This window comes from Pipistrellus hanaki, assembly GCF_964339955.1.
Source record: "Pipistrellus hanaki genome assembly, chromosome: 9".
NCBI classification, from domain to species: Eukaryota; Metazoa; Chordata; class Mammalia; order Chiroptera; family Vespertilionidae; genus Pipistrellus; species Pipistrellus hanaki.
This window is the reverse complement of record NC_140511.1, coordinates 76,788,377-76,899,674: the sequence shown is the minus strand read 5'-3', so window position 1 is coordinate 76,899,674 and position 111,298 is coordinate 76,788,377. Positions and strand designations below refer to the sequence as shown.

Here is a 111,298-nt window from a genome sequence, read left to right as displayed (position 1 = left end):
AAAGATTTATTTAATTTAAAAAAAAAAAAAAAAAGAAAGAAAGAAAGGCTGGTTGTCTGACTTATAAAAGGTCAGTGCTCCTTCATCCATGACCCGCTCATTGGCAACGAACAAGACAAACACAGAGGCGGGACCTGGTCCAGCACAGGACATGCACACGTGTGGGAGCCTGATGCTCATGGTGTGTAAGAGCTCTGAAGAGTGCCGAAACCGGTTTGGCTCTGTGGATGGAGTATCGGCCTGCGGACTGAAGGGTCCCAGGTTCGATTCCGGTCAAGGGCATGTACCTTGGTTGCAGGCACATCCCCAGTGGGGGCATGCAGGAGGCAGCTGGTCAATGTTTCTCTCTCATCGATGTTTCGAACTGTCTATCCCTCTCCCTTCCTCTCTGTAAAAAATCAATAAAAAATATTTTTTTAAAAGGAGCTCCGAAGAGTGTCCGAGCCCGGACCGAAGGCTCCTCCTGCCCTCGCCCTTGGCCGGGCCTGGGCCCTCTCCCCTCACCTTAGGGACCCCGGGGTTAGGAGGCTGCCGCGCACCTGGGCAGGGACTTGGGGGCCCGGCCAGGCTAGCCTGCGGCCCCCCGGCCTTTGGCTCCCCACGCGGCTGGCGCTCAGCGCGAGGGCGCAAACCCGGGGTGACAGAGGCGGGACCTCGCTGAGCAGGGACGTGGGCTTGCTGTGCTGGTGTACAGTTGGAAATCAAACTCAGCCAAGTTATGTAACCGGCACAGGCGGACTTTGGCTTTCGGTTCCAACGCGGACGGAGAAACTCTTTCCAAACTGGCATCCCTCAGGTGACCCTGCTGATGCTCGGCGTTCCCGTGGGCAAAGGGGGGACCCCCCCCCCCGTCCGGCTCACCTCCAGGGCTGTCAGCTCTGACATCCTGGGGAGGAGAGCGCTTTGGTAGACATGCAGCCTCGGCCGCTCACACGCAGCTGTGAGGCCGGAGGCAGCATGGCATCGAAGCCCGGCCTTCGGGAGGCGGCAGAGCCCAGCAGGAAGCGGCCGCCTTGCTCCAGCGGCTGCCTCCCCCGCACAGGGGCAGGTCCTCGGAGTCCGGTCTGTGCATGGCCGGCTCGGAGAGGCTGCCGGGAAAGGAGCTGAGGTGGCCACGGGGAGCTGACCACGCAGGAGTGCGGCCCTGGGCCCCGGGCAGGAGCCCGGCCGGCACGCACAGCCCCAGGCGTCGCCTCGATGGCAGGGGACAGGCAGGTGGGGACCAGGAGCACAGGAGAGCCAGCTGGTGCTCTGTCTCCCCTTTAACCCGGGGACACTGAGGCCCAGAGGCTGGCTTGTCTGAAGAGCGCCCAGCATTCAGGGACCTGAGAGACCCTGGTTCTGAGCGGGTGGTCTGGGCACCTGGTCCTGTCCTGTCGTGGACGTGAACGAGAAGCATCGCCAGCATGCGGCTGCCACCACCCCCCTCCATGTGCCAAGGCTGCTCAGACCAAGGCCCTGTTCCTGCTCCAATGACCCTGTTCTCTGGGTCCCGCCCCGGGGGAGGCCACCTGCCCTGGCACTGCCACGCGGTGACCTCAGCCATCTCCGGCTGCAGGCCAAGCGGGGCAGGGGGCAACCAGAGGACTGGGTGCACCGAGCACCAAACACGGCGGCGAGGCCAAGGTCATTGTCCTCGCTTTGCACCCCTGGGCTCGGCCCTGCCTTATAAAGAGAGGCTTTTGAGCAGACAATCTGATTCCCTCCTAACCTGAGAGTCTCCTTGCCCGGGAGCAACAGGTTGCTTTCTGTTAATTCGCCGCCTCCCCTGCTTCCAGGTGGCAGGCCGGCCGGTGCCAGCTATGGGAGGGATCGCCTGGCTTCAGAGGCCTCGGGGAGCCGTGTCTGGACTGGCATCAGCAGTTTGGCAACCGTTAAGGGCCTCATGCCCACAGGAGCCTGCCACCCTGGCCTCGCCTCTCCTCACCTCCTGCCCTCGGCCCTGACACGGGGCGTGACTCAGGCAGAGGCTGTGGTGAGCCCCCAGCTCAGTCCCACACCTCTCCCGCCCTCAGAGAGCGCCACGGGTGCTCCAGCGGAGCTCTGCCTCTGATCACCTCTGAAGTGCAGTTCCTGCCCCTCCACCCCCAGGCGCTCAAGGGGTCCTTCATCTCCCCACTCCTGCCAGGTCCTGGCTGGGAGATCCTGCGCGATGCATCCCCCCCCCCCCCCCCCCGGCCCCCCGACTCTCCTGCTCAGCCGCCCTCCCCTCGGCCGTTCCATAGCAGCCATGCCGAAGTGCTCCGTGTCCCCAGCATGGCCCTGACGCCGCGGTCCCCTGGCTTGTGGTTAGTTTGAGAATATGTTCATTAGAGCTGGGGCAGCCGAAACTGGTTTGGCTCAGTGGATAAGAGTGTCGGCCTGCGGACTGAAGGGCCCCAGGTTCGATTCCGGTCAAGGGCATGTTCCTTGGTTGCAGGCAATCAATGTTTCTAACCCTCTATCCCTCTCCCTTCCTCTCTGTAAAAAATAAAAAAATAAAAAAAATATATATATATATCTTTTTTAAAAGCTGGGGCAGGGACACAAAGACGGGCTTAGCACAGGAGAAGCAACAGGAGAGCCCGGGCGAGGCCGCATCAGCTCCCGGAGAGAGAAGTCACGGTGACAGAGTAAGCCCAGCGCGGCTGCTGTCAGCTCACTTGGTGACAGGAGTGAGCCAGGGAGGATCTGCTATCAGCTCACTGGGACACAGGAGCAGGGGTGAATGGGGAAGGGCTGCTGTCAGCTCACTGGGACACAGGGGCAGGGGAGAGGTGGAGAGGGGCTGCTGTGAGCTCACTGGGACACAGGGACAGGGGAGAGGAGGGGAGGATCTGCTGTCAGCTCACTGGGACACAGGGGCAGGGGTGAGCCCAGGACAAGCTGCCTCTGCCCGTTGCTCCCCTGGTTGCAAGCCTCATGGGGACCCTTAGAGTTCAGGAGATGCTGCCTGTGGGAGAAGGAGAGGGGGGAGGGAAAAGCAGGGGTGCTCCCGTGAAGGAGAGGGTGCCTCAGTCCTCCTGGCTTTGATCTGACACCTCTCCTGGCCAGAGGCCCTGCCCTCCTCATCTGCCTGCAACGCCTACTTCAGCCTTAAGATTCAGTTTCCAAGTCGCCTCCTCTGCGCTCCCAAAGCACTTCCTATGTGTAGCCCCAAAACCACTCCTCCCGCCCTCCCTCGCCAGCCCGCGGGCTCTCAGAGAGCAGTCCTCGGGGTGGGCCGGGCCGTGCTCCTGACACGTGTGGAAACCCCAGCGAGAGCGGGAGGAGAGGATGGCGCTGAGCAGGGGCACTCACACCAGGCGGTGGGCTGTGCTGCCTGATGGCCCCATTGCTGGGCTGAGCAGCCGGGTCCTCTCCAGAAGGAAGTCACGCCCTGGGGCTGGGACACCTCCCCCCCACCGCGCCCCCCCCTCCCCGCCAGAGCCAGGCTTCCACGACCTTAGGCCGTGTCAGCCTGGGCTGGAGACCTTTGAGCTCCGTCCACGTCTACCTGTTAGCTCGGCCAAACAGCCACCACGTGTTATTTTTCTTTCCTTAGCCCTGAGGTCACAGACCTTCCACGCTGTGTGTGTGAGGTGGGGGCACGCGGCCTGCACAAATATCGGTGATAAAGGACAAGCTTAAAAAAAAAAAAAAAAAAAGTCCAGCCAATCACAGATGGATACTTTTGTAAAAATACACTGAAAATGAGTCAGAAAACTGAAGCAGAAAAGGCCACACAAACACAGCGTCCGCGGCCGGAGTTGTCGTTCTTAGAGGCAGCAGGCACAGACGCTCCCCATCGAATCGCTATAAACACTCTGGACACACACGTCCTCCCAGTGTCCGCCCTTACCAGGCGGGCAGCCAGTGTGTGGGCAGGCCAGGTGTGCTGTGGGGACCGCACTCGGAGGTGGGACAGCCAGCGGAGGCCAGGGCGGCGAGGGGCCCAGCTCCCGAGGTGCAGGCACCGCGGGGGAGGCTGCGAAGAGCAGAGGCCTTGACCCCTCCCTCTGACCTGCTTCAGTTCCGAACCTCTCGGGTGTGGGGACTCCCAGCTGTGAAATGCCTGTTCGGAGAGCAGACATTGACTGAGCGAGTTGAGGGACTATTGTCAATGCCCCATTGTCTGGTGAGACCAGCTGAGCCCGAGCTGGGATTCAGCTGTGGCTGCTGATCTGGAGTTGCCAAGCGGGATCCCCCAGAACCATATTTCGGGGGTCCTGGGGCAGACAAGCAGCCTAGAGACAGCAGTGTCTGCTCCCCGGCCTCCAGGCCGGCCTCAAGGTCAGTGTCAAGGCCGGCCTCAGCTGAAGGATCGCTGTCATGAGGTCTCTGAGCCTAAGGCCATGCACGCTGCCTCTGCCCAGAGAGCAGAATACACAGAGGGTAAAGCATGTGCCTCCTTTCTGTGGGACACTGTGGAGAGCAGCGACAGCGTTTGGACAGGTTCAAGCCTCAGTCTAATGAGAGGCTCTTGTGGCAAAACCACATGCAAGTCCAGCACAATTATAGCCAAAAGGTTATGGCTGTACACTTGACCTTATGGTTCAAACCTGTGGTCCCAGGAGGCTGAGCGATGTGGGCTCGATAGAGTGCAGGTGTATGTAATTGAGTAGATTCGAAACCCGAGAGAACGTTGTAAACATCTTGACTACGCCCTTGCTTTGCCTCGTGGAATCTGGCTGTAAAATAAAGACTCGGCTTGCAGGCCATGGCCCTGTCTCTCTAATCAGAGAGGAGTGTCCCACCTAGCCCCAGCTTTATTTTCTTGGAGAGATGGGCGACCAAAGCAACACGGGTGACACGGGACTTGCCAGCGTTCTTCAGGTCATTGTGTCTTTTCCTGAATTTTTTACTTGAGTCTTCAATTGCTCAACTGACTGAAAGATATTCCTGCTTATGTTCAGTATCAGGACATTGATAGAAGTAGAAAAAATAAGCATAAAATGTGGGAGTTAATTACCCAAACTTTTTTTAAAAAAATAAGTCTTTATTGTTCAGATTATTACAATTATTCCTCTTTTTTCTCCCCATAGCTCCCCTCCACCCAGTACCCACCCCATTGTCCTCGTCCATACATGTTCGATTTTTGTCCAGTCTCTTCCCACACCCCGCCCCCCTGAGAATTGTCAGTCCACTCCCTTTATATACCCCTGATTCTATTCACCAGTTTATTCTGTTCATCAGATTTTTTTTATTCACTTGATTTTTAGATTCACTTGTTGATAGATATATATTTGTTGTTCATAATTTTTATCTTTACTTTTTTCTTCTTTTTCCTCTTTTTAAAGAATGCCTTTTAGCATTTCATATAATACTGGTTTGGTGGTGATGAACTCCTTTAGCTTCTTCTTGTCTGTGAAGCTCTTTATCTGCCCTTCAATTCTAAATGATAGCTTTGCTGGGTAGAGTAATCTTGGTTGTAGGTTCTGGCTATTCATCACTTTGAATATTTCTTGCCACTCTTTCTGGCCTGCATAGCTTCTGTTGAGAAACCAGCACCGAGACCCCATGCCCAGGATGCATCCCTAGTAACCACCCCCCCAAACTCCTGAGCAGCCTGCACTCCAGGGCATCACAGGAGCCTCCAGCCCCTCCCTTGTCTGCCGTCCTCCAGCACCAGGCTGGGCTCTTCCAAAGTCCTGGCCTGTCCACCTGCCCCCCTGGCTCACTGTCACCTCCAAGCTGTCTTAAGAAGCTGCCAGCACCGAAGCCGGTTTGGCTCAGTGGCAGAGTGTCGGTCTGCGGACTGGAAGGTCCCGGGTTCGATTCCGGTCAAGGGCATGTACCTTGGTTGCGGGCACATCCCCAGTAGGGGGTGTGCAAGAGGCAACTGGTCGATGTTTCTCCCTCACCGACGTTTCTAGCTCTCTATCTCTCTCCCTTTCTCTCTGTTAAAAATCAATAAAATATATTAAAAAAAAAAAAAAGGAGCTGCCAGCTAAAACAACAACAAAAGAAAAACAAACACAGAAAAACACCCACCGCCTTTCCCTTTCTCTTCCATCACTTCCAGAGCGGAGCTGCAGGCCTGAGGCTGTTCCTATGGTCAGCAGATGTGGGGGTTGCCTCCCCCCATACCCGCCCCTAGTGGGCCTGTGTGGATCAGCAGCACCTCCAAGCCTCCTGACCCCCCTCCCCCTTTCCCTCTGTGCTTAGCGTCGTCCAAACACCTCTACTCGGGACTGCTTTCTGGTTTTGAAGTCAAGTACTTTCCTGTGCCCTCCCTGGGCTTGGCCCTCGCTGCTGGCTTTGCCTAAAATGTGCCTTCTCCCCCACCCCCACCCCCCCTTGCCCAGGCCTGGCTCTGAAGCCACCCTCAGGGTCCTCCCTCACCACCCTCCACCCCTCATTCTCTGCCAACGCTTTGCTTCCTTCCTAGCAGTTGTCACACGCTGTTTCCTGGTTGATTGTCTTCCTCCCCGATAGACTAGAAACTTCCTGCGGGCAGGGACTGGGCCCACTTGCCCACTACTCTGCCCCGAGCCGCGTGCCCAGCCATGTCAGCGGGGGCAGTGCCAGGCGAGGGAGGGGGCCCATGCAGCCAGGGGATGCGGTGCTGGGAGAAGCGCTACTGTGACTGCGTGCACACGGGCCGGGCCCTGGGGGCTGGCTCCACGGCCTCCACGCCACAGGCAAGGCCCAGCCCGCTGTTCAGGGTCCGAGGGGGAAGGTAGATGACGAGAGGCTCTGAGGTCAGGGAGGTGCTGGTCCGTGTTCTCCAGGGAACAGGCTCTGAGCGAACACAGGGGCATCACGTGCTTCCTCACCCACACAACGGATTAGCAATCACCCCGGGAGCAGATGGGGTCACCGAAGGAGGAACGCAGGAGGCCAAAGTGGAGAGGGATCGTGCATGTATCACGTCATCTGGACACCAGAGGGCTGAGCCCCCAAATGGCACCCAAGCCCGGGGACGGGGAGTCAGCGATTTGGACTCCCGGCGGGCTTCCCCGGGACAGACTTCTCTGTGCAGGTCTGGGGTCTGGGGAAGTCCAGAGGGGACCGGTAATGGTCGGAGCAAGTGGGATGTGGTCTCAGCAAGGGGAATGTCCATCATGAAGTGGCCGAAAGGTCAGTTCCCAGGGGCGGGGGTATGGATTCAATTATGGGATCAGACCTACCATTCCTCGCTGTTTTAGGGAAGAGGGACGAAGGCCATATCTTCTGTGGTTACTTCCTGCTGAGCAGGGCCGTGGAGATTATAGGGGGACGGACTTAGTCATCAGCGGGAACACCGTGTGGATTCCTCATGGCTGGAGCAGGGCTGTGCAGCAGCCGGACTTCCTGCGAGCCCAGCTGGGAGGGCCGGACCGCGGGCCTGGGAGTGACCCGGGAGGAGAACGTGAGACCCACTGGGGGGGCCGGACCGCGGGCCTGGGAGTGACCCGGGAGGAGAACGTGAGACCCACTGGGGGGGCCGGACCGCGGGCCTGGGAGTGACCCGGGAGGTGAACGTAGCCCTTCGCTCAGCACCGCATCCCCGGGCCACAGGTCACTTGTCCGGTTTTGCCGCTTTCCTGGGCCTGGAGCGAGGCCTACGTGTGACGTAGGGAGGAAGAGATCGGGATCTGGGTTTCCTGATTAGCGATATGAAAGGGGAAGAGAGGTTACCCTGGGTACGAGGTTCTTGTTTCCCCAGTTCTGCCCGTTGGTAGGCATCCAGAGCTTTCAAATGAATGAAATGAATGCACGAGCTGTGGTTAGCCCCCTACGCCAGGCCCAGCGCCTGCTGAGGCACCGAGGGTGGTGAGGAGAGGGACGGCCCTTTTGGGTCGGATCTGAGGGTTACGGGGACAGGTAAAGACTGATTATGGGACAAAAATTGTATACCTAGGGATGAAGACAGTGGGGGGAGAGGGGTAAGGGCAGAGGGTAGGGTGGGAACTGGGTGGAGGGGAGCTATGGGGGGGTGGAAAGGAGAAACTATTGTAATAATCTGAACAATAAAGATTTATTAAATAAATTGGAGAACATTATGCTGAGTGAAACAAGCCAGTCAATGAAAGAAAAACACCACATGATCTCACTCATTTATGGATAAGGAACATTATAAGCTGATGAACAAAAAGATAGATACAGAGACAGTAAAAGAAACAGACTGTCAAATTACAGCGGGGAGGGGAAGGACTTGCATGCAGATAAGCAAAACCAATGGATGAAAAACTCTGGGGAGGGAGGGCATGCATGGGAGTGACAGTGGGGTGGGGATTGGTAAGGTATGTACACATATAATACCTTAATGAAAAAAATGAGAGAAAAAAAGATTTATTAAATAAATAAATAAAAGACTGATTATGGGGGCTACACTTACCGTGGGTGAGAGGCGAGATGACAGGTCCCTCCCCAGTTGGTGGGAGGCAGATGTGTGGATTCTTCCCACAGAGGAAGGAGAATCCCTCGTCATGGAGACGAGCTGGAAGGCAGAGAGCGAAGAGGTGGACTAAAGGGTCCGAGGCCCCTTTCCCAGTTCTGGGCTCCAAGCCCAGAGGCTGGTCGCCATGGCGCTCTGTAAGAGGCGGCAGATGGGAGTGGGCAGGCGTATAGAGCAGCTGTTACCCGGGGAAAGGGCGAGGGGAGGAAGGAGCATTGCAGCCTCGGCCTGGAGGGCGGCTGCACGCTGATGGGAGACGAGGCGCCATGCCTGCTGGGCCCTCGGGTCCTGGGAGCCGCACAGCCTCCCGCAGGAACAGCACTCTGACCACTCTCTGGGCGACCAGGCAGGACGCCCGCTGGAGTGGGGTTCAGCGGAGGGGATGGTGTCTGGGGGGTCCAGGCTGAAGTGCAAGGAGCCCTGCCGCTGGGATGGGCCCCGGGACACCAGCGTCTCTCCTTAGGGCGTGTCCAGCGCCACGCTGGGCCCCTGCGGCCTCCTGGGCGCTCTGAACACCGTCCTCGCCTTGCTCTTTATTTATTTTTTAAAAATGTATTTTTATTGATTTCAGCGAGGAAGGGAGAGGGAGGGAGAGAGGAACATCAGCGATGAGAGGCAGCCCTGTCGCTGTATCTAGCCAAGCCGGCCCCCACCCATCCCTCTAAGAAACCAGCCTGTCCTCCCTGACCCTCTCCAGCCGGCAAACCATGGCCTCAGCCAGTCGCCGCACTGCTGGCCCCGAGGCTCCCCGAGGGCTCTCCCTGGCCCCGCAGCACATTCCCTGTTTTTAGAGAAGCAGGCCCCAGCACGCCGGCTCCTGAGACCGCCCCTCTGGGCAGGACATGCTTAGCTGGTTATGTCTGACCACTGGGCCTGGGCAAGATGATTTTGTGTGGGGGGGGGGGGGGCGGGGGGGAGGGGGGTTGGTTAATCCTCACCTGATGACATTTTTCCATTGATTTTCAGAGGGAGTGGAAGGGAGAGGGAGAGACAGAGAGCAACTTGGATGTGAGAGAGACACATTGATGTGTTGCCTCCTGCATGTACCCAGACCAGGCCCGGAGAACCTGCAACCAATGTGCCCTTGACTGGAATCAAACCAGGGACCCTTCAGTCTGGGGGCCAACGCTCTATCCATTGAGCAGCACAGGCTAGGGCAGGAAATGATGATCTTTATTGACAAAGGCCCACCTGAGTGTCCTGAGAACATGGGCGAGGAGGGAGTTCCTGTGCGTCGAGGAAGGGTGGAGAGCCCAGTGACCAGCCCGAATCTGTGCCTCTTACACGGGGCGGGGCGGGGGGGGGGGGCCCAAGGGTAAGTGTGGCCCATCTCAGGGCGAGCCTCCAGGGGGAGCGTCTGGGAGGAGAGGACCCCGAAAGGGTAATGCTGCTCGCTAACCCTAAAGGGGTATCCCTCCTGCCCTTCTGGGGGCCAGGGAACCCACAGAACTACAGCTACGGCCCGGAATCAGGAAACCCCCAGACTCGGCTCCCAGCGCCCCTCCAGACAGCCTGCCTCCTGTGCGTGCTCATCCCCGAGGACCGTGAGCCAGGCACAGGGCTAAGGGTGGGAAGCAGAGGCCGCGCCCGGAAATGTTCTGGAATACACGTCCCCAAGGCCTCCCTGCCGCTGAGGCCAGGGTGGGGCGTGAGGACCCAGAGCAGGCGCCCCGAGCCCTCCACGGCGGCCTGGAGCAGGCTCTGCCCTCTGAGCCCGGCCCGAGGTCAGCCGCCCCGCACCTACAGCCCGGCTCTTAGGAAACACCTCCCTCCGGGGTTTCCACACGGAGCGCCGGACAGGCTGTGTGCCCAACGTGAGGCTCAGAGAGATGGCACCACTAGTTCAGGGTCAAACAGAAGCAGCAGAGCTGGTGCAGACCTGAACGCCCGGCCCGCCCTTTGCTCACAGGGTCAGAGCCCCCGAGAAGAGGCCCCCCTCGGTGCCGAGCCCGGCGCTCAGAAACCGCGTGCGAGAAAGGGCTTCCCTCAGGAGGGGCGCGGAGGGGCTGGGGTGTCCACCCTCCTTCGATTAGAAATAAAGAAATGCAGGCCCTGGTCGGTGCGGCTCAGTGGTTAAGAGCATCCGCCCGCCCACTGACGGGTCCCAGGTTCGATTCCCAGTCAAGGGCACGTGCCTCGGTGGCATGTTTGATCCCAGCCCCAGGCAGGGTGGGTGCAGGAGGCAACCCATTGATACCTCTCTCTCACATCGGTATCTGTCTGTCTTTCTCTCTTTCTCCTCCTCCTCCTTTCTTCCCACTCTCTCTAAAAATCAATGGAGCCCTAACTGATTTGACTCAGTGGATAGAGCGTTGGCCTGCGAACGGAAGGGTTCTGGGTTCCATTCCGGTCAAGAGCATGTACCTTGGTTGCGGGCACATCCCCAGTAGGAGGTGTGCAGGAGGCAGCTGATGGATGTCTCTCTCTCATCCATGTTTCTAACTCTCTCTCTCTCTCCCTTCCTCTCTGGAAAAAAAAAACAATAAAATACATTTTAAAAAATAATAATAAATAAAAGTCAATGGAAAATACCCTCGGGTGAGGATTAACAAACAAACAAACAAACAAAAGATATAAAGAAAACAAAGCTTGTCCTGAAGAGACTGGGCCCTGTGCTCCCTCCTCTCCCCCTCCCCCACCGGTCGTTCCCCCCGGCCACCTCTGTCAGGTCAGTGACACTCTCCCAAAGGCAGTGAGGAGTTCTCTTTCCTGAGCACAGTCTTTAGACGTTTCTGACACATCAGCCCTCGGGCTCCACACCTCGGTGCTCCAGCGTCTTGGGCGCGGCCACAGGATAAAGAAGGCAAAAGAGGCGGCCCCCAGGGTGCACGCAGGCGGCATGAGGAGAGAGGCTGCGGCCCAGTATCTTCCATTCAGCGTCCAGCACAGACCACGGGTAGGAGGGGTCAGATGTACCAGCCGGCTGGCTTTGATGTGAGGCAGCCCTGACGCTGGATCTAGCCAAGCCTCCCCCGCCCCCCATCCTCCCTGAGAAACCAGCCTGTCCTCCCTGAGCCACTCCAGCCTGCAAACCATGTCCTCTGCCGGTCGCCGCACTGCGGGCCCCGAGGCTCCCCAGGGCTCTCCCTGCCCCGCAGAACATTCCGTGGACTTTAACGTAGAGAAATAGAGGGGTCACAGGTGGATGAGTTTATTGCTTCAAAGGCAGTGGATGGCCTCCTGGATTCAAAGTGGACAAAGGCCAAGCAAGGAGAGGAAGCCTCATTGCGACAAGGGAGTCTGGAGGCCATTCCCGCAACCGGCTTTCCTTCTTAAAAAATATATGTTTTTATTGATCTCAGAGAGGAAGGGGGAGGGAGAGAGAGAGAGAAACATCAATGATGAGAGAGACTCATGGATCGGCTTCCTCCGCCTGGGCCCTCACCAGGACCTGGGATCAAGCCTGTAACTTCAGGTCGTGCCCTTGACCAAAACTAACCCCAGGACCCCTAGGCAGATGCTCTAGCCTAGGGGTGTCGAACTCAATCAGAGAAGGGGCCAAAATCTAAAATCCAGCCTAAATCGCGGGCCGAATGGTTTACTGAACAGTCATAAACTGACAATGTCATAAACTGACAGCGGAGTGCAGTGATGACAGCGCGGTGCGGGCCACATTGCAAGGCCTGGCGGGCTGGATTTGGCCCGGGGGCCTTGTGTTTGACACATGTGCTCTAGCCACTGAGCCAGACTGGCTAGGGCCCAGCTCATTGTTTTTGATCGTTAACTTCTGTTGATTATAAGATTATTCCAGGACAGTCCTAGGATTCGCAGGGTTCAAAAGCATTTTGTAGAAAAGAGCCAACGAGTAATGCTACACCTGCAGTTCAGCAACAAATTCTCCCTTTCCAGCCTAGGAGAGCCAGCCGGCTTGTACAGCTGACCCCGAGAAAGGCCAGCATCTCCAGCAGAGGGCAAGCGGTGGTTGGAAGGCGATGGCTCTTCTTCCCACTTCCTTGTTGTTGTTTTTTTAAATATATTCTATTGACATCAGAGAGGAAGGGAGAGGAGAAAGAAACATCAATGATGAGCGAGAACCATGGACCGGCTGCCTCCTGCACATCCCACACTGGGGATCCAGTACCCCGACCGGAAATCAAACCGTGACCTCCTGGTTCATAGGTCAATGCTTAACCACTGAACCATGCCTGCAGGCCCCACTTCCTTGTCTGAAAATAAAATGGATTTCGTGTGCAACTTACAAATAAATATTTTACTCTAATTGCTATTTACTATCTAGACATTTTCTTACCACTGACATTTGCAAAAGGAAGACCACGGGAAGGTCTGATCTCCGAGGAATGAAAGTTCCCATCACCCTTGGAACGCCTGTGACCCCAAGAGCCGCTTTGGGTTTGGTGCCAACTTCCTGAGTATCTGAATGAGCTGGAGCGACCCTCACTGAATGAGTAAGAGCGGCCCCGGGGTAGCTGTTTGACACCCCGATGTCCTCTCTGATTCCCCTGAGAGCTCTCCGTTCGGAAGTGGGGTCCTGGATTATCCCCAGGGGGCACGGCCGGAGAGACAACTCACTGCTCTGCAATAACCAGGTGAGAGGAAGAACGTGCAAAGGGGGCAGGAAACGTGCCTCTGGAAAGGCGGTGTCTGCCTGTGCGCCCGGACCCCTCAGCCGGGGTGGGGCAGGCGTCACGCGTCCCGTGGAACCGCAGAGGCAAAGGGCCCGCCTCCAAAGTCCGAGACTGCACTTCAGCCCGGGAGGAAGCCCAGGGCAGGCTCAGGGGGAATCCCTCAGACGCCATTTCCTGTTGTTCCGCCTCACACACACTTAAGCTCATTGCTAACGCTCTGAGACACGCAAACATACAGGCCCCAGCCAGTGTGGCTCAGTGGATAGATCACTGACCTGTGGACTGAAGGGTCCTGGGGTTGGATTCCTGTCAAGGGCACGTACCTGGGTTGTAGGCTCCTCCCCGGCCCCGGGGCCCAGGTCAAGGCTTGTGCAGGAGGCAACCCATTGATGTGTTTCTCTCACATCGATGTTGCTGTCTTTCCCTCTCTTCACTCTGTTTAAAAATCAGTGGGAAAATATCCTTGGGTGAGGATTAACAAGACAAAACAAACAAACAAAAAAAATTCTTGCCCATCTGACAAAAAAGAAGGGTATAATTTTGATTTCCTCATTGTGGTGGCTGCTGTCATTGTTTCATTTGACAATCTAAGGCACATGTGTCAAACACAAGGCCCGCGGGCCAAATCCGGCCGGCCAGGCCTTGCAATGTGGCCCGAACCGCGCTGTCATCACTGCACTCCGCTGTCAGTTTATGACATTGTCAGTTTATGACTGTTCAGTAAACCATTCGGCCCGCGATTTAGGCTGGATTTTAGATTTTGGCTCCTTCTCTGATTGAGTTCGACACCCCTAATCTAAGGAAAAGCACAGCGTCCCTGACTAATAATCAAGTCGCACGTTTTTTGTTGTTGTTGTTGTTTTTTTAAAATATATTTTTATTGATTTTGTACAGAGAGGTAGGGAGAGAGATACAGAGTTAGAAACATCGATGAGAGAGAATCATCGATCAGCTGCCTCTTGCACACCCCCTACTGGGGATGTGCCCACAACCAAGGTACATGCCCTTGACCGGAATCGAACCCGGGACCTTTCAGTCCGCAGGCCGACGCTCTATCCACTGAGCTAAACCGGTTTCGGCAAGTCGCACGTTTTTAAAAGCCTGCGGCACACCCTGCAAACCTCGGGGCCACGCAGTATCATTCGGGTTTGAAAACTCATCAGCCACCGCATCACGTTCCCGGAATCCCGCGCCTTCCCGCTGGACCGCCAATGTGCGGGGCAGCCAGGCCTCTGAGCTGCGAGGGAGCCCACACCCCGCTTCCATCCTAAATGTGAACTGCTGAGACCTTGCTCCGGCCTGGGCCTCGGCATGAGAAGAACACGCGTGAGAAGAACACGCGTGAGAAGAAACCGCCTGAGTCAGGGGAGAACCGCCGGGAAGCAATGAAGCCCCTGGCGCGCACAGAGGCTGGGAACGGTCCCAGCGGCCAGGGAGGCCTCCCAGCGCGGCAGCACCGGGCAGCCGCGGTGGAGTAGCCGAGACGCAGGCTGCGGCGGGCATGCCCAGACCCGGCTTAAGGGCAAGTCTCAAACGGATCAGACCGAGTCCGGGAAGCTACCTGCAGGCCAGAACGAAGGCCAAGACTTACATGACTGCGGCACAGCCCTTCACCCTCAGGGTGACCTGGCGACCCCTCAGGCGTCACGCTGCGCGCAAAGAAGCAGCGAGGGTGGCCGCGTCCTGGAAGGAAACCAGTGGACGGACACAGACCCGGTCCCGGGAGAGAGAACGGGACTGGCAGAGAAGGATCTGAACGAGCTGTCACGCATGTGCTCCATATGTCCAAGATGCGCGGGGGAAACAGAGCGAGGGAGAGGAGGGATGACAGGCATCAGGCTTACAGAACAGGTTTTAAACATTTACAGGAGCCATAAACATGATACTGCCCTTCGTCTTGTGAGGATTAACAAGACAAAACAAAACAAAAAATTTCTTGCCCATCTGACAAAAAAGAAGGGTATAATTTTGATTTCCTCATTGTGGTGGCTGCTGTCATTGTTTCATTTGACAATCTAAGGAAAAGCACAGCGTCCCTGACTAAGTAATCAAATCTCAAGTTTTAAAAAGCCTGCGGCACACCCTGCAAACCTCGGAGCCACGCAGTATCATTCGGGTTTGAAAGCTGTTTGGCTTTTTTAAGCCGAAACCGGTTTGGCTCAGTGGATTGAGCGTCGGTCTGCAGACTGAAGGGTCCCGGGTTTGGCTCAGTGGATTGAGCGTCGGTCTGAAAGCCGAAAACCGGTTTGGCTCAGTGGATTGAGCGTCGGTCTGCAGACTGAAGGGTCCCGGGTTTGATTCCAGTCAAGGGCATGTACGTTGGTTGCGGGCACATCCCCGGTAGGGGGTGTGCAGGAGGCAGCTGGTCGATGTTTCTCTCTCATCGGTGTTTCTAGCTCTCTATCCCTCTCCCTTCCTCTCTGTGAAAAATCAATAAAATATATTTTTTTAAAAAGAAATAGGAACAAGTAAACATTCCCTACACCCCCACCCCCCCACACACACACTCATATTCACAAACGTATGCTGTGGGGGGCTGTGAGAAATCTCCTCCCCCCCACGTGGATGCCCCTTTGCAATGTGACTTCACAGCTCTTGCCACCAAGAAGGGAAGTTGTAAAAAAAAAAAAAAATCATACTATGTCAGTACAGTTTGGGTAATATTATTATACTTAAAATCCTTTTTTTCTTGAAATATTAATGTTTGTTGCACATAATCCTATACATGGTAATAAAAGCCCAGCGACCAAACAGCGCAACGACCAGAAGGACCAGTCGACCAGTCACTATGATGCGCACTGACCACCAGGGGGCAGACGCTCAATGCAGGAGCTGCCCCCTGGTGGTCAGTGTGCTCCCCCTGTGGGAGACCGGGATGAGCAGCGCTCCCACAGCGGGCTGGCCCCCATAGGCCACGCCCCCCACCAGTGCACGAATCCGTGCACCAGGCCTCTAGTATTATTATATTTTAGACCATTTTTCTTGAATAATTGGTACTTACTGCATGTAACATTATTATATGTAAAATCATTTTTCTTGAGATTTAAAAAAAAAGGAGGAAGTGGTCTGTTTCTCCAGACCCCTTGGACCCGGACAGGGCCATTTGCTTTGGTTAATTTTGCTTTGGCCAAAGGTTCACAGCAAATGTGACGAAGGCAGAAACTGGAAAGGGGCTTGCGCGTCGGAGCGGACCCTCCCTCCTCCTGGCAGGGCTCAGCCTCAGCACAGGAGTGAGGCTGGGCTGGCGGCTGCACCACTGGAGGTGAGGCTGCCACCAGCGGGCACAGGGTCACCTTCCCCACAGGTGAGGACTCCCGCATCCACAGAGCCTGCCCGCTGTCAGTCTGTGGCTGAGGCTGCTGTGGACCATCCAGCCCCCTGAACAAGCTCGGGCCGCCTTGTCCAGCCGGCCCCGGAATCTTGAGCACATACACATGCTAGTTGTTTGGGCCTAGCCAGTCTGGCTCAGTGAATAGAGCATCGGCCTGTGGGCCAAAGGGTCCTGGGATCGATTCTGGTCAAGGGCATGCATCTTGGTTTCAGGCTCCTCCCTGGCCCTGGTTGGGGGCACATGCAGGAGGCAACCCATCGATGTGTTTCTCTCACATCCAGGTTTCTCTGTCTCTCCCTTTCACTTCCACTCCCTCTAAAAGATCAACGGAAAAATACCCTCGGGTGAGGATTAACAAAACAAAAAAAGCTAGCTGTTGTAAGCCTCTAGGTTTGGGAGTGATTGTCAGGCAGCACCGGCCAATACAAACACGCAGAGCATCGCGGGAGGAAGGCGTCTGGCTGGCTTCCCTGGCTGCGGGCGGGAGGCCTGGCTCAGGACAGGAGGGAGAACTGGCCCCTCTTCCTTTCTGGGCCTTCTGCGTTTTGAACCAGATGAGCGTCCGTACCATGTTCTAAAAGAGGAAACGCGATGGAAACGTGCTCACATTAGAAAGTGCGGCTGGTGGGGCAGAGTTTCCGTTCTCAGGTGGTGCTTTCTGTTCTTACCTCGGGAGTGACCGAGCTGGAAATGAACATGCAGGGCTGGCGGCGTCTCTCCCCCTCACACCCCCAGACAGAGCTGAGCCCTGTGTCCTCTCCCCCCTCAGACAGACCTGAGCTGTGTCCTCTCCCCCCTCAGACAGAGCTGAGCCCTGTGTCCCCCGCACAGGAACAGCCTGCCGCTTGTCCGGTGTCTGAGACAACAGCTCGGCCCCTTGTTCCCTCTGCTGTGGCCTCAGACGTGCGTCGGGCCCTCCTGAAGCCCTGACACCACAGGAACTGTCTTGTCCACAGATGGCCGGGCCGGACTCCGAAGCCCGGCTCTTTCTCTCCATGGAATGCAGGCTGGCTCCTTCCAGGGAAGAGAATGACAGCACCTGGGCTCAGGTGATTCTGGTTTGAGTGTGATTAACACCTGCTGCTGGCCCAGGGCAAAGGAGGGGCTTGTTGCGGAATTCCAGGAAAAGTGGGGTCACCTCACCCCGGGAGGTGGGGCTGAAGGGCCTGGGGAACTAATGGGTCCAGGGCCTTGAAGGCTCCAGGCACTCCCTCCTCTGGCTCTCTCTGCAGACCAGCAGGGTGGACGGACTGCTGAGAACAGCTGTGCTTGGTCTTAATCCTGGTTGTAACGGCACACAATACCCTGATCTCCCCGCATAGCTCAAACTCAGAGGGAAGGGCGCTGACGGGCACTCCTGTCGGGATCACCCCCAGGCCCAGTGAGTCAGCTCTGGCCTGGGGACGGATGGCAGGTAATCTCGTGAGTGTCCGGAGGGGGAGGGGCCGCTTTTAGAAGAGCAGCAGGTGGCTTCCAGAAGAAAAGAAGGTTCTGGGCGAGAACCAGACTCCGAGGACAGAAACTCCAGGGGTTTTGGAGTCGACAGCCCGGGCCTGTGTCCTGGTGCTGCCCCCATGCCTGCGACAGCGAGACTGTGGGCAGGTGGCTCACTATGCCAAGCCGCTGTGTGTCCCCTGTCACACTGCCCCGCAGGGCTGTTCTTAGTGTTAGTAATAATGTGTCTGCGTGATGGGGCAGGCGTTAGCGCTGACATTTATCCTTCACTGTTTGGTGCAGGACCAGCACGAAGGGTATCTACTGCGGCCTTTCTGTGGCATAATCACTTGTGCATCAGCCGGTAGTGCAGTTGGTAGAGCATTGTCCTGATATGCCAAGGTTGTGGGTTCAATCCTAGTCCCGGCACATACACAAATCAACCAATGAATGAATGCATAAGTCGAAGAACAAATCAATCTCTCTCTCTCTCTCTCTCTCTCTCTCTTTCTCTCTCATCAATAAAAATACATACCTACTTGGCATAAAGTCTCAGAATATTAGGTTAGAAGATATGGTTTAGCTAACACAAGTGATGACCTACAAACTGGTACCAGGTATATTTTTCTGATGCAAAAATTAGAAAAATAAAGGGAAATGTAGAGTTTTCCATAAAACTAAGACTATTCAATTGAAAAAAACTGCCTTTTACTTAAAAATCATGGCCTGATTTTTTATACTAAAATGTGTTTGTGTATGTGTATGTGTGTGTGTGTGTGTGTGTGTGTGTGTGTATATATATATATATATATATATATATATAATCTATATATATATATAATAAAATGGTAACAGAAGATGGTGGAGTCTAAAAAATATGCTTATTTGGCAAAATGACAAGTAGACAACCCTACACTGGTTCTCATGTTTAAGTTACTTCTTCCTGAAAACGCCACAGTGCGAGAACCACTGATCGGACCACCTCTTCATTTTCTCCCAGGGAACAAACCGGGCCCTAGAGCGGTCCCATGACCTGCTCCGAGCCCGAGGGCTGGAAAGCGGGAGGTACAGATCGGCTATTGTTCTGACTCAGGTGGAGTTACAGCCCAGAGAACAGATGGCTTTCCATTTTTAAGGTCTCTTTCCTTATTGTTTTTATGACACTTTATTCCGTAGAGCAGTTTTAGGTCCACAGCAAAATTGAGCAAAAAGTCACACACACACCCCCAACCCGCCCTAACCATTTTGGCTCAGTGGATAGAGCGTCGGCCTACGGACTGGAAGGTCCCAGGTTTGATTCCAGTCGAGGGCATGTACCTGGGTTGTGGGCACATCCCCAGTGGGAGGTGTGCAGGAGGCAGCTGATCGATGTTTTTCACTCATCGATGTTTCTAACTCTCTATCTCTCTCTCTTCCTCTCTATAAAAAATCAATAAAATATATATATATTTAAAAGTATCCCCCCCACACACAGCCTCCTCCCTATCAGCATCCCCCCGCCAGTGGTACATTTATTATTACTGATGAACGTATATTGACTCATTAATACTACCCATCATTTACATTAGAGTTCACTCCTAGCATTGTACACTCTATGGGTTTCGATACATGTGCAATGACATGCATCCACCATCACAGCATCATACAGAATAGCCTCACTGCCCTAAAAGTGCCCTGTGCTCCACCTATTCACCCATCCCTCTCTATTAAGCCCTGCAACCACTGATTTTTTACTGTTTCTGTTTTTGTTTTGTTTTTTTGCCTTTTCCAGAATGTCATATAATTAGAATCATACAGTATACTATGTCCTGAATATGTGTTGAGGCCTTATGGGAACCACGCCAGAGTACACCAGATGCCCAAGGCCACTCTGAGCATGGAAATGTTAATCAGAGTATCCAAGGACTGTACACAGGTGCTAGGACACAGCGATCTCACGGTACACTGCGCACACATGTCCTTCTGTAACTCAGATGATTGATGTTACTATTTGGTGGAAAGCCTCTTTTGTCTACTGAGGCTGCTGAAGTAAGTGGGCTTTGCTACAGCCACTCTGAGAGGCTGTGGGTCCAGAGGCAGCGGGTTCGTGGCTGTTCAGATAATGGCTGTGGACACAGAGGCTGCTCTACTTTGTGGGAAAGACGTATTGTTAACAGGTCGGTGTATGGGACTTTACTTTGAAGAACTGCTTTGTCCAATGGCTCCATGTTAGCAATGGCTACATGGCCACTAGCTTCTATGAAAAAGGTTACATCCGAGACCTCTCATGGCTTCTCCATCCTGGAATACACGGGGTCCCTGGAGGTCCAGCCCCTGGCAGAGGGCTCCAGGCCCCGCGATGGGCGAAGTCAGCAGGATCAGGACCTGTGCTCCCACACTTGGCCCAGTCAGCAGAATGGAGGAGTGAATGCTTCCACCACTCGAACAGCGAGCAGGGCTCAAGGAGGAAGGGACTCGCTCTCACAATTAGTGCCGTGAGCAGGATTCAGGAGTAAGCACTCCAAGAAGGTGCCCGGCTCCGACAGACCTAATCCCCAGCATGACAGTGTGGGCCTTTGGGGGTGATTAGGTCATGAGGGTGATTAGGGTTCTTAGAAAAGAAACATGCAGAGATCCCGCCCTCCCCCGCACCTTTCTCACAGGCGAGGTTCGGAGAAAAGACAGCCGCCTGGGACGTGCGTGGACCCTCTCAGCAGACACCCAGCCTGCCAGCGCCTTGATCTTGGACTTCCCGGCCCCCAGAACTGGGAGAAATACATTTCTGTCGTTCATACGCTACCCAGTCGATGGTACTTTTACGGCGGCCCAGGTGGCTTTTTTCACTTAGCAGTGTGCATCCAGGGGTCCTCTGTGAGGCTTGACAGCTCATTCCTTTTAGCACAGAAAACAAACAAACAAACAAAAGGTTGTCTGGATATACGAGTCCGTTTGTCCATCCACCTGTGAAGAACACCTTGGCTGCTTCAGGTTGTTGGTGCTGGTGAGCAAAGCCAAACACTGGTTTTAACTGTGTAAACAGTGGTGGCAGGTTTGTGCGTGGACAGAAGTTTTCAATTCAATTGGGCAAATACGTAGGAGCTCGGCTGTGGTGAGACCGTGTTGACTTTGTAAGGAGCTGCCCAAATGCCTGGCCAGTGACTGCACCGTTTTTGCGTTCCCTCCGGCCATGAATGGGATTCCTGCTGCTCACACCCTTGCCAGTGTTTCGGACTTTTGCTCCTGTTGTTTGAGTCGTCCTTTCTCCAACGGCCTATGACGTTGAGCTCCTTTTCACACGCTGTCTCTTAAAGTCTTTTGCCAAGTTGTTCATTTTCTTATTCTTTTCCCATCTTGTTCATGTATTTGAGATATGACATTGTATACATCTAAGATGTACAACGTGGTGATCTGGTGTGTGTACATATTGTAAATATTGTAAAATTATGACCGCAAATAAGGTCAGTGAACTTATCCACCACCTCACTTGGCCGCCTTTTTGGGCGTGTACGATGAGAACATTTTAGGTCCACTCCCTTAGCCACTTCCAAATATACAAGATGGTACTGTTAACTACTGGTATAGTCACCGTCTGTACATTAGATATTAGTCTCATAACCAGAATTCTGTATCCTTTGACTAACATCACCCATCTCCCCCATCCTCCCCACCTCTGGTACCACCACTCTCTGAAATCAATAAAAATTATATTTTAAAAATATGCTTCTTCTGTCCACTCAGAAACATCCTACTTTACTACCACTGTGTACATTCTTTTTCTTTTTTTTTTAATAATTGATTGATTTCAGAGAAAGGGAGAGAGAGAAATATCAATGAAGAGAGAGAATCAGTGATCCGCTGCCTTTTGCACTGGGGATGGCTGGCTGGAAGGCGTGTGCTGTAAACATACAAAATTAAATGGACGAGCCCCGGGCCTCATAGAGCTCCCAGGAAGCACGACATAACACCGGACACTGGAGAGGTTCATGGCCTAAAGATGACCCTCCTCCCTCTCCCGATACTGAGCCCCTACACAGCCATGGCTGCAGGGACAGCTCCTCTCCACCCGCCTCCCCGAGCTCCCTAAGCGGCCTGACTCACAGCCTCCCGCCCCGCCCCGCCCCGCCCCGCCCCGCCCCTGACCGCTGGCGGAACCCACTCCCGCCCTGGAGCCCAGGGCCGCCCTGCCCAGGAGGCGGCACCGGAACCGTTATCCCGCTCGAGGCGCCTCCTGGGGACCAAGCCACATTTTGGGCAGCGGATCCGCACTCACCCCGCCCCGAACCGCCAGGGGGCGCGCGTCCGCACCGCCCCCCGCCCCAGGCCTGTACCGCCCGCCCCGCGGCGAGGCGGGGGCTCGCTCCGCGCCACGCGGCTCGGCCAATGGGAGCGCGCGCAGCGGCCCGGCGGTCGGGCCGCGGGAGCTGAAAACCCGGCGCGGCGCCCGGGGAGCAGGCTCGGGCGCGCGCCGCGGACCCGACCTCCGAGCGCGAGGCCGGAGCGCCGTCCGCGGGCATCGGAGCGCGCGCCCGGCTCCTCCGACCCCATGGCCCCCGAGACCCCGGCCCCGCGGCCGGCGCCGCGCTACTTCACGTGGGACGAGGTGGCGCAGCGCTGCGGGCGCGGCCAGGAGCGGTGGCTGGTGATCGAGCGGAAGGTGTACAACGTCAGCGAGTTCACCCGCCGGCACCCCGGCGGCTCCCGGGTCATGAGCCACTACGCCGGGCAGGATGCGACGGTGAGCCGGCCGCCGGGACCGGGGGAAGGCGGGGCGCGCGGCCAGGCCGGGGGTGCAGTGCGCGGGACGGAAGTTTGGCTTCCAGGACTGAACACCGACTAATTCGGGGGGAAGCCGAGGGACGGGGCGTGCTGTGCACTCGGGTGCACCCGGAGGAGGGGCTGCGAACACCAGTGGGTGGAGGCCGACCGCTCACATCACACAAAGGCCGCCGGCCCGAGCGGGGCTGGGAACGGCTGCGGGCGGATGCCGGACGCCGGGGCGGCGGGGCGGCCGAGGCCCGGGGCGGGTGGGCGGGTGGGCGGGATGGCGGCAGGGCTGTCAGCGAAGCTGGGAAGGGGCTGAGTGTGCTGGGCCACCCTGCGAGCGGGCGCAGGAGAGAGAACGGTCTGGGGAAAGGCCCGGGCCGGATCCACCGGCGCCGCCGTCCTGGGTGCAGCGGGAGGGCGGGGAAGGGCCGCGCCGCCGGAGCGTGCTAGCGGCTGCCTGTGCCCTTGGGGGTGGCGAGCTGGAGGTGGGGGAGTGGGTACATGAACATGTACTTGGTGTGCACCCCGTAACGGCCTGCGGATCGGTGGCCGCTCAGCCGCAGGCGGATGCTTTGTGTGTTCCCAGCCGCATCCCGCGTCGCTGCACAGCGGGGTCAGCGCGCCCGGCCCGGCCTCCGCGGCCCCTTCTACCGCCCGGCGCCTCCCTGCGGGGCTGAGGAGCTGGGGGTCACCCTTGAGGACCAGAGGTTGGAGCGTGCGCTTCGCCTGTCCCGGTCCCCTCCATCCTTCCCCCTTCTTTGGCACCCTTTGCTGTCGCCCCCTCCCCGCTTGCCATCGGCGTCTCCATTGTGGCCAAGCCGAGCACAGGCGCTCCCAGGTGAGGGCCCGCCTCCCCTCACAGCCCGCCTGGGGACCAGGCCGGTCTGCGCTCCCACCCCGAGTGTCCGGGGGAGCCCACACCCTGGCCGCCGGCCGAGGCCGAGGCCGAGCCCACGCATGCGCAGGAGCGGGCGATCCCGCCGGGCCCGCTGGGTGATTTGGGGCTCGGGCTGCCTCGCTGGGCCGGCGATTGGTCTGGCCGCGTGGTGCCACCCGCCGGCTCCGCCCTGGTTCCCGCCTCTCCAGTGGGATTTCCCCCCCAGCCTGGAGGCTTCCCGGTGGATCTTACCACCAAGGACCCCAGCTCCAATCACCAAAATTAGCGGCGGGGTGTGTGTGTGTGTGTGTGTGTGTGTGTGTGTGTGGGCGAGTAACATGGAAGCCAGCTGAGAGGGAGGAGGGGAAATGCGATCTCATTTTCTGGAGCCGGGCTGAAGTCCCACAGAGGTGGCCCAGCCCCAGGCATCCCTCTTTCTCATCCACTCCCAAGTCCCGTGGGAAAGCTGTTCCTGGAAATGCCTGAGGAAAGGCCTGCCCAAAGAGGTCTTTCTGGGGCCCCACCCAGACCTCCTGTTGGTTGGTGTGGTGCCTTTCTCACTAACTACAGGTGCTGGGAGCTGTAGACACCTGGACTAGGTGTGAGCACCGTCAGAGGGCAGCTGGCGGGGAAGTGGGGGCAGGTGGTGTCTGTTTGAACTTCGGTGCAGCCTCCTTGCTGACCTTGGTTGGAGCCCTTCAGAGTCCCAGGGGGCCAGCCCGGCTTCCTCACGGCCCCGCCTTCTCCCCATCTTTGTAGGACCCCTTTGTGGCATTCCACATCAACAAGGGCCTCGTGAGGAAGTACATGAACTCGCTCCTGATTGGGGAGCTGTCTCCGGAGCAGCCCAGCTTCGAGCCCACGAAGAATGTGAGACCCTGCTTGCTGTGGGGAGACCCCGTGCTTGTGGAGGGGCAGAGGGAGAAGGCAGGCCTGGACAGGGTCATGGGTAACTGCGGTCAGTAGTTCCTGGGGATCTTGAGGTCCCTGGTTCTGCTGAGTCAGTGGGTCACAGGCCCAAGGGAGCGGGGTCTCTGGGGTCCATGGGTCTCACAGGGCCACCACCCTGACCATAGTCATCAACATGAAACCAATTCTGAGCACCTACTGTGTGCCAAGCATAACCTCCTATGGCCCTCACGCACTTACAGATGAGAAGAGTGGGCTGCATAGGCTAAGCAGCGTGGCCAAGGGTTGGTCACACGCTGGCAGAGGCAGCTCAGGGCCTGGAATCCAGTCTGAGTGCCAGTGACCACGTGCTCTTGGGCGTGACCCCATAGCCCCTCCTCCCGCCGTCCTCCCTGGGCGGATGGTGTTTTTAGGGAAGATAGTTACCCAGGTGCGGGGAGGGGGTTGTGTCCTTGAGCCTACGAGGACACGTGCAGCTGGAGAATAGCAGCTTCCCGCTTCCCCCTTCCTCAGAAAGAGCTGACCGAGGAGTTCCGGGAGCTGCGGGCCGCCGTGGAGCGGATGGGGCTCATGAAGGCCAACCACGCCTTCTTCCTGCTGCACCTGCTGCACATCCTGCTGCTGGACGCGGCCGCCTGGCTCACGCTGTGGGCCTTCGGGACCTCCCTTGTGCCCTTCGTCCTCTGTGCGGTGCTGCTCAGCGCGGTGCAGGTGAGAGCCCTCGGCACGGCAGGAGCACGCCGGCCCCGGCCAGCTTGGCTCGGTGGGTAGGGTGTTGGCCTGCGGACTGCAGGGTCCTGGTTCGATTTCTATCAAGCGCACTTGCCCGGGTTTCGGGCTTGATTCCCAGTAGGCGGCGTGCAGGAGGCAGCCGATCAGTGATTCTCATCACTCATGTTTCTCTCTCCCTCTCCCTTTCTCTCTGAAATCAACAGAAACATATAAAAATAAAATAAAATAAAAGAGCAGCCGAAACCGGTTTGGCTCAATGGATAGAGAGTCGGCCTGCGGACTGAAGGGTCCAGGGTTCGATTCCATGCAAGGGCATGTACCTTGGTTGCGGGCACATCCACAGTGGGGTGTGCAAGAGGCAGCTGATCAATGATTCTCTCTCATCGATGTTTCTGAGTGCCCCCCCTCCGATGGGCAGAGCTGAGGACACGCGGGAGAGTTGATGGAAAAACAGAGCACACGCACGGTTGTCTGTGGCTTTCGTCTGTTCGCTGGTCGCTGTGCACCTTCATGCCTCTCCCTGCCGCTCCAGCTGCTTCTCCCAGAGCTCCCCCCGCCCCTTTTTTTTAAAAACATTATTTTATTGATTTTTTGCGGAGAGGAAGGGAGAGGGAGAGAGAGCTAGACACATTGATCAACTGCCTCCTGAATGTGCCCGCAACCAAGGTACATGCATGCCCTCGACCGGAATCGAACCTGGGACCCTTCAGTCCGCAGGCCGGCGCTCTATCCACCGAGCCAAACCGGTCAGGGCTAGGGCTCCCTTCTTCCTGTGGAATTTCTCCTCGGGAAATTCCTGCTCAGGTTCTGCCACGGCCCGAGGGTGCCAGGAACCACGATCCGCTTTATCAGCAAAGTTTGGTGTCCTCCCGGGCACAAGGCGGCCCAGCGTGCTGATAAAGCTTGGGCTCCAACACTCGCCGCCTGGATGCATTTGCCAGGCCTCTGAGTGTGTCACTGTCCTTCTCTGTGGCCTGGATGCCAGCCCATGGTATGTCAAGGTCTCCCGGCCAGGGGAACTAACGGGCAGGGGAGGAAATGTGCGTGGATCCAGCTTTCCCATGAGTTAGTGCCACAGCCAGCGGCCGGGCCGGGCTTGCCAGCTCCTCTCCTGGATGCTCCGTTAGGGGCCTGCAGCACTGGCGGCCTCGGTGGGTGAGGTTGAGAGACTGAAGGCCAGTGAGGGACGCCGGGCTCAGCACTGACCTCTCTCATCCAGGCCCAGGCCGGCTGGCTGCAGCATGACTTTGGGCACCTGTCTGTCTTCAGCACCTCTACGTGGAACCACCTGCTCCATCATTTCGTGGTCGGCCACCTGAAGGTCAGTGGCACAGGGCGGGGCTTTCTGAAACTGGCTAATGAAGGACTACCTGGGGGGGCAGGGGGACGGGAGGGGGAGGGTTAGGCCTTCATACTCATGCCCCTGCTTTTCTGTAGGGGGCCCCCGCCAGCTGGTGGAACCACTTGCACTTCCAGCACCACGCCAAGCCCAACTGCTTCCGCAAAGACCCAGACATCAACATGCACCCCTTCTTCTTTGCCTTGGGGAAGATCCTCTCCGTGGAGGTGAGCAGAGGCGCGCGGGGAGGTCTGGGAGAATGGACACCTGCCAGCCCCGAGGGCTGGGGGAATGCTCGGTGCTGCCAGGGGAGGAGGACACTGGCTGGCTGCCTGGAAGTTGTGGGAGGCGACAGGCGGCCGCGGGCTGCGCAGCACAGAACCACCTGTTCTCCCGAGTGAGTTCAGACCGGCAGAGTGGTTACTGTGTACAGGTGCCACATGCTGCTGAGGACCCAAAGGGTAACCGGGACCACTGTGCAGACACCCCGCCTGTCCTTGGGAGTGAGGGACGGCCCTCGTCGGAGGTTTTTTTTCTGACAGTCCCCCCCCCCAGGCAGCAGCCCTCTGCCAGGTCCCCTTCCACCGTGCTTCACGGCACTGCAGCCTGCCAGGAATTAAACTGCTGCTGACCCGGTCCAGTCCCAGGCATGAGTTCAGCGTGGCCTGGCTCTCCACCCACCTCTGGCCTGAGAAGAACTCTGTGGAAAGCTGCTGGCAGCACTGGCTGGCCTGGCACCAGGAGCCTCGAGTTTGAAGCTTGTGTCTCACGGCCCGTAACGTCCTAACTCCCACCTCCTAACCGGTACACATGTGGATTGATGCCTGTCCACCACTGCGTTCCAGTCAACAGTGAGGGGATGCGGACCCCGCCCTGGCCCCCTGGGGCTCGGGCGGACACTTTGGGGCAGTGTGGCTCCTTTATCGGGCAGAGCATGGAGCTCTGGGCAGCACTTCACGCTTAAAAAACAACGTGGGAGCCTCCGTGGAAGGGGACCTCTCACTCCACCGCCATATTGCTTCTTGGCTCTAGGGTGTGAGGAGATTCCTGTCCATAGACACCGAGACTAGAGAATGATCTGGAACCAAAATACCACCCCCTTTTTTTGTCCTACTTCTGAGGCTGAAGACAGGCTGCCCGCTAGTATGCTAGTAAATGCCCGGCTCCCGGCTGCTTGGTGGGCCACCCTCTGTGGGTGTGGTTTACCTGGGCACTGATCCCCGTGCTGATGCGCCTCTGCCTCCCAGCTCTCCTGGAGGACAAGAGGTACAGAGGACACTTCACCCTAATAGGACCCTCTGGCTTCCCAGGGTCAAAGCACAAGGGGGCAGCGATTAGGACCATAATGGACAGGCCTCCCTTCCATAACTGTCCCGCCCTCCAGCCAATGAGACATGCTCTTCCATTTCCTCTCTCAGCTAGTGATGCTTGGGGCGAGATAACCTTCCTCCCCATTTCAGCAAGCCTTGTTGTTTTCTTTTAAAATATATTTTTATTGATTCAGAGAGAAAGGGAGAGGGAGAGATAGAAACATCAATGATGAGAGAGAATCATGGATCGGCTGCCTCTTGCACACCCCACACTGGGGATCGAGCCTGAAACCCAGGCATGTGCCCTGACCAGAAATGGAACTGTGACCTGGTCATAGGGTGACGCTTAACCACTGAGCCACACCAGCAGGGCTCAACAAGCCTTGTTAGTACTGCTTTCAAAACAGACCTCAAATCTATATTGATTTCTCCAGCTCCATGGCTTTCCCTCCCCAGGTCAATTTTTTTAAACTTCTTCTAACACCACTTTTTCAAAATAGACTCTTCCAGGCCGTGGTATTTTGTAGAAGAGCCACACTCAAGGGGCCAAAGAGCCACATGTGGCTTGAGAGCCGCAGTTTGCCGACCATAGTTCTAGGCTCCTCACTGGTCTCCTTGTGACTATACCTGCCCCCCCTGCAAATAATTCATTCTCCCCAGGCAGCCAGAGAGCCTTTTAAAGCACAAAATGGCTCTTGCCACACCCACCGAAAGCTCCCTAGCGACTTCCCATCACCATGGGAATAAAAGCCAACCTCCTGACCAGGGCTTTCTAAGGTCCGGCATGATCTGGCCACCCAAAGCTAGTTTTCTGGCCTAACCATTCTCCCCTGCTGCTTACTGTTCCCAGTCACATGATCTTTCTGTCCCTGGATTATCCTAAGCCTTTGTACTGGCTGTTCTTTCGGTTATAAATGCTCTTCCCCTGAGCTTCGCATTGCTGCCTCCTCGTTACTCAGTTCTCAGTTCAGGGAGGCCATTTCTGACCGCCCCTGCCAAAACGCTGCCTCCCTCACGTTCTCTTAGGTTTTCTTGTTTTGAATCTATAACTACAGACTTATCGCCGGCTTCCTGGCAGGTTACAAATTCCACGAGGGTAGGGATTTTGTACGGTTCACCTCTGTATCCTCAGCACCTGGAACAGTGCCTGGCACACAGTAGGTGCTCAATAAATGCTTGTCGAATGAATGACTCCTTTAGCAGAAGTGCCTTGCAGAGAATAACTCAGTAGACAGGCGTGCTCCGGATGGAGCGTCTCTCCCGCCCTGGCTGTCTGGTTGCCATAACTAAGTGGGGCAGGAGGAGCAGAGGAGCCACCACGTGAGACGGCAGGGCTTTGCTGTCGTGCCAGGGGTTCCACGCTGGTTGGCTGTCCAGGCGGCCCCGGCTTACCTCTTCGGCAACTAGGCTTACAAAACCACCACCACCCGCTGGGGAAAACTTTCCCAGCCTCTTCAGAATGCCAAGTTGTTCTTGGTTCCCTGGCCATAAATATTTGCCAAACTCTGCTTAGCTTCCAAGGGGTTTTAGAAAGCTCAGAGACCAAAAGATTGTGATGGGAAATGCCAGGGGCTGGATGTAAAGGGAATACTGACTGCAGGAGACTGGTGTCAACACAGTATGGATGGGGGGGGGGTGGGAGTGGGGGAAGGAGGGGCTGGAAACCTCACCACGAAGCTGTCTTTGAGTAAACATGAGGGGTCCTGAGGACTTGAAGACACAGTTGTGTACGCATCTCCACGGCCATGAGCTGGCTTCACGTGCCAGTGCTGGAGGTCAGACTGGGCCTGCTGGAGCCATCCGTCCAGCAGCAGCAGCCCTGGAGCAAGCCTGAGCTGAGCCAAGGTCAAAGGGAGGGGAATGGTGACTGGTCTCGGGTGATGAGCTGTGTTTGCTTTTCTTCGCAGCTTGGGAAACAGAAGAAGAAGTACATGCCGTACAACCACCAGCACAAATACTTCTTCCTGAGTGAGTGCCCCCATCAGCACCAGGAGACTCCGGGGAGGGGGGTGGGGTGCCGGCGGGGGCTGAAGGGGTGTGAGGAGGAGAGGAGGAAAGGATCCTGGTATTTCAGGTAAAGGCTGGAGGGAACACCTGCCCCAGCAGGTTACTCCCGGCTTGGGAGCAGTCTGCCATCTCCGCTAAGGGGCGGCCCTGTGAGCCTGATGTAGTCCCACCCCCAGAGACTTGTGGAGGTAGCTAAGGAGGTTTGGACCGGAAGAGGGATTGGAGGAGCATCTGGAAAAAGGAGGAGCCTTCTGTCGTCCTCTTAAGCTCTTTCTGAAGGCGGCTACGTTCCCTGCTTTAAAACTGCTCCCTAGCGCTTAGTTGGAGTGTTTAAAGGAACTTCCCCCAACTACCAGCTACCGGCCCTCCCTGCTGGGGGAAGGGGTGGGGTAGAGGGTAGAGCAGAACTGTCCGGAAGAAAGGATGGTGGAAGGCGGGACACCTCAGGGTGGTGGAGCCGTGGGCAGGCACAGTGATGGGGCTTCTGCAGAGAAGGGGCAGCACACCGGACACTGTCCGCCTCCTCAGCTCCCAGGTTCACCCTTCCCACAGTGACCGCTGGGCTTTGGGTTGGGTCGGAGTGAGCTTCTAGCCCATACCCCCCGTCCTCCTTCTCTCTCTCTCTCTCTCCCTCTCCCTCTCCCTTCTGCCCCTTCCATGTTGGAGCAGCCAGGAGCACAGGGCAGCTGATGGCAAGGACAGGCAGAGGGTCAGGAGGAAGGCCCGGCGTGGGCAGGGCTGTAGCCAGGACAACGGGGGAATGTCAGCCGGGCCCTTTGAAAGGAGCAGAGCAGTTCCCTAGCTGCCGCCTTCCGCTGGAAGGTTGCCACCCTCCCCTGCTGGCATCCTCTTGGGAGACTGACTGCCTCTGCAGACTTGCATTCACCGCACCTCCAGTGCCCGCTGGTTCCATGGAGGAGGAGTGCCAAGGCAGCAGGGCAACAGGAGGAGATGCCAGAGGCCAGCCCTTCAGGGCCCCTCACACTGCTCACACCTCCTCGTCTCCATTTCCTCCCCAGTTGGGCCCCCAGCCCTGCTACCTCTCTACTTCCAGTGGTACATCTTCTACTTCGTCATCCAGCGGAAGAAGTGGGTGGTGAGTATCCTGGCCCCAGTTCCCTGAGGGTGGGGCAGGGCTCTCCAGGGGAACCACTGAGCTTCCCTCCAGGCAGAACTGAGAGCCGACCAGGTGTAGTTCTCCCTTATCTGTAGGTGGGGTGGCTCAGACGCCCCCTGCCCTGTTCCCGTCAGCAGTGTCTCCTGAGGTTCTTTGCTGGGCTTGGCCAGGGGCAGGCTGGGGAGTGGGCAAGACAGTGAGAGACGGCACCTTCTCCCAGGAATGTCTTACGAAGCAGGCGGAGGAGATTCTCGGATCCTGAGATTCCAAAAGGGCCCCGACCGCACTCGGCTAGGTCAGGGGCGTCAGAAAGGCTCTGTCGCGTCCCGCGTCCCTTTGGGGGACAGACAGATGTGGGTGCAGGGAGGCCCTGGGACAGGCAAGGAGGGCCGGGGTGCCTCTAGGAATGGGAGGAAGGAGCCATGGCATTAGACCCTGCAGGACTGGGCACTTGGGAGGGACAGACAATTACTAAGTGTGGGTCCCAGGGAGAGGGGCACACAGGCCCCGCGAGGAAGAGGAGGGAGCGCCCTGTGCCCGGCGTCACGCTCTGTTCTCTGCAGGACCTGGCCTGGATGATCACCTTCTACGTCCGCATCGCCCTCACCTACACGCCCTTGCTGGGGGTGAAGGGCCTCCTGGGCCTGTTCTTCATGGTCAGGTAGGGGGTGTGTGTGTGGGGTTGGGGAGAGGGGCTGGCGGAGATGTTTGGGGTAACCAGTCCGGGGTGGGGGCGGTGCGGGGCTTTGGGTGGGAGGTATTTCTGGTGTTGGTCCGGGAAGGAGGCCAGGCTGGAGCAGTTCCTGAGGGAGAGGAACTCAGCTGTGTGTGCTGTTTGTGTGTTACACCTCCAGGTTCCTGGAGAGCAACTGGTTTGTGTGGGTGACGCAGATGAACCATATCCCCATGCACATTGACTACGACCAGAACAAGGACTGGGTCTCCACCCAGGTGAGGGATGGTGGCCTGGAAGAACGAGGCCGGACACGACTCAGAACAAGTGGTGGGCAGACGCGGGCCAGGGGCAGGGAGCAGTGACCACACAAGCTCCCGGCAGCATCGCCTCATCAGTGACGCTTCCCCTGCCACCATGCGGAGAGGCAGTGACCGGGCACAGCCCCCAGCTCTCCTCCGCTCAGACAGCGTGGCCTGGGGCCTGGACCGGCCTCCGCACTGGTACCGAGTATGCCTCCCCCCTCTTCCTCCAGCTCCAGGCGACGTGCAACGTGCACGAGTCGGCCTTCAATGACTGGTTCAGCGGGCACCTCAACTTCCAGATCGAACACCAGTGAGTCAACTGGAAGCAGGGCCTTGGGCTGGGTCCACGGTGGGGGTGGGGGTGGGGGAGCGAGGAGCAGAAGCCCTGACGGCCTGTTCTTTCGAAGCCTCTTTCCCACGATGCCGCGACACAATTACCACAAAGTGGCCCCCCTGGTGCGCTCCCTGTGCACCAAGCACGGCATCGAGTACCAGTCCAAGCCCCTGCTCACGGCCTTCGCAGACATTGTGCAGTGAGTATGAGCCTGGGAGGTGGCTGGCGGGGAGGGAAGTGGGGGGGGGGGGGGGGGGGCGAAGGGTGGCTGGAGGGATAGGAAGGCTTCCCCCATGGAATGGAGCTCACCGAGGCCAGAGCAGGGCGCTCCATTGTGGCCAAGTCAGTCCTCCACTCTCCATGCGTGGCCCAGGCTCCTACTCGGATGAAGGGGAAGAAGAATCCACATGAAGGGAGGGGCCTCGAGCCATGTGACAGCTCCCAGGCCTCAGAGCCCACCTACCTTCCTGGTGGGTGGTTGGCTTTGGGGCTCAGCACTGCCCTGTCCCCTCACTGCCTGCTCCCTCTTCCATCTTCTCCCACAGCTCACTGAAGGAGTCAGGGCAACTCTGGCTAGATGCCTATCTTCACCAATAACGGCAGCCCCTCCTGGGAGAGGAACCTCCGAAGCCAAAGCAGAAGGAAGCCCCAGGGAGCGCCACTACAATCCTAACAGCCAGGGGGGGTGGGTTTGAGATCAAGGCTCTGGCTCAAACCCTCCCCTCTCCCTTCTGGGCAGATTTAGGACTCAAAGAGGGAGGGAACATGCAAGCCCTTGGAGGAGGATGGAGTTGAAGGGCAGGGTGTGAGTTTGTTTTTCCTAGTGTCTGATGAAGGGGGTTGGTGAGCAAAAGAGGGAGTCGGGAAGGTGTGAGAATAGGGAGGACCAACAGAGCCCGGAAATCAGGCGGTTTAGCAATAAAATCCCACCAGGAAAGGGGCGAGCTCATCTGACTGGTCCACTGCACCCTCATGTGCAAACCTCAGGTTCGCAGGGTGGAGGGAGGTGGAGCAGGGTTTGGAAAGGAAGCATCGTGCTGAGAACTCTGGGGCCAGCCACATGCAGCGCTGGGGGCTCCGCTCGCTTTAGGGCTCATGACCCCCACAGGCCTCGGTTTCTGGAGAAGCGATTTCTCCACTTTCAGAAGCACACGGGGCAAAGGCCGGGCTGTGGTATGGAAGGCCTCTGGCCCCGAAGGATCCTGCCTCTACTGATGTTGGTCCATGTTCCATCCAGAGTCCCAAGGGAGCCTCAGGTCCTAGGTTCTGCCAAAATGCCAGCAGAGAGTTCCTGGCATTAAAACTTCCTTCAGCTGTCCACCTCTTCTCACCAGCACCTAAGGAGTGAGACATTCCTCGGACAGGGAGTCCACTTCTTGCTCCACAAGCAAATGAGCAGATGGGGCAACTGCTCTCCTCCTCAGAGACAAATGGGGCCTTAGGGATTATCTGCTTCCCTACCTGTGACGCCAAGGGGCCTTGAGCACAAGTTTCCAAGTGGGGAGACGCCAGTCAGGAGGGAGACACAGGGCTGACCATAAAGGCAAGAAATGTCCTTAATGCAGGTTATGTACAGTGTTACCTCCGAGCAGGAGCAGCAGGGTTCAATGTCACCGCTTCCTAGTTCTAAACCAGAAATAGGAAGTAAACAGAAGTCCGTGGTCATGGGACCATCTGGTGCTGCCATTAGGCATCTTGCTCTGTCAGTTCTGTTCCAGGATCTCTCTCTGCCGGAGACCAGGTAGGGATTTATTATAGATGACCCTAGTTCAGTACCGAGATGCCATTTTTTAAATCTGCTTTTTAAAAGGAAGTTTAACCCATCTCCAGAGAGCAAACAGGAGTGTGCCCGAGGAGTCTTGCCAACTGCGGAACTTGGCATCATCATTCACACCCTCCACTCCCCGCACCCTCGCCATTCAGTCCGCAGCACCCACCCGAGGCGGATTGAGCCTTGGGGGCCCTGGGAGGAGGGAAGCTCACACTGGGAGGAAAGCAGAGCCCTGGGAGAGCTGGCTTTTAGCTTGGGGTGATGACAGTCCTATGGCATGTTGGGGGGACTAGAGGCATCGCCTGTGGAAAGGGTGTGGATTACTTGGAGGCCTGTCAAAACACGGAGAAATGTAAAAAACAGGGTGGGAGGAACAGGTAAATGGAGTTCAGAGCTTTTTCACTGGGGCAGAACCTGGTTTAAATTACACGCACAATTGAAGCGCTGGCTTCCTCACTCCACAATAGGTGCTGATCCCCACCCCTCAGCTCCCCGCAACCTGAGGTTTGGGTGTGGTATCACAGGCCTGCCAAGCTCTCTGGCTTTGGGCCCCGGCTGAGCAAACCCAGCGAAGCTCACTGAGCCAAGTCCAGATCCTCAAAGCACCTCAGATGTGTGGCCTTCTCCTTAGCCCAGGCCAGTGTGGTCTCACGTGGCCCATAAGGGACACACCGCTGATTACAGTGGTAACAGGAGCGATCTCCAATCCGAGGACAGCCCAGGAAACAGGCTTAGAACACGTCGCCTCCGGTCACAGATTCTGAAAAAGTCCCAGTGTCTGCGCGTTTCTTTCACCCTCCTCCCACCTGGCCAGAGGCATTTCCTCTCACCGGCCCAGCAGCACTATCCTGTTTGTACAGCCAACTGCTCCCACAGCCTGGAGGGAAGCTGAAAAATAAAGCGGGTTTTGACCAAACAAAGGCTCCTCACTTGTACCCCGCAGCGATCTGCACGTCCAAAGGGCTCCCCGTGCCTGTTCTTCATGTCACTGTCTACATCTATGATCTAATTCTTTCTGAACATGTTTTGAACATGAATCCCCACACAGCCTGCCCCATGGGCAGAAGAGGGAACGTTAGGAATCCAGGGAACAGCACGGGTGAACTGTGGCAGAGAAAAGAAAAGCCAGCCCCTTCCTGTGGTACCCGTATGTTCAAATGCTAGCTACACTAGGTTTTGTATAGCCCTCCTATGAGGTGATGCCCTCACCCTTGAACCCATTTCTAGTCTCAGTGTACTAAGTCTCAGTGTACTAGTGTATCTAGTAGTCCCCGTAGGTCTCCTTTTGCCTAATCTCCCTCTGCAGGCGCCATGCCTCAGCCGGACTACAAAGTGATGCTTTTCTAAACTCCATCCTACTACTGGTAGAACAGCAGTCTTTGAGCCAGCATATTAGAATATGCTAAATAAAGGTTGGCAGACTTCTCACTGGTCTAATCAGATAGATCTGAGATTAGCAAGATAAAATAACCACATTTAGCACATTTGTATGGGAACCCAGATACAGAGACTCCACCCGCACTAGAGGCTTGAATATACGCTGAGGGAGGGGTTAGGTACAGTGCCTTGGGGCTTCAAAGGGACATTGCAGGACTAGAGCAGATTTACTGTTTTTTCCTGAGAAAAAACTTACTCAAATGCAAAAAAAAAGTTTGTCCCAACCGACGGACATCAGTTATCTGAGTGAAAAGAACACTATATTCTGCCTACCTTTCTAAATGCTACAAAATTAGAAAATCAACAGGACAGCTCCCCACCACATTCATCAGGATTGTAATCTTGCAAAGTACAAAAAATCCCACCTCTATGAGAAACTGCAATCTGAATCTGATGTCACAAAAGGAACAAGGAAATGATGTCTGAATGGCAGCTTTTACAACTTACAAAGTGGTAAATGCTCAAATGTTATAATAGCAGCCTATCTAATCAGCGGTGGGGAAAATCCAGCCAAGGGTTGTATAAGCTCACAAAGTCATTTGATCTGATCCTGCCAAGGCATTAAGGGTGAGTTAATTGTTTGACAAAATATAACAAGGCTATTTTTGTTACTCCTCAGAGAGTATTTTTCCATTGATTTTTTTAGAGCGGAAAGGAGAAACATTGACGTGAGAGAAACACATCTATTGGCTGCCTCCTGCATGAGGCCCTGACCAGGGCCCAGGCCGGAGAGGAGCCTGCAACCAAGGTAAATGCCCTTGACCGAAATCAAACCCAGAACCTTTTGTTCCACAGGCCAATGCTCTATCCGCTGAGCCAAACTGGCTATGGCTAACTTTTAAGTTGATAATTTTGTATGGTCTGTAAATGATGTTACAAATATCCAAATGGCCCTTGGCAGAAAAAGGTTCTCCATCCCTGACTAAACTGTGAGTCTTTCTCAAAGTTTCTCTATCTCACATAGTAGGTGGAAAACGGGTAACTCTGTTTCTAGCAAGATAAACTGGTATCCTCCAAATGGCCGAAGTACCTACCACCCAAGTTCCTTTAGCCATTTAATGGGGGCATAGCGCCATCTTGTGGCCATGCTCAAACCACCTGTTAATAGGTGGTTTCTTATTCCAGCATGTTATGTTAGGAATGAAAAGAATACTATTTTCTGTCTACTTTTATTGACTTTTTTTCCCCCCATACATTTAAAACAAAAAATAGCACATGACAATAGCATCTTATCCCAAAGTTTCAACTCAGTTGACTGCCTCAGAGGGGCCATGAGAACTAAGCCACCTTATGCCTCTGAATAACTAAAGATTCAAGTTACAAAGCAAGTTCAAGTTTCTGCCCAGCCGAGATACACAGCCAATGATGAGACAACACGTTTCAGACTCCAGCTCTCCGCCTGTCTTATTTCCCAGTAGCTCTTCCTCTCTGATCAGACTGAATCCTCCTGCTGGCTATCCTCAGGGTGGGTCAAGGCTGAACCAGAGAGAAAAGTGCAGTCTGGTTCCACCGTTGTGGGCTAACAGCTGGCCAGCTAGGAAGTCATCTCCATACAGTCTTTTGTCTCCACCGTTTGGCTTCCTCTCGCTTTTATGTAACAGTTGGACTCAATGTTCATTAAGTTGACTGAAGGGTGGTTTGAGCCTGGCATACTTTCCTGAGCTAAAATAGAAAAAAAGTACCTCTGTGGCCGTCCTGCCATAAGATCAAGTAAAAAAGGGAAAAGCGCTACTGAGAAGGGCAGTCCTGGAGGAGCAATGCCATCCAATCCCCTCCCTGCCCCGAGCGGGTTTCTCTAGCACTAGCTCTGGAGGGTACGAGGCAGATATTCTGGGGTCAAGGAGGCATTTATTTCCCCCTTTTAAACTTCCCTGCTGCCCCAGTCTTTGCCTTCTTCTTGGCGGATCCCTTGGGTTCTGGCTCCTTGCGCTTAGCTGAAGACAGAGAGCCGGTCACCTTGAAGAAATCGTCCAGGCGGCCCTGGGTGCTGCCTTGGCGACTCTTGTTCAGCCGCTTGACCGCGCTGCGGATGCGCTCCTCAGAGAACTGCTTTTCGCCACACATGAACTTGACGAGCTCCTCTTCGTTTGGCTCACTCCACTTCAGCTCCACGGATTCCGGGTCCAGCACCTCCGGCTCCAGGAACAGCTGCTGGGCCTCCTTGTGGAGCCAGTTCTCTGGCACAGGGTACTTGTTGGGATCGAGCCGACGCACAATCTCCTCGATGCTCTTGTGCTTCTGGATGAGGTCCACGGCCCGCTTGGGCCCGATGCCCCGGATGCTCTCACAGTAGTCGCTGCCCAGCAGGATGCACAGGTCCACAAACTGCTCCTGGTTCAGGCCCAGCTCCTGGAGAATCCGGCTCAGGTGAAATTCCTGGATGGGCAGCTTCTTGGCCTCGCTGGCCGTCAGGTGCCGCATGAGCACAGGGGTGCCGAAGGTCAGACAGTCCATGTCCTCCGTGGCCGCAGCGTAGACTTTGCCAGCCTTCACCAGGGCTGCACAGCTGGCCTCCGCCTCACTGGGGGCATCGAGGTACGGGATGCCCATGAGGCTCAGTAGGTGCTTGCACTCATCATTGTGTTGCTTGGTGACCTTCACCAGCCGCTTGGTGTACTTCTCCACCTCCCCCTCCGCCCCAGCAGCCTGAGCCTGATGCAGCTGCTTCTCCGCCTCAGCCCGCCGCTCACTGCGCTTGGCCAGCTCACCAGACTTGAGCTGCGGTGGCTTGCCGTCAAAGACATACACGGGCTTGATGCCTTTCTCTATCATGCGGATGGTGCTGTAGAACATGCCCATCAGGTGGCTGGTGGTCTCGCCCTCCTCATTCTGCAGCACATCCCCACCCTGGCGAACAGCAATCAGGAACTGGTAAATGCTCATGGAGGCATCGATGGCCACCTTGCGGCCAAAGTAGCTCTTGATGTCATTCTCCCGAATGGCACTGGGGGCCACATCAGCAATCAGCTTGGCCAGGCCTTGAATACCCATTGCAGGAGGGACAGCTGGAAAAGAAAGGCAAGTAACACAGGGAGGAACTTAAAGGATGGGAAAAAAAGGTTGTAATTGGTGCTATCTCAAACAAATTTAACACAACAAAAAGGAAACCAATTTAGCAGCACAGAAGATGAAGAGATGAAGAAAACAAGGTTTCCACTGGCCAGAAACTTACAGTCTAGTAAGGAACTCCATTCAATACTAACCAAGGCTTCCTGAGTAGAACTAAATTGGGTGCTAAAAGGAATAAGATGCTGTTGAGGTCCTTAAGGGACGTAACATTTTGTGGATAAAGCAGCAACAGGACTAGCATGCAATAGGGGCTAAGCAGACATCTGCATCCGTATCATGCAACTCCAGAGTGTGTCTGGCCCAACTTGAGGAGGCCAGGGACCACAAAGGCAGAACTGAGCCCTGCAGGACAGGCAAATACTGGTTAGGGCCATGGCTGAGTAGCTCGGTTGGTTAGAGCATCATCCAGATAAGCCAAGGTTGCAGTGCAGATTCTATCCCTGGTCAGGGAACACACAAGAATCAACCAATGAATTCATCAATATGTGGAACAAATGGATGTTTCTCCCTCATGCCTTCTTCTCAATCTAAAAATATATTTAAATTAAACACACACACACACACACACACACACACACACACACACCACACAACTGGTTAGGCAAAGGTGAGATGAGACAGTTACCACAGCAACCACAATTCACAGCTGAATGTGTAAAGTGGTAAAATAAACACTAGTATCCATCTTCTTGCCATATGTGAAAACCACATTTACTCTTTCCCAAATCATTCCTCCGCCTTCCTGCCCTAAGCAGCTGTGATGGTGAGTGTTCTGTGTCCGTGTGGCTAGGCTACCGTATCCCGTTATTTAACAAACACCATCCAGGTGTTGCTGGGATGGTATTTTGTAGAGTTGCCTCACATCTGTAATCAGTTGACTTTAAGTGAGAGAGATTGCTCTCCATATAGCCGGTGGGTCTCATCCAAGTCATTTGGACAACCTTCCCAGCAAAAACTGAGGTGTCAGGAAGACATTCTGCCTCAAGACGGCAGCGTTAACTCCCGCCCGAGCTCCCAGCCTGCAGACCTGCCCCTGCACTTTTGGACTTGCCAACCCCTACAATCACCTAAGCCAATTCCTTCAAATAAGTCTCTCTAGGTTGCTCTGATAGGGGCAGAAACAGAATGCTGGGGACCCAGCCAGAATGATAAGAAATATGAATCCTGCTCTGTTAACCGCGACTGCTTTATTCTGTGTAAAGAAGGCACGTTCTAACCTGGCTGGCAGACGCACTTGGGACCTGGGCGCTCACCAGGAAACGCATCACGGAAAGATGAACGACTTTGCTGAAGAAACCAGAATCTCCCGCTCTTTGAAGACCTCAGCCCTTGCGTATCACTAAGCTCCCTGGCCCTGTTGCATACCTGCAAGGCCCTGGCAAACCTCCGGCCTGCTTCCCTGCCCAACTGGCTCTTTCACTGTGTACCCATGTAAGCAGCTGGCTTTTGGGGGGCCACAGAGAAAGATTTTTGTGGATGACTTGCTGTGCTCTCCCCATACTCCCAGCAGCATGGGGACAATCGATCATACATGATTCAATCCAGTCTCTGCTTAATTGGCTCAAGAGGAGGCAGGCGGCACGGACCCACGATTGTCCGCTAACAGATCCATGTGCCATGCACCTACCGTATCTGTTCTTTCCCGGAGACCCTGACGCAGACAGCACCCCGAAGAACGGAGTGATGGGCTTTTCCACACGCAGCACCCAGGAGACGCTGCCGGAAATTTAAGTCCTTCCCTTGTCTGCTCGCTCCACCACCGCGACAGGACGGTGCATTCCATGGCTCCCACCGACCCCAGGCCCTGACCTCCTCACTCCGCCCAGGGCTGCGTTTCCGTGGTTCCGGCCCCTTCACACCTAAAAAAACCGCCCTCACGATTTTATTTTATTTTTGCTCCTTCCATCCAAACCTGTACTTTCATCCACTTAAAACGTAAGAGTTTTGTGTGTGTGTGTGTCACTCAGAGTCATCCCGCACCCACTGGGGGTCTGTGTCCAACGCTCCACGAAACATTGCACCAGGGCTTCGAGGTGCTCCCATTCCTCCCTCCCAGGGTCCTTTCGAAAAGCACCAGCGACCCTGCGACATCCCTTCTCGTGAAGTTCGAACCTTCCATGCCCTGGTTCCCATCCCCCTACAGGCTGGGCCCAGGAAGGCCTGTGTCCGGCGGGCCGGTGACCCCGCGACCCTGCGCAGCACCCAACGGCGGGGTCTGAACAAGTGAGGTTTAAAACTGCGTCTCACCCAGGATCTTGGTCAAAACACACCAACCCCAGGAGGTGGTGTCCTTGTCCTCTTCCTGCAATACAGAGGCTCGGAGCCGGCGCGGGCGGCCCCGCAGCGGGAAAGTGGCGGGACCACACTCGCGCCCCGCCCCGCGCGGCCCCCTGCCCCCGACAGCATCCCGCGCCCAGCAGGCCCCGCCGCTCTCGGGGACGCCCCCCAAGGGGTCTCACCTGGTCTTGGGGATGCGAGGGCTCGTCAGCTAGCGGCTGGTGCGGTTCGCCCGGCACAGTCCTCAGTCCCGCTCTCGCCTCAGCTCGCCCGCGGGTCCCTCTTCGCTCCACCGCCTTCCAAAGCCCGCGCTCCCGTCACGTGACCCGCGACGCACAGCCTCCTGGGAAGCGTAGTGCAAGCCCAACCGCTCGGCCTGCTTCTCTCGCGGCAAACAGTCCCGGCAAGGTGAACGGACTCCCTTCGTGACCTTTCCGCACCCTTCTTCACCTGTTTGCCCTCACTCCACTCAAGGTCCTCGCTGGCCTCAGCCCCCGCGACACCCGAAACGGCGGGACTACACGTCCCACAATGCCGCGCGCGCGAGCGCCACTTCCGCTTCCGGCTGAGCGGCGCGCCGGCTGCTGCCGACGTGTTTTTCCGGTGGCGGAGTGGCAGACTACCCAGTGCCCGGCGAAATGGTGAGAGGTTTGAGGGGAGTTTGGCACAGGGCTGGGAGGAGCCCTCGGGGCCCGCCACACTCCCCTTTCTCTCGCAGAGGCCTCGGAGGCCCGGGATCCAGAGGGCGGGAGGCTCCCATATCCCCCCGCTTGGGCGGAGGGGCGGGGAGGGGAAGCCCCTGGCCGTGGACACCTTCGGCTGAGGTTTTGATCTCGCAGTTTTAAGGGGGGACAGGTGTGGGGGAGACGCACAAGGTGCATTTAAGAAAAATCTCTATTGTTGAAAGTATTCCTATGTCCCCTCTGCCCCCATTGACACACCCCCCAGCCCACCCCCCGCCCCTGAGGTGCAATGTTATTATCCTGGAGCTTTTATCTCTTACTTGTGACCAAGCTGTTCTCTCTGTCTCGACATTCTTCCCCCTTTCGAGCTCGAACTCTTGGGCGAATGTCGCCCTTGCCACTCCCGCCACCTCGGTGCAGGCCTCTTGCGCGCGTCCGCCTGGACCCCCCTGGGCCCTGCCACGCCTCCCAGCGACCACCCTCTGACGTGCCTCCAGCCCTGAAACGATGTCTATTCATCTTTGTATCCCCAGTGCCAAACACAGGGCCTGCCAATGGAGGCTCCATAAAAGGCAGCGATTGTCTTGATCTATGGTGGGGGGAGGGGGGACGTAAATGTTTACCGAATTGAATTCCAGTGTCTCTTGGAACAACGGGGCCAGTTTACTTCTCTGGAGTTGTTATGCTCAGGGTTTTGGGAGCCGTGGCTGGCGGGGGACAATGGGAGGCAGCGTTGGCACAGAACTGGACGTTCACAGCCCTCTTGCTCAGGCATGACCTCACAATCGCCCCAAACTTTGGGAAGGAAACAAGCACCTGTTGAGCCACTGTTCTATGCCAGGCAGATGGACATTTGTCATCTTTCTTGAATCATACGCACTGTGAGATGATAGAATGCTTGACCGAGGCACGTGCTGTTCAGTGGAGACAGAATTTTAACTGGTGTCTTCTGCCTATAGATCCTGAGATTCCAGGATAACACAGAATAATACAGAATGAGAAGCTGAGATCATCCTGAGATTCCAGGATAATTCAGTGAGAATAATACAGAATGAGCTGAGTCCAGTGTCCACAAATGTGGGTCCATAAAACTACAAAAATTATAGGCAGACTTTTTTTTTTTTTTTTTTTGAGAGAGAGAGAGAGAGAAACATCAGTTTGTTGTTCCACTTATTTGTACATTCATTGGTTGATTCTTCTTCCCTCCCCCGCCCCATTGGTTGATTCTTATATGTGCCTTGACCAGAGATTGAACCCGCAACCTTGGCATATCGGGACAAGACTCTAAGCAACAGAGCAACCCGGCAAGGCCAGATTTTTTCTTACATGTGTCTTATCTCAGGCGGGGAGCTCATACCTTTTATTACATTTTTGTCATTGAGGTCAGTAGCCTCAGAAAATATTAGGGGCCATTCGTTGACCCGCCGCCAATTAGTCATCTGTGTCCTAGCCCCTGACTTTCATAGTGAAGTGACGATGTGCCACCATAGTTTCAGAGGCAAATGCTGTCACCCCCAAACGGCACCACTTGGTGTTGGTGAAGGACTGCCACATTCCCCAGGCTGAGGCAGGCCGGGAGCAGTCACAGCAGCATGAGGCTCCCTGACAGCCCCACGCGGCCCCCAGGTTGAAGTCGTGGGGTTCTTTCCAGGCTCTGACCTCCTGTGTGCCCCTAGGAGCTCGAGGCCATGAGCAGGTACACCAGCCCCGTGAACCCAGCCGTCTTCCCGCACCTGACCGTGGTGCTGCTGGCCATTGGCATGTTCTTCACCGCCTGGTTCTTCGTGTATCCTTTCCACTGGGCAGCGGGGGGAGAGGGGGCAGAAACCAGGCTGGGCGCACGCACCCTGCCAGTGCTTTCGTGGTGTGGGGACGGGAGGTGGAGAGAAGGCCGTTGACGTTCCAGGGTCAGGCTGTGGCCTTATATTACAACTTCAGGTGAGCTCAGTTTGCTCTTCAGATTCCCAGGACAAGAAGCAGAGGGCCTGGCAGGACTAGAGGGAATACGGGAGTAGATAACAGTGGTGTCAGGAGGGGTGCCCTCAGATGCCAGGCGGTCTGAGGACTAGTCTAGCTCCACCGTGTATTTAGGTAAGTGACCTAACCGCTCTGGGCCTCATCTTCCTGGGTAGTGGAGGGATTGCATGGAGCAGCAGAGCCCAGGCCGCTCTTGGGCCTCTTGCACCAAGCCAGACCCCCCTCTCCCCCCAACCCGCAGCGCATTCCTTTATCCCGCAGTTGCAGTGGCCATGCCCCCTGCTCCGTGCAGTCCATCCCTGTGCTTCTCCTTAACTGTCTTGCAGGTATGAGGTCACATCCACCAAGTACACTCGGGACATCTACAAGGAGCTCCTCATCTCCTTGGTGGCCTCGCTCTTCATGGGCTTTGGGGTCCTCTTCCTGCTGCTCTGGGTTGGCATCTACGTATGAGCTCCCACGGGTAAGAGCTGCTACAGGGTGGGACGCTGGAGAATCCTCCCACACCCACATCGCTGGGGTCCTCGGGCCTGCACTGCCCCTTGGTTCATGAGACAGACTCAGCAGGATGGATAGGGACACCAGACCCATGTGCCTCTTTCCTGCTCCTAATGGGATTTGAGCCAAGTGCGACCTACACTGTCATTTCCAAATTCTGGGACATTGCCCGGGGCCTCGATCTGGCTTTGGGGGTTACTCCATGGGGCTGTGGGTGCAGGCTTCCCAGGGCTGTGCGTTTGCATTCTTACATTCACGCACCAGTGCTTGGAGAGCCTGCTGGGGAGTGGGCCCGAAGGAGGTCAGGGTCTGGGACTTAAAACTTGTTCTGATTAGGAATGCCTCGGCCACTAAATAAACCCAGATTAAGTGAGGAAAGAAAACAAACAACCTTGCCGTGGATAATCCACCAAACAGGTCACGAGAACTGGCTCAGGTGGCTCAGCCGCAATGGCGTGTGCCCCTCCGCCCTTGCCCGGGAGCACGGGGCGAGGGAAGCGGAAATGAGGATCTTTGGTCTCACTTTTACACTCTCTCCTCTTTCAGGCTCCAGCCAGGCAGCTGCACTGAATCCCTGCTTTTGTAAATTAACTTTTTTACTGTCGCTGGCGGTGTCCCACCTGCTGCTCACAATAAAGGCAGATGTGTGACCGTCCCATCTGGTGTCCTTCTTGCGGGTGGAGTGCGTGCTGGTGCCCAGACCTGCCTGACTTCCCTCTTCTCTCTGCCTTTCCCATGGTGCCTGCTGCAGGGTGCCCGCTCTCCCTCTGAGGGCCCAGGGGTGTGGGAAGGCTGTCCTGTGACTGAAGGCTTCCCTGTGGATAGGAAGGGGCAGGCCCACCCCTTCTGTGGTTTCTCCAGGGACCCGCGCCCATCGGGTCTGCCCTGGGCCAGCCCCCGCCCCAAATGTAGCCACTCTTCTCCGGGCCGGGAACCCTGGCAAAGCTCAGCTTGTCCCCTCAAAGTCTCTCCCATAGGATGCCTACCTTTAACCCTGGCCGGGCAGCAGGAGCTCCCTGGGGTGTGGCCAGGGAAGGGGCCTGCTGAGTCCTGTGCCCCAGCCTGGCTTGACGCTAAGAAGGACAATGGGCTGCAAAGCATCCATGTGGCTGAGGGACCCCAGAGACTCCATCCGGGCGGTCCCAGCCCCAGAGGTGACTCCACCTCCCACCAGAACAATCTCAAAGAGACGGGGAGGCAAGCTCAGATACAAACCGCATTTATACATTTATTTATATACGTGCATGTACTTCAGAAGGAAAGAACAGTTCAGGGACAGGAAGCACAGGCCCACGGCCGCTTCCCTTTGCCCACTCGAGTCAGAGCTGGTCCACGATAAATATGAGTCGAAGCTCAGGGGCGGGAACTGGGGGTTAACGGGGAGGGCACTCTATGCACACGCAGGCTTTTACTGGATAAATGAGGGCCGGGGTCTTGTGCATGGAGAAGCCCTATGTACAGCTTGACATTTGGGGGAGATTAGCCCAGTGGCTACAGGAATAAAAGCCACCGGAGAGAGAGAGGGAGAGATGGCTGCTGGGCCCCAGGTAGGGCACGGAGCCAAGGCACCCACTCACCAGCACCGGCAGGGCAGCCGTCCGTTGCCAGCAGGCGGCCCGTCCCCTTCCCGAGGCCCTTTCACTTCACTGGGCTTAAGGCAACTTTGGTCCAAGGTTGACCCCCCGCTCTAGCAGCTCAGAGCCCCTGCTTGGCCCCAACCCCTGCCCTGGGGATCCCCTACCCCAGACATGGCAACAGCCAGCTGCTAACCGGATTGGGGCTTTGCTGTCCAGGTGGGCTGCAGGGGGCAGTGGAGGGTCACTTTCCAGTTAAGGACTGAGGGGCCGCAGTCCAAGAACACAACCCCTCAGAGGAAGCCCCAGGATCCTAACAAGGAGCGGGGCCGAGCAGGTTAAAGGCGTTTAGGGAGGTCCCCCACGGGAGGGGAAAGAACAGTAGTCCAAGTAAGGCTGCCCGCATGGTGTGAGAGCCAGGTAATTCCTATGTCAGAATGGGGCGGAGCCACGCGGGAGCCCCCGCCCCCTGGTGTGCCCCCCTCCTGAGGGTAAGTGCTTGAGATCACAGCAGAAGGGGCCCATCTGCAGTTCCTAGGCCTTTACAAGATTCAGGCCCCCCCCCCCCCCCACACACACACACAAGCCTCCCATTCAGAGCTGAGAGGTAAGGAGGGGCACGGCCTGGTTCCCCAAACGGTGGCAGACCATCACAGAGCAAGGACGTGCGGGCAGTCCCGGCCCCACGTCCAAACCGTGTCAGGGCTAAACGATTCCCACGCTCCTCCCACGAGCCCGGTGCGGCTCAGAACTGCCGGCACCCACGAAGATGAACCCCACCCTGGAGACAGCCTTCTGCACTCACCTAAGCCCTCCCTGGATTTGGGAGACAAGGCCCCAGCAGACTGAGAGGGGAGGGAGGGCCGGTCCTGGTGGTCAGGAGTGGGGCGGTGTCTCATGGGCCAGGTCCGGGCCAGGGCCCTGTCTTGGCGAGTGTCATCCCAGCGCCCTGGCCCCTCTGGGATTCCCATCACCAGCCTGCCACCCCGTCCTGGTTTAAGTGCCTTTTAGTTTTCATTAATGACAGCGGGAGCTATCCGCACCCACCGTCTGCCAAGGTGGCTGCTGCCTTGCAGGGCTTCCTGCTCTTCTGCCCAGAGAGTGATGGGCCCGTGACCCCACTGCGAGCCTGGCAGCGCCCAGGGGCCCGGGCCTGCGCCGCCGGCACCTCACAGGCACTTCCAGGACACTCCAGGGTCAAGGCTCCGAGGCTTACCTGGCCCACTGGCTCGGCCAGGCACTAAGTGTACGTGGCACTCAGCTGCAGCTGCCCTGGGAGGCTCGGAGCCAAGCTCAGGGAGAAGAGACCTCCGGGCCCAGTGTAACAGTCAAACCCCAAAAGTCCACCTCCTGGCCACCCTTTGGGGAGCAGCTTCGAGGGTGAGGGCTGTCTGCCCTCCACTGGTGCAGGGTCCCAGCCAAGTCAGAGCTGCAGCCGAGCCCCCGCCCATCTCAAAGGCAGGCCGGCCCTCGAAGGCCAAAGGGAGCTCCCGACCTCAATGGGGAGCAGCGAGGGTGGGCTCCGGGCAGAGCCCCAGGCTCCCCCTGCCTCAGGGCCCGGGAGCCAGCCCTCCTGTGCCATGTCTGCACAGAGGGCCCCACGGCGGCAGCCAGGCGTGACCAGCAAGAGCAGCAGCTCCAGTGTGAGACTTCAGTGTCCCCGGCGGAGGCCGGGCCCAGCTCCGTCGGGGCAGTGCCCGCGGGTGGCGAGCTGGCAGCACAGGCTCCAGTGTAACAACTGCATCCAGTGTGGGGGCGCCCGGGGCCGGCCCTGGCGTGGGCGAGGCCTCGGGGGACAGCTCAGTGGCACAGGCGGTAGAAGCGGAAGTAGTAGTCCGTGGCCAGCTGGACCGGGGCCTCCACGCTGCAGTTGGCCTGGCCCTGGGTGGGAGGGTGGAGGGACTGGATGAGGGGGTTTGGGAATTGCAAGGGGGAGGGGAGCCCCCCCACACACATGTCCTGACACCGCCCCAAGTCCTGCCCTGAGCTCTGCACCCGCACCCCCACCCCAGCCCCTTCCCTCCCCAAAGCCCCACAGACACAGGCCTGTGCTCACCAGCAGTGCCACCTGGAAGTGGTAGGTGAAGTCACGGGAGGACAGGATGGTCACTGGCCACTGGTGGGAAGTGCCCTGGAGGAAGGGGAGAGGTCAGGACAGGCCCTGCCGCCAGCGTGGCCCGCGGAGAGCAGTCTGGCTCTGCAGTCTGGGAAGGAAACGCATCTCCACAGAGATGGAAGCAGGGTCTGCTCTGGGGCGCGAGAGCGGCCATTCACTGTGCCCACAAGTCCACAGCTGCCTCCTCCCGTCTGTCTACCTTCCCTCCCGCCCACGATGCTCTGGGCATGTCAAGTAGTTCATTAACTCGCCTTCCTACACCAAGGAGGCGGCGCTGCTTACCGGTGAGGAAATGGTTACTTGCCTAAAACCATAGTGCAACATGGCAAGGCTGGACCCCAAACCCAACTGTGTCATGCTCTGTCCCTGGCAGGGCAGCTGGCCCAGCTCCTACTGGAGGCTCCGGCTTCGCCCCTGCGGTACGTGTGCCCAGGCTTGAGCAACGCGTCCACTGAGCGCCGGGCCGGGCTCCCTCAGCTTCTCATGCTGCCCCCGCTGGGGCCGCGGGGCCTGGGCCTCCTGGGCTCCCCCCATAGGCTTTCTCTGCACATCAGTCTCCCACTCCGCCCCGCACAGCACACTCCGTCTCCCACGCCGCCCGCACAGGGCCTGTGAGGGGTCCCAGTGCGTGTTTGCGAAGGCTGAGGAGAGCTTCCCTTAACCTGGCTGAGTCAGAGCTGCAGGTCATGGCCAGTGAGGCACTGGAGAGTGACAGGGTCTGGCCACTTGCTTCCAGAGCAGGAGGGAGCCGAGGGTCTCCCCCAAATCCAGATGGAGCTGGGCCCCGTCCCCAGCCTGAGCTTGAGGTCCAGGCTCCCAACCCGCTGCCCCCACCCCCCACCCCAACTCAGCCCTGCCAGTTCCAGCTCCACCAACATGTCCCCTTCCCCGCCCCGCCCCCCCCCCCCCCCCCCCGTCCCCGCCTCCAGACCTCTGCACCTGCTGCTCCCCTCTGCTGGGACACTGTCCCAAGTGGTCCTTCAGGTCTCATTATATAAACATGACTTTCCAGTGGCTGTCCTGACCTGAGGCCAGATGAGGTTAGCTCTCCCTGCCATGGGCTCCCAGGGCTCCCTCCCTGCCCCTGCCCCTGCACCCATCACTGCACTCAAGCTAGTCCTTGTGGGGCCATTTTCTTTCTTTTTTTCTTTTTAAATAAATCTTTATTGTTCATATTATTACAAATGTTCCTCATTTTTTCCCCTGTGGGGCCATTTTCTTCCCAGCGCTCTGCCAGGGCAGGAATGGGACAGAGTAAGCGACAGAGAGGCTCAGCCATGCGTGGTACACATCCCCTCCCCTAGTGTCCCTTGTGGAGATGCCTGCACTCTGGCCCCGGCTTCCTCTCCTCACACATTTGGGGGCCCTGTTGTGCTCTGGGGCCCCCCCAGCGGCCCCCTACCTGGGTGTCCTGGTGGGTGGGGAGGCTCTGTGGAAATCCCCCCTCCTCGCACGGCTCCTGCGACCTCAGGCTGCACAGCGCCACGGACACGGGGGACGAGGAGCTGGAGGAGCCAGGTAGCAGGGAAGTGGGTTCCGAGCGCCTCCGCCCAGCCTCCTCCCCGCCTGCCCTCCACTCCACCTCCCTGCCCCGCCGGCCCAGCCACCGAATCCTCTCAGCGGGAAAACGATGCTAACAGTCAAGGTCCCAGAAGGCTCTCCACCCTCCCACCCGCCGTCCTGCACGGTCCTCAGGGCCCCTGCGGGCAGCAGCCCATTCTACGGATGAGGAACCGAGGCCCAGGGAAAGTTAGCAGCCAGGGACCGGGTCTCCCCTCCCCCACGCCACACTCACTTCATCTGCAGGGTCAGGCTGAGGTGCAGGGGGGTGCTGCCGCTGACAGGGATGTGGTAGGTGAAGTTCCCAGGCCTGAAAGGGCAAAGCTGGCTCCTCAGCCCCAGGCCACACCCCCAGCCTCACCCCATGGACTCCTTGGGGGGCGGGGAGGGGGTGTGTGTCTGTCCTGTTCCCCACCCCCGTCTCCCTGGAGCCCCTCAGGGTTCTAGCCAGGGTCTGCGTCGCCTGGTGGGGGAAGGTCCTCCCCGAACGGGGCAAAGGCTGGCCATGCGGACGGACTGGGCTCGGAGCCTGTCCCTGAGGGAGGGGCCCGCCCACCTGCAGGCACCCCCCGGAGCACAGTACTGGGCGGTGATGGGCATCGAGTTCTCCAGCAGCTGGATGGAGGTGAGGGCGGGCGCCGCGTCTGCAAGGAGAGGCGGGGGTGAGCATCTACCCCTTGGGGTTTCTCGGTCACTTTGAACTTCAATCTCAGCAAGCCACAGCTTCTCAACTTTTTTCCCTTTAGCCCCCGTCAAACGGAAGTGGGTGAGGAGGCCCAGTATCTACAGCAGAGCCAGCTCTTGGCCTCCCCTTCAACCTCCAAGGCAGCCCGGGCACCGTGGCGGAACCCCGTTTAAAAGCCTCAGCAAGAAAGTGTTCCCCAGCCGAAACCGGTTTGCTCAGTGGATAGAGCGTCAGCCTGCGGACTGAAAGGTCCCGGGTTCAATTCTGGTCAAGGGCAGGTACCTTGGTTGCAGACGCATGCCCAATAAGGGGTGTGCAGGAAGCAGCTGATGGATGTATCTCTCTCATCAGTGTTTCTAACTCTCTATCTCTCTCCCTTCCTCTCGGTATAAAAATCAATAAAATATATTAAAAAAGAAAAGTAAGGGTTCCCCAGCTTTGTCTGCCTAAGGGCTTGGGGTTTGGAAAAACAGAAGAGCCAGGCCCTGGAGCCAGGCAGGTTGGTATAATTCCAGCTCTGCCACTGATGGCTCACCCGGCCCCTGAGGAGACATTCCCTGGTCTAGCCTCTGTCTCTTCATCTGGAAATGGGGACAGTCCTTTCTTGGGGGGGGGTGGGGGGGCGGAGAGGGGGTGCTGTGAAGATTCCATCCGCAGGACCCCTGGCTACTTGTAATGCTCAGCAGGGCCTGCTGACTGAGTGGAGCACCTAGACACACGATGCCTGGGCTGAACAGGGCTGGGCTGAGGGGTGCAGGGGGACAGGGCAAGTACCTGCTTGGCCCCAGGGCTGAGTGGGCGGGGGGAGCCCTCGGCGGGCCCGGCCATGGATTCGGAGGCTGGGGCTGTTCTTGGTTTTGCCCTGCCCCCCCAGGAAGGGGACTGAAGGACTGGCCACAGGCTCCAAGCTCTTTGAGTGCTTGGAGTGGCCGATGCCATTGGCTGCCAGGCCCCAGGACTTGGCTCTGATGTTGGTGCCGGGCAGCGGGGCCATCTGGCTGGGGTCTGTGGACAGAACCGGGGCAGGCTGAGAAGAGGGGCTGCTGCCTCCTGCCCAGCTGTCTCTACAGCCCCACTGGACTTGGGGTGACCCCATCGGTCTCCTGGTCCCCCCAAGGCGGCCCGCCAATATTTTCCAGAGCCTCCTTCTGGACTCAGGAGACCCTCCCACCAGTGGGCCTTCAGCTAAAAACCAAACAAACCCAACAGCCATACCTGAGTGGTTGGTGGAGGGACTGGGACTGGGGCTGCGGCCATGGCTGGGGTCAAAGCTGGGGCCAAGGCTAGGGTGAGTGGCAGGGCCGGGCGTGGGCGAGGAGCAGCAGACGACGGGGCAGGGGGGGCTGGAGCACAGGTCTAAGGTGCGGATGGCCGGTCCTGGGGCTGAGTGGGTCAGGCCTGTGGTAACTGCGGAAGCCAGAGGATGTAAGAGCCAAAGGGGGCAGCAAAGCCCCCCAACCCCTCCCCCTACAGAACACAGCCTCCTCCCCCATTCCACCCCTCCAGACCTGCCCCAGGCACGCACCCAGCAGCAGAGAGGGCCGTGTGCCTGGCAGCCCGGTGGGCACAGGCGACTGTCGGAGCTGAGTGGTGCCAAAGCTCTGGCTGGCCCTGCTGGGGAAGGGGGGGCCGAGCTCAGAGGGGCTGGAGCCGGTGGGGAAGCTGGGAGCCCCGAGAAGCAGGAAGGGCAGGAGGGGGTGGGCGGGGCGGTGGAAAGGAGCAGGGAGAGGGCAGCCGGAGCCAGAGGCGGCAGGGAGGGGCTGGACCCGGACACGTACCATGGGCACATGGCCTCGCTCCCCCCCGGGTGCTGGGGCCGGAGCAGGGCCAGAAGACAGGAAGTGGACACGGCAAAAGAGCTAAGGGCAGCAGAGAGGAAAAGGAGCAGACGAGGTGGAGAGAGAAGACACAGTCAGAGATGGCCCAGAGGCTGAGGGTGACAGTGGGCAGACAGAGCCCAAGGTCCCGCCCTGGCCCTCCTTCCCTCCACCCCAGTCCAGCCTGGGCCCCGCCGATGCCCTGGCCTCAGAGGCCCGGCGACCCGGAGGAGCACTGGGTAGGCCTGAAGAAACACAGATTTCCGCAGGGACTGGAAGACAGACACCCCCTCCAGGGAGGCCCTCCCTCCCCCGCACCAGCCCCCCACGGGCTGAGAGCCTAAGCTGGAACCCCAGAGGGAACAGCCTCCGTGGCTCCCCTGACCCCGGACTGCCCACCGCAGCCCCGCCTGAGCTGGCGGCTCAGCAGATACCAGGCCTCCAGGGACATACCCATCCGTCTCTACCAGGTCCTCCTCGGTGCGCAGGCTCAGCACGTACAGCGTGGACATGGACACCACGCTGGGGACCACAGGGAAGGGCCGGTTAGAGCTGAGCTGGGGTCCTCTCTCTGGGGCAGGGCCTGGGCTCCCGGGGGATGCCTGTAACTGGTCTCCCAAACCCCAGGGGGACAGGACAGGATGAGGCAGCCCACCCCCTTCCCCAGGACGTCAGGGACTCTCCCAGGCCACGCCTTCCTCTTCCCCAGGCCACACCTTCCTTCCCCAGGCCACGCCTTCCCTTTCCCCAGACCACGCCTTCCTCTCCCAGAACACGCCTTCCCCTTCCCCAGGCCACGCCTTCCTCTTTCCCCAGGCCACGTCTTCCTCTTCCCCAGGCCACGCCTTCCCCTCCCCAGGCCACGCCTTCCCCTTCCCAAGACCACGCCTTCATCTTCCCAAGGCCACGCCTTCCTCTCCCAGGCCACGCCTTCCCCTTCCCCAGACCACGCCTTCCTCTTCCCCAGGCCACGACTTCCTCTCCCAGGCCACGCCTTCCCCTTCCCCAGGCCACGCCTTCCTCTTTTCCAAGGCCACGCCTTCCTCTTCCCCAGGCCACGCCTTCCTCTTCCCCCAGCCTGGGCCTGTGGGCAGCCCAACTGCCCCAGCCAGCTGCCCTGCCCTGCCCTGAGCCTGCCTGCGGGACAGTCACCTGAAGGCCATGACCACCACCAGGGCGATGATGGTCCCCTGCAGGAAGCGCTGGCTGACGCAGGCCTGCTCCGGGACCACAGATGGCGCCTGAGGAAAAGGGAAGAAGAGGCCTAGGCTTAGGGAGCCCGTGGTCTTACCCACTGGGGTGCTGCTGGAGGTAGGGGTGCAAGGTGGGCTCACTCCCATGGGGGCAGAGGGAGAGGACCGGAAAGCAGGGCTGGGCGGGCTTGAGGGTCAGTGAGCCTGGAGAGGGGCAAACAGGAAAGGAAGCCGTGGGAGGGGAGGCCCCGGTCAACCTACCCCCCACCCGCCCACCTTACCTTGCTGGCCACCTTGGGGGGCCTCTTCTTGTGGGGGACGCTGCCTGCCCGGCTGAACTGGCTCCCTGTGTGGCTGCAGCCAGAGGGCCAGGGTCAGAGGCGGCTCCGGGGAGCCGGTCTGCCCTCCCTCCCCCGCCCCGCGCCCCCACCTGAAGGCGCCGGAGCTGCCGGTGGACTTGAAGCTGTCCAGGCGCCGCAGTTTGGCCAGCTTGTGGCTCCAGCGCTCCAGCTCGTCGATGCGCGTCTCCAGGTTGTCGGTCAGCTTGCACAGCTCCTTCACGGCCCCCACGTTCTCCATGAAGATGCGCTCCTGGCCAGGGAACGGGACAGTGTCCAGGACATCCTGTGCCGCCTCGGGCAGCCCCCCGGCCGGGCGCCTGGGCATAGGCCTGAACTGCCCTCCCCGCCCGTCAGCATGCCCGTCTCCCAGGGCCCATGGGCGCCCCTTGCCCCAGGAGCAGGGAGCCTCCCATGGAGCACTTCACTGTGCAGCCGAGGCCAAAACATGCTGGTGCTCCTCGCCAGGGAAGGTGCCATACACCTCGCAATGCACCGCGCCCGAGCCTGGCAAGAGCCCCGAGAAGACTTAGCGGCGCTCTGGCCCGACCCCACGGCCCCAAGCCACCCTCCGAGGGCTGCTCTGCACCCAGCCCAGCCTCCTTGGAGGGGTGGCCCGCCCCTCTGCCCCGGGGCAGCCCAGACCCCCCCAGGCTGCAGACCTTGTTCACCACCAAGAAGTTCTCGATGGTCTTCCCGTTGGCGAAGACCACGGCGCCCGCGTCCTTCACGGCCTCGGGCAGCACCTCCTTCACCTCCTGGGCGATGACACCTGGGGAGGGCGCGCCAGGGGGACGTGGGGGGCGGGCCTCACATGAGGGGCCGGGGTGAGGTTTGGGGCGCTAGAGATCTGGGCTCCTAGGAGCCTGGAAGCAGGGGCGCCACCGGCTAGTGTTCGCAGGTGGTGGTTCCTGGGGCCAAGGTGTGGGCGCCCCTGGCTGGGGGCAGGGCAGGTCCCTAGGAGTAAGAATCCCAGGGGAGGGGGCAGGGAGACGGGGGATGAAGGCAGGGTTCATCCAGGGCAGAAGGGCGAGGATCCCCGGGATAGATTCCCCGACTTCCAGGGTCCAGGCGGGAGGCCCCCGGGGCTGAGGGAGGGTTCCCTGAGGGGTTCCCTGGAGGAGGTTTCTAGAAGACCCGGGCAGCATCACCGGAGGACAGGGCAGGGTCCCGGGGTTCCGGGCTCCCCGGCTCCAGCCTCAGTGCGCGCAGGCGGGCCTTACCCGTCTCCGGCGCCGAGGCCTCGATGCCCGCGCTGGCCGCGAACTCGGGCTTGTATCTGTAGTGCACCAGGCGCATGCGCGAGATCCTCTTCAGCTGCTCCGTGGTGTCCACCTGCGGGGAGCCAGGCTCAGCCCGAGCCCTCCCTCCTGGCCATCGGGAGCGCCCCGGAGACCGAGAGGCTGCAGGGTGGAGGGGAGGCCCTGCTTCCGGGGCCCGGGGGGCCTGAGATCCAGGCTCAGTCCTCCCCCTTGCCCCTGGGCGCTCCGCTGTCCCCACCCCCAGCCCCACCTCCTGCACGTGCTCCTTGGCGCGGAGGTCCGACGGGTGCATGAGTGAGCCCATGACCTTGACGTTGCCGTGCACGACCAGCGCCTCATCGGGACGGTCTGTGTTGATGCCCACACGGCCGTGGTGGAAGACTGTGTCGGGAACCTGTGCCCGCTGCCACAGCACGTCACTGTCGCTCTCAAACTGGCCTGGGTTGGAGGCCTAGGCACATGGGGGTTGGATCGATCAGTCCGGGGGTGGGGAGGGCACCTGCAGGCCCCCCCACCACCACCACCCCTCCAGCTCCGGCTACGGCTCCTCACCTCACTCTGCCTAACCCAAACTGCCCCTGCCATTGTGGCAATTTCTGGTTACTTGTGGGACTTCAGGGAGCCCCCAGGCCTGTCCACTTCCACACTTTAGGAGACTCTGAGGCCCAGAGAGGGTGGAGCCTTGCCCGAGGCCACACACAGCCAGTGCCCAGAGGACCACCACTGCAGCCCCTGACTCCCCAGGGATTTCTCCGCTTTCCTCCCAGTTCTGGGGGGGGGCGGCCCTCAAGCCCCTGGTGTGGGGGAGGTGGCCCTCACCCGCACGATGATGCGCTCCGAGATCTGGGCGGCCAGCGTGTAGTTCTGATTCTGTGCGTGGGCCTGGAGGGCCACCACCAGCATGAAGTACCTGCAGCACATCGCGGCCTTAGCGGCCCCACGGCCCTGCCCCGCCTCTGCCCCCCCGCACCTCCCCCCCAGGTCAGATGCAGTGCACAGCACTGCCCTCTCACCCCCACCCCCTCCCGCCTCCAGGGTCCCGGCACCCCAGGAGGTGGCATGAACATCCCATCCTAGAGGAGGAACCTGCGTCTCCACTAGGGGGCGGCATTTCCCCAGGGCCCACGGCGAGGCCGCGCAGAGGGTTCCCGCCCTGGAGCCAGGCTCCTGCGCTCCCTTCCTTAGTCAACCAGGGGCTGAGCCACACGGCGGCACTTCCTGGTCTCCTCCCCAGCAGTGGGGGCTCTGGGCGGGCTCCGGCCGCTCACCTCTGGTCGGGGTTGGGCTTGCCCTTCTTGCGCATGTTGTTGGCGGTGGTCTCGCTGAAGTGCAGGCGGCCCACGGTCACCTTCGTGACCTGCTCAGGGGGCAGGCTGACCCTGCGGAGAGGGCGGGCGCTCAGGGGCAGGCAGGGCCTGGGAGAGCCAGGCCACAGGGGGGCACCCAGGTATAGGGGTGGACGTTGTGGGTGCCTGCCTAGCCCCCCTCAGCTCCCGAGCCAGCTGCGGGGTCAGCCCTCCCAGAGGCCATCCCCAAGGTCAGACACTCACGTGACAGGGTTGAAGGGCCGCTTGCTGCGATCCGACTGAGACTGCTCGATGTTGATGGACTGGTTCAGGGCCTCTAGCTGGGGAGGAGCAGGGCCAGTGGGCCCTCAGGGCCAGGGTCCCCCTGCCCTGCCCTCCAGGCCTGGCCTCCTTCACCTCTCAGCCCAGTCCGGCCCAGCTGGAGCTCAGCCTGCCTTCCCCATAAACTCAGGTCCCTCTCCTACACAGCCGCACCCCATGCCCCCCTCTGCCCCGCCTCTGTGTGCATGCTGGGCAGACACACTCCGCTGACACCTCATAGCCTCCAGTCCACACCCACACCCCCCAGCCTGAGCACACCCCAAACCGGCCTCCACAAACACCCACTCACACCCACCCCATCACTCCAGCCTGAGCACACCCCAAACCGGCCTCCACAAACACCCACTCACACCCACCCCATCACTCCAGCCCTCTCCCGTGTCCCCTCAACACCCCCATATGACACCCCATATGACACTGAAGGAAACACACCCTGCCCCCCTCCCTGCATGCTCTCAGGGAGCTCCTGGGCTCAGGGTGTGCTGGGGAGGGGTCCTCAGGCGGCTGGGGCCTCTAGGTCAGGATGGCCTCAGGGCAAGTCTCCTAGGACGGCAGCGGAGTGCACGGTGAAGGCCAGGGAGCAGGCAGCCAGGAGGGGGGTGGGTGGGCGCTGGGAGGGTGGCCCAGACCCGAAGGCCTTTGTGGGCTAAGGTCAGAAGTTGGGGCTTTGCCAGGAGGGCATGCATGTGTGTGTGTGTGCATGTGCGTGTGTGTGAGAGTGTATGTGTGTCTGTGTGCATGAGTGTGAGTGTGAGTGTGTGTGTGTGTATGTGTGAGTGTGTGTGTGAGTGTGTGTGTATATGTGTGTGTGTCTGTGAGTGTGTGCATGAGTGTGAGTGTGTGTGAGAGTGTGTGTGAGTGTGTGTATATATGTGTGAGTGTGTGTGTATGTGTGTGTGTCTGTGAGTGTGTGCATGAGTGTGAGTGTGTGTGTGAGTGTGTGAGTGTGTGTGTATATATGTGTGAGTGTGTGTGTATGTGTGTGAGTGTGTGTGTGAGTGAGTGTGTGAGTGTGTGTGTGAGTGTGTATGTGTGAGTGTGTGTGTGTATATGTGTGTGTGTGTATGAGTGTGTGTGTGAGTGTGTGTATATATGTGTGAGTGTGTGTGAGTGTGTGTGTATATGTGTGTGAGTCTGTGAGTGTGTGTATGTGTGTGAGTGTGTGTGTGTGAGTGTGTGTGTATATATGTGTGAGTGAGTGTGTGTGTGTGTGTGTGTGTGTGAGTGTGTAGGAATGGGGAGTGTCATGCCTGCCTGGGCCTCGGGTGGAGCCTGAGTTGGGAGCTGCTGTGGACAAGGAGGGGGATGTCCAGGGAAGGGGACAGCAGAGTCTGGTGCATGATGAGGTGTGAGCAAGTGGCAAGGGTTTGTGGCCTGAGCCCATTCCTGAGAAGGGAGCGGGGGCGGGGAGTCCATTTCAGGCGCCGTCAGGAGAGGGGAGGGGGCCGGGACAGACCGGGGTCAGGGTGGAGGCGGACACAGGAGCCCCCGGTCCGGGGGCAGCCCCGGGGCAGGACGGAGGCGGGCGGTGGGCGTGGCGTGGGTCCCTCCCTGGCCCGGCCCCACACCTGCCTTCACGCCGTGCAGCTTCAGGTAGAAGCAGTCCAGGGGCTTGAGGCCCTCGGGCGTCTTCACGAACTTGGGCTCGCCCAGCATGCCGATGTACACCGTCACCTGGAAGTGGTTCTTCTTCTGGCACACGAACGCGTCGTCGCCCACCGAGAAGTTGAAGCCCTTGTCGGCGTCCACGCGGTAGGTGAGCATGGGCCTGGGCGGGCGGAGCAGGCGCTGACGGGGCCCCAGCCGGGCCCGGAGCGTCCGTCCGCCCACACGCTGATCTCCTACCCTGAACCCCAGACCACGGGGCTGTCCCCCCTTCTCCGAAATGTAAACAGAGACCCGGGAGGGTTTGGGCTCAGGGCTGCCACCCCCTCAGTCACTATTCTTTCCTCCATGGGCCTGGGACCCCCCCCCCCCCACCTGGGGAGGAGGGACACAGGGCCAGAAACTGAGCCCAGCAGATGGGAGGGAACTCCTGGGGCGCTCGATGGCCCCTCACCACACTCGACTCCTCCCCAGAACACTCCCGAAGCCCCCGCCCTCGTGGGAGATGAGGTGAGAGGGGATGGTCTGCAGAGCCTCACTGCGGCTGACAGCTGGTAGCCATGGAAACGGTGGAACCAGGCGCCAGGAGCTGGCCCAGCCCCTGCCCACCAGCTCCCTCCGGCCCCCAAACAGCCTCATTCTGACTCCTGTATGCCCCGGTGGGGACGGGGGCACTCTGGGCAGCTGGACCCAGCCTCAGTTTACCCATCTATTGCTGAGAAAGTGTTCCAAGTCCGTACCCTTTGGGGGACCTCCAGGTGGCAGGAAAGAGAAATTACAGCATGGCCTGCCCTCATCCCAATCCCCAGGCATAAGCAGTGCCCCCATGGCCAGTGCCTGCCTGGAGGAAGCTGGGCAGGGAGATAGGGAAAGTACTCTGGGCCTGTAATGTCTGCAGGAAGGCCCAGGCTCCCCGCTTCTCCCTCCCGGGGCCCCGCCCACCTGACCGTGCCAGGGAAACACCCAGGAAGTGCCTGGGCCACCCTGGAGCCAGCTTCCTGGCCTTGGGGCCTGGGGGGGAGGGGGCAGGGCTGGCCCAGAAGTAGGAGTGGGGTCCGCACCAGGCCATAGGGGCTGGACCCCAAACACCTCCCTCTACCTGGCAGGGTCTCAAGGGCCCCTCAGCCACGGGAACAACTGGCCAACCCCTAGGCCTGAGGGCTTCTGGGTGGGAGTCCCCCTGAGCCCAGCTGTGACAGGGTCCAAGCTCAGCCACCCTGCACAGGCCTGGCCGTGTCCAAGCGAGTTGGGGGCCACACTTCCAGCCCTCACCGGCCCTCATGGGAGCGAGGGGAGTCCCCGTGCTCCTGGCCAGGCCGGAAGTGAGCCAGGTGGGTGCAGAGGAAGGGCTAGGAATCCAGGCAGCCTCTGACCACCCCCTCACCCCCCATCCCTCCTTCAGGGAGGGTCTTAGGGGAGGAAGGGCCTAGCTAACAGCTTCCTGCTACCTTCCAGGAATGCGGCAGGCGGCAGGGGGGGGGGGGGGAGGAGGAGCCCTGGCTCGCCCCTCCCTGGCAGACACCACCTTCCCAAGGAGGCCTCGGCTGGCCCAGGAGTCAGGAAGCCTGAGCACGAGTCCTAGCTCTGCCCAGAGCCTGTCCGCTCTCCTGCAGACGGGTCACCTGGCACCCAGGGTGCTCCAGGCCCTGCGCTAGGACACGGTGCCAGGCTGGAGGCCCCAGAGGGCCGTGTGGCCAGGAGGGGGGAGGCGCCCAGCTCACTCACAGCTCCTTGTAGTTGGCATCGTAGAGTGTCGCCCACTTGTTCTGCTGGTGTGGTTGCCACTTGATGGACTGGTAGTTGGGGTCCAGGTAGGAGCCACTGAGGCTGTCATTGTCCTGCAGGAGACCTGGAGCGGGGACGGCTCTGTGGGCCCTGCGCCCCCCCCTCCCCACCTTGAAGGGCCGCCCCCCGCAGGGCCCCGCAGGCCAGCCACGTACCTGGCGAGGGGGCGCCTGGCGGGTGCCAAGGCGGTGTCTGCACCCGGGCGATGCTGAGGGGCAAGGAGCCAGGGCCTGGGGAGAGAGGGCCCTGGGGGGGCCAGGGCGGGGAGGGGGCTCGAGGCGGGTGTGCGGGCAGGGCTGTCCCGGTGCCAGGCTCCTGCTTAATCATCCCGTTCAGCATCTGGGCGTTGAGGGTGTTGGGGGGCGATTCGGAGTGCTTCCTCTTCTTGGAGGGGTGCGTGGGGAGCCTGGAGGGACAGAGGTGTGCGCCATGGGGGGCTGGTTCCCCCTGAGCCCTCCCCTGTGGCCGTGCCCAGTCTCCCTCTCCACCCTGCTTCTGCCGGGTATGCCCAGGCCGGAGGACACCTCCTGCAGGAAGCCCCCCCGGCTTGGCCTCCACAGAGCTCCCCCTCACTCTGTGCTGTCATTCCCTGGTTCCGTCACCCCGTCCGACCCCGAGCTGTGGAACCCAGGCGGCAAGAGCCACACCGGACTTGCCCGCGTGTCCCTATCGCACGGCAAGGGGCCTGGCCCAGAGGGCTCAGAACCGGGGCAGTGAGGAGGCAGGCCTCGCCCAGGGGGTGTGCGGCCTTTCACCCCACTTTAGCCAGCTCCTTCCACTGTCACCCAGTGTCACCCCAAGGGGAGCCTCGGCAGAGCACCCACGGGCCACAGAGGCAGGGAGGAGCGTTTCTTGGAATGCGGCAGAAATGTGGGGGGCTGCACAGCACCCCTTCCCCTGCTTGACAAAAAGTTTTGGCAGTGGAATCTTTCCTTGAACTAAACCTCCCAGGATATCACCTTGTAGCCCGGCCAGTGTGGCTCAGTGGTTGAGCGTCGACCTATGAACCAGGAGGTCAGGGTTCGATTCCCAGTCAGGGCACAGGCCCAGGTTGCAGGCTTGGTCCCCAGTGGGGGGCATGCAGGAGGAAGCTGGTCAATGAGCCTCTCTGATCATTTACGTTTCTCTCTCCCTCTCCCTCTCCCTATTTGACAGCAATAAAGATATATATATATATTTTTAAATCTCAGTGTGTAAAACAAAAAGACAATTCTGCGGGTTGGAGGCAGGCCAGGGAGCTCAGGTCCATGTTCAGCACCTCCTCTGAGCTGAGGACCCCAGGCGGCTGGGGAGTCACTGGAAGCCACTCTGACCTTCCCAGTTCCGTGACCGGCAGCCAGGCTCCCAGGTGGCCAACGGGCGTGGTGTGCCTGCCCCACCAGGCAGTCCTGAGCCCTTGGCCGGAATACCTGCCCCCCTGCTGGGCACAGGCGGACACACACGCTGACCCCATGTCCTGGGGCCGGAGCCTCCTACTCTTCCTGGGTTTGCCCGGTCCCCACCTCCACCTGTCCTGCCTGCTCCCCCCTGACCCCCCACCTCATCCTACCACCCGGGGAGGGGGAGCCCCGTCTTACTCAGCTCCGTGTTGCTGCAGCAGCTGGTGCAGCATCTGAGACTGCTGGGTGTGGTGCAGGTCGGCGGGCACCAGCCCCTGCCCCATGGCAGCGTAGGGGGGCATCGGGGGCTCCACCTTCATGTACAGGTCCCGCTGTAGGACGGGGTAGTGAGGTGGGGGAGGCGGGGGCGGTGGGGGGCCTGGCAGGTGGGCTGGGGGTGGGGGCAGGTGCTCCAGGCGGGAGGGCCCTCCCATGTGGCACAGGGTCTCGGGGGTGATGGTGCGCAGGAGGTGAGGGTCTGCAGAGAGAAGGGGCAGGCATCAGGCACCTCTCCGGGCACCAGCGCTCCCTGGCCTGGGTCTCCCCATTCCCGCCCCTCCTGGGGCAAGCCTGGGGCTGCCCTCTCACCCAGCCCAGGTGGGAGGAGGGCTGGGCAGCCTCAAGGCTGGCCACTAGAGGCCTGGGCAGGGAGGCCGGCCTCGGCCTGGGGGTGCGGCCTTTCACCCCACTTTAGCCAGCTCCTTCCACTGGGCCCGGCTGGGAACCTGCTCCCTGGGCCAGTCCCCCCTCCCCAGCTCCTCCCTGGGCCCCAGGAAGGAGTCTCCTGAGACCCCCAGGGCGGTCCTGTGGCAGCATCCTACCGGCAGCCCCCCTACCAGGCTCCGGGCCAGCGCCCCCCCAACCCCCGCCTGAGAGGGGAGGCCTGCTCCTTTGTTCCAGGAGGCATTCCACAGATGTCTTTGGTAAGATAAACAGAACTCTTGACCCCTCTCCAGGCCCTGGGGAGGCTGCTGCCCGTGATCCTTCTGCCTCTGGCCACCTGGGGGCCACGGCACCCCAGGACGCAGGGCGCGGAGGGCCTGGAGCCGGGAGCCTCCCCCGCCGTCCACTTACCGCCGAAGGGCGCATCCATGATGGCGCCGGCGGGCAGGCGGTGGCATCGCCGGAGGGACGCTCGCTGGGGCCGGGCCAGGCTCCCCACCCGCCCGGGGGAACAATGGCAGCGCCGCCCGGAGTATTTGACCAGCGATAATGTGGCCCGTGGGGCAGCGCTGGCCCCCTCCCTCCGCGCCCGCCCGCCCGATAAGGCCGCCCCAACCACTTGCCCCAATCCCAGAGGGGAGGGCGGTGCCCGCTGGACTCACCGTTCACCTGCCGGGGGGAGTAGGCCTCGGAGCCCGAGTCTGGGGGGGAGTCAGGCAGGGTGCTGCGGGAGAGGGGGGGTGTCGGGAGGCAGCTCCTCCGGGGCCAGGGGCCAGGGACCCCGAGGTGGAGGCAGCCAGGTCTCCTCACTCCCACCTGCGGGCATCTCTCTGCACCAGCACCTCGGGGTGCCCGGCAGTTGTTTGGGGGAGGGGGGGGTCTTGAACTCTTGCCCAGCACTGCCTCAGGCCTAATGGGCACATGGGGGCCAGCACCACTGTCCCTTAGGATGGCACAGGTGTTCAGGGCTCTGTCCCCAGGCGAGGGCCCTAGCCTGCCCCCTTCTTTTGCCCACTGAAGCCCCCACTTCCTGGAAACGCAGGGCCTGGGGCTGGGAGGCCTGGGGCTGGGAGGCCTGGGGGCTGGGAGGCCTGAGGGCTGGGAGGCCTGAGGGCTGGGAGGCCTGAGGGCTGGGAGGCCTGGGGGCTGGGAGGCCTGGGCTGGCCCACCCGGGCAGGTGTGGCGGGCAGGGAGCCAGCGGCGGGCTGGCTCTGTTGTTCCTGCAGGTTGGTTTTATCAGCAGTCCCAGCAAAGGAACAAACTCAACCCCGAGAGGTCAGCACGTCCTGCGTGAGGCCGGTGCTGGTCAGGGAGGGAGTGTGTGCCCCCCGGGGTCCAGCTCTCTGGCCATCTCTGGTCCCCAGCCACAGGGACACGGCCTGGGCAGACCCCAGAGTGCCCACGCTCCCAACAAGCCACCTGCCCACCCCACAGCCATGCGAGGAGGCCAGAAAGTGCTAAGGGCCGGGGGGGCTGACCCTCCCTGCGGCCCTGGCTGCCGACCAGGCCTCTCAGCCCCACGGTGGGCCTCCCGGTCGGCTCCCTGCCTCCCCTGACAGTGGCCCTGGGTGTCTCCGTGGGTCAGGGGCTCTCACACCCTCCGACCCCCGCCCCTAAGGCCCCGAACCCACAGCACTGCTCCTCCCCCCGACTCCTCCGGGTGCCCGTTAGCCCGCCCCCCGGGGGTGCAGGGATGGACGGCGCCCTCCCCATCTAGACCGCGGACCCACAGCCGGCGGGCCCTGCCTGTCCTGTTTACTTCTAGAACTCGGCCTGGCAGGGGCGGGGCAGGAAGGCCCAGCCACGGAGTCCTGCGTGGCTCTGGACAGGCCTCCCCCACCCGCCCCCCTTCCCCTCGGGGTCCGCAGCTACGCCCTGACCCCCAGCCCGGGAGCCAGGAGGCAGTGGCGCCCCAGCATGCCTGCCGGTTTCCACAGCACCTGGGGGCGGGGCATGGGGGCGCACTTACAGAGAAGACACCGGGGCTGACCCAGGGGTGGGGCCGGGACAGAGCACTCCGTTATTTCCCCGGAGACAGGGTCCCTGTCCCTGCTAGGCACCCCAGAACCTGCTCCCAGACCCTCTGCCGAGCGCACGGCCCTGACTTCCCCAGGGACAGTGTCCGGGCTGCCCTGGCGTCTGGCTGGCCGGGCTGGACCCTCCCTCACAGCCAGACCCAGCGAGCCCCGAGTCAGGCCATCGCTCGGGACCCGCTGACGTGGGCGGGGGGCCTGGGAGGCGGGTGCTTGTGGGGGCGCATCAGCTCAGCCAGCTCCCCGCAGCCACAGCACACGTGGCTGAATTCACGACCGAGTGGACGGAGCCGTTGTAGGGAGGGGAGTTTGCGTGCCCGCGCATGTGCACATGTGCAGGTGTGTCCATGTGTGTAGGTGGCCCCGTGAGTGTAAACAGTTGTGCCCTCTGGTCTCACCCCCTGCTGTCCACTCTCCACACGGCTCTCAGAGATTCTTCTAGCACCTCCGTCAGCCTCACCCCTCCTCTGCTCGGAGCCCCGTGTCCCTCCTCAGCCTGGCCCTCGTTCTGCCCGCCTTACCTGCCCACTGGGCAGCCCGACCGCCACGGCCAGGCCTTGGCCAGCTCCTCCCAGGCCCACGGCCGCTGGCCCCGCGCCCTGCCTGCCCCGGGGCCCTGCTTCTAACCCACCACACGCTCCCTGCCCTCACTCACCCTGGGGCATAGGGAGCCTTGGGCTCTGCCTTGATGGGGGGCCCAGAGCCCCCCAGGAAGGGCTTGGGAGCGGCGCCCATGCCATTGTTGTTGTTGCAGTTGAGCGGGGCGCTGTAGCTCGGGGGAGGGAGGGGGCCGTGGTGCCCCGGGGAGGGTCCACCCCCGGGGGGGCTCAGGTGGAGGACCCCGCTGGAGCCGGGGATGGCCGGCTGCCCGTGGGCGTAGGAGGCGGCGCTGGCTGGAGCAGAGATGTCGGGGAAGCAGCTGCGGAGAAGGGGGGAAGCTCAGCGCCAGCCAGGACCCGGGCCCACCCGCCAGGCAGGCTGCGGGCTCAGCCTGTCCGGGCAGGGCTGTCCCCTCCCGGGCGGAGGCGAGGCCGCAGGCAGGGCGGGAGGCGGTCCCGGCCACTCACAGGTCGGAGGCGTCCTCCTTGCTGATGTACTCCTCCAGGATGCTGGTGTCCAGGTTGGAGGGCTCCAGGGCCCCGCTGAGGTCGTGGCCTGCGGGGAGGGGCAGACGTGAGCCGCGAGGGGTGGGTGCAGCTCCCCGAGGCTCCTGGGCCTCTGGGCCCAGCCCTGCAACTCACCCCAGGCGGGGTCTCCCCCCCTTCCTGTACCCCTCATCGTCCCTCATCGCCCACCACTTGACACGGACCCCAGCCCGCAGGGCCACCTGGAATCGACAAGGAGGGGCAGGGACCAGAGCGCAGGTCCGGACAGATAGCTGCTTCCTGCCCTCCACCCCCGTTTCCATCGTAAAAGGGGTGGTCGTCCCCCTTCCCCGTGGGGGCTGTGAGGAGCTAGATGCCCAGTGGATGCCGCCACCCGGGGCCCTGCCCTGCCCTGCTCAGTAGCCGGTTCCACATGGGGGCACCCGGGAGGGAGCATGAGGCCTGGTAGGTGGGCCTCACATCCTGGGGGTGGGAGGGTATGGGCTGGGGGAGTCTCCTGCACCCCGCGGCCCAGCTTACTCCCACTGCGCATGCCCATCAGCCTGAAACAGGCTGGGGTGCTCGGCCCCGGTTCAGCACAGGTGAGGGGCGCAGAGCAGTACGGGCTCGGGCTTCGTAGCGGCAACATGATGGCGGCCTGGGCTCGCTCTCCACCCGCCCGCTCCCGGGCCCTCCCACAGCAAAGGCGGCCGCTGCTCGCTGGCGTCGGCGGGGAGGAGCGGGAGGTGCTGGCCCTTCCCCTCCCAGGGTCACCTTGCGGGGGGAGCCAGAGGGAGGGGTGATAAGGGGGCTGACGTGGGAGATGCGTCAGCCCCGATAATGGTGGACGGCCCCACCCTCGCCGCTGGCCTGGGCTGGCAGCCCCACTGAGGCAGGGGCACTGCCCACAGGCCCCGGAGCTGCGCCTGGGGTCTGGGCCTCATGTCCGTCCCCTCTCCCTTCCCTCCCCACCCCCCGTGAGCCCTGGGAGCTCAGGCGGGCCTAGGAACAAGTCCTGGCTCCTCACCTCCTCCCCGCTGGGTGACACTGGGCAGGCCATGCACCCTCTCTGAGCCTCAGTCTCCTCCCGGGTAAAATGGGGGCAGGAACAGCGAACCCTTTCTAGGCTCGTTTTGAGGGTGAAGCAAATTGAGGGCTGTGGGGTGCCTGGCACCGAGCGGGTGCTCCGCAGACGGAGCGGCTGACCTCACTTCCCATTCCCAGAGCCCTGGGGTCCCGGGAGCCCCCCGGCCGGCTCCTCCCGGCCCCGGCCGGCATTTCAGGAATGCTGAGCCCCGCTTAGGTGATTAATGAGGGCTAAGCCCTCCTGGGAGTCACGCGCTGCCTGGGACAGGCCCTCCTGCTGCCCCCACCCGGCTCGCCCAGCCGGGAGCCAGGGACACCCACCGAGCCCGGCCAATGGCCGGCCAGGGCCCCATGAGGCCAGGCCAGGAGGAGCTGCTCCAGCCGGGGATGGCCGCTGCACGCCGAGGTTCTAGAACCCCTTCTACGCTCTGCGCCCCTCCCCCCATCCTTCCCTGCTGACCAAAGGCCCATGGACTGAGCGCCTACTGTGTGCCAGGCCTGATTGGAGCCAAGTACACGAACAATCACAGGGGCTCACTGCACGCAAGTACCCGCAGGCTCCTCATGGCCGCGCGGCCATCTTTCCCACCTGTGATGGTGACCTTGACCGTGGCAGTGATGGTGACGGGACAGATGGAGGCCTGAACCACGCTCCATGCTCTATGGGTTTACCTCCCAATCAAGTCTGCAGCTCCATTCCCTCACACAGAGAGGGCAAGTCCCCGGCCCAAGGCAACCCAGCAAGGGGGAGGCAAGCCCAGGTGCAGGGGCCTGACTACGGGGGAAGGTGTGGTCGGTGCTCACTGAGACTTCTCGCCATCCTGGGACCCCCACCCGGTGGGCGGGGAGGGGAGGGGACTCCCGGGGGAGGACCAAACCCAGGAGATGGAGCAGGAGCGGGCACCGCGGGGCACCCCCCCTCAGCCGCCGAAGCTGCAGGTCTGAGACTGAACTTGGAATCCGTGGTGAATGATGGGGTGACGGAGTCACGGTGTTGCTATTTATAACAGGCCAGGCCCCTCGTTCCCTCCCCCTCTCCCCTGGCCAGGAGTGTTCCTAATCACCCCTAATCCTCCTGCCCACCTCCCCCAGGAGAGGGGGCCGCGGCAGAGGCATCCTGGGACCCTAACGAGAACCAGATGTGGTTGTGGGGAGGAGAGAGCCTCCGTGCCAGGGGCCGGGTGGACGGAGGGGGGAGGAGGGGCCCCTGGGGCAGGACGGGGTGGGGGTGGGCCCGTGGGTTGGAGACAAGACTGAGGTTTGGAGGTGGGTGGGCCTCCCGAGGAGCAAGGACCCCACATCTCTCCTTTGCTGGAAGCCCTGGAGGCCTCCCTGGTCTGTTCCCCACACAGCCTGCCCCCCAAACCACGTTGGGGTCCAGCCACCAGGCGATGCCCACAGCCTGCCCCCCAAACCACGAACCACATTGCAGATTTCTCACCGAACATTCCAGGAGGACAGGATGGGGGTGGGATTCCTGAGGCTGGGGCGGAGCCCCCAGGAACCCAGGAGGAAGGCAGGGCCCCTGGCACTCTTGGGGGTCCCCTTCCCCCACGGTCCCCGAAATAGCCCTGGAATATGGCTGAGCCAACAGCAGATACCTGTCAGCAGGAAGCCGCGCCTCCTGCTGATCTCCCAGACCTCGAGAGACCTCCCCACGGCCAGAACATGGTACCGCCAGGTCACAGCAGCACCCGCCTCCCCTCCTCCCGCCCTCAGCACTGCCCATGCTCAGGGCCTGAGGCCCGAGGCCCGAGGCCAGGCAAGGTTGGCCCTGCCTGCCCACAGCCGCCTCTCCTGCCCCTTTGGGCACTCTCCCTGCACTCTCCATGGTCCTGCCTCTGCCCCATTCTGACCCGGGACAACCCCGCCCACCGGCCCCTGCCCCACATCAGGCCCTTTCCACAGCCCCAGAGCCCCCTCCACGCGTGCTCCAGGTTGGGCTTAAACGGAAGTTCCTCCGAGGTCTCTCCTCCCTCCTGAGCGGTGGCCTTCCTCCTCGCTCACCCGCGCTCGGCTCTCTGGCCCGGCACAGACCTCATGGTGGTGGCGGGTCTGCCCACGCCCACGGCTCTCACTCACTCAGTGGTCGCCGTGCCCAATGCCACCACACACTGATAGGACTCATCCTTCATTCTCATGACAGCCGCTCGGGGCAGGTGGCCTTCTTGTTTGCCACTTTACAGACGAGGAAACTGAGGCTCGGGAAGGATGAATGTCCTGACGTCGCTTGCAGACGCGGGAGCTGGGCGGTCTGGGACTCCGTATCTAAGCCGGCCATAGGCACGCAATACGTGTTCACAGAACGGACCAGCAGAGTGGCGAGCCGGACCCCGGAGCCAGGCCTGTCTGGGTCTGGGGACCGCCGCCCTGCAGTCCACACTGTGGTGGAAGCCGGGGCCAGACAGGGCCCCTCCAGGTGCCGTCCCTGCCTGCTGAGCGGTGCACCCAGATGCTCCTCATTAATGAGGCCCTTTATTACCTGCTTCTAACAGGATCCAGACGCTGCCCCCTCCCAGGAGGCTGGGCCTGGGCTGTGGGACGGAGCCCCCTCCCTCCACACTCCTCCCTCCCTCAAGGCCGCTCCGCTGGGCAGCAGGGGACGGAAGGGACACGAGCCAGGTGCGGGATGAGGGATGAGGGCGGCTGGGGGCCCAGGTGGTCCTCCGCCCCGGACCCCTCCCTTCTCCCCCTCCTCGTGCTCATGCCCACACCCTCACCACCAGCTGTGGCCACTGGCTGAGTCTCGGCCATTGTCCTGGGGGACGGGGAGGGTGGGGACCCGGCACAGTGGGTGGCTTGTGCCCTGCCCACACCCTCCCCCCTGCCCGTCAATGGGGCACTTGTCAATTCATGCCCCAAACATGGCGGAAATCCCGTCAGCCACGTGGCTGTGGGCTGGGCAGGCCAGGGCCTCAGGATGCTGGCCAGGCCACGCTCACCTGGACCTGTGTCCCCCCGCTGTGCGGAGTGTCCACCCCCCGTGTTGGGACCTGAGGGGCGCCCTGGCCCCTGCAATGGCAGGAGGGCAGGGTGGCAGTGGTCCGGAGACTGCCCACCTTGGCATCCCATCATGCCCTAAGGGACCCCTGGGGTCAGAGTAGCCTGTCTGCCAATGTAGCAACACCCGCGTCACAGCGTCGTGACGCCCTGCGAGTGACCCGTCCTCCACGGGCCTGGCTTCCTTCTCTCAGGGGAGCAGGGCCCCGCGCCTTCAGCAGAACGGAGGGAGAGCACCTGCCCCAGGAGGCCATTCCCCGGTCCGCGTGCAGTGCGTCCCCATCTCTCTCGGGACCCCATCTCCGTTCCTCCCATCGTCCCGCGGTCCCCCAGGCCTCTCCCCTTCCTGCAGGTTGGCTCCGGAGCCCCTGAGGGGGACTTGCCCCTTCCCCTGAGCCCCTCTGAGCCCTGGCCCGTCCCCTGCTGCTGTGCACGACACAGTCCTGCTGCCAGGCCTTGGTGCTAGCCATCCTGCCCCGGTCAGTCCCCATGACCGCCTGCCCGCCCCAGCAACCCCTCCGCCACCCCTGTCACAGAGGGCCCCAGGGCGAAGGCTCGCCTCCCAGTATCCATGGAGCTAATCAACATGTCCCAAGCCAGTTCACACTGGGACGGGCTCAGTGGTCTCTCCCCTCCCTGGGTTTGGCTTTTCTACCTTTATTAATATGACCTGTGACTACTGTGATAACTGCTAGCTGCCCCCTGTGGCCAGGCTTCTCCCTTAAAACGCCTTCAGGTCAGATCCTGGGACTTGTAAGCCGCCCTTTGCATCCCTGCAACAGACCCACTCACCGAGGGCTGAAGGACACGGAGGCGGCTCCCGAGCTATTGCCAGCCGGTCCTTAAACCGAAGCCACGGGTGTCTCTGTTCCCTCCCAACTTCTCGTTAAAAGTGTGGAGGATTCCTGCATGCTGCAGAGGCCACGCTCCTCCAGGGACCCGGAGCCTCCGGCTGCCCTGGGGACGCAGCCGTGTCCTCCTCCCGCCGCCATGCGGCTGGCTGCCACCCTGTCCTCTGGCCGACGCCAGGCTGAACTCACAGCCCCAGGATGCTCCAAGCCAGGCCCAACGGCACTGACCCCACTGCTGTGACCTGTTCTCAGGGAACCACCTCAGGCCCAGGGGCCTCTGCTCTGCTCTGGGGATCCCCAGGCCTTGGCACCCCAGGATGCCTGGGGGACCCTTGGAGTCCATGAGGCTGCATTAGTTCCTGCCTGGGGCGCAGCCTCTCCCACAGGGACCTGGAGAGGCAGGCCAGGGAAAGGCCCCTCCCCACGGAGGCGGGACAAAGACCCTGCAGCACGGGGCAGGGGCAGGTCTCCATCCGTATCCCACACGCATGTGCGCGCACAGGGTGGACTCCCAGCCAGGTATCCGCTGGCACACACATGATGGTGTACATACGAACACACACATACACACTGTGGCACACCTCTCCCACACGGACACACACATGTCCGCACCCAGCATGCTTCATACGTGCTCTTTCATCTCAATTATTATTTGGGGAGCATCTGCCATGTGCCAGGGACGATGAGAGGCCCAGGTGGCCCAGGAGGAAGCAGGATGAACGAGACCTGCTTCTGCGGAGCTGACATTCCCGAGGCAGAGCCACGCGATAGGTCGGTCAAGTCCGTGGTGGTTTACTGGTGACAGAGGCTGCGAGAAAACAAAGCCGGGCGCGGGCCAGGGGCCAGGAGAGTGGGGAGAAACCGCAGTTCTAAGTACGAAGGCCGAGCCAGGCCTCACCGAGCCAAGGTGTAAAGGAGGCGAGCCGCAGGGACCTCTGGGAGGGGCATTCCAGACGGGGGAGCCAGTGCAAAGGCCCTGGGGCACGAGCATGCTTGTGCATGTTCCCATCACAGTGTACGGCGCACGCATGTACACTCGTGCACACAAATGCACACGAACTCAGGCCAATACACCTCCCCGGTGGCTCCAGCGGGAGCCAGATCTAACTGAGCAAACTCAGTGTCAAGACCCTCAAGTGCCCTGACAAAGGCAGCCCCTGCGAGGGGGTGGGATCACCCTGCTCCCACCCAGGCCCCAGGCCCCAGGCTCCACGAGGGAGACCCGGGAGGGAGAGGAGAGCACAGGGCCTGAGAGATGAAGAGGGGAGGGAGGGAAGGCCCAGAGGGAGGGAGGGAAGGAGGGAGGGCCTCACACTCTACAGGGAGATGGAGGCTGTGGCTATGCATTAGGGGGCTGGGAGGACGTAGGTCCGATGGAGGAACTTCCCCACGGATGTGGCCTGGAGGAGGGGGCGGGGTTCCCTGGAGCCTCGGCCCACAGTCCAGGCCAGCGGGGACCAGACCGGGGTTTGCCCTTCCTTCCCTTCCTACTCCGGGCCTCGGCACCCCAGGGCCTCGCTGTTTATGTCATACGACCGACCGTGACCTTCTGAGGGAGGCCCGGAGGGAAAGGGGCCGGGCGGAGTCACCAGCACAGCCATCCCGCTGATCGGGACCCTCAGCACGGCCCTGCCTCGCTCCAGGCTGGCCCCCCGCTGAAGTGGCCGCAGGCCAGGAGACCCAGGGTCCTGTCCCAGCTCTGCGGGGCCCCCTGCGTGAGCCCGACACGCCACCTTCCTCTCGGCCTCAGCCTCCCTCTGGGAAATGAGGAGACGCCACCAGCACCTCTCTGAGCCCCTGGTTCCTGGGAAACAACCTATGCAAAGCCTGGGGCCTGGGCGGCAGGTAAAGACTAAGGAGGTCAAGCCCCTCCCCTGTGCCCGCCCACCCCTGCCCCGGGCCCGCCCACCCCCAAGTTCCAAGTCTCTGAGGAGAAGGCTTCGGTGGGTCTCGCCGGGGGCCCCAGGACCAGGCAGGGCCGGCCCCTCTCCTTGTTAGAAAACGCAGCCCAGAGAGGGCAAGGGGCTTTCCCAGGGCGCACAGCACCAGCCAGAGGCCCCAGCCTGCCCTGTGCACCAACAGACCCTCCAGGTGAGGCCACACTACGTGCCGTGAGCCTGCCTGCGGGGCCGCCATCCAGCCTGACCTCTGTGGAGTGCTCCTCTGCCGGGCACGGTCCTAGGCCCCTCGCAGGCCCCCCTCAACCTGATCAAAACCCTGGGAGGCAGGCGCTGGGACCACACTGCGCCCCCATTTTACAGAGGAGAGAATGGAGGCACAGGAGGTGTGGGGATACGCCCCAAGAAGGATCTCGGAGAGCAGACCCGGGAGCAGACCCCGCAGCACGCCCGGTGAGGCCTCCGACCATGACCTCATCGGCCCGGCCCCCAAGCCGGGGGCTGCCCCACGCACTGGCAGCAGGGGCTGGAGACTTTGGGGTGGGTGGGAGAGGAGCCCCCCCCCCCCCCCCCCCCCCGCCATGCACACCCGGCTGGGAGGGACACTGAGGCCCGGAGGAGGGCGGGGAGAAGGAGGAAGGTGGAAAGGAAGGGCAGGCGGCTGGTGGGGCGGGGCCGTCCCGTTAATGATTCAGTTAATGATTTCTGCTCCTCCTTATCGGGAGGGCAAAGTCCAAGGGCAGCAGCCAATCAGGGGCCCCGTTGGGCTGCTACCCAGCAGCCTCTGCTGTTGGGGGCCCCCCAAGTCCTGTAAGCCCTTGGGAGCCAGGGAGTGGGGGCCAAGTGCCCAGGAGGAGGCCGTTCTGCCCAGAGCGGCCTGTCTTTCTCCCAAACAGCCTGCTTGGCCCGGCCTCAGGCCCAGGGACCCTCTGCCAGGCCCCCAGGCTCAGGAGCCGGCCAGGGCCAGCAGGTGGGACTCGGCTCCTCTCCCCTCCGCCCTCCTGGGGTGCCCCCACCGCGCCTTTGTTCACACAGCCATTGTTGCTTCCCTGAGAACACTTCCTGCCCCCCCCACCCCGTGGTGCTGGGTGTGGGGGACAAGGGGATGAGTCAGCCCCCCCTTCCCCTCCAGCTGCACTCAGGACTGAGGGGGGTGTGGCTGGGACAGGAGTCCCCAGGGGCTCTGGGTGGGCCTAGGAGGCAGCTCCCTTCATCTCCTTACACGTCAGGGGTTTGGCTGCCTCCCTCTCCACCTGCTCCTGGGGGCGCAGTACCATCCCTCCCCTCCCCCCCCCAGCTCAGCCCCAGACTCCCGTCCAGGCGGGGTCCTCTCCTACAGTCACAGGTGGTCTCCCCAAGGCCGCCTCCTGCCCCGCGGAGGCACCCCTAAGCCCTGGGGGAGAGCGGGGGCTGGTGTCAGCTCTGCCTCACACTGGCCACCCCCCTTCTGTTGGCCCCACCGCAGGGCTGGGTGGAGGGTGGCTCTCCAACCAGGGTCCCGGTGCTCTGGAGGCCTGGGGAGGGGAGGGGCGGGGGTCAGGCCTTGTCTCCAGTGCAGAGATCTCACCAGAGGACAAAGGCAAAGAGACAAGAGCATCTGTCTCTGTTTGGCGGCTAGAGAGTCCCGTGGGAAGTCCCCTCTCTGGTCCGGCACACCTGCTCGCCCCGGAGGGCGGTGAGGCCGAGAGGAGGGGGTGCCAGGCCAGGGCCCCAGCGGGTCTGGGAAGAGGGAAACGCTCAGCTCCCACCTCCAGGCCTGGCGGGGCCCGGAGGCTGCGTGGAGGCCCCAGCCTCTCAGAAGCTCCCCTGGTCTCCGTGGCTTCCCCCACATCCGCCTGCGCTCTGGGGGGCAGAGCTGCTCGCTCAAGCCCACCTGCCCCCCAAGTCAGGGCCAGCCCCCCTTGCCCCATCCCACCCCTTCCTGGGCTGAGAGGAGGCTCATCAGAGCTGAAGGGACCCTCAGCTCCGTGTCACCCCTCCTGCCCTGCAGGCGGGGCAAGGGCCCAGAGATGGCGAGCGTTCCGCCTGAGGTCACACAGCTCTCGTGGCCGAGCTTCACCAGAGCCTCTAAAGCCGCCCTGCCCCATCCCTCACCAGGCTCTGGGCGTTCAAGGCCCCGGCCGGTCGCTCAAAGCAACTAGCCACCGTGGCCCTGTTTCCTGCTGGGAGCCAGATCCTCCTGCCCGAGGGTCCCCTCTCTGGGGCCTGTGGGCGCCCGGAGCCTCCCTCCAGGGGATTAGCAGGGGGGTCACGGGGCCCCAGCTGTACCAGCCTTGAGGGGCCGCCCTGCCCCAGCCGCCCACCCGAGGCCCAAAGCGCCTGAGCCCTCGGCCTACCGCCCCGGGGCGGGCACAGCGTGGCCTGCCTGCCCGGGCAGGACCAGGACATAGGCCTGATGTGCCCAGAGAGTGGGCCACGCCAGACGAGGGCCCCATGCTCCCCAGAGCAGAAAGCAGAGCCCCTGCCCCGATACCCAGGGGAGAGGCCACGGCCGCGCAGGGACAGGTGAGAACGCGGGTGCCCCAGCCCCTCGGGCGGGCGGGCGGGAGCACAGGCTGTGCCCACACTCAGCCCACGGCCCAGGCGCGAGGCCCCGCTCCCGCCCCGCCCTTCCACCGCGCACCCACCAGCACGCCCAGGCCCGCGCTCCCCGGAGCTCCCTCGCACCCACGCCAGGTCCACACTCCGCTGCCCACCCGAGTCCCCGCCAGGCCAGCCCCTCCCGGGGGGCCCCAGAGACCCCGGCCCTCGGCGCCCACCCCACCTTCCCGTCTCGGCCTCAGGGAGCGCTCTCCCGCCCGGCTCCTCGCCCCCCCACGGCAGCCCACACCTCCCTGCTCCCCACAGACATTCTTGAGTCTCCTCTTATCTCTCCGAGGGAGCAGCGCAGCCTCCCGCCAGGCCGCCGCATGGCTGAGCCGTGGCGTCAGCCCCCACCCCACCCCCCGCCCAAAGCCAGGAGGGAAAGTTTGGCTCAGGAGCCAGGGAGCCAGGCCAGCCGGGCCCATCCTCCGCCGGGGCCCAGCCGCTTGGGGATATCTGCAGGAAGCCGGGGGGCTCGGCCCATGGGCACTAGCCGGCTCAGGGCACCCCCAAAAGAGTACCTTTCAAGCCAGGGCTAGTCGCCTCCTCCTGACTCCCCAGGAATCCCGCCCCCCCAATCAAGCCCCCCGAAGGCTCCTAAAGGGTGAACAGTGTCTGGGGAGAATGAGCACCCCTGGGGCTGATGGGGGGCCCCCAGGACTCTCAGGGGCCCAACCCTTCTGTCTGATCTAGGGAACGGGACGTGGTGGGTCCAGGTGTGTCCAGCATCCCAGCGGGGGGACCCGAGGCCTGGGGGTGCCCTTGCCCAGCCTGCGCAGCAAGCAGGAGGGGGCAGAGGGAGAAACGGAGTCAGAGAATGGCCGTCTTTTCTCCCTCATGGGGCCCTGGATCTGGGAGCTGGGCTTGAAATTGAGGTCCTGATTCCAGGCCCCTGGCCCCGGGTGACCCCTGCCTCCCGGGGGCAGGTTCACACCAATGGAAGTTTCTGGATCACTGAGTACTGGGTGCCGAATGTGCTGGGGAGCAGGGTGGAGGCTTGGGGACTGGGGAGAGGGTAGGCCAGAGGCTGGGCCCCCCGAGTTGGTGGAGAGCGTCTGGTCAGATGCTCAGGGAGGGTCTGAGCCGCAGGGTAGCTGGGACATGCCAGCCTGCACCTCAGCCCCCGCCCCCCTCGGCCCCATCCCTCTTGAATCCAGCACCCCCGGGGACAGAGCCCTGGAGGAGGGGCAGGCTACCCTGGAAATGGAGAGGGGAGGGGTCAGATGCATGAGACCCCAACACCATTGTGTGTGTGTGTGTGGGGGGGGAGTATTGTAAGGTGTGTGTAGACCCCAGCCCTGGAGGGTCCTGACAGGGTCAAGGTGAGGGGGGTGGGGTCAGAGCAGGCAAAGCTCCAGGAATAAGGGGGGGGGGGCAGAATCCTGAGGAGCCTGGGGGGGGGGGGCTGGCAGGATGCAGGTCACAGCTTTGGGAGGGTCTCCCCGTGGAAATGGTTGGCAGTAGGGACCCCAATTCAAGGGGGTCCCAGCCCAAGGAGAGTGTTCGGGGGTGGGGGTGGGGGTTGGGAGCCCAACCCGCTGAGGATGCTGGGCAAGGGGTCCCAGCCTGAGTAGCGGGGGTGGGGGGAGCTGCTAAGGGGAACTGCAGCCTTGGGGGAGGGAGCATCCTTGCAGAAGGGGGTGGCGGTCTTGAAGGGGGTCCCAGTCTCCAGGGAGTGAGTGGGAAGGTCCCCGGGGCCTGGGCACCCGGTTTCACCTGGGCCGTGTGGGTGGTGATGTGGGGGGCAAGCTGAAGGCACACAGTGGGCGCGACTCTCTGCGGTGGTCCCAGCCTCTGGGGAGGGGGACGCTAGGAGCTGGGGTGCCAGCCTGAGACACGGAAGGTTCCAGCAAGTGTTCTGGGGGTCCCGGCCTGGGGGAGGCTCCAAAGAAGCACAGGAGGGGGTCCCCAGACTCTGAGTTGGAGGTGTCCGAATTTGGGGGCTGGGGGTACTGCAGGTCCCGGCAGGCATGGAGGAGGACGGGGCATGGACGGGGACACAACTCCAAAGAAGTTGTGTGTTGGGGCCGGGAGCCGGGAGCCCAGCTCGGAGGAGGTGGGCAGTGACTCCTGGAGGCTGCGCCAGCCTGCTCGGGCCCCAGCCCAGAGGAGGCGCCCGGGGGGTCCCAGAGGTGCAGGCAGGTGGGGGTCCCAGTCCCCGGGAGGCGAGAGGGGTTCCCGGCGCGGTCCCTCACCTTCGAAGAAGCGCTGCAGCGCCTCCGTCTCGTCCACCACCTCCATGGCGCCCGCCCGCCGCGCTCCGCCGGCCCCGCTACAGCCCGGCCTGGGGCCGCGGCATCGCCGGCGGCCGCGCGACAGTCCGGCTCGGCTCCCGCTGCCGCGTCCGTCCGGCCGCCGCTGCCCGCTCGTCCCCGTCCGCGCCGCCTGGCCCGGCCCCCGCCCGCCCCGCGCCCCGCCCGCCCGCCGCGCCCTGCGCCCCCTGCCGGCCGGCCCGCGCCGCAGCCCCAGCGGGACGCGCGGCTCCCAGGCGGCGGGCTAGGGGTCCTCCCCGGGGCGGGGTGCGGGCGCCCCGGCCTCGTGGGGGGATGGAAGGGCTTGCGGGCCGGGCTGGGTGCGCCGCGCCTGGGGCTGTCAGCGGCCACTCCCTGTCCCGCAGTCCTCGTCCTCTCCTCGGACGGGGAGGGGTGGGGGTGGGGGTGGGGGAGGGGGAGGAAGGCGGGGATCACAGGATTCTGAATCAGGTTTTCAGACCCAAACCCCAGAGACACCCCCATTTCTTCTCGTTACCCCAGCCCCGCAGCAGGGACCACGCCTGCGGTTAGGGACCAGGTGTGAGCCCGGCCTGCGCGCCCAGCAAATGGCGTTGGAGAGGAAACTGAGGCTCAGGGCCCGCGAGGTCCCCTGTGCCAGAGCTCTGGGGCAGGTTCCTGTGGTGACGGACAGTCCCCTGGGCTGCCCGTGTGGTGGCTGGGCAGAAATGTGGCTGTTTGGGTGGCCGAGGAGCCGGCCTTGCTGTTTTGCGTCGTTGTAACAGGTTCAGGTCTCAGTAGGCGAGTGTGGGTGGCTACAGGGTTGGGCAGCACAGGTCCAAGCCAGTAGTCGGCAAACGGCGGCTCGAGAGTCACATGTGGCTCTTTGGTACCTTGAGTTTTTAGCAAAGGCCAGCTTAGGAGGACCCTAATTAAGTTAATAACGATGTACCTAGTTTAGGTTTAAAAAATGTGGCTTTCCAAAGAAATTTCAGTCTTTGTCCTGTTGATATTTGGCTCTGTTAACTAATGAGTTTGCCGACTGCTGATCTAAGCGTTTCAAGGTAATGAGGTCACCGCCAGCGTCCAGAGCCAGACCCTGAGACCCTGGACGCTGCCCTCGGTCACTGCCCCCCTGGGTGGTGGGATGAGGCCGGGGGCTTCCCTCCTGGGGAGTCCTGGGTAAACCCGCCTCTCTCACCTCTTCCCTCCCCCTTTGGGCGCTTCTTCATCTCTCCTGTCCTACTGCACAGCCCCCTCCTCGCTGATCCCCAGAATCCTTCCAGATCACTTTTATTTTTATTTTTCTAAATATATTTTATTGATTTTTTTTACAGAGAGGAGACAGAGGGATAGAGAGTTAGAAACATCAATGAGAGAGAATCATCCATCGGCTGCCTCTTGCACACCCCCTACTGGGGATGTGCCCGCAACCAAGGTACATGCCCCTGACTGGAATCGAACCTGGGACCTTTCAGTCCACAGACCAATGCTCCACCACTGAGCCAAACCGGTTTCGGCCCAAATCACTTTTAAAAAACGCAAATCAGATCATGCCACTCCTTTGCCAAAACCCGTGGTCTCCTTTGCACTCACAGCAATATCTAAACCTCTTGCCCTGGCTCCCAAGGCCTCGTTGGGTCTGCCCTGTCCGGACCACTAACCTCGGCTCCTGCTTTTCTCTCCAGGGCTCACTACGTCACAGCCACCACGGCCTCCTCGCCGACACTCACACGGCCACGGGGCTGGGCAGTGCTGTTCCGGCTCCCCATCATGCGTGTCCCCACGGGGCTGGCTCTTCCTCGGCAGTCAGGTCTCCGCTCCCACATCACCCCTCGGACACCCCACCTCCAGCCGCGGCCCCCAGCGCGCGTTTCGTTTGGTGTTTGTTCTGGCTCTGGAACAGGCTTGAGGCTGAGAGATTGCTCTGGCTGCATCGCTGCTGTAGCGTCAGCACCAAGCACACACCCGGAACACAGGAGGTGCTCAAGAGACGTGTGTTGAATGAATGGACAACGACATTTTCTTTCTTCTTTAAAAAATATATTTTATTAATTTTTTACAGAGAGGAAGGGAGAGAGATAGAGAGTTAGAAACATCGATGAGAAAGAATCATCGATCAGCTGCCTCCTGCACATTCCCTTCTGGGGATGTGCCCGCAACCAAGGTACAAGCCCTTGATCGGAATCGAACTTGGGACCTTTCAGTCTGCAGGCCGATGCTCTATCCACTGAGCCAAACCAGTTTCGGTGACATTTTCTTTAAAAAAAAAAAATTTTTTTTAAAATTGATTTCAGAGAGGAAGGGCGAGGGCGAGAGAGAGACACATCCGTGATGAGAGAGAATCACTGATCAGCTGCCTCCTGCAAGCCCCACCCTGGGACCCGAGCCTGCAGCCCCGGCACGTGCCCTGAGCGGGAATCGAACTGTGACCTCCTGGTTCAGAGGTCGACGCTCAACCACTGGGCCACCCATTCCTGCCCGGCGGGAGAACGGCATTTCCGAACTTCGGAACCCTAGACCCCCTCCAGACTCGCAGAGCCATCGAATCATGTCCTGCGGAGGGCTTCATGCCCAGCCTCTCCAGAGCAGAAAACCCGTCCCGCCCCACACTGGTCCACCCCGCACTGGTCCACCCCACGCTGTCCCACCCCAAACGGAAACGGCGGCCCAGGGGCTGGGAGGGCCTGGGGCAGGCCAGGGTACCAGCCTAGCCAGCCTCGAGCTCTGGGCTCTGCCAGCCAGCGGCCCCCGGAGCAGGGGCGTGGGGATGAGCTGGGCCGCCCGGAGCGGCTGGGGTGAGAGCCTGGAAGCTGCTCCCACCCAGGCCGACCGCCCTGCCCCCGCCCCGGCCTCCGTGACCAGCCAGGGGGGAGGGCGGCCGGTGCCTGAGCCCCAGATGTGGCCCAGCCAGCCGGGCCCTGGTGGCCACCGAGGAGGGTCAATGCCATGACAGTTCTGGCTGGGGGAGGGGCGCCCAGGCGGTGGGTGCCTAACAATGAGGTTTTGTCCCGGGGGCCGCAGGCTGCTGCGCTTACATGTATAGAACGAGGTTCTGCTGGAGGCCCCAGCTGTGTGTGCTCCCCCCGCGGGGCAGGCTGAGGGGGGAGGCCACACTGAGGCGCCTATTCTTTGGCAGCCGATACACCCCAGAGGTCTCTCTCCCTCTGCAGCCTCCCTGAGGACAATCGTTACTCTCCCTCTGCCTCTCCCCACCCCGCCTCTCCCCCTCCGCCCCGCCTCTCCCCCACCGCCCCGCCTCCCCCCCACCGCCCCGCCTCTCCCCCACCGCCCCGCCTCTCCCCCACCGCCCCGCCTCTCCCCCACCCCGCCTCTCCCCCACCGCCCCGCCTCTCCCCCACCCCGCCTCTCCCCCACCGCCCCGCCTCTCCCCCACCGCCCCGCCTCTCCCCACCCCGCCTCTCCCCCACCGCCCCGCCTCTCCCCCACCGCCCCGCCTCTCCCCCACCGCCCCGCCTCTCCCCCACCGCCCCGCCTCTCCCCACCCCGCCTCTCCCCCACCGCCCCGCCTCTCCCCCACCGCCCCGCCTCTCCCCCACCCCGCCTCTCCCCCACCGCCCCGCCTCTCCCCCACCGCCCCGCCTCTCCCCCACCCCGCCTCTCCCCCTCCGCCCTGCCTCCCCCCCGCCTCCCCGCCTCTCCCCCACCGCCCCGCCTCTCCCCCACCGCCCCGCCTCTCCCCCACCCCGCCTCTCCCCCGCCGCCCCGCCTCTCCCCCGCCGCCCCGCCTCTCCCCCGCCGCCCTGCCTCCCCCCCGCCTCCCTGCCTCTCCCCCGCCGCCCCGCCTCTCCCCCACCCCGCCTCTCCCCCGCCCCGCCTCTCCCCCACCGCCCCGCCTCTCCCCCACCGCCCCGCCTCTCCCCCACCCCGCCTCCCCCCCACCGCCCCGCCTCTCCCCCACCGCCCCGCCTCTCCCCCACCCCGCCTCTCCCCCACCGCCCCGCCTCTCCCCCACCCCGCCTCTCCCCCACCGCCCCGCCTCTCCCCCACCGCCCCGCCTCTCCCCACCACCCCGCCTCCCCCCACCGCCCCGCCTCTCCCCCACCCCGCCTCTCCCCCACCGCCCCGCCTCTCCCCCACCGCCCCGCCTCTCCCCCACCCCGCCTCTCCCCCACCGCCCCGCCTCTCCCCCACCCCGCCTCTCCCCCACCACCCCGCCTCTCCCCCACCGCCCCGCCTCTCCCCCACCGCCCCGCCTCTCCCCCACCGCCCTGCCTCCCCCCTCCGCCCTGCCTCTCCCCCACCGCCCTGCCTCCCCCCTCCGCCCTGCCTCTCCCCCACCGCCCCGCCTCTCCCCCACCGCCCTGCCTCTCCCCCACCGCCCTGCCTCCCCCCTCTGCCCCCCTGGTTCTGCCTCCCCCCCCCCCCCCCCCCCCCCCCCCCCCCCCCCCCCCCGCCACTCTACCTCTCCCCCAGCGGCTCTGCCTCTCCCCGCTCTGCTCTGCCTCTCCCCCGCCTCCCTGCCTCTCCCCCACCGGGCCGGCTGGCCTGAGCGAAGCAGACACCACCTACGCACTGTGATTTTTAAAAATGAACTTATTTTAGGAGTTGCCCGGACCCGAGGGAAAGCCAGCCCCTTTCTACGCCGCCCCACCCATGGGGTGGGCTCTCAGTCCTCTCCCACGGGGTGCCAACATGGGAGCCTTGCCCTGCCTTGGTCATCAGGGTGGGGTACGGGGAGGTGCGTGTGCTTCGTTCCCAGCAGCACCCGCCTCCTGGGGCTGGGTCCCTGTCTCCGGAGCCCTGAGGTCGGACGGGCAGGCGGAGCCTCCCGTCAATCTCGTGGTCGCTGGCCTGGCCAGGGGGTCAGGCCCTGCCTCTCCCCCGGCTCCACCAGGCCACTGAGCAGCGGTGCCCAGGGATTTGGGCTTGGGAAAAGGGGGGCTGGAATGGCCCCGCTTTGAGGGCTCAGCCACGAGTTACAGTTACCATCTCCCAACTCACCCAGCTGGGGCAAGGTGGGGGGGGCAAGGGAGGGGGCAAGGCCAGGGGCTGGGGCTCTGAGGGAACCCCAGGGAGCCTCGCATTCTTGCACGGAGGAGCGGCCCACCCATGGAGAGGAGTCCCCATCGCCCCCTCGCCCCACCCAGCCACAAGTGGGGGACCAAGAAGGCAGCGAGGCGGGCTGATGCGCTGTCCCTGGTGGCTGACTCGCTGTTCTCCGAGGCCTCCTGGTCCTGAGAAGCCGCATCTGTGAACCAGCCCGTCATTCCCACCTCACAGCGTGGCCAAGCACCAGGGAAGTGATGGATAAATGGGATTTTCCACGATCCCAGGTCCGGCCCAGCACCCAGCTCAGGCCTCCGGAGACAGGAGGGCAGGAGGAGGCGCGGATAGAAGGCAGGCCTGGGAAAGGGAGGCGGGGACCCAAGGGTTAATGAGTAACCGGCTGGAGGCCAGCCCAGGAGAGGGTGGGGCTCAGTCCAGGGCCAAGCCTCCCTCCCACAGGCCTCCTGGCCTCCACAGGCCCTCCAGCCCCGGCGTCCACCCATGGGACAGCGGAAGCCCAAAGGGTGGTGAGGGGGACCCAGCCAGCCAGCGAGGCCGGGGGCGCTGCCTCCCTTGAGGGTGAGAGGGCACACCTGGGTCTGGGGGCCCTTAAGCTCTCACTCACCTTCCTCGCAGGTGAGACCCTCCGAGCATCCTGCCTGGGCCCGGGACAGCGTGCCCCTCCTCCGGCCTCTCCCAGAATTGCCTCTCCTGAGACCCTCCCTCCTCCACATTCACTGTGACCGCGGGCAGTCCCAGGGCCTCTCTGGCCCCAGTGGCTTCCCCACCAATTGAAGAGGCGAATCTGCAAACCCAGTGAGACTATGGGCTGGAAAGAGCCTCCGAGAACCGTTAGGGGAGGGTGGAGGCCAGAGTCCTAGGCCGGGAGGTCTGGGTGCTGGTTCTAGGTCTGACCCTACCACCTGAGTGACCTTATCTAGCCTCAGTTTCCTCTTGTGCTGAGGCCTGAGTGACAGTCACTGTTCTCTCCCTCTGCGCCCACCTCCTCTCCCCCACCATTCCCCCCGGCCCCCCAAGTAGGGTCACTCTGGACTCAAGGGTCCGGGGTAGGAGGGTGCACAGTGTAAGGAAAAGGAGAAGGTCAAGGTTGGGTCACAGCTTGGCTGGGTCAGCGCCTGGGCCCAACTCTCCCTGGGGGAGAGACTGACTGGAGGAACAGCGCCACCTGGCGTGTGGAGCGGGCAGGGCGGGACATGGGGCTGGCAGGAAGCCAAGGTGCCTCCCTTCTGGTCCGCAGCTGCTCCCTGGTCCTACTGTCCTGCAGCCAGGAGGGGTCAGGGGTCGGGTCCCTGGGCCTGGCAGGCATTCTGCATGCTCCCAGGGGAGCCATCAGACTTCCGTGGCCCCTGTGTACCTGGAATGGGGGGGGGGGGTAAAAGAGTCCTCCTCCATTGCCCTAGCTCTCAGCACTGGGGAGAGGGGGTGGCACTGTCAGACCAGCCTGGCCCCGAGCAGCTTACGTACCCTCTTTGAGCCCCAGACCCTTTGGGGGAGAAAAGGGAGCTAAGAAGCCCCCTCTCCCCAGGGGGTCAGACAATCTATCCCTCTGGCCCCCATCTCACAGGGCGGGGCCCTCCTTCAGCAGCTCCAGCGCCCTGCCTCTCTGCCGCTCAGTGCGGTCCGGATCAGGGCTCCGGCAGGGCAGCAGCGAGGGCCAGAGTCCTCCTTCCGGCCCCCCTGCCGCTGACCTCAGCCACGAGCCCCCGCCCCCCCCTAGGAAGAGAGGGCACTCGAGCAGCCAGCGTGCTTCTGCATCCAGTTTATACACAGTAGTCTATACAATGTACAGGAACCGTTATATACAGATATATTTACAGAATAGGCTATATTAATTTGTCTCTCCTCTGTACAGCAGTGTTAGTTTGGACCTTTCATACATTAGGTACAAAAACGTCGCGGGAGGATGGCACATGGAGTGCGTGTCGGGGCGGGGGCCCGGCCGCTCGCTATCGATTGCATATGGGGGTCCCCGGTCACCCAGGCCCCCGGAGGACAGGCCAGCGCGTGGCCGGGGGAGCTTGTGCTGCGGGTCTGGGGAACAGAGTGAGGGGGTCAAGCTGAGCCGAGCGGGGCTGAGGGGGGTGGCTCAGACCCCCCAAGTGTGATGTGGGAGGAGGGCAGAGACACAGGCAGGCCACCCGTCGGGTGGGGGCGGGGAGGGGTGGGCTGGCCCCGGAGCATCAGGGCTGAGTCCGAGTCTGCCCCGGCCCCAAGCCTGTAACCCTGTGTGGCTGCAGCCTTGGGGCGGGGCGTCTGCTCAGTCCTGGGCACGGGTGGGCGCCACGCCCCTCAGAGGTCTCGGGCCGCCTCGGCGGAGGAGGCATGGGAAGGCCAGACCGAAAGGCTCCCTGCGGTTGGCCAGGGTGCTCGTGGGAACGTTACTCTGATTTCTCATTGGTCTGTTTTCACACTCGAAGGGCCACTGATTCGAATTGCTTCTGTGCTGGGCCCAGGCTATGCCAGCAGCGGGCCTGCAGCAGGGGCAGGGCGGGGAGCCTGGTGAGGGGTGGGAGTCACAGAGGGAGGGAGGCCCAGCTCCCTCCAGGTCTCGGTGCCCCTTGTCGGGGTGGGCAGGGTCCCAGGGCAGGGTCTGGGCCAATCCCAGCGGTGAGTGGGGTCAGGGTCATGGCACAGCCCGAGGTACCAGTGATCAGGGGACGGGGAGCCAAGCTGACGGGGGCCACGGTGGGGCAAGAGGGGGGAGGGTTATGCCTCCGAGGAGACGAAGGCACAGCGGATGTCAGCGCCTTGGCACAGGTTTTCCAAATCAGGGGTCAGAGCAGCAGGTGAGACAGGAGAACAGGTGACGTCCAAACCCAGCTCCCCTGTGTCCCGGCCACATCGTGGTCCCGGGCTGCTCTCTTGGCAGGTGGGGAGGGGTGGCGGGCAGGCGGGCGGGCACCCCAGCGGCCCCTCCCTCAGGAACGGCACGCACCCATGCACATGCACCCCGGTGCCCCACGCCAGCATGCACAGCCCCCCACGGGGCCTCTGGGAGAAGGCCCGCTCTCCAAAGGGGAGCGAGCGCTCAGGGGGGGCTGTGGAGCCCCCAGGCGAAGCCAGGCCAGCCCCAGAGCCCCTGACCCAGCAGTGAGCCGGTGCCACCGTGCCCCACCCTTGGTCCCACTTTCTGTCAACAGACACGGGCGACTGGAAGGAAGAACGCCCAGGAGAGGCCCAGGCCAGCGAGGAGGGGCGAGGGGAGTGGAAGGTGTTTGGTCTCAGATCCTAGTCCCCGAGCTGCCCAGGCGTGGGGGGAGGTGAGGTCCTGTGGAGCCTAAAAGGAAGAGGGGTTGGGTGTGCCCCCCACCCAGGGCACTAACTCAGCAGCCAGGGGTGGTCCCGGTGGTGCCCTCCATCCTTGGAATGGCCAGGACCCCAGGGGTAGAGACGAGCTGGGAGGTAAGGAGCAGCGGGCGGGCTGGGCGCCCAGGGCCCATCCACAGAGGGGACAGTGTGAGGAACACTGAGGAGAGCAGGGCGGTCCTGACCCCACCTCCTCCAGGCCCCCCAGGCACCTGCCCTGCCCAGCGGGGCCACGAACAGGATTGAGGAGGTGGGGCTTGCACGCCCAGGACACACCGCAGCCCCGCCCAGCAGCTTCTGTAAACATACACAGCACTGCAGGCCCCCGTGGGGTCATCAGGGGCTGGCCAGCAGGCACCAGGTCTTAGGGGGACGGCCAGGGCCGATGCCAGCCTGGCCCACAGGTGAGAGTATGTGGGGCAGGGCCGCTCTCCCTCCTGGCCCTGGGAGAGCAGCAGAGGGCAGGGAAGGGCATCCGCGGCCACTGCCTGTCCTGGAGCAGGGGTGCCAGGGGCCGAAGGGGGGGCAGGTGGCAGGGCCCCAGGCTCTTCCCCACTCCTCACCCCGCCCCTGTCTGGAGGGCCCAGATGCCGGCTGCATGGCTCTGGGGGTCCTAGGCTGAGGTAGGGACGTGGCCCCCCAGCTCAGCAGCAGCGCCCCAGGCCTGAGGCTCAACTGGCCCCCGGGGCCTCTCCTCAAAGCTGACTGGACCTCGGGGGGCAGCCGCCTGGAGTCCGAGGGGCCGTCGGCGCGGGCGCGGGCGCTGGGGGGCGGGGGCGGGGGGCTAGCGTGCTGAGATGGCCAGGTCCTCCTGCTGGGCGGGGCCGGCCCCGCGGCCGGGCGGAGAGGGAGTCCGGATCTTGTCCAGGCTGCTGAGGCTGGTGGGCGTCAGGTCCATGAGCTCCCCCGAGGAGCTGAGCGGGAAGGAGGGCGACAGCGAGATGCCCGAGGAGGGGTCGGCCGAGCCCGCGAAGCGCCGCGGGGGCTTGGGCACCAGGTTGGGCTCGAACTGGGCCCGGAGCAGGATCTCCTGCTGGCTGGGCGACTTGGGGCCCTCGGCGTAGTCGCTGGTGGGGCTCTCGGGCACCACCATGCAGTACAGGTCCTGGAAGGAGCCGCTCTTGCTGTCCAGGTTGAAGAGGCTGTCGATGAACTCGGCGAACTCCAGCACCTGCGGGCTGGGCGAGTCCCCCAGGCGGCCGTTGTGCAACGCCAGCTCCCCGCCGCCACCACCGCGGGGCGCCCCGCCGCCGCCCCCCTCCTCCTGCCCCCGCTCGCGGGCCGCCGCGCTGGGGGGCCGCTCGGGGGTGGCGCCCCCGCTGCCCGGCGCGGCCTCCAGGGGCTGGGTGTCCTGGGAGTGCTTGGACAGCGAGTCGGCGGCCAGCAGCTCGGTGCGGGAGCTGAGGGACGGGTTCTCCTCGGGGATGGCGGGGTCGATGTAGAAGAGGTGGCCCTCGTCGCGCTCCAGCACGGCGTGCAGGCTGGGCGAGCCGCGGATGCTGCGGAAGCCGGAGGAGCGGCGCGAGTCGAAGCTGTACAGCGACTCCGTGTCCGACAGGCTCTCCATGGTGGCCAGCGGCGCCCGCCGCGCCTGCAGCTCGGCCGCCAGCCGCTCCTGCGTGGACAGCAGCAGCAGCTCCACGGGGTCCTGGCGCGCGGCCGCGGCCCCAGCCACTGGGGACAGCAGCCGCCCCTCCGAGAAGCCCTCCAGGCTCATCTCCGACTGGGACTTGCTTCTGCAGAGGGCAGGGAGGGGCAGGGAGGGGCGAGACTCAGGGGGGCGCAGAGACTGACCCCCAGCTCCCTGGCTGGGGGGAGCCTCAGGAGGGGGAGAGGGGCAAGCTCATTTAGCCGATGTTGAACTGTTAGGGGCAGGGACCCTTTAAAAAGAAGAACAAAAACTCACGAGAACCCAAGACAGAAAAAGGGCGGATGCTGGGTTGAGCCGGGGCGGGGCGGGCGCCCTGCTGGCCCAAGGCCCCGGGGAACCCATGCTCTGTCACTGCACCGATGGGGGACCCTCTATGCCCCGCCCAGAGCTCTATCCCAACCCCCTCAGCTGGAGTGCCTCCTGCCTCGCCCTCTGCGGGGCGGGGCCCCGGAGCCTCTGGGCCTACAGGTGCTGCAGGGAGTGAGTGAAGGTGGGGGCGGGGGTGCAGCAGCCACAGCGGGAGAATGCACACGCCCCTCCTCTGGGCAGCGCTGCCTCAGGAAATGCGAGGAAGGCAGGAGAGATGCCGGGATCAGCTGATCACCCTTCTCATCAGCCTCTGGGCCACATCAGGGCCTCCCCTGGGCAGAAAGGTTCCAGAGAGGCAGGACCCCCCAAAGAGTGTAACTGTGTGTGTGGGGGTGTCTGGGAGCACGTGTGCACGCTCTGTGTGTATGTACAGTGTATGCATGAGCGGCCCACCTGTCACCCGCCACGCGTGTCTGTGTGACTGGGTCTGGGCCCAGGCACAGTCTGTCGTCCCCATGCAGGGCTGCCTGTCCTCGCGTGTGCGTGTCGGCCTCTGTCTTGGTGTGTGTCCTACACAGGACTGTGTCTGCGTGGAGCTGCCCGTGTCAGCTGCAGTACAAGTACTTAACCACACGTGGTGAGTGCGTATGAGCGGGGGGGGGGGGGGGGGGGTGTCCATCTGTCTGGGTCTAAATGGGTCTGAGCGAACCTATGTGCCTGTGACCAGGGGGCTGTGGATCCTAGATGCCCACTAGCCCAGGTGGGCTTCCAGATGGCAGGCTGGGGGCAGTGGCAGCGAGGCAGAGACCGGAGCAGCGGGAACAAATTTGTCCTCTCCAGCCTGTGTGTGCAGAGCTGTGTGAGCATGCGGGCTCAGTCTGTGCACGGGACACATGCGTAAGGACATGTGCCCTGGGAGCCCATGTGTCCTGGGAGCCCACGTGCCCTGGGAGCCACGTGCACTGGGAGAACACGTGCCCTGGGAGCCACGTGCACTGGGAGAACACGTGCCCTGGGAGCCCACGTGCCCTGACAGCACACGTGTCCTGGGAGCACACGTGCCCTGAGAGCCACACGTGCTTTGAAAGCACACGTGCCCTGACAGCACACGTGCCCTGGGAGCCACGTGCCCTGGGAGCCCACGTGCCCTGGGAGCCCATGTGTCCTGGGAGCACACTCCGGGCCCTGCACCCCCCGGGCCAGGGCTGGGCGGAGGGTCACCTGGCGTTGCTGTTGCGGTGGTCTGCGGGGGGCAGCTCCAGGGCGAGGCCGGCGGGCACGGGCGGCCCCGTGGGCAGCGGCTGCTGCTGGAAGATGAGCTCGGGAGTGAGGTCCACCTCGGTGGGGCTCACCATGACCTTGGCAGCAGAGAGCAAGGCCGTCTTCCCCTTGTTGTAGTTCTCCAGCACCTGCGGCAGACGGGAAGCTGGTGGGCAGGTGACGGTCACGTGTGGGGTGGCAGCAGGCCAGGCCTCTCAGGGCTGCGTGAGGCCAGCGGGCCCCACTCCCCCTCCCCCCAGGTCCCCCCGCTCCAGGAAGGCCTGGACCGGCCCTGTGACTGTGCCTCACCCCAGGACCCAGTGTGCCTTCCCTGTGGCCAGCCTCCGGCCGGGTGCCGCTGCTTGGCTATGGTCAGTGCCAGGGGCCTCCAGGGCCTCAGCTGCCTTAGGGACAGGTCCCTGGGCGTCTCTTCAGCTCCTCACCACGGGCCACGAGGCCACGCGACAGAGCAGGGTGCAGAGGCCAGGACACGAGCCGGCTCTCGGCCCCCCACAGCCCTGCCGGGGGTGCAGCTAACTCCAACCGTCGCCTGCAGCGGGGGCCGCAGACCCAGCTTGCGGGCGCTGTGGCAGGGAAGGGGGAAGGCAGGGGGGGAGGGGGCAGCCAGGGGGAGGGGTCCCGCCCGCGCTGGCCTCACCTTGTTGAGCCCCTCCATGACCACGTAGGGGAGGTGCTCGTGCAGCATGGCCGGGGAGATGATCACCTCATTGAAGGCCTTGTTGTCGCCCCAGATGGCGAAGTAGGTGGGCTCCTCCTGCTCGCAGCAGCTGGGGCACGGGCCAGGGAGAAGCTGAGGGGGCGGCAGGCTGGCCCTGACCCCCCGCCCTGGCTCTGCTCTCTGGCCTGGCTTAGCAGCGGCGGGTGGACCCGGAGGCCTCAGGGCTGTGTCCCTGCTCCTGGCTCCTCTCTTGGCCCGAGCCCCACCCCCACCCTCACCCCCACCCCCTCCCAGCCTGGCTGGGAACATGGACCCCAACAGAGGCCGGCGAAGCTGAACGTGAGCCTCCCCCGGCCCCACGCAGCCTTCTACATGCTGTGACTGGGTTGTCCTGCTCCCCCCTCCCCCGGCAGGACCCAGCTCACAACCTGGGCTGGAGGACGCGGGCCCAGCCCTGATCCGAGCAGGGGAGGAGTCAAGTGCTTGCCCATCCTTTTCTCTCTCCTCCACCCGCCCCTGCGCACAGCTGTCCGCCACCTAGTCCCAGAGGTGAGGCCACGTGACCACGGACGTGTGAGCTGGCAGGGCCACAGGGTGACCCTCCGTGGCATCACTTCTAAATGGCCCAAAAGTTGGGGGGGGGGGAGTTGCCCCGGGGGACACGAGAGGAGCCTGGAGTCCTGCTCTGGACCGGCCTTTGTTCTCTTCCAGGGGCAGAGCCTGGGGCATCCCGCTGTGGGTGCCCTGGGCCATCTGTCTCCCAGTCCCACAGCCCTTTTCCCTGGGGGACACGGCCCCTGCCTGGCCACCGCTGCCTCCCGCTGAGGGCCTGGGCGCCCCCTCCTGCTGAGGGCCTGGGCACCCCCTCCCGCTGAGGGCCTGGGCGCCCCCTCCCGCTGAGGGCCTGGGCGCCCCCTCCCGCTGAGGGCCTGGGCAGCATCTCCCTCTGAGGCCCTGGCCACCCCCTCCCGCTGAGGGCCTGGGCGCCCCCTCCTGCTGAGGGCCTGGGCGCCCCCTCCCGCTGAGGGTCTGGGTGCCCCTCCTGCTGAGGATCTGGGTGCCCCTCCCGCCGAGGGCCTGGGCGCCACCTACCAGCACTGCTCGGCGGGGTGGTTGTGCACCACGTGGATGATGCGGCCAGGCGGGTAGAGGGGGGTGCTGGCCGACAGGGCGATGGTCAGGTCGCTGGGGTGCGTCCAGAGCCGTGTGTTGGCCATGGTGGTCACCTCCGCCTCCTCGGGCAGCTCTGACTTGGGGATGCACTTCGTGGCTCCCACGATGATCCGCCACTGAGCGGGGGGAGGGGAGACGGGACGGCTGAGCAGCGATGGCGGGTGGGCGGGCACGAGGAGCTCAGCGGGCGGGCTCACGGTGAAGGGGGGGGCTGGGGTGGCCACGGGCAGAGGGGGGCAGGGTCTGACCACAAAGCCGTTGGGGGCGGGCATGGGAACTGATGAGGAGCCGGGGTGGAGAGGCCCTGAGGACCAGCCCCCCTGACCCAGCCGCGGGAGCAGGCCCAGTGAGGAGGAGGGGCTCACCCAGGGCCCCTAAGTCGAGGCCGGCGCTCCTGCCGGGCCTGGCTGCCTCGGGCTGGCTCCCAGCCCCAACTCAGAGCCCAACAAGTGCCCCGGACGGGTCTAACAGGGCAGCCTCCATCCAGCCCCCACGCTCCTCCAGGCAGGCACGGTCACAGACTTCACTGCCTGCCCACCTGGCACCTGCCTGGTCCTGCCTGCCGGGGGCGAGGGGCACCGAGGCTGGGAAGAGTGCAGCCTGGGCTGTGACGGCAAATGGGCCGAGGGCTGGGGGCACAGAGGACCGGCTGGTCCAGGCCGCCCTGCCACCTCGGGGCGCGGCCCCAGCACTCCTGCCTGCCTGGCCAGCGGCACAGCGAGAGCCCCCGACCCCGAGACCTGAGGAGGGATGCGGAGGGCAGGTCACCTCCCTGGGCCGCCGAGGAAAATCAGAGCAAGCTGCACCCGACCCGGGGAGCGCCCGCTCGCTGGAGTCGGGGGCCACAGGCGGCTTTGGAGGCGGCCTTTCTGTCCCACACGCAGCCCCGGGCGGGGCGGGGCGGCTTCTCCTGACTGCCGGTAGGCAGCTCTGCAGGCAGGAGCCGGGAGCCGGGACCCAGGCCCCGCGGCTGGACTCTGCTCGGTGACAACTTGTAATGTGAGCAAAAGCAAGTCCCTCGCCCTCCGTGGCCTCAGTTTCCCCGAGTGCACCAGGGCAGCAGGGGTGAGCTCTGAGACCTGAGGGTCCCGCATGGCCGGGCTGCGGTGCTCTGGGGGAGGCACAGGTGGGCACACGTGGCAGACCAGGTGCCGGGATCCGGGGTGCCCGGCGGGGCGGGGGTCGGGGGGGGGCTCACTTTGGGCTTGGTGCTCCGCTGCAGGACATCCAGGAGCTGTCTGCGGAACCCCTCCAGCTGGGACAGGCCGATCCTGGGAGAGGAGCGAGACCGATCAGCCTGGCCAGAGGCCAGGGAGGCCCAAGGGGAGGCCCAGAGGAGGGGCAGCGGGGGCAGCGAGGGCAGAGGGGGCAGCGGGGCCGCACAGGAACAGGAAGGCCAGGCTGTCAGGGCGCAGGGTGGGCGGAGGGCCGGGCCCGGGAAGGGAGGCCAGGCAGGTGGGCCCTCCGGGTGGGGACACCTGGGGGCACGGAAGGGACTCTGGCGCCCCCTGTCCCTCGGGGAGACAGGCATCTGAGGGAGGGAGCCGTGGAGCCCAGGTGAGGCCGGGGGAGGGAGGAAGAGCCCAGCGGAGGGGGAGGACAGTGACTCGCCTGGGGACAAGGTCTTTGCCCAGAACCACGGCCGTCACGAATTCCTTGGAGTACTCCATGGCGTCCTCGCTGCAAGGGAAGCAGGGGCTCAGGTGGGGCGGGCGTTAATTTCTAGACTCAGTGCCCCCTGGGGAGTGCCCAGGGGCCAGGCTGCGCTGTGTGCTCCAGCCCCGCCCTTCCTGCCAGCAGGGCATTGCCCCAGGTAGATCTGGGGTGCCCTGGCATTGGACAGAGCCCCCCTCCGCTTACCAGGCCCCCACTGACCAGCCCGAGAACGGGCGGCGCTCACCTCAGCAGGCCGCCGGGCGGGGAGTAGGCGAAGCACTTGAGGGTCGGGTACTGGGGGCGCAGCAGGAAGGACAGGATGGCGGCCGTGCCCGCGCCCAGGGAGTGGCCCACCACAATCAGGCCGTAGTGTTTGGTCCCGCGGCCCTGGCGACCGAGAGGAGCTGAGAGCCGGCCCCGCGCGGCGCGCTCGCTGCCGGGCCAGGACCAGGCCTCGGGGCGGCTGCCCAGGGGCCGGGGAGGGTGCCCGCGGGCGCAGCGGCCGCCGGGCAGGAAGAGCCGAGCTGGGCCCACAGAGCGAGGTCTGGGGAGACGGTCCTATAACCCTCACTCCTTCAGAGCCTGCTCAGAAGCCCCCCTTCCCGACGCTCCGGGAGACCCCTCCCCCCCGCTCCCCCCGGGACATCGGACATGGCTCCGCACTGGGAACGGCCTGGGTGAGGTGGCCGCTCCGGTGGAAACCTCTGGGCCCCGGCGCCAGCCCCTGGGCGGCTGCAGGGAGAGCGCCTCACCAGGTCCCTCCCGAAGGCCTGGGACAGCACCATCTCCTGCTCCAGCTTCTTCTTGATGTACTCGGCCGAGAGGACCATGCCCTGGGTGAGGAGGGACAGAGGTCGGTGCTGGGGAGGGCTTGGGAGAGAGGGCGGCCCCTCAGAGACCAGCAGCTCGAGACCCTGTCCTGCCCACTTCCCCTTTTTGGCCTCGTAGCAACCTGGCTGCTGGGCTGGTGGGCACTTTATGACAGTGTTCCCATTTCACAGACGAGAAAATGGAGGCTCAGAGGCTTGAGTGCCTATAGAAACCAGTGGGCTCTCTCCCCAGCCGCCTCCTCGGGCTCTTCCGGGTGAGGATCCAGGCCAGGTGGGACCGTGGAGTCCCGGCCAGTGAGCCCCACCTCTCTGACCAATGTCTACCAGTGAGCCCGGCCAGCAGGGAGGACCCCACCCCAGCGGCAGGCAGGGGAGAAAGCGGGGCCCGGGGCCCGCGAGGCGGCACCTTGTGTCCCAGCCACGTGCCGTGGTGGCCCTCCACCGGCAGGCGCTCGGCGTCACCGGTCAGGTCCGTCAGGGCGTCCTGGGAGGGGACAGGCAGGGCGGCTGAGGACAGGCAGCGGGAAGCGGCCTCCCTCGGGGGCTGTGAGGGGTCCCCCGCGGTGGGCAGGGAGCCGCCGGCAGCATACCTTGGGGGACAGGGTTCCCCGAATACTGATCACCACCTTCTTCTTGTCGTGGTCCACCGCCACGTAGAAGGGGGTTTCGTACACCTGCGGGGGTGGGGGGGGGGAGGCGGTGAGCCCGAGCAGCCTGGGCGGGGCCAGACCAGCCGGCGCCCTGAGCACCCTCCTCCCCGGCCCAGAGTCTGTCTCCCCCAGCCACTGGCCCCCCAGCCACCCCCAAACCTGCCCCCGGCCGTCCTGGTGGGTCCCGCCCGGCCCAGGTCACAGCCCACGCTGCCCCCGGCCGCTGCGTCCGGAGCGGTGGCTGCCCTCCCCCCGGCCTGCTGCTTCCTCCCGATTCCTCCCCCAAAGGCTGAGGCTGGGGAGCCCCGACCCTGGGTGTGGGGTTGGGGTCCACGCTCTAGCCCCAGAGGGGGAGTGGGGCGAAGGCCCACCTCTGTGCTGCCCAGCCAGGGGAGGCCTGCCGCCCGGGGCCAGCGTGGGCGCCCGGGCCCCTGCCCGCCGGCCCCGCAGCGCAGCGCCTGCCGGCCCGGCCCCGCCCGCCGCCGGCCCTCACCGCGTCGTGGCAGGAGGTGTAGACGATGTCCACGGCCGTCAGGTTCTCGTCCAGGAAGTGGCGCCGGATGGCAATGGCGTTGCAGCCGCAGCAGTTGTCTTCCTCGATGGTGACGCCGGGCGCAAACCGGGGCCGGGAGGGGCACAGGCAGCACCTGGGGGGCAGAGGCGGGGGCTCAGGACAGGGACCCCGACAGAGCAGCCTCCTCCGTCACCCCCTCTGGACCCCACTCTCCCGGCCCCGCCCTCCCAGGCTCCTTGCAAAGCTCCGCAACATTGGAGCAGCTGACCTGTGACCCACGGTTCCTCCCTGTGCTACAGTGCCCACGAATGCTTACGTGCTCCCACCCCCGCCCACGGGGTCTCCGCCTTTCCAGGTCCCAGGCCCCGAGGGCTCCCTGCTGCCCCCCACCCCTGCTGTCCTCCCTCAGCCCCGTGCCTGGGCCCGGGGATCCCCTCCCCACCTCGCAGCCATGCTGGTGGTCAGCACGGCGGCTCACCCACCCGCAGATCTGCCTTGCCTCTCTCTGCCCGCTCTCCCTCCGTCCGCCCTGCGCCTGCTCCCACCACCTGACCTCTGCCTCGGGGTGTGCCCTGGCCTGCCGGTCTCCCTCATCTCCCTCAGCCCCCACCGTCTCAGCGCAGCGGCCAGAGCCACACTCTCCGATATGTCAGACCAGCCGTGGGCATCCACCCCGAGCCGGACAGCGCTGCGCCTCTTTCCCAGTGTAAGAGCCGGCCCTTCCGGCGGCCGGGGCCCTGCCCGTCCTGGCCCTGGCTCTCCTCTCCCGATCCGGCCTCCCAGCCTCCCAGTCTCCCTCCTGCCTCAGTGTCCCCACACCCACGGCCCTCTCAGCCTGAGACACTCTCCTGACCCTGTGTGACTAGAGGCCTGGCTTCCTTCAGGCCTTGGCTGCCATGTTATTTAGGGTGCAGTCCACCCGGGCCCCTCCCCTGGCACAGCCACCCTGTGGTTCCCACGCCTGACGCCCCCCTCATCTGCTCCAACGGCACTGCTTCCCGCTGCGCACTGTCTGCCCCCCCCCCCCCCCCACAGGCGGCCAGGCTTTGCTCAGAGTCAGCACCCAAACAGGGCCCGGCGCACCCTCGGTTCCCCCCAGTGAAGGGTGTGAGCAGCAGAGCTAGGCACCCAGCGGGGTGCAATGGCTCCTCAGGCCACCAGAGGGCGCCAGCACCCAGCAGATGGGCAGAGCCGGGCGAGCACGTGACCTGCCTGCCAGCTGTCTGCGCTGACAGCTGCGGGTTTATGGAGAAGCCAAAAGCTGATGATGTGAGAGCGTTCGTCTTCACTCGACCGCTACACACTCCCCGAGGCGGGGGGCCTTGCCGAGAAAACCCGGGTGCAGCCCAGTCTCGGGAGCCACGGGCGACCTCCTCAGTGCACCCTGAGAGTCCCCCATCCCCGTGCCAGGCCACACACAGCCTGGAACTGTGGGACCCCACAGCCACGTGCTCCTCCCCTCCCCCCCACCCGGGCCAATCAGAGCTGGGGGGTCAAGGCCCAGAGAGGGCCAGCCACACGGTGGAGGGGGGCAGGCCAGGGCCCAGCTTCAGCCCTCCTCACGCGCGGGCGGGGGCAGGGGTGGGCCGGGGCCGTACTCACGAGCAGGACCTGGCCAGCTGGCAGAGGCCGCAGGCGGGCTTCCGCATCAGGTACATGGGCCAGCCGTAGGCGGCCAGCGCGAACAGCATGTAGTAGCAGACCTCCTTGTAGCGCAGCATCTCCTGCTGCAAGAGCGGGGGCCGCGGCCGGTCACCCCCTGACCGTCACCCTGCAGCCGCCCCCGCCCCCGCCCCCGCCCGGAGGAGGGACCCACCGCTCCTCCAGATGCTAATTGCCTTTCCCTAATTATCTCCGTGCAACCAGGGCGCGCACCCTCCCGGGACCTGTCCTGTCGCTCCGGCCTCAGAAGGAATGATTTGGGGACAGAAAAGCACTCGGGGAGCCGGCCGGTTTTCCTGCCCCGTTTCCAGCGAGGGAAGAGGGAGAGGGAGGGTCCGGGCCTTGAGCAGCGGGGCCCGCCCTGGATGCTGGGTGCTGGGTGATCAGACACGGGGCCGACTCTCTAGCTTGATGCACTGAGTCACTGGCTTGAAAGGAGCAGGCGGGAGATTGGCATCTCTCTGGGCAGACTGGCACCTCTCCGGGCAGGCTGGAGTCTCTCTGGAGCAGGCGCCCGTTGGAACCCATGCCTCAGGCCAGGGCTGTTGTGCCAGCCCCAAGGCCTGGGGGAGGCAGAAGGCGCCGGTGTCCCTGCAGAGCGGGGCCCCCGGGCGGGGAGACGCCCGCGGAGAGGGGTCAGCGGGGGATGAGTCACCCTGAGCCCCGAGCAGGCGGCCCTGAGTCAGGGCCCGGCGGCTGGAAGGAGCCGGGGCTCTGTCTGCCCTGCAGGAATGAGCTGGACCGGCGACGGCCCTCCTGCCTCAGCGCCCCCGGCTACGGGGCGGGCGGCGGCCTCTGCCTGGTGCAGGCAGGACCCAGCACGAGGCATTTGGGCCTGCCCTGCCCTGCCCCCCGGCGGCTGTCACAGGGGACACAGGCCTATTTTGGGGGGTGGGGCAGACGGAAGCCAGAGCTTTTCCAGCGGCTCAGATGCCAGGATGAGTCCCTTCCAGCAGCGTCCAGACTGGCACCACTGGGGGTGGCAGAGCCCTCTGATGGCTGGGACACCCATGCCCTGTGCCACACACACTGACTGGCTTTCCACCAGAGGCGCTGGGAGAGGTTTATATTTTTGCTGATCTCAGGGAGGAAGGGAGATAGAAACATCCATGATGAGAGAGAACTATGGACCGGCTGCCTCCTGCACACCCCACACTGGGGATGGAGCCCACAACCGGGCCTGTGCCCCGACTGGGAACTGAACCGTGAGCTCCTGGTCCACAGGCTGATGCTCAACCACTGAGCCGTGCTGGCAGCGGTGACAGCGACAAGAGCAGCCGCTCCCTCTGCGAAGGGCCGGGCATCCCGCGTGCGGGCGAGCGGACGCAGCAGAACCGGCGTGGAGGAGGCTCCGGGGGTCCGGGATGGGGACCGGGACGGGGGCGAGGCCGAGAGGAGGGGCCCTGGGGGCTCAGGGGCGCGGCTGGAGCAGGCGGCCTGCTCGGGTCGCTCCGGCGGAGGGAGAGGGGGCACGGACAGCGTGGGGCGGGGTGGCTCTGACTCACCGAGTTCTTGAGGTCGATGTACTTGGTGTTCCTGGTCACGGGCATCCCCGACAGGAAGGCCAGGATGTCGTTGTTGGCCTGAAAGACGCGTGCGAAGGTGGCTGCGGGCCCCGCGCCGAGGAAGGGCGGGCGCCCCTCCGCACGCCGCCCGCTTCCCACGGCCGAGAGCCCGAGCCCCGGGGCGGGGATTCCAGCTCTCCCGGCCAGGCCCGGCGGTTCCTAAGGCCCAGGTCCTGTCCTGCTCCAGCTGCTTCCCTCCCACTCAAAGCATCACCCCCCCTCTTCCTGGGCCCCGGGGGGGGGTGCAGGAGGTACTGGGAGACCCTCGCTGGGGCCGGTGTGTTGGGGGTGGGGGTGGGGAGGGTGGAGAGGCTGAAGCCACGCTGGGTCGGCCATTAGCTCCCAGGTGGGGAGTCTCCGTGGCAGCCCGGCCTGGGGCCCCGCTGAGGGAGGTGGCTCAGGCAGAGCTGGGAGCGGAGGCTGCAGGCAGGAGTCGGGAAGGAGGAGTGGGAGTCCCAGAGGGCGGCCTCCAGGCCCCGGAGGAGGGGGGCAGCAGCAGGGGCGGCAGGGAGAGGGGTGCAGGGAGACTGCCGGGAGGAGGCGGGCGCTCACCTCGTCCAGCACAGCGTTGCGTTTGGCCCGCTGCCGCTGCCGGAGCAGGACCAGGCCAGCGATGATGTCGGAGGGCACGATGTCCAGGTCCCGGAAGAACTCAGCAAAGAGGTAGGCGATCTCCGAGTAGGCGTCCTACGCGGTCCGGGGAGGCGGGCGGGGCGGGGCAGCAGGAGAGAGGACGGGGGCGGAGTGAATCCCCGCGCCCGGGTGTCCGTGGGGCCGGCCTGCGCCATTCGCCCCGCACCTCAGGGCGCCAGCTGGGCCCGGCGCCCGACCCCTGCGACCCCTGATGGGAGCCTCGGGCCTTGCCCTGGCCCCGCAGACTAGGCCTCTGCATCTCCACGCCGGCCCTCCTGCCCCTGCTCCCGCAAGGGCCCTCACACGCAGAGGGCGAGGGGCTCCCAGGAGCAGGTGGCACCCGGGAGCCGGGCTCAAAACCCAGCTCCTCCGCCAGCCCTGCCCCCCGCGCTGCCGGCGGCAGACGGCCCTCTGCGCGGCCCCCGGTACTCACTGACTGCGAGTCCTTGGTCCGCGTGCAGCACAGGAACACCTTGAGCCGGCGCGACCAGCTTGTGGCCTGGCCCTCCTCCAGCCGGTGCCTGCGGGCGGGGAGTGTGCGTGAGCCCCAGGCTGGCCCAGCGGACCGGGGCCCCGACATGACGGACACAGGGGGGCCTGCTCCCAGGACCCCCCAGAAGGGCTCCCTGACACAGCTCGGTGGCCAGAGGCCTGGCCCATGACCCGGGCAGACGGAACACCGTATGCCTGGGGGCTTCGGAGCTGGGAGCCCCAGCCTGTCCCTCAGAGCTGCTCCCCTAAGAAGGACGTCAGCCCGGCCGGCGTGGCTCAGTGGCTGAAGGTCAGCCTATGAGCCAGGAGGTCACGGTGTAATTCCCGGTCAGGGCACATGCCCGGGTTGTGGGTTCGATCCCCACTAAGGGGGCGTGTGGGAGGCAGCTGATCTAATGATTCTCATCATTGATGTGTCTCTCTCCTCCCTTCTTCTCTGAAATCAATAAAAATATATTTTAAAAATTTTAATTTAATTTAATTTAAAGCAGGGTTTTGGATGCATTCTCTGTACTTGGGGGGAGTCTAAGGGCGGAATGAGGCTCTGAACTTCCCGGCCCCTTGGATCTGTCTGTCACAGCAGAGGAGCGGGCCCAGCCTCCCCTGCACAGCTGGCCTGGCCCACTCCCCCTCCCCCACCCCCACCCCCCAGCCCCCAGGTCTGGCAGCTCATCCAGGAGTCTGCATCTGAAGGCAGAGCCGTGGCCGGTACCCACGGGGGCCCTCCCAGAACTGGGTGCCCGGAAGTCCGTCTGTTCTGAGCATAAAGATAGCAGATCCGATGTCAAAACCGTGCATCTCCGGGCTGAGCGAGAAGGGACTGACTTCTTCTGTGACCTGTGCCCTCCCGCTGGCCCTGTCAGAGGCTGCTGGGAGGTGGCCCAGCGGGGAGGCGTGGCCCTGAATGCATGAAGGCACATAGCCGAGGTCAGGAGTGACAGGGCCCTCCTTCCCGGGCCTCTTAGCTCTGCTCCCTGCTCCCAACCCCGGTCCCACAGGCGTGGGGAGCCCCGGGCCTCCAGGGGTTAGAAAGGGTGCACGGAGCTGCTGGCCCTGGGCCCTGCCAGCCCCGGAACCAGTGTTCCACCTGCCAGAGGCCCGTTAAAGGGAGAGCATGCCGCCAGGCTGGCTCCCAGGGCCTCCTGTGCTTTGAACCCTTTCTAACCTAACGGGGGTTTTAAAGCTTCGAAGAGAATTTCCTGCTGGGTGGGTCTCTGGCCCGAGGAAAGGGCTGGCCATCCCTGCGTTGCAGTACTTTGTATGTCCACCAGGGGGCAGACGGAGCCGGGGACAGGTTTGGCCTAATGGGGTTAAGTTAGGCGGCAGAGGCCAAGCTGGGTGAGAGAGAGACACACTAAATCCAGACAGAAAAAGTCCACAGACCGGCACTGCTCCGCCCGGGACTCACTCACGTGAAGGAGGACCGACACTCCTTCAGCAAAGATCCAAGGTCAAGGCTCCCAGGGAATCACCCACCTCCCAGCCCTCACCAGGCGGCACTGGAAGGAGAGAGGGCAGGGGCTTAAGCAGCTTCCTGACTTCAGAAACAGAATTAACCTGCGGGTGTGCACCCCTGAGCCTGGAGGTGGGCTAGACTATGTCCCTGCTAGAAAAGCTGCCGGTTTCCGAGCAGAGGGAGGGCGAGGGAACAGCCTGAGAGGGGGCACACCAGCCAGGCCCGAGAGCCAGAGAAGCCGCAACAGGACGGACCTGTGAGCTCCGTGGCCTCCTACTCCCCGAACAGGCCCAGAGGCCGCAGGAGGACTTTCCAGCTAGAACGACAGCCACTGCCAACCCCCCTCAGCAGCAGCCTCGGCTCTCCTGGGCCCCACAGGCAATTACACCGAGCCCTGGAGAGGAGATGTTTATCTGGGGCCCCAGGAGCCCAGAAACCAGGTCAGGTGGGGGCGTGTGCTCAGAGCGAGCACACGGACGGGACGGGACGGGACGGGCGCTGTCGCCAGCTGCTCTGGGGCCTTGGCTCCGAGGCCTGGCATCTGGGCTGGGAAGTGGCCGCCCAGGCCGGGTGTGCCTCTGGCTGCAGGGCTGAACTGACGTGGAGGGCCTGAGGGAGCGGAACGTGAAGGCAGGAGGGTCGGGCGGGAGATTCCTGCTGAGCGTGGTGCCGGCCTGGCGGAGGGCTCCGACTCCGAGGCCCAGCGCTGGAGGTGCAGCGCCAGTCTGTGCCCACCAACGCGACCTGGGCAGGGGGCCTGCTTCTGGGACTTCTGCTCCTGTTTGCAGACCAGGACCCAGCTGGCCCAGGGTTGGTGGGAGGACGGACGGTGGAGAAGGCAGGGCCCACCTCTTGGCAGAAGCTCCATGGACAGGACCCACCCTGGAAACCCCTCTCTCTTCCTTTCCGTCAGTAAGAATTACCGTCACCCCGGGTGTCCGTCCTCAGGCTCTCTCCCATGGCACAGAAACACCGTGTGAAACACGCCCCCTCCAGGAAGCCCTCCTGGATTGACCTCCTCCAGCCCCTTAGTCCTAGAGGCAGCCCAGCCTCACGGGTAAGAGCAAGGGCTCTAAAGCCAGGTTGCCTGGGCTTGGCCCCAGCCCCATCCAGTACCCGTGGAGTCACCTCAGGCCAGTCCCTGCCCTCGTGGGGCCCAGTCTCCTCCTCTGTGTTATGAGGACGATGGTATCAGCGACCTCCTGGAGCCGTTAGTTCAGCGATACGACTGGCTTGACTGCCACATGCCTCCTGCCGTCCCTGCTTCCTGCTGTCCCTGTTGCAGTTACCGGCCTCGGCCTCAAAAAAAGGATGATGACGACAGTGGCTGCCATTGACGGAGCTCGAGCTGCGTGACCACGTCTACACATTCTCTCACTTACGTCTCAGGATAGCCCCGTGCGGCAGGTCCCGCTTACGGGCCAGGAAACTGAGGCAGGGAGAGGCCAAGCCCCGGCTCACCGCCGGCAGCCCGCCCTCCGGAAGGTCCCGCCCTCCAGGCCGCTCACCGCAGGTTGTAGGTGCGCAGGTTGCGCTGCCTCCTCTTGGTGGCCCGCAACTTGACGAAGGTGCGGCCCGTGGGGTCGAAGACGCAGAGGACGGTGATGCACACGCTCAGGATGACCACCCAGTTGCAGACGACCATCCCTGCAGGCAGCGGGGGGAGCACGAGGCGCTGGGACCCCCGCGCACCAGCTCCAAAGAGAGGGCGCTGGAGCCGCCCTGCCCCCGCCCCCTCCCACTGCCAGGCACAACCACAGCCAGGCTCAGCGGCCCCGGCCCAGGCTCTGGCCGGGAGGCCGGCCCCTTTGCCGGGCTGTGACCCCGAGGCCTGTCCTTGGCTCAGAGCAGGCGGCTCTGCAGATGCTGAGGGGCCCTCAACTGCTGCCCCAGGCCAGGGTCCCGAGGTCGGTGCAGACCTGGAGGAAGGCCGTGCCCTCCCAGAACTGCCCCTCCCTCCCCTGGGCTCCAGCTCCCTCTCGGTCTGCCCCGCGCGGGCGCTGCCGTACCCAGGGTGACGTTCTTGGCGGTGAGGTCGTTGCAGGAGGTGTAGTACTGGGTCAGCCAGACGATGCCCACGATGGCGTAGATGAACTCGATCACCAGGATGGCTGGAAGACACGGGCCGGCTGCAGGGACCACGCCCGGCCCTCCCACCACGCACCCAGCCAGCTCCGCAGCGGGGGCTGGGGACCCCACCGCCGCTGCCCACAGGCCTCCCGGGGAGGAGACCAGGCAGCGTGGCTGTCCCTCCGCTCGCCCCACTGCAAGGTGGCCTCAGGCCTGGACGCTCCCGAGAAGGAGGCTGGCGAGGTGGGGGGCGAAGAGGCACTGCCCTGCCCTTCCGGGGTCTCAGAATCACCCCCGTGGGCTCTTAGGCAAGTCACCCAGTCCACCCGAGCCCCTGTCTCCTGTCTCCTCCAGGGCCGCGGCCTCATGGCGGGAGAGCCAGAGGAGAGTGTCCATGGCAGGGAAGCTGCTACCCCCCAAGGAAGAGGCCTCTGCCGCCGGCCCCTCCAGGCTCCCTGCTCAGGGCGCTGAGCCCCGGCGGAGACGGGGACGGGGGTGGGGGTGGGGGGGAGGGTAGGGGAGCCGCCGGCCCAGACCCTCGTCTGTAAAAGGAGACCAGCACTCGCTCCTCCGGAGGGAACCGCAGTTCACAGACTGTTCACCAGGGACGAAGGGGGAGCCCAGGAGAGGGACGGGGTGGGGGGGGGAGGCTCCCTGGGAACCGGCAGGTCCAGGCCCGAGGGCTCTTCCCAGGACCGGTGTTTGGGAGGGCCCCAGGGCGGGGGAAGGACAGCCTGGACCAGGGCCGGGGACCTCTCTGTGAAGGCCAGAGAGCAAGCCCCCCAGCGTTGGGTCATACTCTGTGGCCACTGCTCCAGTCACTCAGAAGCAGCTGGAGACGAGAGGCACAGAAATGAGTGAGTGTGGCTGGGCCCCAATAAAACTTTATTTGCCAGAACGGACAGCAGCCTGGGCGTGGCCGTCAGGCGGGGTCTGGTCTGGGCCCCCTGCACGTTCCAACGGATGCTGCTGCCCCCGGCGCACAGGAGGAGGGTGAGGGTGGGAGGTGGGGGCGGAGGGTGTGGGGTGGGGGTGGGGGGTGGGGAGTGGGGAGTGGGGGGGCGGAGGGTGTGGGGTGGGGGTGGGGGGTGGGGAGTGGGGGCGGAGGGTGTGGGGTGGGGGGTGGGGGGTGGGGAGTGGGGAGTGGGGGCGGAGGGTGTGGGGTGGGGGTGGGGGGTGGGGAGTGGGGAGTGGGGGCGGAGGGTGTGGGGTGGGGGTGGGGGGTGGGGAGTGGGGAGTGGGGGCGGAGGGTGTGGGGTGGGGGTGGGGGGTGGGGGAGTGGGGAGTGGGGGCGGAGGGTGTGGGGTGGGGGTGGGGGGTGGGGAGTGGGGAGTGGGGGCGGAGGGTGTGGGGTGGTGGGGGGTGGCCCGGGCAGCCCCCGCGCGGCGGCCTTACCCAGGCGCACGTAGAGCACGTACTGCATGGACTCGCGGGGCTCCGTGTAGAGGATGCCCCCGCGCATGCTCAGCCAGATGATGGCCATCTCGGCGATCATGCAGCTCAGCAGGATGCCCAGGTAGCCGCGGCCGTGGTCCACCAGGTTCAGGAGCAGGCCTCGTGCGGGCTGTAGACCAGGCCGAAGAGCACCACGGACAGGATCACAAACCTGGACACGCGTGCGAGAGGGGCTGGCAGCTGCACACCCCGGCCCGCCCCGGCCTGGGTGCGGCGGGCAGGACCCCTGCCTCCCTGCCCCCGGCGCCTGAGGACGGAGGGAGAGCCGGCCTCCAGCCCGGAGACGGCGCCGCCCGCCCAGTGCCGGGCGCAGGGCTGGAGGGCCGGTGGGGTCCCCACGCCCCCCGTGGGTGTCACCTGAGGGTGTATGTCTCAGGCACCTCCTGTTGGGAGCTGGGAGCACTGCCCCCCCCCCCCCCCCCCCCCCCGCGGCTGGCCCGGGACTCACCAGGTGGTGTGCAGGAGGAAGAGGAAAGATGGCCCGGCAGCACCAGGTCGTCGCTGCCCACAGACCAGCGCCGCCGGAACACCACGATCCCGGGCATGGCTGGCGGCTCTGCGGAGGCTCAGCAGGCCTGGCGCTCACCCTCCTGGAGAGAGCAGAGGGCCCTGTGGCTGCCTGGCACCCACACCCAGGGCCCCCAGCACCCACGGTCCCCCCGCACCCAGGATCCCCCACACCCAGGGCCCCAGCACCCATGGTCCCCAGCAACCCAGGGCCCCCCCCACACCCAGGGCCCCCAGCACCCATGGTCCCCCAGCACCTAGGGCCCCCCCCCCACCCAGGGCCCCCAGCACCCATGGTCCCCAGCACCCAGGGCACCCCCCACACCCAGGGCCCCCAGCACCCACAGTCCCCAGCACCAGGCCCCCCCCCCCCACACCCAGGGCCCCAGCACCCAGGATCCCCCACATCCAGGGTCCCCAGCACCCAGGGCCCCCAGCTCCAGGGTCCCCAGCTCCCAGGGCCCCCCAGCACCCAGGGCCCCCCGGCACCCAGGGCCCCCGGGCCACCACACTCTGGCCAGGTGTGCTCAGCGACACAGGCCTCCTCTTCTGCTCCCCCTGCCCCCAGCCCAGAGGCTTCCAGCCCCCGGAGATGCCGACCACCCCTCTGGGCAGGACCCCCCTCGGCCCCGTCCACCCCCAGAGCCAGCAGAAAGGACCTCACAGTCAGACGGGCTTCACTCTGCTCCTGAGGGCCCTCCAGCCCTGAGACTGGCACTTGCCCCTTGGGTCCGCTGTGCCCTGGGGTGACCCCAACAGTGACTGCTCAGCCCCATGCAAGGCCTGGGCTACCTCTGCCCCCCCTACATGAGGCCAGGGAGCTCGCCAGCCCGGAACCCGGCCCCATGCTCGCAGTTCCCGGATGGGTTGGGGGCCTCCCAGGTCAAGCATGAGACGGGCAGGGCAGCCCGAAGGCTGACGGCCGTGGGGCAGGGCCCAGCACGGAGGTGGGAGTGCCCGCACCGGGTAGGTGCTCAGTGAGCACAGGCGGAATCAGGTCTTCAGGTCCTGCTTGGCCGGAGCCCTGGGAGCAGCGCCATGGCTTGGCTTTGCACCCACCAGACAGGACTGCCAACCTCCGCTTCCCTCTTGGGAGGGAAGGGGTCAAGAGCACGCCGAGGCCCAGGGCTCCGCTGAGCCCTGCAGGGCGCCCACCTCCCACGCCCACCCTGAGCCACGCCGCCTCTGCTGCCCGGCCCTCACTCTGAAGTTGGAGTTCACATCAGCTCAGAGGAGCGCCCAGGCACCGGGCCCTTCCCCAGGGCCGGGGGACCGGGGCGGGGGAGCAGCGGGAAGCCTCCTGGGGCTGGCCCGGGGGCTCCGAGGAGGGACTGTGCAGGGCGACCCCCGGTGCCCCGGCCACAGAGGCTTACATGGCACCTGATCCTCTCCCTCTGGCGGCTCCCGGGAAAACGGAGTCTCCTCGGAGACCAGCATAGCTCAGCAAGGAAGCGGGCAAGTCTCCCCCGGCTGACGGCCACGGCCCTGGGGGCGGGCCCGGGGGAGGGGGCCGCGCGTCCAGCCCAGCAGGTCCCAGTCCCTCCCTCCCGGTGCAGCCCCTTCATCCAGCGGCTGCTGCCCGGGGCTGCAGGCAAGCGGGCGGCCGGCTGGCGGGCTCGCGGCTGGGGTCGTGCCTACTCCTCCCCCACCCTCAGGAAGTGACATCATCCCACTCACTACAAGGAGGAGCCGGAGCGCGGATTCTGGGAAGGCAGGGAGAAGGATGGGGAGCACAGAGCCACGAGGTGGGAGGCTGGGGGGCCGGGGGCCGGGGCTCCAGTGGTGTGGCTGCGACACGTGGCCGGCTGGCAGCACCCGGCTTTGGTTAGAAAGGACCGGAGCGGAGGGGCAGGGACACGGGTGGCTGCAAAGCCAGGGCCGGACCCGGCGGCCCACAGCTGGGGTCCGCCACCAGTTCTCCACAGCCCCGCTGGGTCTCTGGTGGGATGTGGGGAGGGGCTCAGGCCCCCTCACTCCAAAGGAAGGACCGGGAGGGCTGGGGCCGGCAGGAACAGTGCCTCCTGGTAGGCACTCTAGCTCTGCCTCCTGCTCTAATGAGGACGGCCCTGGTGGAGGGAGGGGAGCACCAGCCCCCAGGGGGAGGGAGGACCCCCGGGCAGTATCAGCAGCTGGAGGTGAGGGCCCACCCCTGCTGGCAGCTCAGGACTTCCTGTCCTCAGTGTGCCCGGAGACCCTTCCCAACTGCCTCTCCCCCTTCCCCCACCTTGTGGAGTCAGAATGATGGACATCCCTTAAACTCACACACACCATCCTCGCACCCCCCCAACTCACACGCAGCCCCACGCGTGGCCACGGCCACGCCTCCCCGCGCTCCGGTCCCTGCACAGGTGGCTGGAGGCCTGGGAGCCCATTCCCGGCCTGAGGGCCCAGGGCCAGGGCCCCACCAACCACGTGGCCCCCGTGGGCGCCCTGTTACAGACCCGGGGCCGCACCCTGCCCCGCTGACCTGCCCCTGGGGACAGCCACGGCTGCAGGGTCCCATGCACAGGCCTCTGGGCCTTGAACCCAGGCGCCACCACCCACCAATGTGTCACTTACTAGTTGTGACTCGGTTTCCTCACCTGTCGCTATCCCACCTGCTAAGCAGAAAGGGGCCAGCAGAAAGGACCTGTGAGGGCCCCCCGGGAGACAGTCCAAGAGGCCCTGGCCACGCCAGCAAATGCCAGCGCCAGCCCCAGGGTCTCAGTGGGGGAAGGGGGAGGGGAGGCCGAGGGAGAGGGTGAAACCCTGCTGGGCAGCTGCCCCGCCCCGCCCCTGCCTGGGCCAGCGACGCCCCAGCTGGTCACCCACAGGCCGTGGCCCGGGTGCGGGTGCCGGGCCTGCACTGGGGCCGGGAGGCGGGGACAGGCCGGGCCTGCACATCCCGGCGGCTCAGGGCTGCTGTTTTTAAGGGCCTCAAAGGCGTCCTTTCTCTGGAGACCCCGCTGGTCACAAAGCGGGCCTGTTCCCGCTGGGATGTGATTTCATCTGGAGGAAATGTCTCCGGGGGAGGGAGAGGGGCCAGGCTGCTTCCTGGTCTGGGGCTGCCACGCATCAGCCGGCCCTCCTCGCCCAGGGCACAGGGTCGTGCCCTCCGACAACCGCAGCGGCGGGCACTCCGCCTCCCCCTCCTCGCCCCAGGCCAGTGGCACTCCCAGGGCAGGCACCGCGCCCCCTCCGTGCCCCTGGCTGAGCCCCCAGCCCAGGCAGGTAGGAGTGAGGTGCCAGGAGCCCCCTCCCAAGGACGGGGTGCCTGGAGCGGCCCCTCCACCGAGGCCAGCCTCCCTGATGGGGCCTCCGGCCCCCGGGGCAAGTGGGAACCACTTTGGGGTTCCTCTTCCACAGATGCAACATCTTCCTAAAACGCACACGAGCTTCCCCCTTTACAAACCGCGTGGTCCCGTGGCCTGCGGGGCGAATCCAGGCCCCCAGACCCTGGCTACGGGCTTCCGTCACCCGGGGGCAGGCTGTGCAATGCCGGGCAGGCGCCTTGCCCTCTCTGAGTCCTGGAGCTGGAAAATACTCCCCAACCAGTGGGGCCAGGCCCCAGCACAGGCTCCAGCCCCTCTCACACGGCCCCATCCCCCTTTCCGGGCTGCCCCCAGCTTGCTTCTCCTACAGTCACCTCTTTCTAGACGCGCCAAGGGTCACCTCCTCTTTGAAGCCCTCCCTGACAGCCCCCAGGCTGAAGGGCTGCCCCTCTGGGGTCCCAGGACCTTCACTCCAGTGTCACCCTGGACTCTGTCTTACAGGAAACTCGCCCATTCTCGCTGTCCATCCCTGCCCCAGCTCGGCCGAGAGTCCCTTGTACCTTCTTCATCCTCACCCGCTCTCGGGCCCCTGGAATATGAGCACAGCCGACCCCCCAGCCAGCCCCTCTGCTCCCAAGCAGCCTCCCTCAGCTGCCCCGCACCCCCTCCTCGCCCTGACGCATCCCCCAGGCTCCCCGAGGCACTCCCTTCCTGGCATAAGGGTCCCCCTTCGCTCACACCCTTGGCTCCTGGGGAACAGCCCACTCAGTGCCTCCCCAGCCTGCTCAGGGCGCCCAGCTGCTGCCTCTGGCTGCCCTAGGCTTCGGTGTCCACCTCTGCAAAGTGGGGGGACGCCCCCCTTGGAAGGCTGCAGGGAGAACTGGGGGGCGAGCACTGGCCCCGGCAGACCCCAAGCCTCTGTCTGTGGTGACTGTTATAACGGAAGTCGGAGACGCCCTGGCGGGGGGACCTGTGACAGGATGCTGGGGCCCAGGGTGCTGCCCACTCATGACTGGCTCTGCTGAGGGAGGCCCGGACTGAGCAGATGGAAGTCCTGCCTGGTGACACCCCCTCACCAGGGGCTTGGGGGCTGCTGGCTAAAGCACCCCAGACTGGCCTCATCCCCTCATCCCACGGTCCCCTCGGGCTTGGCCCTGGGAACAGGTTTCAGGAGAAAAGCCCCTTGGCAGTGGGTCCCAGCCGCCAGGGACCCAGAGGTCGCGGGGAGGGCAGAGGGCGTGGCTGTGTCCGCCCTCCAGATGGCCCCGCGCAGGGTTCTGGCCACGGGGGAGACGGCAGGAACCTGGCTCGCCTGCAGTGCCCAGTGCCCACGGGACAGGCTGCTGTGCTGCTGGAGAGACCCCAACAAGCCCCCTCCAGCTTCCGGACCAGGACATTGCCCCCGGGGCCCGAGCGGGGCTGGAGGGGGCGTCTGAGGGATGACTGCCAGGTGCAGGCCACAGGGACGGGTCTGACATCAGCGGGAGCCTCCTGGGTCCCAGCCCTGCCTTCCTCACAGCAGCGGCGTGCTTCAGCGTCACCCTCATGCCACAGGCTCTAAATACAGACTGTGGCCTGGCCGGTGTGGCTCAGTGGATAAAGCGTTGGCCTGTCAACTGAAGTGTCCTGGACTTGATTCCCGGTCAGGGCACATGGCCGGGTTGCGGGCTCCATCCCCAATAGGGGGCATGCAGGAGGCAGCCGGTCAATGATTTTCTCTCATTATTGATGTTTCTATCCCTCCCTCCCTCCCCCTCCCTTTCTCTCTAAAATCAATAAAAGTATATTAAAATTAGAGGCCTGGTGCATGAAAATTCGTCCACTCGGTGGGGCAGAAGGGGGGGGAAGGGGGGATGTCCTCAGCCCGCTTGCACCCTCTCACAATCCGGGACCCCTCGGGTAGGGTCCCCAAGCCTGGCCTGAGATCAGGGCCTATTGGGGCTTTCCTTCCCAGGGCTGCAGGCAGCTGGCCCCACCCCCGCTGCTGCCACTGCTTGCCATCTGTGCAGTGCTGCCCCCCTCCCCTGCCACTGGTGACCTCCCTCTGCAGGTGGCAGGCTGGGGTGCAATGGCTTGGCTGGCCTGGGCCTCTCTCTTTGGTTGGGGGCGGGGCCAGCCCTGTGAGGTCTGCCTGCCTGATCACCCTAACCACTCTGCCTGCCTGCCTGATCACCCTAACCACTCTGCCTGCCTGCCTGCCTGATTGCCCCTAACCACTCTGCCTGCCTGCCTGATCACCCTAAACACTCTGCCTGCCTGATCGCCCCTAATCACTTGCTTGGGGCAGGGCCAGCCCGGCAAGGGGCCGTCTGCCTAACTAATCTCCCCTAACACTTTCCTGCCTACTTGATCAGCCCTAACTGCTGGTCTACCTACCTGATTACCCCTAACCACTCTGCCTGCCTGCCTGATTGCCCCTTTTACTGCTTGCTTGGGGGTGGGGCCAGCACTGACATCTGGTTGGTCAGCCTCCGGCTGTTACTGGTCGGTGTGACCCAGGGTTTTTATATATTAGGATAATAAATAAATACACAAATAAAAACAGACTGTTTTTATTCCTTAACCTCTGTGCCTCTGGCCTTGTTTCCAAAATGGGACTAAGACAGCCTCTGCCTCGGCGCGGGCGTGAGGGTTAAAGAGCACACAGTGAGGCAGCACCTGCCCCGCGGGCAGCGCCCAGCCACGCCGGCTGGTCCACGTGGAGAATGAGGGGACCGAGGCCCCGAGGAGCAGGGGGCTGAGCAGGAGGCACAGGAATGTCACCCCAAACGCAGGAATGCCAGCCACCCCCCTGTATGTGTGAGGAAACCGAGGCCCAGAAGGGCCCCAGAGGCCAGGCTTTCCCCACCGAGAGTCCCCGAGGCCCCGAGCCAGCCCACCACCTCCCTCCCCCCTTCCCTGCCCCCCTCACACCCACTCGACTCCCCGAGAGACCCACCATGAACAGGGCCCCCCCAGGGAGCCGCGCCGGGAGCCGCTCTCTCACGCTCTCGAAGACGCATGGCTCCCTCGGAAGGAAGCCGGCGGCATCCACGCGCTCCCTCGCCGGCGGTCAGTCTGCAAGAAGGCAGCGTCAGGGGGCTCCGCCTCCGGCAGGCAGCTCCCCAGCACCGCGCCGTGGCTGGCACTGCCCGCTCCCCATTTCACAGGTGGGGTGCAGGGAGCGCCTGGTCACACGGCCTGGTCGGAGCCTGTGGCCTCCGGGGAGCAGCAGCAGCTAAGAGCCTGCTTCTGAGCCGGCACGGCTGCAAGCAGCCCCTGCGGAGCGAGGAGGCGGGCCCGAGGGAGAGTGTGGGGGAGAGCGGGTGCCATTCTGCAGGGGGAAACGGAGCCCGGGGGACTTCCACGGTGTGCCGCGCGGTGATGGGCCGCGGAGCCGGGAGAGAGCTCAGAGGGAAACTCTCCCAGTGGTGCTGCCCTGGCCTCGCCGAGGGAGAAACGGAGGCTCGGACGGGCGCAATGTTTGCCCTAAGATCCCGTGGCAAAGGCGAGGTAGGGCCGGGACTTCACTCGAACAGACTCTGCCGGGAGGCCGGCTGCAGGCCCCCGCGTGGGGACCGCCCGCCCGCCCCTCCTCCCCCATCGCCCTTCGCCTCCGGGTCGGCGCTCCCCTCGGAGCTGCGCTCTGCAGCCACAGGAAGGGAGAAGCTGCGAGGGAGGCGGCGGAGAGAACGCAGGCGTGGGCCGGGGCCACATGTGCCACCAGCCTGTGCCCGGGTGTGTGCCGCCCGAGCGAGGGGCCGAAAGCTGTCGCTTTTCTCGCATCAGCTGTGCCCGAGCAGAAGGCAGAGCCGAGCCTGCCCGGGCCGGGGCAGGGCTTCAGCTGCAGACGGATCCTCGCACGCCCAGGCCGGGGACGGCAGCCGTGCGCCTGGGGTGGCCTGGGCAGGCGGGGATGTGACGCCCTCATGCTGCCCGCTGCCCCCAGGGTCTCGGACTCACAAGCAGCTTTCCCACAATCCCCACCAGCATGGCCTGGATGCCCCTCCTGCGTCCCTCATGACCACCCTGTGGAGGGTATGGCTGTTCCCATATCACAGATGGGAAAACTGAGGCTCCGAGAGGTCAGATAACCTAGCGAGTGAGGACCACGTCAGGCTCCGAAGCCAGGTCTCGCCACGTGCTTGCTGGCCAGAGCCCCTCTCACAAAGAACAGCCCGTAGGCCGGGTCCCGAGTCCGGAGGAGAAGACGGCAGGGAGCAGCCCAGCTCCTGGGTCCGTGCCCGCGGCCGCCCGGGCTCAGCACAGAACAGCTCAGCAGTTCACCTGTCACCCGCTTGTTCTGTAAACATGCTCACACAGCACCACGCACACCAGGGACTGCAGCATGCGGCTCTTCCATCTTTCTACAGCCCCACGGGGCACGTGCTATTCTTACTCCCATTTTACTGTTGAGAAAACCGAGGCCCAGAGAAGCTAGGTGACCCACCCAAGGTCACTCAGCCAGTGAGCTTGGGATCCCTCGGTGCCCCTCGTCCATTGACCACTCCCCGGACTGCCCTGGGTTCGAGTCTTGGTCTCTTACTTCTAGTTGTCTGTGACCTGCACTTCTCGGAGCCTCAGTTTCCTCATCTGGAAAATGGGTCAGTGCAGGTCCCCACTACATAGGGTGTCGTGGGAAGTAAAGGAAACAATGCCAGCACACATTCAGCTCACAGGGAAGCACTGGCGGCATCACCGTTATTATTCATCCTCTCTCCTGCAGACCTCTTCCTCGCTGCACGGAGCCCCTGCCTGGAGGTGGGGTAGCGGCGCTAACCTCTACGATCTGAGTCAGCGCTCCCCGGGAGAAAGGCCCTGTGTCTGCCTCGGTGACCAGGCTGACCCACGCCTGCCTCGCCCTGCCCTCACCCTGGCCTCACCCTGGCCTCACCCTGGTCTCACCCAGGCCTCACCAGGGCCTCACCCTGGCCTCACGCTGGCCGACCTGCACAGCACCCTGACCTACCTTGTCGGGTAGGGCGCACCATCCCCATAGGAGCCCACCTGGCCCACCTGCCTGCGTCTTTAGTCCACTTGAGCCAGTGAGACGGGACTCTCCTTCCCA

General features: G+C 62.9%; 5 protein-coding genes across 10 annotated transcripts; 2 read left to right on the top strand and 3 right to left on the bottom strand.

Annotated features, from left to right (window-relative positions):
* The first annotated feature begins 22,014 nt into the window (after nucleotides 1-22,014).
* Nucleotides 22,015-32,980, top strand: FADS1 (fatty acid desaturase 1). 2 transcript variants are annotated; one of them, XM_084895900.1, is made up of 12 exons: nucleotides 22,015-22,406; nucleotides 24,072-24,182; nucleotides 24,735-24,932; nucleotides 26,173-26,274; nucleotides 26,391-26,519; nucleotides 29,510-29,570; nucleotides 30,629-30,705; nucleotides 31,290-31,387; nucleotides 31,581-31,677; nucleotides 31,935-32,014; nucleotides 32,112-32,237; nucleotides 32,584-32,980. In XM_084895900.1, exons 1-12 carry the CDS (start codon nucleotides 22,215-22,217, stop codon nucleotides 32,633-32,635), a joined length of 1,323 nt encoding a protein of 440 aa, XP_084752026.1. In that variant the 5' UTR covers nucleotides 22,015-22,214; the 3' UTR covers nucleotides 32,636-32,980. The 2 variants fall into 2 exon arrangements, with proteins under 2 accessions (XP_084752026.1, XP_084752027.1); XM_084895901.1 differs by lacking the exon at nucleotides 22,015-22,406 and adding an exon at nucleotides 22,901-23,273.
* A 632-nt stretch (nucleotides 32,981-33,612) lies between these two features.
* FEN1 (flap structure-specific endonuclease 1) lies at nucleotides 33,613-41,120 on the bottom strand. Its single transcript, XM_084895918.1, has 2 exons — nucleotides 40,775-41,120; nucleotides 33,613-38,251 (listed from the first exon to the last, which is right to left on the bottom strand). Exon 2 carries the CDS (start codon nucleotides 38,235-38,237, stop codon nucleotides 37,095-37,097), a length of 1,143 nt encoding a protein of 380 aa, XP_084752044.1. The 5' UTR covers nucleotides 38,238-38,251; nucleotides 40,775-41,120; the 3' UTR covers nucleotides 33,613-37,094.
* A 7-nt stretch (nucleotides 41,121-41,127) lies between these two features.
* Nucleotides 41,128-44,406, top strand: TMEM258 (transmembrane protein 258). The gene is made up of 4 exons (XM_084895987.1): nucleotides 41,128-41,233; nucleotides 42,952-43,061; nucleotides 43,579-43,715; nucleotides 44,297-44,406. Exons 1-3 carry the CDS (start codon nucleotides 41,231-41,233, stop codon nucleotides 43,703-43,705), a joined length of 240 nt encoding a protein of 79 aa, XP_084752113.1. The 5' UTR covers nucleotides 41,128-41,230; the 3' UTR covers nucleotides 43,706-43,715; nucleotides 44,297-44,406.
* A 547-nt stretch (nucleotides 44,407-44,953) lies between these two features.
* On the bottom strand, nucleotides 44,954-76,264 carry MYRF (myelin regulatory factor). Of its 5 annotated transcripts, none has more exons than XM_084895797.1 (27): nucleotides 76,087-76,264; nucleotides 64,456-64,543; nucleotides 64,044-64,307; nucleotides 62,018-62,079; nucleotides 60,891-61,170; nucleotides 59,469-59,719; nucleotides 59,254-59,377; nucleotides 57,492-57,691; nucleotides 55,846-55,918; nucleotides 55,564-55,674; nucleotides 55,115-55,205; nucleotides 54,546-54,746; nucleotides 54,257-54,368; nucleotides 53,696-53,805; nucleotides 53,126-53,286; nucleotides 52,977-53,049; nucleotides 52,655-52,743; nucleotides 51,956-52,024; nucleotides 51,464-51,544; nucleotides 51,211-51,299; nucleotides 50,901-51,092; nucleotides 50,460-50,690; nucleotides 49,557-49,644; nucleotides 49,236-49,310; nucleotides 48,843-48,945; nucleotides 47,381-47,455; nucleotides 44,954-47,205 (listed from the first exon to the last, which is right to left on the bottom strand). In XM_084895797.1, the coding sequence occupies exons 1-27, from the start codon at nucleotides 76,130-76,132 to the stop codon at nucleotides 47,125-47,127; spliced, it is 3,420 nt and encodes a 1,139-aa protein (XP_084751923.1). In that variant the 5' UTR covers nucleotides 76,133-76,264; the 3' UTR covers nucleotides 44,954-47,124. The 5 variants fall into 5 exon arrangements, with proteins under 5 accessions (XP_084751923.1, XP_084751924.1, XP_084751927.1 ...); XM_084895798.1 differs by having other exon boundaries at nucleotides 51,211-51,296; XM_084895801.1 differs by lacking the exon at nucleotides 50,460-50,690.
* A 6,617-nt stretch (nucleotides 76,265-82,881) lies between these two features.
* Nucleotides 82,882-103,110, bottom strand: DAGLA (diacylglycerol lipase alpha). Its single transcript, XM_084893944.1, is given in 21 exon segments — nucleotides 82,882-86,174; nucleotides 87,620-87,807; nucleotides 88,317-88,446; nucleotides 89,430-89,626; nucleotides 90,709-90,781; nucleotides 91,122-91,190; nucleotides 91,411-91,553; nucleotides 91,919-91,999; nucleotides 92,403-92,480; nucleotides 92,587-92,670; nucleotides 93,140-93,293; nucleotides 94,763-94,887; nucleotides 96,328-96,405; nucleotides 96,940-97,074; nucleotides 97,454-97,541; nucleotides 100,477-100,615; nucleotides 100,978-101,079; nucleotides 102,434-102,586; nucleotides 102,589-102,644; nucleotides 102,942-102,970; nucleotides 102,973-103,110. Coding segments are annotated over 21 exon segments (3,120 nt in total). The 5' UTR covers nucleotides 103,039-103,110; the 3' UTR covers nucleotides 82,882-85,222.
* Between the last annotated feature and the right edge of the window lie 8,188 nt (nucleotides 103,111-111,298).

What these genes read in the sequence shown, in the direction of transcription:
- FADS1 (XM_084895900.1), top strand. Translation starts at nt 22,215, where the DNA reads ATGGCCCCCGAGACCCCGGCCCCGCGGCCGGCGCCGCGCTACTTCACG. An exon ending in GCTTCGAGCCCACGAAGAAT is followed by an intron (nt 24,183 to 24,734) that starts GTGAGACCCTGC and finishes CCCCTTCCTCAG; the next exon opens with AAAGAGCTGACCGAGGAGTT. An exon ending in GCACAAATACTTCTTCCTGA is followed by an intron (nt 29,571 to 30,628) that starts GTGAGTGCCCCC and finishes TTTCCTCCCCAG; the next exon opens with TTGGGCCCCCAGCCCTGCTA.
- FEN1 (XM_084895918.1), bottom strand. Translation starts at nt 38,237, where the DNA reads ATGGGTATTCAAGGCCTGGCCAAGCTGATTGCTGATGTGGCCCCCAGT.
- TMEM258 (XM_084895987.1), top strand. An exon ending in TTCACCGCCTGGTTCTTCGT is followed by an intron (nt 43,062 to 43,578) that starts GTATCCTTTCCA and finishes ACTGTCTTGCAG; the next exon opens with GTATGAGGTCACATCCACCA.
- MYRF (XM_084895797.1), bottom strand. Translation starts at nt 76,132, where the DNA reads ATGGAGGTGGTGGACGAGACGGAGGCGCTGCAGCGCTTCTTCGAAG. An exon ending in CGGAGCGCATCATCGTGCGG is followed by an intron (nt 54,747 to 55,114) that starts GTGAGGGCCACC and finishes CCATGTGCCTAG; the next exon opens with GCCTCCAACCCAGGCCAGTT. An exon ending in CCCCCAAGGTGGCCAGCAAG is followed by an intron (nt 52,744 to 52,976) that starts GTAAGGTGGGCG and finishes CCTTTTCCTCAG; the next exon opens with GCGCCATCTGTGGTCCCGGA.